Raw genomic sequence first — 144179 nt, forward strand, 5'->3', positions numbered from 1 at the left:
TGGTGGGAAATTGATTTGCATTCCGCTAATGGGATGCAGGTAAAGGCAAGGCCGGAATCACCCACCCACACCTGATCTTTCACAATGCCAGTGGGAAATCACGCCAGTCCAGAACATGTCTGGGCCAATGTGGCATGTAAAAGCTGAAACTCGCTTTAAGAAGGCCTGGGTCTGCCCCCAGAGTTCAGGATGGAAGCCTCCAGTGACCGTGGACTCTGGAACACAGCAGTGCATGGAGGAGCATCTATCAGGTGGGTCTCCCAGTTAAAGTGTCTTCTTTCCTCAGAGTGTTCCCGAAGGTCCATCTTCTATCTTCAGGAGGTCCATCTCCTATCTTCAGGCTGTTCCTGGAAGTTCATCTTCTATCTTCAGGAGGTCCATCTCCTATCTTCAGGCTGTTCCTGGAAGTCCATCTTCTATCTTCAGGAGGTCCATTTTCTATCTTCGGGAGGTCCATTTCCTATCTTCAGGAGGTCCATTTCCTATCTTCAGGAGGTCGATCTCCTATCTTCAGGTTGTTCCTGGAGGTCCATCTTCTATATTCAACAGTGGGCCAGTTACATCCAGATGCCTTTTCAAAATGGTGCCCAGATATAACGCTGGGGCATGAGTCTTCCAGCCCAACCTGCCACGCAAAATGTCACAAAATTCTCCAATACATATTTAATAAGGCCGGGGTCACACTCTAGTCCCAGGTAGGAAAATTGCACTCCTGGCAACTGAATTTTGTAGCCTTGGATCCTCTATTTGTCTCACTATGGGTAGCAACATCATAAATATAGTCAAAAAGAATATATTTCTGACATTGCTACAGTAATTATGGGGGAGGTGGTGGCATAGTTGTATTGTCACTGGACTAGAATTTCAGAAGACCCAGGGTAATGCTCTGGGGACCCGGGTTTGAATCCAAACACGGCAGATGGTGAAATTTGAAATCAATAAAAATCTGGAATTAAAAGTCTGATGATGACCACGAACCCTTTGCCGATTGTTGTAAAAGCCCATCTGGTTCACTAATGCCCTATAGGAAAGGAGACCTTATCTGGTCTGGCCTACATGTGACTCCAGACCCACAGCAATATGGTTGACTCTTAAACGCACCCCGAACAGGGCAATTAGGGATGGGCAATAAATGCTGGTCTAGCCAGCGATGCCCACATCCCATGAACGAATAAAAAAATGTAATGTGTTCATGATGCTGCTATAGTAATCAAAACAATTTAACATGTCTCTCAACCTTTCTGTCAATCTTTGTATGTATCATTCATTTCCGTGTCAATCTGGAAATTTGTTCCCAAACACAAAAAAAAACCTTATTCTATATTCTTTACCTGCTCTAAATAATCCTTGGTTTGAGCACTAAAAACTCCTCAGAATGTGGAAGTTCTCTCAGTAATGCTTCTGTTGCCTCTGTTTCTGGCTTTGGGCATCTCATACAAATTTTTAATTTCTGTAAAAATAAAATAACTTTAGTAGATTTGCAACCTTAGCTTATTTTTTTAAAGAAAATGTGTAGCAAATCATGCCCCTCAGTAATTTTGTATTCAAAGCAATATGTTTTATTTTATAGCCACAGCATAAAGTCTTTAAATTATTCATAAGCTTATCAGATTCATAGAGCTAAACAGGCAACCGAGTCATCAATAGACAGGGCATTCCCACATCCGGTATACAGTTCCTTCAGGTTTATTAATTCTACCTTGTCTACAAAGGTAAATAAAATCACTACAGACACTACTTGAACAAAAAGGTGTGTGAATTTTTAAAGCCAATGGTCTTTCCATGTCTTGGTTTTCTTCCCTCTGCTGCTGTTCCCTGGGTTAGGGATTTACGGGCATAGCTTCCTTTGGGAAGAAAAGCCTCTGTCTGCTGAAGTGAGGCATGTTACATTTCTCTGCAGATGTGAGAGCAGGCATGCCAGCAAAGGGCACAGATCTGGACCTACTTGGCATTGCTTTGCCGTTTCTCCTTTATCTACCTTTTGATCAACACTCTGGTGCCAATAAGGCAAATTCAAAGCAGTGAAAAAGAATTAAGGACAATTGGCACAAAGGCTCACGGAAACCCAAATACAAGCTGAATGAAAGAAACACAAATTAAAAATAAATTACAAGAATGGGGCTGCATGTTTCTACGGGGAGGGCTGGGGGGAATAATGGTTATAAAGACACAGGTGGTACTGGCAAAGAACAATGGTAGTGAAAAAAATGTGGAGGCAGGAAATGAAGTCTGTAAGCAAATGATAGACTAGTAAAGCACCAAAGCACGATGTTTAATGGGGGAGAATGTTCTCCCCGTCGGGGGGGGGGGGTTGTGCGGGGGCGGACACAGGTGGCGCGCAGCCGATCAGTGACCCCGATCGGCTGGGTGCCGCCATTTTACATGGGCGGGCCAATTAAGGCTCGCCCAGCGTGACGCGCACCCGGAAGTGTTGAGCTCTCCCTGTGAGGGTGGGGGTGGTTGCCTGAGTTGGGGAGTGCGCTCTTTCACACATGCACGCGGAAGAGCGCAGAAATCTTCCTGAAGCACAGTGGTGCCTTGGGGAGGTTACTTTCACTTATAAAACATTGATTAAAGGTAAAAAAGAATTTTTAAAGACATGTCTCCACAGGTGAAACTGTCACTTGAGCTGGGACATGTCCATTAATTTTATTAAAAGTTTTTCAAGCACTTTAAAAACATTCATGAAACCTCATCCCACCTGTGGATGAGGTTCAATGAAAAATGTGAAGGCCGTCTGGGCTCTTTGCCTGCCCGCCAACCTTAAGGTTGGATGGGCAGCTCAGCTAATTGCTTGGTTGGCTTTTTAAATGGTCTTAATAGGCCTTTGACAGTTCGGCAGGCACACAGCCGAGTTGGCTGCGCGTGCGTCCACCAAACTGAAAATCTAAATGATGCGCTCGACGTCACTGCATGTCATTTTACACCTCAATGAGCAGGCCCCACCCCCGCTTGCCGAGCCAAAGATTCTGCCCATGGCTTTTGGAATAAAGGTGCTACAGCGTGTTATGAGTTCAGGAAGGGTTGCTCTGTTTGGCATTCCAGGGTACCTAACCTAGAGAAAGGCAGCTTGCCTATCAGGTCAATGTTTTATACAAGGATAGCAGCTTGGAACAAGTGCAAGAGAAGGTAGAAGACATTAAGAAAGGTCCTGTGGCATGGCTGGCCAACAATACCACAATGGGCATCAGTGAAAATCTCTTCTCTCTTTAGTCTTGAAAGAAGAGAAGAAGCCATGGAGGAATGCCAAACTGATAAGACAGCGTCTGAAGCATCTCCAACCCAATTTGTAACATCACAGCAAAAGATACAGGTATAGGAACCTATACCTGTATTTGTCCATGATGGAGTACCTGTATGGTAAGGCCTCACTTTAGAAAGGAAGCCATTGTTGAGATATACCTCAGGTTACAGCATACTAGTTTCCGGCAGTGTTTATATCAACATGTCCTCCTCCTACCCTACTTTCAGCATATCCTTCTGTTCCCTTCTTCCTCCTGTATTTATCTAGCTTTCCCCTAAATATATCTATGCAATTTACCTCAACTACTCCATGTGGTAGGAAGTTCCTCATTCTAGCCACTCGGGTGCAAATCCTCCTGAATTCACTACTGGGTTTATTTGACTACCTTACTGATAACCCTGGGCTTTGGTCTCACAAACAAATAGAAACATCTTCCATATGTCTACCCTATCAAATCATTTCATACTTTTGAAGATTTTACTGAACAACACCTTATAAAGAGATCTTTCTGTGAAGCCTCTAGTGAAGGAAGGCCAATGCATGTATTAGAAGGTATGGCAATGGCAGAAGCCTATAGAGGATACGGAAGAAAGGCTATTGTTGGCTGCTGGAGGGAGCTGGCCTTGGAGGGAATGTAGTATTAATTTACCAGAATTATGAATTGTAAAGGGTCTAATCAAAATCGCTTTTTTTAAAAATTGCAATATCCCTTTATATGCCATTTCCTACCTTGTGTCCTCCCTCCAAATGGAATTTTCTTTCGCCCTTTTAAGGAACCCAGTATTCTTTATTTACCTCAGCAGTGCCACGCAGGGTCACATAATAGGGAGCCCCTGCTCAACCCATTGATATCTTTGGTCTTGTTAGGGGGCAGGTGGAGGTTCTGGCATCAGTGAAGAGCCAACTGTCTTATTCTGGTAAGTTCTTCCCACAGGGGTTACAGTGGGAGGCTGACAGAAACTTGAGGAAATTCTACAATGATCTATAATTCCTTACTTCCATTGGTAAATATGTCATCATTTGTGAACCTTTCTTTCTGCAGATTAACTTACAAAGTTCCTTTCATGCCAGCTGAGAAAAATAATTTACAAATCTTCACAAAAACCAACGTTGGTACGTATAACCTTTGGCTTAACAAGGTTATGCCACTCTTGTACAGCAGACCTTATCTGCATACCTAAAATAAACAGAAAATGCTGAAAATATTCAGCAGGTCCATCAGTGAAGAGAGAAACAGAGTTAACGTTACCTTTCATGAGAACCCCTTCTTCAAACCTGAAACGTTAACTCTGTTTCTCTCTCCACAGATGCTGCCAGACCTGCTGACTATTTCCAGCATTTTCTGTCTTTATTTCAGATTTCCAGCATCTGCAGTATTTTGGGTAGCCTTATGCTTCTGGTCCTAATGCTTCTCCTTGGAGCCCGTGTATGAAGTATGTTTTTATTAACACTTGCCTTGTCCTTCTCCTAGGTGCTAAGCAAAGGCAAGAGTGGAAATGAAGCCTGGCTATTCCAATAGGAGCAGGGCTGGTGCAACCACTACACAAGCTAGGCAGTCGCCTGGAGCAGCTAAATTTGGGGGATAGCAAAAGACTGAATGAACTATTCATGAAACTATTTAAGTAAACAAACAGACTTCAGCAGTGGGAAGAATAGGCCTAGATCAACTCGTGTACATCCACATATACGGACATACATATAACTTTCCAAATACTTAATTGCAGTCTTCTCAAAATTTCATATTATATTCCTCATCCTGTTCATGCAACAGTTTTACAAATTTGTACATCAACATGACTATTCCGAAACTGCAAACCAGCAAATAATATCAAAGAACATAATTTAATCTAGCCCACTCTATTGTAATTATTATTGATTGTGTACATTGTGTATATCATCCAGTAACTGTTGTAGGAATACATCATGTATTACATCATGTGAGCCAAATTACAAATTACAATTTCTTCTAGTACGTATCCTGAGAAAAGTGTGGAACAGTGCAGCAATTTGAGCAGACAAAGGAAGAAGCACTGGCGGTCTTGAAGCTCTCCATTGCAGATGGCCTAGGAGCTGTTTTGTACTGAAGATCTACCATCCAATGTACTGCTAACGAACTACTCTCTGCACAGTTCTCCGGCACCAAGGGATCATCCAACAAACTAGCCATAGAATATCTATCAACAATTATGAACCAACCAACCACAAAACTGCATCCGGCACATAATTATTATTTACCCTCTCTATCCCAATAAATATAACTTTTTTTTTTAAACTAAAAATATGATGGGCTTTAATTACTTATATCAGGTATAGCTCTTTTTCTTATGGCACTAGTCCTTATCTTTTGTGAATCTGTAAAAGGAACAATTCCTTTTAATGAAATAATCATTTAAAAAGGGTTTAATACTATTGTATAACATTCCAAGGATACTGTTGAAAAGTAAATCCCATTCTTCAGATCTGACCAAGTGGACGAATCAGTGCCACCTTTGTTGTGGTCTATTTGTTAAGTGAAATGCATTATTTTTCAGAAAGCTGTTGACCTCTGTTTCTGCTTTCAAATTTTACCATCATCAGTAGGTTGAAATGCTTAAGATCTAATTTTTTTTACTTTGCAAGGCTTACACGGGTGCAAGCACTAAGACCTGAAAATGTTCTAACTGTTGAAAAATATTAGGATTCTCATTACTAAAGCCTGAATGTCCAACACATTTCTACTGGGAGAGGCCAAATATTTACCAATAAAAATATTTCCTTGAGGAAGATGACTCATAAATTAAACAGCAAATACTGGAAATGCACAACCTGTCAGTAAGGAGAACAGACAGGTTAATGTTTTGAATAGTTGAATAAAGGGCCCATACCTCAAAATGTCTTACCTCTTGATATACATAAGCAGACTTGATGTGCATTCCCATGTTTTCTGCTTTTCTCTTAATTCATTATCTTACATTTACTTTTGTTGCTAGGAAGCACTGGGCAGAATCTTCCAATCCCACCAGCAGCAGGAATCGTGGCGAGCGGGGTACTTGAGGTGGCGGAAGGCAAAAAATCTGTTTCCCAATGGCGGGATAAACAGTTTGAATTTTGTTCTCCCAACTTTCAAGGCGGGTTAAAGATGGGTCAAGCTTCCTGACGACAAAAGTCGGGAACCCCATTTGCATGTATTAGAATCTCATGCAAGCTGATTAAAAGCCACCTCGCCAGAATTAAGCTGCCTCTCCAAGTTAAATTCCTCTGCAGTCAGAATTTAGAACGTTCAGTTTTACAACTGTATATAACTAGCGTGTGCCTGGTGAGCTTCATCTCTTCCATGACTTTGAGGTCAATTGATATTACTTTCACCTTCTTGAGAACCTCGCCTAACTTCACTTGTATCGAGTGCCGGCAGCAAAAGCTGCACCAAGGCTAGACATGGGTGGCAGGCAGAGGCTGGAAGGGGTGTGGGTAGGTTGGAGAGAAGGTTGGACGGTGAGGCAGGCTAAGTGGGGAAGGAGGAGAGGGAAAGTGTCTAGGGAATTGGGGTTGCGGGGGGAGAGCATCCAGGGAAGTGGGGGGGAGAATGTCCGGGGACGGAGAATATGGGGGGGGTGGGGAGGGTGGGGGGGAAAGTTCTCAGAGGACGGGGTCAGTGGTGTTGAAGGTGAGTTCCTGGATGGAGAATTAGAGTACTGGTGATAGGAGGGAAAAGTCACAGTCAGGGTCAGGAGCGAGAGGCAGTAGGATGGAGGTCCAGGGTGCGAGTCTGGTGTGTGAAGTTCTGGTGTGTGGAGGTAGCTGGATTAATGGGGGTTGGTGGTGCAGGGTCAGGGTGGGCATGAGGACAGTAATGGATGTCAGCTCTGAGGGGAGGAAAGGCATGTGGAGGTGGATCGAGACTGGGTCCAGAGTAACCGGGGAGGGGGGGACGGGGGGCTGGTGGGGCCAGTTTCAAGGATGACAGAGGGGAGAGGAATGGTGAAATTGGGTAGGTCAAGGGTCATGAGGGGAAGTTGGTGGGTGACAGGGGAAGGATAGAAGATGCGGCATTAAATCTAGAAGGTGACATGCACCATTTTTCTAATCTGACTTTGATCATATAGTTAGTCAGTCAGTGAGATCAGTTGAAGTGGGAAGAAGATTTTTTCTGGTGGGTAGAATTCAAGGTGAGAACAAGTGGCTGACTAAAGGGGCAACTTAATAATTATGAGGAAACCGGATGTCAGCCATGCTCAGTTATGTTCTCCTCTCTATGGTGATGCCCACATGACTGCAGGTTTGTTCCCAACTCATGGGTCTCATAACATCAAGAGCCCAACAAGGTGTTGTGTGCCATTTGCCATCAGAAGCAGGGATGAAGAGAGGGAGGGAGATGAATGCCTCCAAGGGGCACGGCTGGTGGACAGCAACCAACACACCACTCCGAATCTCCAGCCCCTCGGGTGAATGGTCATGGCTGATGAAGGCTTTGTAGTTAGTCTTTCCATGCTGCCAAGGCAATGGTCTCTTTATAGAGTCTCGAATGTAGTGCAGGCAAGCAGGATAGTGTCAGAGGGAGGTTTCTTGCACATGGCTGTTAGCACCCTGGTCAAAGAGCAATGTCTCCATACACACTCATGCATGAACAGCAGGAACACTCATCGCTGATCCTCCAGGATGTCCTTTACTTGGAAGGGATGGGGTTGGGATGCCATGTCTAAATGGAGGTCAGGCAAAAGGCTAGCACTGGTCTGCTGGCTTTGGGATGGAGGGAAACCTGCAAAGGGCACACCCACTAAATGTATCACTTCAATTCATTCACACATCCGCTGAAGCATCAATGATGCAGGCTGCAAGCAACCCTGCCTTGGTAATGGCTTTCATCCAGAAGAGAAGGAGAGCCCAAGCTGGTTGGCACAGGACTAGATGGAGTAAGGGCCTCAGCAGCAAGAGGCAACAGTGCCTCTAGAAGGTCAAGTTGCTGACGAACATGGACCACTGCAATGGTGAGTATTGGCCCTACCATGGGTGTATCGCCAGCAGTGCTCTTATCTAGAGATGCATGAAAGGCAATGCAGGAGGTGTGGTTGCTCACATCTGCCAGCTTCATCAATATGAACTGCCTCTGTAAGGATCCTGGAGGAGTAATGTGGAGCTCCTGGCCTGCATTGAGTGAATGGCTGCCTGGGTGCCCTTTAAATACGGCATCACGGCCTTGGACTCCCGAAGTAATGGCAGGGCAGGCGACTTCCTGTCCACCCTGCCACGAGATTTGCCAAGCCGTTTGCAGATGCATAATTAATGAGCTGACCAGCTGAAGATTATACATGTTCAACTGTCCTGCCGGCCAGCAAGAATCACGCCGTCTTTCCTGCTCAACACTGCACCCTACTTAGATTCCAGAACGGAAGGCTCTGCTCACTCTCTCCACTAAGGAAACAGAAACCTGTATCACTTATTTTTCCCTGAAGAATGCCTAGCTCTGATGGTCGATCTTCTTTATTTCCAAACTACACAAACCATGAGTATTTGTACAGAGGACAGGTAGCCCTGACTGCTTTTCTATTTACCAAATGTTCAGATCAGAAGAAAGATACTGAGTTTCAACTGTAAAGTCTTCAGCTATTTGCCACACTCCTCATCTAAATGCTTACCTTCTGTTATTACGAACTTACCCGAACCATTTGTAACATTGACATATCCAACAACAAGTCGCACAATAGATAAGATATTTGAAGCAGTGATTGTCACTAGAAATGTGCCTGTAATCAAGAGAGGAAAAAACAAAAATGGCAAATTGAAAATCAGGATGTTCAATGACATCTTCAAAATTAAACCCTTATCATTTATTCATTTTCCTTGCCTCCCCAACTTACTCATTCTGAAACGTGCCACTGAGACCAAGTAATATTCAAGATTGAGTTTGACTTGAGGCAATGGGAGAAGGGGCCTTCTCAGGAGTTCTTACACCTATTCCATTTTATGAAGTGACCAGTGCCTGAGCACAGGCACAGATCCCTGAATGGACCAATGATGAATGAGTATTTGCTGAATAGGTAATAATGTCAACCTTCAAATTTAACCCAAGGGAACAACAACAACTCAGCAGGTCTGGCAGCATCTGCGGAGAGGAGCACACTTAACGTTTCGAGTCTGAATGACTCTTCAACAGAACATTGTGGCCAAATTTGCTGACAGTACAAGGATAAACAGGGAACCAAGTTGTGTCTGCAAAGGGAGATAGGTTAAGTGAGTGGGCAAAAATTTAGCAGATGGAGTATAATATGGGAAAATATGAGGTTGTCCACTTAGGTGGGAAGAATAGAAAAGCAGAATATTATTTCAATGGAGAGAGACTGCAGAGTGCTGCAGTACAAAGGGATCTGAATGTCCTTATACATGAATCACAAAGTTATCATGCAAGTACAGTGAGTAATTCGGAAAGTAAATGGGATATTGGCCTTTACTGCAAGGGGGATGGAGTATAAAATTAGGGTCTTGCTTCAACTGTCCAGGGCATTAGTGAGACCACACCAAGAGTGCTGTGTACAGTTCTGACCTCTAAATTTAAGGAGGGATATACTTGCATTGGAAGCAGTTCAGAAAATGTTCACTAAGTTGATTCCTGAGATGAAGGGGGTGTCTTATGAGGAAGGGTTGAGCAGTGGGCCTATGCTCATTATCGGTTAGAAGAATGAGAGGCGCTCTTATTGCAACATATGAGATTATTGATGAGGTTTATGCTAAGAGGTTATTTCCTCTCATGGGTGAATTTTGTAGTTTCAAATGAGGGGTCTCCCATTTAAGATGGAGCTGAGGAGAAATTTCTTCTCTCAAGAGGGTTGTTAATCTTTGGAATTCTCTACCTCAGAGAACAGTTGAGGTTGGGCCATTGAATATTTTCAAGAGTGAGGTGGACTGATTTTTGATCTACAAGGGAACCAAGGGTTATGGGGGGTAGGCAGGAAAGTGGAGTTAGGCAACATTCAGATCAGCCATGATCTTATTGAATGGGTGGAGCAGGCATGAGAGGCCAAATAGCTACACCTGCTCCTATTTCTTATGTTCTTTAGTTCTAAAAAGGCATGTAACAAATGGCACATTCAATTTATTGGACATTGTGATTTATAAACTTATTCAAAAATCGGAATAATTGGATGGGTAAATAATCTAAGGACAAATAATGGAAGTTCTGTGGTATTCTATCATGTACTTTAATTAATATAATGTTACAATTAGCATACTTCTGGGAAAAATCCAACAATGATGAAACCTTCCTTTTCCATGGGAAATTTATAAACTGGAAGCTCTCCATTAGAACTCTCCGCTGTATAAGACAAAATATAGTAAGCATTGATAAAAGTCAAATTGCAAACTTATTGGTGAACCCTGAGATACGGAGACATTTATGCTGATGTTACTGCCAAGTTGCAGGGAAGCTGACTCTAACTCAGCCTCCAAACCACTGATCTCAAGAAGAAGATAAATCGTCAAATTTTGAGAATTACTGATGGAGCTATTTGTTGCACAGACAGTCACATTATGTTGATCTGGTCCAATAAGGGACTGGGAAGTCTGGTCTACAGGGATAACTCCTGGTAGTAGAGTGGATTCATGAAGAATGGTATTTCAAATTGATACAGTATTGGTCAGATTGAAACCTACGAGGAAAAAAACATTTTAATTTAATTGTAAACATTATATGACACATATACAAACAGGTACACTACTAAAATTTCTTTAATGCATTTTAACATTTATCCTTTGCAGGTTATATCATATGTTCACATGTTATATCAATTAAGTGTATGTTTCAGCTCAATCTATGCAATTTAAAATCAATAATAAATCATATACAGCCTCTTAGCCTTCAGTAGCCAAAATAAGCATCATGGTTCCTTCAGTAATTTCATTTTCTTCGATAAAATCTCTCACTTGATCTACAGTGTTATTGTGTAATGATTTTGTATTGCAGTGGTCCTGTACACCATTTCTGTATGACATTGGGAATACTAAATTCAAAGGAAGTAAAGCCAGAACTTTTATGTGAAAGGGGACAGAACAGATCAAAATATCTCCTAATATATACCCTTAACAATCAATTTTATTAATTTATTCATATGATAAAAAACACATTATTTATGCTTTATTTTGGAAGTCTATCCTCCTCTCTTGGATTTTGTTAACTTTGATCAGCACTTCCTTCCTGTCAGCTTTCACTGCAGCATGGGACTAGCTTGTGCAGTCCTACCTTAGGCCTCTGAGGAAGAAGAGGAGCAACACAAACAGCAACACCAATTGCCTTTTCCTCAGCCACATGCCACTCCACAGGGCAGGGGAACGGACACAGAGATCTGTGCTTGGAGGAGTTAATACCCTCAGTACAGATTCTACAGGCAGAGGATTAGCTTTCTCCACATGACTGAGCAACAGTGTCTCAGGAGGCTCAGACTTTTGCAATAAGTTCTGGCTAATATCTAAAGCTTCCTGGAACAATTCTTCCTTCCCAGTTGGTCAGTGGACCTGCTGCTGACATCTGCTGGGTTTCACAATCTGCAAAACACAAGTGCAGCTCCCAGGCCAAAACTATCTTTGCTGAGGCTGCCTCTTACATCTAGTTTGATACTGATGAGGCCGGTGAGACCCAGAAGGCTCTCACATTTGCTGCGGTGACTGGGTTCCCACAGGTAAAGGGAATCATAGACGACACTCATATGACAATCAAAGTGCCCTCTGATCATCCTAGAGTATTTATCAATTGAAAGGGATTGCACTTCATCAATGTTCAGCTGGTGTGCAACCTCCGGAAGGTTTTCCTGCACGTCAGTGCAAGGAATCGAGGAAACTACTGTAGTGCCTTCATTTTGCATCGGTCATGTCTCCCACAGATCTTCACACCTCCAAACAGAGTCAGTTGAGGATATGGCTGATGATATCTATGAGGTGCCTTAACTGATGCAGGGGAAAGATAAAACCCGAGCACAAGAGTGGTTATGGACCAAGCTATTGGGTTGCTGAAGATGTGATTTGGGTGCCTGGACAGATCTAGACGTGCCCTTGAGTATGCACAGGTAAGAGTGTCACAAATGGTAATGGCCTGCTGTGTATTGCACAACATTGCACTGAAGAGAGGACTAGAACTGTAGGAGAAGGAAGGTGAGGACTGCTCTGCATCCCGATCTAAGGAGGAGAAGGAAGAGTGTGATGTGGCCAGGATTCCTGCAGCTACTCACCTAGCTGCTAGAGAAGGCTGCAACGGCCTCAAAGTGCTCGTGACAGATGTCCTCTGGGTTTTGGAACCCATTTGGGCCCCGTCAAAGACTGGGTGAACCTGTACAGAGGCAGACTCAGTCATCAGGGCAAGTCACAGCATGTTGGCCTCTGTCTGAAGTGGGAGAACAGAATAAGAGATGAGAAGTAGGAGCACCTTTAGCAGAGTCCTCACTTTCGTGTGCCATTTCTCTATCTTCTCTCTCATGGCCCACCCACACTTCCCTGCTTACTAAGAGCCAGGGAGCACTTTGCTGCACCTCAGTGAGGTGTGGACTGGCCAAAATGAGGGTTTTTTCCATTGCATCTGTTCTAATGATGCAACACAACGCTTCTGATATATCTTCCTGTTTCCCCAACCGAGGAGCACCAACTCCCAGACAGGGTCCTCAACTGTGTCCGACCCATTTCCTGCACTTCTGCTCTTACCTCTTCCCCTTTGTCCCAGAACCACAATAGGGTTCTCCTCGTCCTCCATTTCCATCCCACCAGTCTCCACAATCAATGGATTATCCTCCGCCATTTCCGTCACATCCAGCATTATGCAACAACCAAACACATCTTCCCCTCCCTGCCCCTGTCAGCAACCTGAAGGGACCATGCTCCCTCTGTGACACCATGGTCTAACCCTCTATCACCCACAACACCTTGTTCCCCATCCCACTGCACCTTCCCAACAATTGCCAATGCAGGTCAGAGAGCACAGGGCTGATAGGGACTTACTGTGAGTTAAGACACAGGTAGCAGGGTTTTGGGTGACCTCAGGTTTACAGAGGGTAGAATATGCGAGACCAGCCAGGAGCCAGGAGAGTCAAGTCTAGAGGTAACAAAGGCATGTATGAGGGTTTCAGGAGCAGATGAGATGGAGTGATGGTGGAAATAGGCAGTCTTAGTGATGGTGTAAATATGTGGTCAGTAGCTCACCTTGGGGTCCAACGTGACATCAAGGCAATTTTAGACTGTTGCCAGGGAGAGGATGGAGTCAGTAGCTAGGGAACTGCTTTTGGAGCAGGGGCCAAAAATAATGGCTTCAGTCTTCACAATACTTAATTAGAGGGAATTTCTGCTCATCCAGTATTGGATGTCAGATATGCAGTTCTGATAATTTAGCAACAGTGGAGGAGTCAAGTGATGGTTGTGAGGTAGAGCTGGATGTAACATAAAAATATCCTTTAAAAATTTCCGGGTGTCAAAGTCGCCTTTTGCTGCTAATTAAAATTTAAAATGTTAACACAGGAACAGATCTAATCATTTCAGTTTGTAATTTGGCATCAGGAATAAGCTGTACCATTGTCATTTTCTGTCTGAATCCACAATTTATTTCCATATCGAACCATGCAGCTAAGTGTTGTGTCCAGTAGACTGCGGCTGTAACATTGCAAGCCATTGGATTTATTAACTGGCTCAAACACAATTTTGGTCATGTCAAATGCCCAGTGGCCTTAGCTGGTCCTACATTCGGTGGAGGCGTTATAAACACCCAAAGTATTGTACAGGTGTGTCACTGTGAATGATCTAATTAAAAGGACAAACAAGAACAAAAGAGAAAGACAAATGATACCAAGAACAAATCAATATAGTTAATTAGTCTTTCATTTCATCAAAAGGTTAAATACTTAGAAGTGCAGGTGTGCAAATATCTTGATAAGAATATAGTGACATGATATTCCCCTTTACAAATTTAAAGAACAGAGGGTTGAATTTATGTGGAGGTCAGTGCAATTTGCTTGTTTGTTTCTATTCATTTAATAAAGGTGACCTTATTCAAATAGAAAGAAATCATCAGAATGTGGATGTCCGATTATATCTTTCACTCATTCTCCTCTTCCAGTCCTGTATTTCTCATTCGCTTACTTATTTACTTCTATTTCTGCCTTGCTGCCATGTTTTCATCTATATCTTACTTTTCTCTTATTTTACTCCTTATTGTTATCTCACACTGTCTCTCATTTTAACTCACTTCCCTCTCTGCTGTCTCTCCCACCTCACTTTTGACTCCCTTCCTTCCTCAATTATTTCCTTCTCTCTTGCTTTTCAGTTTCTCTTTTTTCTTGCATCACAAGTTTCCTTTTCATTCTACATCCAACAGCATTGGAATTGGCATGTGCAAAATAGAACGAAGAAAATGAACAAACAAGATGGTCTCCCTGCAATCAATCTATAATGAAGGCAGGCTACATCATTCATACAAACAATATTATATTTATTTATTTATGCCCACAATACTCCATACAAGTTTGAAACACTTTTAAAATAAACAAAATCAATTTTTAAGTAATAGAAAGTGACTCACTTATCTTGATGGTCGATGTAACAAGTTTTGCCATCTCCTGTAGGAACTGTACATGAGAATTTTCCAGAGTTTGGATTGAGCTGCCATTCCAATGGGATGATGATGTGGAACACTGAATAGATAGGTGGCACCTGGGAGTCTATACCAAGCATGACTTCATATTACACACCAAATTATAAAAGGATTTTTTAAATCACACAAAGTGCTTTATTGACACAGGTGACAATTTGTGATATTTACTATTTGAAGACAGCTTTAGGATCCAACAGGCATAAAATTAGCTTGCTTTACTTCAGGCATAATATTGCCAAAGATAAATACATAGACAATATGTTGTTATCATGTCTAATTTATATTAAGTTTGTAAAGGCAAGGTGTTAGATCAGTATCTGAAATGGCATCAGGTCAGCACAGGTTTACAGCACAGAAGAATACCATTTGGATCATTGTGCTATGCCAGCTCTTTGCAATAACAATGCCATTGCCCTTTGCCCTCTAGCCTTGTATCTTCCTCTGTTTCAAATATTTATCTACTTCGTCCTACTCAAATGTGGCACCCACATTCATTTCAATAAGTATTAACTAAAATAGGTGGAATAACATGATAATTCTTTGTACCTGGTTGATTTTTATATTTTGTAATTTGTTGAATTCTGTGCTCATAAAAGCAAGCTAGTTAGAACTGAGGAATGAAGCACTTTCCCAAAGCCAGTTGCACAGTAAAGACTGCTCTTCTCTTCCCTTCCCTGACTATCATAGAATCACAGAACTGTTATGGTGCAATTTGGCCCATCCTGTCTTCACCAGCTATGTCTGTTAACTTTAATCTCAAACTGTTTCCCACACTGGGCATCCTGTGGCATTTCTGAATAAGACTTTTTTAAATTCATTCATGGGATATGGGCTTCACTGGCTGGGCTAGCATTGATTGCCCATCCCTAGTTGCCTTTGAGAAGGTGGTGGTGAGCTGCCTTCTTGAACCCCTGCAGTACATGTGGTGTAGGTACACCCACAGTGCTGTTAGGAAGGGAGTTCCAGGAATTTGACCCAGCAACAGTGAAGGAACGGCAATAAATTTCTAAGTCAGGGTGGTGAGTGACTTGGAGGGGAACTTTTAGGTGGTGGTGTTCCCATCTATCTGCTGCCCTTGTGCTTCTAGATGGTAGTGGTCATGGGTTTGGAAGGTGCTGTCGAAGGAGCCTTAGTGAATTTCTGCAGTGCATCTTGTCAATGGTACGCACTGCTGCCACTGTGTGTCGGTGGTGGAGAGAGTGAATGTTTGTGGGTATGGTGCCAATCAAGAGGGCTGCTTTGTCCTGGACAGTGTCAAATTTCTTGAATGTTGTGGGAGCTGCACTCATCCAGGCAAGTGGGGTGTATTCCATCACACTCCTGACTTGTGTCTTGTAGATGGTGGACAGGAGTCGGGAAGTGGGTTACTTGTCCCACAATTCCAAGCCTCTGACCTGCTCTTGCAGCCACAGTATTTATATGGCTAGTCCAGTTCAGTTTCTGATCAATGGTAAACCCCAGGATGTTGATAGTAGGGGATTCAGTGATGGTAATGCCATTGAACATCAAGGGGCGATGGTTGGATTCTCTTTTGTTGGAGATGGTCATTGCCTGACACTTGTGTGGCGTGAATGTCACTTGCCACTTGTCAGCACAAGCCTGGATATTGTCCAGATCTTGCTGCATTTGGAATTGGACTGCTTCAGTATCTGAGGAGTCGCAAAAGGTGCTGAACATCGTGCAATCATCAGCAAACATCCCCACTTCTGACCTTATGATGGAAGGAAGGTCATTGATGAAGCAGCTGAAGATGGCTGGGCCAAGAACATTACCCTGAGGAACTGCTGCGGTGATGTCCTGGAGCTGAGATGACTGACCTCCAACAACCACAATCTTTTTTCCATGTGCTAGGGATGACTCCAACCAGTGGAGAGTTTTCCCACTGATTCCTATTGACTCCAGTTCTGCTAAGGCTCCATGATGTCACATGTGGTCAAATGTGGCCTTGACGTCAAGGGCAGTAACTCTCACCTCACCCCTGGAGTTCAGCACTTTTGTCCATGTTTGAACCAAGGCTCTAATGAGGTATGGAGTTGAGTGGCCCTGGTGGAACCCAGACTGAGCATCAGCAAACAGGTTATTGCTAAGCAAGTGCCGCTTGATAGCACTGTTGATGACCCCTTCCATTATTTTACTGATGATCAAGAGTAGACTGATGGGGCGGTAATTGGCCGGGTTGGATTTGTCCTGCTTTTTGTGTACAGGACATACCTAGGCAATTTTCCACATAGCTAGGTAGATGCCAGTGTTGTAGCTGTACTGGAACAGCTTGGCGGGGGACGCAGCAAGTTCTGGAGCAGAAGTCTTCAGTACTATTGCCAGAACATTTCAGGGCACATAGCCTTTGCAATATCCAATGCCTTCAGACGTTTCTTGATATCATGTGGAGTGGATTGAATTGGCTGAAGACTGGCATCTGTGATGCTGGGGACCTCCGGAGGAAGCCGAGATGGATCATCCACTTGGCAATTCTGGCTGAAGATTGTAGCAAATGCCTTATCATTTGCACTGACATGCTGGGCTCCTCCATCATTGAGGATGAGCATATTTTTGGAGCCTCCTCCTCCAGTGAATTGTTCAATTGTCCACCACTATTCATGACTGGATGTGGCAGGACTGCAGAGCTTAGATCTGATCCTTAGGTTGTGGGATCGCTTAGCCTTGTATATAATTTTCTGCTTATGCTGTTTGGCATGCAATTACTCCTGTGTTATAGCTTCACCAGGTTGACACATCTTTTTTAGATATGCCTGGTGCTGCTCCTGGCTGCCGTCCTGCACTTTTCATTGAACCACGGTTGATCTCCTGGCTTGTTGGTAATGGTAGAGTGAGGGATATGCCAGGCCATGAGGTTACAGATTGTGTTCGAGTACAATTCTGCTGCTGCTGATGGCCCACAGCACCTCATGGATGCCCAGTCTTGAGTTGCTAGATCTGTTTGATATCTATCCCAATTAGCACGGTGGTAGTGCCACAGAACACGATGGAGGGTGTCCTCAATGTGAATGCGGTACTTCGTCTCCACAAGGACCGTGTGTTGGGCTCTCCTACCGATACTGTCATGGACAGATACATCTGCAGCAGGCAGGGTGGTGAGGATGAGGTCAAGTATATTTTTCCCTCTTGTTGGCTCCCTCACCACCTGCCACAGACCCAGTCTAGCAGCTATGTCATTTAGGGCTTGGCCAGCTCGGTCAGTAGCGGTGCTACCAAGCCACTGTTAGTGATAGACATTGAAGTCCCCCACCCAGAGTACATTCTGTACCCTTGCCACCCTCAGTGATTCCTCTAGTGTTCAACATGGAGGAGCACTGATTCATCAGCTGAGGGAGGGCGGTACGTGGTAATCAGCAGGAGATTTCCTTGCCCACGTTTGACCTGATGCCATGAGACTTCATGGGGTCTGGAGTCGATATTGAGGACTCCCAGGGCAACTCCCTCCCAACTGTATACCACTGTGCCTCCACCTCTGCTGGGCCTATCCTACCTAGGGATAGTGATGGTGGTGTGTAGGGCATTATCTGTAAGGTATGATTCCATGAGGGTGACTGTGTCTGGCTGTTGCTTGACTAGTCTGTGAGACAGCTCTCCTAATTTTGGCACTAGCCCCCAGATGTTGAGAGGGAGGACTTTGCAGGGTCGGCAGGACTGAGATTGCCACTGTTGGTTCCGGTGCCTAGGTCAATGACAGGTGGTCCGTCCAGTTTCATTCCTTTTTAATTTGAAAATTTATCAACAACTATTCTAAGCTCACCACTGAATATCGGGTCCTTTTCACATTGCTCTCAGTGGAATATTGCTGTTTGAAAATTGGCTGCTGCCTTTCCTACATTACACTTGTCATGATCATTTAAAAGTAGCTAATGGGCTGTAAATTATTTAGGGCTGTGCTGAGGTCATGAAAGGCGCTATGTAAATTCTTTCTACAAAATGGATGGGCACTGCTCAAATTCTGATCATGTAGGAATCATACACATGGTAGCTAAGGGAGAATGTCATCATTTCAACTCACCTGAGCCTGCGCTATTCTTGAACCTTGAGGCGTCCTATTATTCCCGAATGAAATTTAGGTGACATTGAGGGTAGCCTTTCTCTGAACTGGCAACTGAAAAGTCAGCGGGGTCAGCAGCAGGGTCCCCATGTTTTAAGGGATCGTCCTGTAATTTAACACCTTGTCCCACGTCCCAGTGGTTGGCCCTCCGGGACGCCAGTTTACCTGTATATCTCGGGCAGCGGCTGAGAGACTGCAGGGTGTCTCCTCTCGCCACTGCCCTTTTACTTTTGGAGCTTGCTCCTGTGCTGCAGTCAGCCCACACTGAGGTGACTGGGGGAGGGAGACTCATTCACTGGGGAGCGCTCCGAAAGAAAGGGGATCTGCCAAGGCGCTCGGCAGGTAGAGGGGGAGGGGAGAGGATTGGGGGACGGTGGCGGAGCCCGAGTCCCAGCAGGTCAAGGGTGGGGGGGGGGGGGGGCATCGTTGAGGGGGAGAGAACGGCGGAGCCTGAGTCTCGGTGGAGGGAGGGGGGATAGAGCGACGCAGCCCAAGTCCCCAATCTGACAGGCTCGGGTCTGTCGGGGACCAGAGCCTAAGGCTTGGGCGGAGGGGGGGGGGAGTTGGGGCTGCTGATTGAGTGCGGGAAGGAGATTGAGGGGCTGCTGAGTGAGTGCGGGAAGGAGATTGAGGGGCAGTTGAGTGAGGGGGTTGGGAAGAGGGGCTGCTGAGTGAGAGAGTGGGATTCGAAAAAGGGGCTGATGCACCCACACCCACCCATAAAATTTCAAGCAGGCCAACAGGGGTTAGGCTACAAGAATTTTACGGACGCCCCTTTCTGCAAAGTGGGGGCCTGTAAAATTCTGCCCTAAGAGTCCATTTCCCATTCATTTTTAATTAGGTCTTCTACCGTAATTTGGAAACACCAAGTATTCATACCAAATTCACAGATGAAAGTAAACGTGCTGTTGCAGTCCGTCATGGCCCACTTCTGGTATGTGTTGTACTTGTAAGTATAGGTGCAAATTGCTGGAGAAGAGGATGGATTTTTAGATTGCCAGCTTTCGTAGGTAATGGTCGACCCATCCAGCCAAGTGAGAGCTGAAAACAGAAATAAGTGAAAGTTTTTTTTAACAGAATGCACTACTTTTTCTGTTTTAAGTTATGTACAACGCTTTCAGAATTTTAAAACGTCTGATAGAACTGTCAGCTTGGGAGGAGTTTCTGGATGTTGGCAGAATACACTGAAAATAGTCAAATTGTGGTTGGATATTTTCCACTTTCCGATGTTTGTTACATTTAAACAGATTTCTGAAGTTACCAGGAAATAACAATTAAAGCCATTTGTTAGTGAACAGATTGCATTAAATCGATTGCATTTTGCTGATGCCAATTACATTCGGACCTGCATGTCAACTATAAATTGAGATGAAAGTTGGTATCTAGTGAGAGAACAGCAATATGAAATTTGTTCCTATTTTGGGTACCATTAATTTGCAAAGAGTGTCACAAGTGGTAGTTTAACTAAAATAGGTGCAGACTCCAAGAAAATACATGAGGGAGAGGATCTGCAAGACCAGAATATTTATACCTGGAAAAGCATTGATGTAGAGAATTCTCTATCTTGCCCACTATATATCATATGAATAGTGTCTTCATTAATGTATTTGGCATGCAACTGATGTTTGAAAACCATTTCTATTTGTTATCAACACAAAAAATGATTAAATTCATATGAAAAAACACATATATTAGCAGTTGCATGACCATAGCATAAATGGCATATAGCATTCTTGGCCAATTGAAGAGAGTTTACCAAGCATTTTTCCTTAAGTTTTTTTAAAAATATTTTATTCATAAAATATCTGGAAGAACATTACAAAATATTTCTAAATCGCCATCACAAAAAGTGCAATCAGATTCAACTTTTACACATGGATCATAAGGTGCTTCAATACAATCAATGAATATTACAATTACTTCAATATGGTCATTACAATCAGACAGTGCAATGGTATTGCAGTTATCAACATACATCATGTTGCACTCTGAGGTGCTTCAATACAATTATAATACAATTGGTATTCAACGCATGCGTTCATTGTGAGCCGTACAGCTCGAGGAGTCTATACAATTCCCAACCCCTCAGTGCACTACAGCAGAAAGATCCTAGACAGTGACCTTTCCCCATTGCGCCTTTGCGGCAGCTGCCCCAAGCTTTAATGCATCCCTCAGCATGTAGCCCTGGACCTTGGAATGTGCCAGTCTGCAATACTCGGTCGGGGACAACTCTTTGCACTGAAAGACCAACAAGTTTCGGGCAGATAAAAGAGCGTCATTCACCGAGTTCATGATGCTCCAGCTGCAGTTGATGTTTGTCTCGGTGTGTGTCCCTGGGAACAGCCTGTGGAACACAGAGTCCTGTGTCACAGAACTGCTTGGGATGAACCTCGACAGAAACCACTGCATCTCTCTCTAGACCTTCTTTGCAAAGGCACAATCCACAAGGAGGTGAACAACGGTCCCGTCCCCACCACAGCCACCTCGAGGGCAACATACAGAGGGGGTGAGACTGCTGGCGTGTTGGAAGGATCTGACGGGGAGGGCCTTTCTCACCACCAGCCAAGCTACATCTTGGTGCTTGTTGGAAAGTTCTGGCAACGAGGCATTCTGCCAAATAACTTAGACAGTCTGCTTGGGGAACCATCCGACAGGATCCACCATCTTCTTTTCCCGCAGGGCCTCTAAGACATTACATGCCACCCACTGCCTGATGGACTTGTGGTCAAAGGTGTTTCTCTGCATAAGTTTTTCTACAAGGGACAGGTGATACGGCACGATCCAACTACTTGGAGCGTTCCGCGGCAACATAGCCAGACCCATCCTTCGCAACACCGGGGTCAGGTAGAACCTCAGCATGTAGTGACACTTGGTGTTTGCATACCAAGGGTATACGTACAGCTTGATGCAGCCGCACACAAAGGTGGCCATCAGTATGAGGGCGATGTTGGGCACGTTAGTTCCCCCATTTTATAGAGGCTTGTACATCATGTTCCTGTGGACACGATCCGTTTTCAACCTCCAGATAAAGCGAAAGATGGCTTGGGTGATCGCCATCGCACAGGAGTATGGAACAGGCTAAACCTGCATCACGTACAGCAACAGCGAGAGTGCCTCACACCTGATGACCATGTTCTTACCCGCAATGGAGAGGGAGTGTTGCTCTCACATGCCCATTCGCTCCTTCCAGTTTCTAACGCATGCCTCGGTCCCTCCGAACCATATCCCCAGCACCTTCAGGCCATCAGCCCTGACAGTGAAGGGGACAAAGGATCAGTCAGCCCTGTTCCCAAAGAGCATGGCCTCGCTCTTCCCACAATTTATCTTGGCTCCCGAGGCCAGTGCTAACTGGTCACAGATGTGGATCAGTCTGCACACTGACAGTGGATCCGAGCAGAAGACGGTAATGTTTTTTAACATTACATGTTAATGATTATTATTTAATTACCTATAAGGAGATTTGGTTGTTAAATTCCTGACCACTCTTCAAGATGAACTGCTGTAGTCATGAGTGCCAGCCGGGCTATCACATCACATGTGAGCATCATATAAGGAAAGTCATTTTCACCATCAACACCCAGACGGTAAACTGGCCAGGCTGATCACCAACTTGTTACTAACCTGCCAAATTTTAACTTCCATTCATTTAAATGGAAATGAAAATCAGGGGGTTCTATAAAAAGGCAGCAATCCATTCCAAATATTCACTACCCAAGTGATGAAGGTGAAAATTATCTCAAGCTACAATTATTTAATGCAAAGCCACATCAAATTGTGACATTATGCTGCAGCATTTGACAAATACAGAAAGAATATTTTCAAACACTTCCATTAAAATAGTTTAAATGCTTACATTTGTGTTTTTATTATTCAAATGATTTTACAGTAAATATAGGACACAGTCAGATACCCATGCCATATATTTGCAGTTTGAAAAATCTACTGAGCAGTTATTGTACAAGAAGGAACTAGAGATTAATCAACCCATTGAAAATCCTCAGTGTGTTCTTAACTGATAAACAGTTCTTGCTGTGCCCAATCTAACTAAGAACTAAAAAAACTAAAAAAATGTCATCTGTCCAGTAACTCTATTATCCTGCCTGGCAAATTCTTCTGAACAAGTGTGTTTTTATCCAATGTATCTTCTGTAGTTGCAGTTGTATCATTCTATGTTGTTGATGCTGAAAGCTATATTCTAACATTAATCTAATATTAAAATAAGTTAAAGCTGTAAATATCTGTGAATTCAACACCTACTAATTTCTCCAGGTTTCAGGTTCTTTCCTTTGTATAATATGAGACAAAACTAAACAACAAATTAACTGTACAATATGTTGTATTTCAGAAATTCCCCTTTCACATATAAAATACTGCATTATAATTCCCTGATAATATTTCACTGTGAATTCCTGATGGAAGATAATTACAACCAGTGATAAAAAAATTAGCAAAATCTGTATATTTACTTCATAGGAATTACTGTACTGCTACACTATTTTTATGGAATACATTAAAATTGTAACAAAAACTAGATACATTTGTTGTAAAATAACATAGAATTAACAGCACAGAAACAGACCATTCGGTCCAACAGATCTTTGCTGTGTTTATGCTCTACATAATCAATGATGTCGCATCGGTCTATCAGCAACTTACACACCATTCAGTCAATAATCAAGCATATTCATAATCCAGGGCAAATAGGTTATTAGAATCTGTAACAAAGTGTGTCTGACACAACAGATTTTAACATTTTTGTTTGAATTCTTCTCACTTGTCTTTTGCTGTTATTTTTTAAATTTGTAACTATGCTCCTGAGATGTATTGTCCTTAAACTTACACTCGATACTCAATTTCCATCCCTTACTTTATGATTTAATTTAGGAATTAAACCATGTACAGAATAAGTCAAGCCAATCCATCTTTTCTCCGTGTCTTTAATGTGACTTTTCATAAAGTCATTTGTCGTCTTGTCCTTCACAAAGGCTAGATGTCCACCATGTTCTTTGCACCATCCCTGGGCTTAATTTGACACAAATTCATAGCATGAACTTTGGAACTCAGTCTGATTTTCCAGGCAAGGTGCAGCATCAATCCGATAACAGGCATAAATAGCAATAATGAAAAACATTTGCAATTCCATTCTTCAAACTTCAGCAGAGTACAAAGATCTGACGTGATCTCGCAAGCTTTATCTTATAAGCCATGTGGCTCTGCCCCCTTTAGTGTGTAATAATGCAGCACTTCATGCATGTCAGACTACAATGATAGATCAAATTTCTGACAATTAAAGTCCAAGATGTATTTTGCATATTTTATTTAGCCATTCAGGGATCCCTCATGTCAAAGGGCATCATTATGGGGAACTGGTGGAAATACTTCAAATTTAAGATTAGTACAAAATTTGTACAGATCTAATTCATATATCACTTCATACCTCATTCAGATACTTTAAAGGTGATGAATGGGATGGGGGGAGCACAAAACATTTTATATGATACAGAAAGATAATCCAGAACACAGCTTCAAACTCAATTACAGCTGTAAGACAAGGAGACACTGGTAGAAGCCAGTAAACAGCAAGTTCAGAATTGATATCAAGAAATACTTCTTCACACAAAAGAGTGATTAATAACTGAAACAATAGTTATTGGAAAAACACTGGAAGCATTCAGGAGGCAGCTGGATGTCATGATACTGGGACTGTAGGTTTTCATGAAGTCTAACCAGATAAGTGAAATTGTGACCCTCGTTTCTTTGTATCTCTACTTATCTTTATGTTATTCCTCATCAGCACTCTGTGATAATTCTAGCGTGGTGAAGTTGAAACCATGATGGTGGCACCAGCCCTCAGTTTGCATTGCTGAATAAAAAGAGGCATCCTGGACCTCTCAGGAAACTTCATTAGTGTTGACACAGCAGTACATTTTAAATTTTTTTCCCCAAAATCAGAGACTGGGCAGCCCTAAAGCATCTGCAGGTTTCTCATTGGGTATAAGTATTATTAGGTAGAAACCTATAAACAGTTTATTGCTTTCAGGTGTTTACAGCCATGTCCTGACTTGGAACCAAGGCCATATCCTTCTGTTCTCATTTTGTCTTCCTTTCAGGTATTAAGGAACACAAGCTCCAACAACTTATTGATAGCAACACCTATCTGGGACCCTCCACCCCTTCCCGTCTCTTTGACTCCATCCTTCCTTCTAATCCCAAGCCTTGCCGTGTATTCACCATACCTTCTGACCTTCCCCCTCTGCTACTGAATGTTCTGTACTCAGCTTAGGACTCCATTTCAATCACTTACGCCCTCACCCCAATGAATTATCGGCACAATGTTGAACTCTTCTTCCATCGCCTTCATCTCCGTTGTCACTTGCTTGAGTCCTCCTCCTATTCAACAGATCCTTTCACTCGTCTCCAATGTTCTCCCTCCACCTGGACTCCTCCCTCTGGCCTCTTACTGCTCTTGATCTTTTCATTGAGAACTGTTGGCATGACATCAGCCCGTCTTAATTTCTCTGCTCCTGTCTCCCATTATAACCTCTCTCCTTCCAAACTTGCTGCACTTCGTTCCTTCAGGTCCAACCCTGACTTTATTAGCCAACATGCCAACCAGGGTGGTGATGTTGTTGTTTGGTGTACTGACTTGTAGTTTGCAGAGGCTGAGCACCAACTCTCCGACACTTCTTCATATCTCCCCCTGGACCATGACCCCACTACCTAACATCAAGCAATTGTTTCCAGGACTATCACTGACCTTATCTCCCTTGGAGATCTTCCCTCCACAGCTTCCAACCTCAGTCTCCCAACCCCACACAGCCAGCTTCTACCTCCTTCCCAAAATCTATAAACAGGACTGTCCCAGTAGACCCATCACATCAACCTGTTCCTGTCCCACAGAACTCATTTCTTCCTGTCTTGACTCCATTCTCTCTCCCCTTGTTCAGTCTCTTCCCAGCTACATTCATGATTCCTCTGATGCCCTACATCATATCAACAATTTCCAGTTTCCTGGCCCCAACCGCCTCTTCACCATGGACGTCCAAACCCACTAAACCTCCATCCCTCACCAGGACAGTTTGAGAGCTCTCTGCTTCTTCCTTGAACAGAGACCCAAACAATCCCCTTCCACCACCACTCTCCTCTGCCTGGCTGAACTTGTTATCTCACTGAACAGCTTCTCCATTAACTTGTCTCAGCTCCTCCAAATAAAAGGTGTGGCTATGGGTACCCTCATGGGCCCCAGTTGTGCCTGTCTTTTTGTGGGGTATGTGGAGGATTCCTTGTTCTAGTCCCACTCGGGCACTCTCCCACAACTTTTCTTTCAGTACATTGATGACTGTATCAGTGCCACATCATGCTTTTGTCTGGACCTGGAAATATTTATCGACTTTTGCTTCAAATTTCCACCCCTCTCTCACCTTCATATCATCCATCTCTGACACTTCCCTTCCTTGACCTCTCTGTCTCCGTTTCTGGTGATAGACTGTCCATCACTATTCCTTACAAGCCCACCAACTCCCTCAGCTACCTCGGCTATGGCTCCTCACACTCTGCTTCTGATAGGGACTCCATCCCATTCTTTCAGTTCCTCCACCTCTGTCGTATCTGTGACCAATCCCCCGTACTTCTGCCCTCACTCCTTCCCCTCCCTCCCAGAACCATGATAGGGCCCCGCTTGTCCTCACTTTTCACCCCACCAGCCTCTGCATTCAAGGGATGATCCTCTGCCATTTCCGCCAACTCCAGCACGATGCCACTACCAAACACATTTCCCCTCAGCATTCCTTGTCAGTATTCCATAGGGTCTGTTCCTTTTGTGACAGCCTGGTCCACTCCTCCATCACCCTCAACTCTTCATCCCCTTTCCGTAGCACCTTCCCATGCAATTGCAGAAGGTGCAACTCCTGCCCCTCTACCTCCTCCCTGTCATGAAGAGATTAATGCATAAAATATTATTGGAAATTTTTTTTTTAAAATACAGTTTAATGGTATCTGTGTCTATGTGTGAATGTCTTAATTGGATTAAGGCCAGCTAGTCTGTGTGCTTTGATGTATGGAAAGAAGTCATTTTGAAATGGTAATTAGATAAACATGGGCAAGTTTAGAAACATAGGTTTCAAGGGGGCAATTGCATTTTTAAGTAAAGCATTCAAAAGAATGGGTGAAATCTTGTACTCAGCTAGAAGACGCCAAGCAATGTGTTTATGTTACTAATAAAATTAGTGGAGTGAAAATATTATTGTTAGAAGATGTGATGTTAAAAACCTAGAAATACAATGGGAAATTTACATTCAAAGTAAAAGCTAGGTATAAACAGAAAGGAGTTTGTGTGTGCGTAAGGCAGAAGCACTTAAGATCTAACCAGCCTGTACACTTGCAACTGTGTCTGCAAGGAACCTCATTTTGAATTCGTAAGGTCAAATGTGCTTTGCCTGGGGTCTTTTAAAATCGATGAGTTTTACTGTTGCCTTAACGAGGCTGTAACTGAGAGTCAGATTAATTAGGGGATTTTGTACTTATTATAGCAGTATCTTTGTAGACATACATGTATGTGCTTACAATTGTTCTTGTATTAATAAATATTTAATTTAGTTTTATAAAATACCTATTGAGACCCAGTGGTCTTATTACTACTGAATTCGAAGCCTGCATCTCGAAACATATAAATTGCAAAAATGAATTATGACAGTTGTTTCAAGTTTCCTTCTGGAATTTGAACAACTCAGCCCTTACCATTGGCTGTGTCATAACACTCCCTCCTCGCCATCCAAGGCCCCAGACACTTCTTTCAGGTGAAGCAGTACCTCACTCGCACCTCCTTCAACTTGGTCTACTGTAGTCGCTGCTCACAATGCGGCCTTCTCTACATTGGGGACACTAAATGCAGACTGGGTGACCACTTTGCAGAACACCTTCACTCAGTCTGCAAGCATGACCCAGGCCTTCTTGTAACTTGCCATTTCAACACACTATCTTCCTCTCATGCCCACATGTCCATCCTTGGCCTGCTGCAATGTTCCAGTGAAGCCCAATGCATACTGAAGGAACAGCACCTCAACTTCCACTTAGGCACTTTCCAGCCTTCCAGACTTAACATCGAGTTCAACAACTTCAGACCATAAATTCTCTTCTCCATCTTGATCCCTTTTTAAATTTATTTATTTACCTTATATTTTATTCTTTTACTTATTTGTTCATTTTTTAATCCTTTTTCCGCAACCCCCTCCCCCTCCCCCACAGGGACATCTGTCACTTGTTTCTTGTGCTTTCACAGAGCTCTGGCCCTTGTTCTGTTATTAACACCCTCTGCTATCTTACCTTTATGCCACTGACAACACCTTCTTTACTCTTTACCACTACCATTAACACTCCCTTTGTCTTGTGTCCATGACATCCTTGTCAATCTCTTCTTAGCTGTCATCTATCCCTGACCTTCTATCTTGCTTCACCTGCTCCACCCCTCTTAAACAGTACAAAATCCATCACATTCCTACTTCTCTTTAGCTGTGAAAAAGAATCAAATGGACTTGAAATGTTAACTCTGTTTCTCTCTCCACAGATGCTGCCAGACCTGCTGAGTTTTTTTTTCTAGCATTTTTTGCTTTTATTTCAGATTTCCAGCATCTGCAGTAATTTGCTATTATCTTTCTATTCCCTGTTGATTTGGAAATTTGTCTATTTAGATTCAGCTAAATCAGTAATTTAGTTTTTAATTACAGAAGTCAACAACACATGACATTGCTTTGGAGTGACAAATTTCATTGTATTTTGAGTTGACCTTTGTTCATATTTGTCCCATTCTCCCATCCTTTTGTTTTCCCATTTGCTTCACTTGGTTCATCACCAAGCATAAAGAGATTCTAAACATCTCATTAATGTCCTGCTCGTGAATTTAGAAGCATGCATTACAATAACTCGTTACCTTCACTTAAAACAGATCTAATTCATATATCACTTTAAACCTCATTCAAATGCATTACCAGTTTTAATGATGCTCATAAATGTAGGTTGTTACACGAACTGAATATCTCTTGCTCTGACAATGACAGCTAAGATAACAAGTCATTCATCCTTACATAGATTAAATTCCTAAAATTAGCAAACAAGATCTGAGTTGAATAGTTACCAGATGTGTTACAAGTCCATATTTGTCAATGGATTTAGTTGTACCCAAGAAAACAGAATTGTATATTTTCAACTAAGGTTCATTTTGCCTTTCAGAATATTTACAAAAACAAATTTGTAATGGACTGACTGGTACACAGGACATAGGTTTAAATACAATGCTGTCTGATAGGATGAAAGTAATGTTCTTAAGTTTAATTGGATTTCTATGAAAACAGTGCTATCAATGCAATTCATTTTCCTAATTTTCCTTGTACATCAAGCTATTGCATATCTGACTAAGCAGATGGGCATAAAACATCAGCATTTAAAAAAGCTGTTAAATTAAAACATTTTAAGATTTGTTCAAAATGTCAAGTAATATATGAATGCAATATGGGAAGAACTTTCAGAAAGTACAGTGGAATAAAATGCTTCATACATCATGCCATAAAAGAACAAAGCATAAAGAGATTATTATGCAAGAACATGATCATTATACACAATGAGAATGAAGAACGAATTGTGTCGCATTATTTAATTCATGAAAGCATTGAAATCACTTCAGCAATTGTGTCTATTTATCAAATGAGTTTTATTTAGACTTTGAATTGTAGCTTTATTTTAAAAAAAGGCAATTTTTCTATCATTCCTGCCTCCAAACAGCAGTTTCAGGTGCAGGTGGTTGATACACTTCCGTGGTTGTTAAAATATGTCTATAACTCCATACTGAAGATTTAACAATTGTGCTGCAATAACTCAATGTGCCAAGTGATGAACGATAATCAATTACAATTTAACAATGGATTATTTTTTATCTGTCCATTTGTCAATAAGTAAAAAATCTAGTCCAATACAAGAGTATTGGACTGGATACTAATTTGTTGCAGTAATGGTAATTTAGTATAATCATAAAGCGGATTTTAGAAAGCAGAATTGTAATAATGGAATATCACAATATAGCACCACAAGTAATATTGACTTTTCATACTTGAGCAAATTCTCATTAAGTCACAAAAATGAATTGTCCTCTTCAATGATTGTTCAAATAAGTTTGATACCTTTAAAATTCGATTTGCTACATCACTTTCGAACATTCCTCAGAATATGCCTTCTGAAGCATGCTTTTACTTACTTCCCCGTGACTTGTCATAAATTCTGCTCAGTGACCAGGAGGAGAGAATAGAAAGGGATTTAAAAAAACACTACTATTTGCATCATTGATTGAGGAAAAATATATGTATTCATGTGCTAAAAGAGTAAAAATTTTAAAACATGTAAAAGATCAATTATTGTTACAAATCTCCTTTTACAAATGTAGATCAAGGTAAATACACATATCCACCAGTGCTTCAAATATGGCTTCCTTTTTCCTCAACTGAGGATTACCCATTAGCACGGTTCATAGGGCCCTTGGCTATTTACAACAAATTTCTCACATAGCTGTCCTCGCCCTTTCCCCTCCTCCTCCTTCACAGAACCACAACCGGGCCTCCCTTGTCTTCACCTTCCACTCCATCAGCCTTCCAATTCCTATTCGCACCCACTCACCCCACCCTCCTTCCCCTGCCTCTGTGCTTGCTTAATATCTGACACGTCTTTAACCTTTTCCAGTTCTGACAGAGGTCATATAGGAACAATAAAGAGGAGCAAATTGGCAGAGGTATTACAGAGAGCACTAAAAATTAGGATAGCGATAATGGGGAACTTCAATTATCCTAATATAGACTGGAATAGTGTAAAGGGGGGAAGAGATGGGGAAGAGGGTATGTGTGATGCAAAATTCCTGATTTTGTACAAGAACAAAAGAGACTACAACAATTGTAACAACTATTGAGGCATCTCCCTACTGAGTATCATATTGCCCTTGTCAGACTCCACATCTTGACTAAATGCATCTACCCTGAATCCTAGTGTGGGTTCAGAATTGGAAGAGTCAGAGTCAGCATGACATCTGCAAGAGAAATGCCATGAACAAAGGAGACCACTGTATATTATCTTCATGGACCTTATTGAAGCATGGTATCAGGCGAGCAGAAGCGATCTATTTAAGCTGCTGGAAAAGCTACTCAGTGTGATCTCCTTCCACGGCAGCATGAGGAGCAAGGTCAGCTATGACTGGACAACATTGGAACCCTTCACGTTGTGCAGTGGGTTCAAACAGGGTTGCATTCTGGTGCCAGCACTCTTTGGCATATTCTCCTCTTTGCTGCTGGCCTATGACTACAGAGCATGTCTACTTACAAGAACTAATGGAAAGCTGTTCGGCACTGCCTGTCTGAGAGTCAAGAAAAAGTGCATCAACTCTTCATCAGAGTTGTTCTATGCCAATATGCTGCATTATCATTTCATACAGAGGAACTATTTTAGTGGCAAACAGACCATAGAACCATAGAAAAGTTATGGCACAGAAAGAGGCCATTCAACTCATTGAGTCTGCGCCAGCCGAAGAATGAAAAATAAAAAACTAGCCATCCATTCTAATCCCACCTTCCAGCACCATGTCTGTAACCTTGCAGGTTAGATCACTTCAGGTGCAGTTTCAGGTATCTTTTAAATGAGTTGAGGGTTCTGTCTTCACTACCAAACCAGGCAGTGAATTCCAGACACCCACCACCCTCTGGGTGAAGTTTTTCCTCATGTCTCCTTTAATCCTTCTACCAATCAGCTTAAATCTGTGCCCCCTGGTAATTGATCTCGACGCCAGGGAAAACAGCTCTTTCCTGTCTACCCTATCTAGGCTCTTTATAATCTTGTACATCACAATTAAGTCACCCCTCAGCTTCCTCTGTTCCAAGGAAAATAACCCCGGCCTATCAAATCTTGCCCCATATCTGCAATTTTCAAGCTCTGGCAAACCTCTTCTGTACTCTTTCCAGAGCAATTATGTCCCTCCTGTAATGTGGCAACCAGAATTGTACACAAAATTCCAGTTGTGGCCTAACCTGTGGCCTAATATAGTTCCAGCATTACATCCCTGCTTTTGTATTCTACATCTCATCCAATAAAGGAAAGTATTTCATATGCTTTCTTTACCACAAATCCACCTGTCTTGCCACATTCAGGGACCAGTGGACATGCAATCCAAGGTCTCTCACTTCTTCTACCCCTCTTCACATCCTCCTGTTTATTGAGTACTCCCTATCTTTTGTGAAGATTGATGTTATCTTTTTAATATTTTTGGGAATATGGTGGTATTCTGTCAAGAGAGTTGTGTGTATGTGGGTAATTAAACTGGGGAAAGTTTAGTAAAGAGGTTGTCTGTGAGAATTAAGAGTTGAAAAGTAAAGATGCTAGATGCATGCATTTGTAATGAGAGGCTATGGTGAAATTGGAATTACAAGTAAATAGGTTGCGTTTTAAAATTTGCATTAGATGATAGGTAAGGACTTGATTTTTCAGCTGCTAAATTTCAAAGGCAGTTTAAGGGACTTTTATAACTTACAAGGTTTTTATAAGTAAACAAGAGGAGGTTATTAAATTTTATTGGACTTGAAAGTGGAGACAATGGAAAGACATGAAAGATTTTTATATTTTGGAAAGTTGAGTTCAAGGAGGTGCTTTGGACAATGGAGTCTAGGATGAAAGGGGAAAAAGATATTTAAGGGAGATGTTTAGTTGAGCTGAGTTGGCTGTGTGTGCAGATGTCCTGAGACCAGCTCTGTGCTGAGAAAAGTTGTGAATTTGAATCAGCCATCCAGTTTCAAGCCAGAAAAGTCTTTGTTTTCAGAAAACAGTCTGTTTCTGAGCTTCCTTCTGATACCCACAGCAGAGTGGAAGAGTGAAAGTTGTGTGGCATACTTTACTAAAGTAGCAGCAGTTTTTGCCTTAGGTAATATTATGGTTTTTCATGCCAAGTAGTTTACTTGTGTGTTCTGACCAAGTGGGGTTTTGTGGGGAATGTTTTTAAGACTGTTTCAACTGTGTAATTTTAATCTTATGTGTTTTTTTCTTGACAATAAATCCTTTAATTTTAAAGTCCTAAAAGTGTTACTGGGATTCTATGCTTCTGGGATCTGTAGTTTTCCCCTCATTTTCAAAATACAAAAAAAGTTATGATCAGTAAGACAAGTTTCTCTCTGGCATTTGGCTTGCTCACTGAATAACAACGGCTGCCATTATAACAAGTTGTTTGCCCTCCCCAAATGCATTACCTCACACTTCTCGGGATTGAATTCCATTTGCCCCTTTTCCGTCTGCTCAGCCAAACCATTGATATCATTCTGGAGTCAACAGCTATCCTCTTCACAATCTATTACACAGCCAATTTTTGTGTCATCTGCAAATTCCCAAATCATGCCTCCCACATTTAAGTCCAAATCATTAATATACACAACAAACAGCAAGGGATTCAACACTGAGTCCTGTGGAATGCCAACGGAAATCACTTTATATTCACAAAAACATCGATCGACCATTACCCTTTGTTTTCTGTCGCTGAGCTAATTTTGGATCCAACTTGCCACATTCCCCTGTACCCCATGGGATCTCACTTTTCTGACCAGTCTGCCATGTGGGACCTTGTCAAATGCCTTAAAATTCTATATAAACAATATCCACTGCACACCCTCATCAATCCTCCTTGTTACTTCCTCAAAAACTTTGATTAAATTAGTAAGACACAACATTCCACTAACAAAACCATGCTGACTATCCCTGATTAACCTTTTCCTTTCTAAGTGAGTTTCTCCTGTCTCTCAGCCTTGATTCCAATAATTTGCCCACCACCAAAGTCAGACTGACTGGCCTACAATTCTTTGGCTGATCCCTCGCAACCTTTTTAAATAATGGTACAACGTTCACAGACCTCCAATCCACTGGTACCTTGCCTGGATCTAGTGAGGGTTGGAAATTGATCCTCAGAGCATCCATTATTTCTTCCCTGACTTCTTTTATCAGCTTTAGATACAATCCATCTGGCCCTGGTGTTTTATCCACCTTCAAGGATGACAGTCCCTCCAGTGATTGCTCTATCATTATGCTTATTGTATCTAATATTTCACAATCATCCTCTTTTAACCACATCATCCCTCTCCTTTGTAAAGACAGAGACAAGGTACTCATCTAGAACCCTGCCCATGTTTTCTGCATCCATGCATAAGTTACCTTGTATAACCCTGATAGGCCCTACCCTTTCCTTAGTTATCCTCTTTCCCTTAACGTACTGATAAAACATCTTTGGGTTTTCCTTGATTTTACCTGCCAATATTTTTTCATATTGTCTCTTTGCTTTCTGAATTTCCTTTTTTACTTCACCCCTGTACTTAATATGCCTCTCTATGCTTTCTACAGTATTAAGTTTTTTGTGACTGTCATAAGCTTTCTTTTTCTACTTTATCTTATCCTGTATGCTTCTGGATAACCAGGGGGCTCTATATTTGGCAGTATTGCCCTTCTTCTTTGTGGGGACATGTCTACATTGTGCCCACAGAATCTTGCTTTTGAATGCCTTCCACTGACTTGTCACTGATTTTCCTTCAAGAAACTGTATCCAGTCCACTTTTGCCACATCACTTCTCAGCTTCGTAAAATTTGTCTTCCCCCAATTTAGAACTTTTACTCCTGTTCTTTCTTTGTTCTTTTCCATAATGATGCTAAATCTAACTATAGTATGGTCACTATCTCCAAAATGGTGTCCCACTGCTACTTCATCCACTTTTTGCCCTGCTTCATTTCCTAAGACTAAATCTAGAATTGCACTTCCTCTCTTTGGGTTTGTTGCATTCTGGCTAAAATAGTTCCCTAGGACACAGTTCAAAACTTTCGTGCCCTCTGTGCCTTTCACATTGTTCATATCCCAATTGATATTAGGGTAGTTGAAGTCCCCAAATATTATTGCCCTATTGTTTTTGCAGTCAGAAATTTGACTACATATTTGCCCTTCTATCTCCCTCTCACTATTTGAGGGTGTATAGTACACTCCTAGCAGGGTGGATGCCCCATTTTTTCTCAGCTCAACCCATATGGCCTCATTTGATGATTCGTTTAATATATCATCCATCATCACAGCTGTAACTGATTCCTTAACCAATAATGCTACACTTCCGCCTTTTTTTTACCTCCCTCTCTATATTGCCTGAAAAATCTATATCCAGGGATCTAGAGTTGCCACTTTGCCCCTCTTTAAGTCAAGTTTCTGATATAGCAATGATATTGTGTTGCCTCAACCTGAGCTTCCCACATACTACAGGATGCGCTTTCTACCTGAACGAGCTGTCCTATCATGCCTAAAGCTTACATTAACTTTATTTTATTTTACTTATACTACTTTGTTTTACTTGGCCTTGACTTAACTTTACTCCCCTCTTGCTTGTGCTTCTAACTTAAATCTAAGTAGCCCCTTCTTTTAAAAAAAATGATTTTCTAATTTGCAGCTATTTAAAAACACTCCCTAACAGAAGTTTCTCGCCAACCAATGAACTTACGGTTTTCCTGTGAAGTCACTCTGACTTTTCTTTTGGAACTCAACCAGCTACCAGGTAGGTCAGGTCCGCTTCTCCCTGCTCCCTGAAGATAAACAAAGGCCCCGAGCCTCGTACTCTCTTTTATCTCTTCCTGAACAGCGGTGTCTCCCACAGGTCCATTTCTCTCTGCTCTCCAAAGGATGAGTTTTAAAGATAAACGAACAAAATATCCACCAATCGACCACTTATCTGCTTTCCTGTGATGTCATACGTCGATATCTGTCAGAAGGCAGCTGGTCTGGGGGACATAGACTGGACAGCTCTTCTAACTGATGCTGACTGCCTCTGGGTCTTCCTTTCTAATAGATAGATTCTCTCATGCCTGTAAAAATTTTGGTCTAACCATCAGCGCCAGGAAGATAAATTATATGGTCAAGGATGTTGCCAAACTGCCAATCAACCATATCGCCATCAAACAACATTGATAATATGATGCTGGAGGTTCAGCTGGAGATTGTTGATAGCTTCATTTATCTAGGCTGTACAATTACCAGCAATTTGTAACTTAATGCTGAAATCAACACACATTGCAAAACCTGCAGCTCCTATGTCCAGGAGAGTGTGGAACAACAGCGACCTGGCCGAGAACATCAAACTGCAAGTCTACCAAGCCTGAGTCGTCAGTGCACTCCTTGACAGTGGTGAGACCTGGACAACAAATGCTAAGCAGGAGAAAAGACTGAACAGTTTCCGCCTTCATTGTCTCAGATGTATCCTTGACATCTCTTGGCAAGTCAAGTCTACTAATTTAGAGATCCTGGAGCAAGCTAATTCCTTCAGCATCCACTCATTACCAAGCCAATGGTGTCTCACATTCATCGGATGGCAGCTGGTCATATACCCAATGGCCTTCTGTATGGTGAACTGGCCACTGGGTCAATACCTGCTGGATGTCCATACCTCCACTACAAAGACACCTGCAAACAAGATATGAGGATGGCAGACATCAACACAGACAACTGGGAGACAGCTGTCAATGGCCATGACCTCTGGAGCCTAACGGTTTGCAGGGACATTGGAAGAGGTGAGGAGAAATGGAAAACTCAGCTGGCTGAGAAGAGGGTCCAGAGGAAACAGGCCAGTGAATCCTGCACCTTTTCAGCCCACTATCTTCATCTGCAGCAAGTGCAGGGAGACTGCCATGTCAGAATGGGGCTTTTGAATCACACCAGACAATGTTTAACACAGACTTGACTACCAAGGTGCAAACCATCATCTCACAAGGTGGAAGGCTACCAAGAAGAGTCATAGTGTAAAGAGCAAAGATGGAGAAGGGTTCCTAAACTCCAAAAGGCAGTTTGGCAACATCCTTGACCATATCATTTATCTTCCTGATGCTGATGGTTAAACCAAAATTTTTACAGACATGAGAGAATCTATCTATTGGAAAGAAAGACCCAGAGGCAGTCAGCATCAGTTAGAAGAGAAGTCCAATCTGTGATCAGTATATTTCCAGCCCAATGAGGAAGGAGGCATTACCAGATCTGGTTTTGGGGAATGAGGTGGGTCAAGTGGATCAAGTGTCAGGAAACCTTTGGGGAACAGTGATCATAGCATCACAGGGGGCAGGATTCTACCCCCATCGTGGGCAAAGTTGACTGGCGGGTGCACACAAGCACACCTCCAATCGGCTATGCGCTCCCTGTGCGGGCGGGCAGGAATCCCTAAATCGAGAGTGCTCTCTTTCGCACATGTGCACGAAAGAGCGCACCCATCTCCCTGAGGCTAAGTGCTGCCTCAGGGAGATTAGCTCTACTCTCAAAAATATTAAAAATAGAAAAAAGAAAAATTCCCTGCCATATCCCATGTGACATTGTCACATGAGTTGGAACATGTCCATAACTTTTACAAAAACTTTAATAAAAATTTTTATAACCTACATGAAACCTTATCCCACCCGTGGATGAGGTTTCATGCTTTTTCTAATTCCCACCGGGGCTCCTGGCCTGTCCGCCAGCCTTAGGGTTGGACGAGCAGGTCCATTAATTAGCTAAATGACTCTGCCGATGGCCTCAATTGGCCTTTGACAGGTCGGTGGGTGCATAGCTGATTTTGCTGCACCCCAGCCTACCGGAAAATTTAAATGACACATGGTGACGTTGGGAGTTCCACCCGAAATCACCACACATCATGTTACACATCAGCGAGCGGGCCCCACCCCCCGACAGGAAAATTCTGCCCAGGGTTTAGGTTAACCATGAAAAAGGACAGGGACCAACTTAAAGTAAAAATACTAAATTAGAGGTGGGCCAATTTCAGTGGGTGGAGAACAGACCTGGCCCAAGTAAACTGGAATCAAACATGGGCAGATAAATCTGTAATTGAACAATGAATTGACTTTAAAGAGTTAGTTTATGTATAGTCGAAGTTCATTCCCACTAGGAGGAAAGGTAGGGCAACCAAAATCAGAGCTTCTTGGATGACAAAAGAGATAGCGAGAAAGATGAAGCAGAAAAAGGAGGCATATGACAGATGTCAACTTGATAATACAAGTGAGAACAAGGCCAAATATAAAATGTTCAGAGGGGGGAAGTGTAAAAGGAAATCAGAGGCAAAGAAAGAATGTGAGAAGAGATTGACAACTAACAAAGAAGTGAATCCAAAAGTCTTCTAGAAATATATAAATAATTAAAAGGTAGTAAGACAAGGGGCGGGATCAATTAGGGACCAAAAAGGGAAACTATGCATGGATGTAGAGGGCATGGACGAGGTACTAAATGAGTACTTTGCATCTGTCCTTACCAAAGGACAAAATGCTGCCAATGCCTGTGAATTAAGTGATAGGTGAGATACTAGCTGGTCTAAAAATTGATAGAGAGGAGGTGTATTTTTCTTTATTCTTTCATGGAATATTGCCATTACAACCAGGATTTGTTGCCATCCCTAATTGCCCCTTGAACTGAGGGCAGTTAAGAGTCATATTGCTGTGGATCTGGAGTCACATGTAGGCTAGGCCAGACCAGGTAAGGATAGCAGCTTTCCTTCCCTAAAGGGCATTAGCAAACCAGATGGGTTTTAACAATAATCCAAGATATTTCTCATGGTCTCTATTACTGAGACTAGCTTTCATTTCCAGATTTATTGAATTCACATTCTATCAGCTGTCAGGGTGGGATTTGAACCCACATCTCAAGACCATTTGCCTGAGCCCCTGGATAACTAGTCCAGGATATTACCACTATGTTACTGTCTCCCCCAAGTATTAGAAAGGCTGACTGTACTTAAAGTCATTAAGTCACCAGGACCAGATAGGATGCATTTGAGGATACTAAGAGAAGTAAGGGAAGACTGGTGAATTGCAAATGTTGCACCCTCATTCAAAAGAGGGTGTAAATATAAATCCAGCAACTACAGGTCAAATAGCTTTCCCACCACTGAAGTTAAACTTTCAGAGGCGATAATCTGTGACAAGATTAAAAGCGACTTGGAGAAGTGTGGATTCATTAGGGTAAACCAGCACAGATTTGTTAAATGTAAACTGTTTAACCAACTTGATTTGAGTTTTTTGATGAGGTAACAGAGATGGGTTGATGAGGACAATGTAATTAACGTGTATACATACTTCCAAAAGGCATTTGATGAACTGTCACACAACAGATTTGCCAGCAAAGTTGAAGTTCATGGAATAAAAAGGAAAGTGGCAATTTGGATACGTAGTTGACTAAATGACAGAGAATAATGATACACTTTCTTTTTGACCTGGAGACAGGTAGACAGCAGGGTTTCACAGAGTTGAGTACTAAGACTACTGCTTTTCTTGATCTTTATTAATGACTTAGGTGTGTAGGGCACAATTTCAAAATTTGCAGATGACTCCAAATTTGAAAGTATTGTGAACTGAGGATAATGATAGACTTCAAGAGGACATAGGCTGGTAGAATGGTGGGGACGTGTGGCGGATGAAATTCAATTCAGGGAAATGTGAAGTGGTGCATTTTGGTACGAAGAATGAGGAGGCAATACAAAAGAAAGGGTACAATTCTAAAAAAAGTGCAGGAACAGAGACCTAGGGGTATATGTGTACAAGCTGTTGAAGGTGACAGGGCAGTCCAGGAAGGTGGTTAAAAAGGCATACAGGATCCCGAGCTTTATAAATAAAGGCATAAGAGTACGAAAGCAAGAAGTTATGATGAACATTTTAAATTTCAGATAAAAGCAAGATATTGCATCTGTTCCAATGATGCCACTTTTCAAAACAGTGCTTCTGACATGTCTTCCTTCTTCCTTAACCGAGGTTTCCCACCCACGGTGGTTGACAGGGCCCTCAGCCTTGTCCGATCCATCTCCCGTGCCTCCGCCCTCACACCTTCCTCTCCCACCCAGAACCATGATAGGGTCCCCCTTTGTCCTCACTTTTCACCCCACCAGCCTCCACATTCAAAGGAACATCCTCCGCCATCTCCGGCAACTCCAGCATGATGCCACCACCAAACACGTCTTCCCTTCACCGCCCCACCGTCAGCATTCCATAAGGACTGTTCCCTCCGGGACACCCTGGTCCACTCCTCCATCACCCCCTAAACCTCAACACCCTCTTACGGCACCTTCCTATGCAATCGCATAAGGTGCAAGACCTGCCCCTTTACTTCCCCCCTCCTCACCGTCCAAGGGCCCAAACGCTCCTTTCAAGTGAAGCAGCACTTCACTTGCACTTCCCTCAATTTGGTTTACTGTATTCGCTGCTCCCAATGCGGTCTCCTCTACATTAGAGACCAAACGCAGACTGGGTGATTGCTTTGCGGAACACCTTCAGTCTGTCCGCAAGCATGACCCAGACCTTCCTGTCGCTTGCCATTTCAGCACTCCCCCTGCTCTCATGACCACGTGTCCGTCCTCGGCCTGCTGCAATGTTCCAGTGAAGCTCAACACAAACTGGAGGAACAGCACCTCATCTTCCGATTAGGCATTTTACAGCCTTCCAGACTTAACATTGAGTTCAACAACTTCAGATCATGAACTCTCCTCCATGCTCACCCCTTTTTTCAAATATTTATTTTTAAATTTATATATATATTTTTCCCCACCTATTTCTATTATTATTTTAAAAATGTATTTCCATTCATTGTTTTATCCCCACCTTTTAGCCTATTTCAATCTTTTCTCCCACACCGTCCCCACTAGGGCCACCTGTCACTTGCTCAGCCTGCTTTCTACTCTTAATGTTACCATTAGCATCTCCTTTAGCCAGTATCACCACCATCAACACCCCTTCGACCTTTTGTTTATGACATCTTTTGCAATCTCTCCTTTGCCTCCACCTATCCAGCTTCACCTGTCCCACCCCCCTTAAACAGTATATACTTCACCACATTTCTACTTCCCTTTAGCTGTGAAGTCATATGGACTCAAAACATTAACTCTGTCTTTCTCTCCGCAGATGCTGTCAGACCAGCTGAGTTTTTCCAGCAATTTTTGTTTTTATTTTAAATTTCAGGTTGGGCTTCAACTGGACTTGTGTGTCCAATCTAGGCAGGATGTGAAGGATTTAGAGAGGGTGCAGAAAAGATTTATAACTGTTTGCAGGGGTGAGGGACTTCATTTACATGGATAAATTGGAGAAGCTGGAGTTGTCCTCATTCAGGAAGGTTGAAAGGAGATTTGACAGATTTGCTCACATCAGGAGGGGCCTAGACAGACAGAAACTGTTCCCGTTGGAAGATGGGTACAGAACCAGAGGACACTGATTTAAGGTAAATAGCAGAAGAACCAAGTTGAGGAAAAACCTTTTAATAGAGTGGTTAGGATCTGGAGTGCACTGAGAGTTCAATGGAGGAAGAGAGAATCAGGCCTTTTAAAAAAGACTTGATTCAGCACCTGAAGAAAACAAATCAGGACTAAGGAAAAAGAGCAGGTGAGTGGGACTAGCTGAATTGCTCTTGCAGAGCCAGCATAGACATGACAGGTTGAATGACCTCCTTGTGCAGTGTAACCACTGTAATCTGAAAAGTTAACTGTTTCTCTCCTGCAGGTTCTGTCTTACCTGTCGAGAAGTTACATCTGCAGTATTTTGCTTTTGTACCATTTATAATTTGTTGACTTACTAAAACTTGTGCAGTCTTGATAAGGTACTCAGAACTGGCGAATGCAAGTTCAATTTCCCACTCTAGTGAATTCTGTATTTCCTCACGTGCAGGGGAAAGAGGAGGAAAACTAAGGTAACAATTCTGGAATTAGATTGTTGGTTTCATGAAGGAACAGCATAGAGAGGATGAAAGATAAGCTGCGTCATGAGGCAGCAGCTTTAGAAAAGGGAATGAAGTTATGTGGATAGCAATACCATATTCTGGACTGCCTGAAAACAGCCAAGCCTTCTGCAGCATAAGTTAGGGCGAAGGGCCAGGACAAGGCTTTGTCAAGTCTCCATGCCTTTCATATCTTTTGAAACACTTCAAATAGACAATGAGGGATGCTACTTGTATCCGCCTTTTGCTGATCAGATGAGAAGAGATTGGCATTATGTCATCATCAATTCCCTGGGTCAACATTTCCCAATTCCTAACTATCTCAAGAGTGATCAATTGCTGTCAGGAAAGCAGCAAGTGCAAGCATTTTGTTTTGCAGTGAAAAGGCTGCAGCACCCTCCTTACTTCTCTGATGTCATTCTGAAGTAAAATGCATTGGGCACCTGTCCCTCTATACTAATAACCCCAGCCACAGGATATGGCACAGTCAGAGCCAGGGCAGACTGGTGGGCATAAGGAATTTCAGGACTCCATGTTGAACTGAAACCAGCAGATGGGGGATGGCTATTATCAGTAGCACAAGCGGGCAATGCCAATATACAATTTTATATAGTTGCAGTTACAATTGCTACATCAGTGTTCAGTTAAGGAAAATTCTAGATATCACTGAATTAACAGAACTACAACAAACGGAAACCCTTAAAGCTTATTTTATTTAGCAATGTTTAAACATACAATATAAACAAAATCATGTTACCAAGTCTGTATACATTTTTGTAAAGATAAAGGCCCCAACATAATTAATACAGCCATTGAAACATTGTTCAATTGTGTGCAAAAGATATGGAAAATCAACACATTACAAGGTGAAAATTTAGAGCAATCTTATTGAAAGTACAGTTTTATAGTGATTTATTAAGAACACTTCAGTACTTCAAATGAACAGTTACTCTTGATCCATTAATAAATTAGGCTGTCACATGACTACTGGCTGCTTACTTGCTGTTTGAATGCTATTTAGATTGTGTCCAGTACTCATGTACATTATGACATCAATCCTAGAGACATGCATGTGTAAATCATCTCTGGAAAATCAGAGTTCTTTACTATTGCTGCTGTGTCTAACTGAGTTGGCAGCTAACAACCACCGTTGTAATTGGAAGAGAAAACTTACAAGTCAAACATTAATCGATCATTTCAAATTGTTATAAAGGATTATTGTTTTGTTGCATTACAACATTTTTAATGACCTGATAGATGAATAGAATGTGCAAGACAGTGCAGGAAATTATGAAACCCAGGACACTGGTCTGCATGCCAAGCCTTGGTCATTTACCTTTTTGTATATACACCCCCACCATCTCAGACCATTCAAGGAGTTGACGGAGTTCTATTGTAGTGTTCACCTACATTCACCAGATTGTAACTCTTGTGATTACTGAAACACAGTAGAACAGGGTACTCAATTTGTGAGCTTCTGAGGAATGTAATGTATTTTCTCCCCTGTTTTGTCTCCAGTAATCTCACTGTATTACACACCTTCTCCACCAAAAAGCACAGGCCAGTGACTCCAAGAACCAGTACCTTAGTTATGGGCTCCTAATGGATTACTCTATAGTTTCCTATGCCACTCCCAAGGCCATCACTCCACCAGAAGACTAAGAAATTCAATATACAACTCCTATTTGAATGTTCCAGTCTTGGATGCTCCTAGTTGAGACAAAGGACTGAGCAGCATGGAAGGTTTTGCAGCCTGTTGCTGTTGGAAGGCAACAGCGATAGTACAGCACTGTGGAATCAGAATTCCAGTCCTTCCTCTTGGCACCAGGGTGGGCAAGATGTGTTCTACAACAAAATTTTCAGACAACTAGTTTGTGTTAACAATCTAGTTTAGAAAAGTAATTAAACAGAGTGCCTATGGAATCCTATGGTTAAAAAAACTTAATGATTTGAGAAGTTAGATTTTCTATTGGTATTTCAGCCACATATACATAATGCAGATGGTATTTTTAAAAATAAGAACATGGAGTTGCCACACAGTGGAAGTGACTTCTGAGTAAGTTACTGTTTAAGGTTGTAGTCCTCAACCTGAAATTAGTGATATATCTGTAGTAGAACTTCATCAGCCTACCTTGCTCATAATTTTAAAATGGGCAAAAGTGCAACCTAAAACTTTGAAATTTTTTTTGGATTCTTGTTGAGTGAGAAAATATGTTAAGAAAAGGCAGTTGGAATGCTATGAAAGTTGATACATAGACATTCTTCCAAGCATAGCACTTCCTGGACTGAAAGCTCAAATTTAATGTTAATATGAATGAAACAAAATGACAATGCTACAAAGCTTTATTGTAGAACAGTTTTAAATTAGACTTTAAATAGTTTAAGAATTCTCCATATGTAAATAGGAAGATGTAAGGTACTTTCTTTTGGAATAAACAAGATACTTCATAAATAAGTAGCTGAAAACAATATACCCTTTGACTTTTCTTTCTCTTATTTACGTCTCAGATCACATGCAATTTCACTGATACCAATATAACACACTATCCATTCTTTCAACTTCACCTGTCATTCCTAATCATTTGGAGCACTAAGAGAAAGAAAGGTGGACACAAATCAACATGTTGCTGAATGTAGACTAATGAAAATCTGAGGTCATGGTCCAAAACTGAATTTGAATCATTGCTCAACCTTAAGCCCTGTTTCTTTGCAAGACCCCCATAAATATAATCAGGGCATGTCAGAATAAGAATATTTGAAAGTACAGTATATCAACTACTGAGAGAAATCCAAAGAATTTTTCAAGAAAGGAGTGTTAATATGCCAGCATACGTAGCATCTGGTTGTTATAAAGCTTTCAGATTCTAGCAGAGATACACCAGTGAATTTATAATTACCCCATGAAAAGTTTTCTTCTTTATCAAATTAAGTTTTCTTTTTCAAATCCTCAAATCTACGTGACAGATCATCAAAATCAATATCTTCTGAAGCTGTGGAAGTGCCACCAATAGATGCTGTCGGTAGGGTGTCAGGCACAGATGGCAACTCTGGTATTGCCAAGTTATCGTAAACAAAGTCACTTGGAGCAGCAGCAGGTCCTGGCAACTGTCGAGGTGCAGGTATTGGGGCTGAAGGGCCTATAAAATACAAATAATAACATTTACTATATGTAGTGCAGTGTCACATCTGATAAGATTAATTATTAAAGAACATTTTCATCACAGTGAGCCACATAAATAGATCAAACCAAAAATCTGTATTGACTTACCAGGAAGCTTGGGAGAAGGCAAATGAGGGTCAGTACCTTTAACATCATCAATCTATTAAACAACATCAATTATTAGTAATACAATAGAGTCAACTTAATTATAGCAATATCACTACAAATTGAAAGCTGTGAGATGGTAAAGAGGTGAGCTGCTTAGAGGAATGCTCCAGCCTACATTGTTAACCCGATTCTGAAAGGGAATGTCAATCTCAGAGCAGGCATGCAGCTTTGCTAAAATCTCTTACTTGAGGACCTGGATTAAGCAATTAATGATGGGTAAATCTAGATTATTGTATTGGACTTGGTGATAGAAGCGCTTATCAAAATCAACCCTCTATGGTAGGCCTTGGTAATCCAATATTTAAGCCAGGTAGTCCACAGTACTCCAAGGTAACGGATGAAAAATAAATCACCCAATCTGGCTCATTAATGGAGCCTAGCAGGGTAGACCTCACATGAGGGGGTGGGGGCTCTTCCCAGCTCCAGGTAATCCTGGAACTAATGCCCCAAAATATAGGCTGTTCACAATCAGATAGGCAGCAGGTTACAGCTCTGGTAAACTTCACAGTTGTAGATGCTTAAGCTCCAGCAGTACTCCTGAACACAAAGAGGGACGCAAAACCTTGGCTCCCCAAAGCACACCTCCTGCCCACCTCACCTGGTCCTCATCTAACAGCTGACCCTTCAAATACCTTCGCTGATCCCAATTTTTACCAACATAGTTAATGCTTCTACATTAGGACATAAGAAATAGAAGAGCAGGATATTTTTTTTTAAAGGCGAGGGACTAAGTGTTTTGCAAAGGGATTGTGGGTGTCCTATCACAGAAAGTTAACTTACTTAACTCTAGACAATTAGGAAGGCAACTTTAGTGCAAGGGGGTTTGAAAGCAAGAGAAAAGGAACTCCTGCTGTAATTCTAAGGGTTTTGCTGAGACCACTCCCTAGTACAGTGTACAGTTTTTGCCCCCTTATCTATGGAAGGGTATACTTGCTTTAGAATGAGCACAACAAAGGGCAAAGGTTCATCAGATTGATTCCTGGGATAAGAGGGTTTTCCAATGAGTAGAGGTTGAGCAGAATAGATCTATATTCTCTCAAGTTAAGAAGAATCAGATCTTATTGAAACAGTTTCTGTTCAGGCATGCCCACCTTCCTTCTAAAACCATCATTCCCCTCCTCTAAAAGCCCACAAATGCTCTGTCTGCCCTCTAATTCTAGAAATGTCTCCAGCCTGAGAATCTGTCCCATGCTTTCGATTCTTCCTATTCCATCATCAGTAACAGAGCCTTCAGTCACTTCAACTTTCCTCCCAAAATCCTTTTTCCAATTTTTCAAAACCTCTGCAAAATACCCTATTTCAAATAAATTTTCAGCCACTTTTCCTTAATCATTTGGAAAGGTTCAGTGCTAGGGCTTTTTCCCCTGTGAAGCATCTTGGGATTTTTTCAATGTTAAAGGTCACATATCAAATGCAAGTTGTTAGAAAGTGGACGTTAGCTCACAAAACCGGCAATCACAATGCAACTTTTTCTACTGCGAATACTCATAAAATTCCATTTCAACATCTTTTGTTAACAGCAAATGCATAGGAATATACACAATTTACAGCACAGAAACAGGGCATTCAGCACAACTACTCTATGCCAGTGATTATGCTCCACATGGACCTCCTCTCTAAATCTAACTGAATCTGCATAAACTTCTAATTTGGTGTCACACTATCAAGAAATATGAATCCTCTGACAGAAAAATACCAGTGAGGGAAATGTGAATGGTTATAGTGAAGGTGTTTCCCCAAAACTACATATTGCACAAAACTAACATCCACGTGACCACTTAATTCATCACCCATCTACTTAGTGAGAAAGTGTTAGCTTAATGTAAGTGCTGTAAAAATACAAATTTAAGCTTCTTACACTCTATATTTTAAAAAATTAAAATTCTAAAAAAAATAATTAACTGATAAATAGCAGTAAGAATAGTCTTAGTATTCTGCAGTTTAAGATCAGACAAAAGGATGCAAGTTTCCACAAAATCTAATGTCAAACATGACAACAAATAAATAAAGCACAACTGTGGCTTTTCTGAATAAATTACAAATCAAAAACATATTTAATAATGTATTAATAAATCACCAGTTTAATTTCAATGTGTTGTGCATTCAGAACACACTTCAAATGCAGAGATTATTTATTAAGGGCTACAGATTTTCATAGGATACATTTGAAAGAAATATATTTTTGATTTTTACTCAGGAAAGCAATGTATTTCTTGAAAATGTTAATATTTAATTGGCCCTCCAGAAAATGAGACAAGCTGGTAAGTGAAATGATTTTCAGTATTCCTTTTGTGCATATTTGTATTTAATAATCAGCAAGAAAAAATTTATACAACACGTCAGTATGCTGGCCACAGCTCCAGAGGCTTCAGATCAGATTTTGCTGTCAGAGTGTATCTAACCACATCTTCTGTTAGTTAGATTTACCCTTGCAGGTTTAGACTTTTAATTTCTTTCTGCAGCAAAATAATCAGAGCCTGAATGAACAGGGCAAGCAACTGTGTAGCCCCTTAACCAATCAGACCAAAAGATTGTCAAATTAAAAGCTCAAGGGGTGAGAAGGAACTTAAAATTAGAGTGGTGAATTCAATTTCAAATCAAGTATGGAAAAAGAAATAAAGAGAGGGAAAGATCAGTTTAAGAAAGAAAGAAAGAGAGAAATAGAAAGGAAAAGAAAAAAATTAGATTTTACATTTTTAAAACCTCCAACAATTAAAACCTTAAGAAATGAGACTCCACACTTATAAAAGCTCATTTTCAGTGCCAGAAAGGTTGTTTGGAGTAAAATATCAGACGTTTAAATGGTCCAATGTTTTGATGGTTTACATCTCTAAGGCACAACAGTAGGAATACTGACTCTGTAACATCATGCAAGATTATGAGTCAAAACAGCATAGCTGAGGTGCAATGGCGTTAATAATGTTAATGTATGGTTGAAAGCACTGGAACTACAATTAAAACATCTTTCCTGATTATCCATCCTCCCCACTGGCCAGGCTCAGGTCTGCTCTTGCGAAATAGCCTCAGCAACTTACAGATTCATATGTTGGTGGGTGTGTTGGTATTGGAGGTGGGTTACCCCCTATGTTAGGTGGCTGGAAGTTGTTGAATGGCTGATAAATGTCCACTGGCAGACTATTATCCTAGGAGAAACAAAATGCAGGATGAAATCAAATACCAAGCATACCATTCCTCCCAATGCAACTTTGATCTGTTTTTGTTGATTACCACAGCGTCAAAATGTCTGGGTTACACTTGTTTATGGTTGCTGTATATCTTGGTCATCTCACAGATACACATAAATGATCAATTGATTGACCCACTCAACCAATCCATTCTCCAAGTCACGTAGAATGAGATTTGTTAGTTGGAAGTAAAAGAACAATAGCATCCTTGCTTGTAGAAGGGACATCATCACACAACAGAAATGCTTGTTTTGTTAAGCCAGATAATTAAACAATCCTTCATCATAACAAGTTTCAGAAGCATGCAGACCATCACATACACTTGAAGAAAATCCTTAACAATGCAGGTCATGACTGGATTTGGTTAATAGCCATGTAACTCTTGACAGGTCTCTTCAGGACTTTTGTTTAATGACCCATCCCCAGCATGGACAACACTAAGTCAATACAATTGGAACTGGTTTAGAATCACAAAAAGACAGTATGATTCAAATTATACCTTGCATACTATGCATGATTATATTCAATCCTCCCAGTTTTCATCTCATCGCATCCAAAGTTCTGCTGGCCACATCCCATCCCATACCATTCCTCTCACTTATCACCCATAGTCTTTCTGGATCACATTGGCTCCTATAGCCTGATGCTCCAAATAGAAATTAAATGTCTTCATGGCTCCACTTTTCCCTATTGCCCAAACTCTGTTCCTTTTACTCTGGCTTCTATTGTAGCACCCAAAGTCCCCACCCACTACCAGCTCCAATAGCAACATTTACTTCACAAATGCCTTCAGCTTTCTAGGGTCTACAAGCTAGAGTTTCCTATTTAAACTGCCTCCTTCCCTCCTCTCTATGTTTAAGGCCCTACTTAAAACTCCCAAGCTCTTGGTCAGTCCTCCTAAAATCCCCTCTGTCTCACCAACCATTTTTGTCTGATTACGCTTCTGTGAAGTGCCTTGTGTCATGACCACGGATCCTATCCCCAAATTACTTATGGACATATTGAACTTTTAAGTAAGGCATGTGTTTTTTGAAAAAGGACGTACAAGCAAAAAGTTGGCCGAGACTCTAAGGTAACCACTTGTTGGAAAATTCCTTTGTGGATTACTTGGCCAACTAGTTCAGACAGAATGGAATGTCGCCCGGCCTACTTCAGACAGAGGCACTTTAAAGGAAAAGATACAATGCAAACTGAACTGTAATCTTCTGTGGTTGTGGAGATAATGGAAAATGATTACCGTCTCAGCCGAAACCACCACCTGTTAAGTTGTATCCCAGATTGTGAACATGAACCGAGTTGAAAAGAAAACAGATCTGGATAAGAAACATTTGATTTTTCCCTTCCAGGACTACACAAGGAAAGGGGTTTAAAAAAGCCAACTACAACCCTACTTCTGTGTACTAGTCTGGTCTTCTGTTCTGGTGCGTGTGTGCTGTGAAGGTCACAGCTGAAAAACACCAACCGGGCACCTCTGCGCTTACAGGTTAAAAAAAATTATTTCTGGTTGCTGGAACCAAGTCACAAGTCAGCAAAGCCACAGTCAAAAAGGAAACAGGACAACACCTTTCAGTTAGCCTGCAGAGCCAAGAATCTCCAACTCAACTGCCAAAGTCAGCGGTACTGGTATCATCCCAACTTAATGGCCACAACATTTCACCATCTACTCCTCACAAACAAGCCAAAGGATTGATATTTATATCTTATTTAACTTTTATTTTGGGCTCAATTTCTCATTTCTAATCTGTGTGTATGTGTGTTGCGTTTATTATTTTTTCTCGTGTTTAGTAACTAATGAACTCACTCGTTCTTTAACTCAAGAAAGCCTGGTTAAATTGGCTCTTTTTAAAATGTAAATACATTTGGACTAGGAAAAGGTATCCATGAGGGAAGGGACCCTTTTTTAAATTAACCTTGTTGCGGCCAACCGAAGGGGTTAAATAAAGAAAGGGAGCTAGTTCATCCCTCCTCACTTGGGGACTTAACAATTTGGGGTACCACGCCTGGGATCATAACAAATTGGGGGGAACCGTGCCCGGAGACCGGTCGTTAACACTTAGGATCCCTTTTTTCAAAGGTACTAAATAAAAGAAAAATTGCCTTTCTAGGCATAAGCGAGGAAAACTGGACATGGAATTAAAGGGTAAACTGTTTCAAACATACTTACTGGCCCCTTTCTTGGAGGGTATGAAAAAGGTATAGATGGTGTTGGCATTGGCATAGGCATAGGCATAATGCCTGCAGTGGGTGCTGTGAATCCTCCACCACCTCCCGCACCAGGTCCACCCTTTTTAATGTCATTATCGACATCAATCAAATCTGCTTCCACTCCAACTGGGATTTCACCCTAGAAATAGTAAAGAAAAACCCTTCAATTAGTGAAGAATATAACTGTACTACATAATAAAGCACTTTCTTCATACAAATTTCTAAGTACCCATCTACAAGCCCAAAAAATTACACTGCACACAGTATTGTAATATTTTTTACATTGGAGCACTCAGTTAATCATACAGAAGGCCACAGCAAGGGTGCAGAGATTTACTGGAATGATAACAGGAATGAGGGGCAAAAATTATGGAGACCCTATAGAGCTGATATTGTGCTCACTAAAGCAAGAAACTATTAAGGAGATTTTTTAACAGGGAATATTCAAAAAATTATGAAGGGTTTTGATAGAGTAAATAGGGAGAAATTGACAAGTGTCAGTAACCAGAGGACATAGATTTAAGGTAATTATAAGAACTCAAGGTGGAGAGATGAGGAGAATATTTTTAATGCAGTTAATTGTTATGATCGGGATTAAACTGCATAAAACAGCTCAAAAGAGAATTTGGTAAACACGAAGTGTTGAAAGGACTTACGAGGAAAGTGCAAAGGAGTGGGACTAATTGGATAACTCTTTAAAGAGCTGACACAACCACAGCGGGTTATAAGGCCCTCTTCTGTGCTGTATGATTCTTATGGTTCTAAAAGGTCAGAACCACAGCTTGCAGAATGCCTGTGATCTTAACTACGCCTACAAAGTACACTGATTGCTAAAATAAGTTAATACTGTACAACACATTAACAAAGCAGTTAAAAAAGAACCTTAATTTTAGAATTAAAATCGTTTGCCCATTCTTTAAGTACCATGATTTACTGAAAAATCAGCAAATTCAGAACACAATTTTGCAATTTTCACAAAATCCAACCGCATCTTCAGATGAAAGATTGTGTCAAGTTGTTCTCAAACTAGGGTGGGTCATGGTAAATTTGTACACATACATAAATATTGCTCACATGGATCGGCTTTAATACGGTGGCGGGGGGGTGGGTCACATTTTAAAGAATAGAACCAGGCATCTTTCACAACATTAAAAGACTGACTAGCACAAAGACTGTACAGTACACAGTTCTGATTTCCTTTCTTAAAGGAGGACATAATTGCCTTGGAGGAAGTGCAATAAAGGTTCAACATACTAATTCCTGGGTTGAGGGAATTGTCTTATAAGGAGAAATTGAATACGCTTGGTCTATATTTCCCCAGAATTTAGAAGAATGAGGGGTACAGTAATCTCAGTGAAACATACAAAATTCTTAAAGTGGTCGACAAGATAGATGCTGTGGAGTCTAGAATCAGGAACCACAATCTCAGAATAAAGGATCATCTATTTAGGACTGAGATGAGGAGAAATTTCTTCAGTGTTAAGAATCTTTGGAGTTTGCTATGGAAAAGACCATAGGAACTGGAGCATTTTCTTTATCTCCCGTATCTGTTTGCCTTAATATCTTGAAAACTTCAAATTAATCACTCCTTAACCTTGTAAATTCCAGGAAATATAACCCTAGTTTGTGTAAACTCTCTTGCAATTTAACCCTTGGAGTGCATATATCATTCTGGTAAACTGCATTCTTTCTAAGGTCAATTTATCCTCTTAAAGCGTGGCACTCAAAACTGTCACAGTACTCCAGGTATGGTCTAACCAGAGCTTTGTACAGATGAAGCATGGCCTCTACCCACGTGTATTCAAGTCCTCTAGATATAAAGGCCAGTATTCTGCTAGCCTTTTTGATTATTTTCTGCACCAATTCATGACATTTTACTGATCTATGTACCTGAACCACCAAATTTCTTTGGATCTCACTGTTTCTGGCTTTTCCCACTTAGGAACATACCATGTTCTATTCTTTTTAGATTCAAAATGAATCCCCCCACATTTTCCTACACTGAAATCCATTTGCCATAGTTTGTCCATTCACTTAATCTGAGAATTTCTCTTTGTAATTTTATGCTTCCATCTACACTGCTTACAATGCCACTTATCTTTATGTCATTGGCAAATTCATATGTGTGGTTTTTTTTAACCCATCATGTAAGCCATTAATAACTATGCTGAATAGTTGAGGCCCCAACACAAATCTTTATGGGTCACCAATAACCACATCCTGTCAATTAGAATACTCGACCACTATCCCTACTCTGTCACCTGCCGCCCAACCAATTTCCTAACGAGGTGAATAATTTGCCTTCAATTCCAAGGGCTTCAACTTTAACAAACAGTTTTTTTTATATAAAACCATAGAATGTTTACAGCACAGGAAGCAGTATTTAGCCTGTTAAATCTGTGCCGGTTCTCTGCAAGAGCAATCTAGTGCTACACCCTGGCCTTTCCCCATAGTCCACAATTTTCTTTTCTATTCATGTACTCAACCAATTCTCTTTTCAAAGTCTTGATTGAAAACAGCTACTGCCACCCTTTTGGGCAGTGTATTCCAGGTTATGACCATTCACTTTCTAAAAAGTTATTTATCATGTTGCTTTTAGTTCTTTCGATAATCACTTAAATCTGTGTCCTCTGGTTCTTGACTTATGAGGGATTTTATCAAATGCCTTCTGGAATACCATATAAATAACATCCATAGACGTCAGAATATTTTAGTCACCTCTTCAAAAATTTCAATCAGGTTCATTAGGCATGGCCTACCTTTTACAAATCCATGCTGGTTCTCTCTGGTCAGCTGAAAATTTTCCAGGTGATGTCATCTTATCCTTAATTATCCCAGTAATTTCCTCGACAACAGATGTTGTTCTAACTAGTTTATCATTCCCTGGTTTCCTCCTCCCACCTTTCTTATATAGCAAAATGACACATGCAATTTTCCAGTCTAAAGGAATGGTTTCCAAATCGAGAGAACATTGGAAGATTATAGTTAATCATCTGCAGTGGTCTCACCTAGTTCCTTTAAAACCCTGGGATGGAAACCATCTGGTCCTGGAGATTTGTCGCTCTTTCACACTATATTATTACTTTCTTCTTTACTGTTATTTTGCTTGTGTTAATTTTGGCAAGTACCTGTCCCTGCTTCAATAATAGATTCCCTGGGATTTCCAGTATGCTGAACTCTTCCTCTACTGCAAATCCTAATGTGAAGTAATTATTCAACATGTCCACAATTCCCATCAACAATATCACTGTCATCAATTTGGCAAGTAGTGTCTTTGCTTCTTCTGCGTATAAACTGGTACTATATCATACTACTGATCTTCTGTCATTTACCTATTTACAGACCTGTTCAGTTTACGGTAGACAGTCCCTGTCTCATCGTCCTGAAGTCAACTGTACCTAAATCTAGAATCTTATTAGCTGTTACACATTTCTCCCTTTCAAACATCATATTGAGTTCAATCAATTAGATAAAAGTCCATGCACCATTATGCTGCTTGCTCGTTATTAAACCTAATATGACATGCCTCCTTGTTGGTTCTAGGGCATATTGTTGCAGAAAATTATCCCTACACACACAAGAAATTCACTACCTTTCTGACATAGATGCTCAGTTGTGTATATTCAAAACAGAGATTGACAGATTTTGAAGACTAAGGTAATTAAGGAGTAAGGGGATACTGTGGGAAGGCAGAGTTGAGTTAGATCAGCCAAGATCTTACAGGATGGGAAAGCAGGCCCAAAGGGACAAATGGCCTATCCCTGCTCCTGGTTCTTATGGTTTTATGTCTTAAATGTTCCTTTTCAAAAAATAACTGCAATAATAAAAAATAAGCACAATATAATTTTGATTATGCAACAGTGGTAAATGTAACAGGATGAATAAAATAGTAATCAAGGTGGTTTATCGTCTCAACTTAATAAAAACCATTTCAAAAACTTTCAAGTTATAGCATTAGAGGGGATGAGGGATAGACACAAGACAAAATGCTCTCAGCTTCTAAGTTCTATCATTTTTTTTTATACAGACTAGCCTGTTAGTTTTAATTTATGGCTCTTAACCACTTAACTGTTTGACAGCTGTAAAAACATTGTATTTTTTGACTGACTTGCCTTTTAAAAGAAATTTGGAAACAGAAAGATTGCTTTAAATTTGGAAACAACTGTTTCTGCTGAAAGCTAAACTGCTACTAGAGAGCTGCATGTTAGAACCAAAAACACACTTAAAACTGCAAACATAGGCCAAGATTTTTCAGCCCCATCTTGGATGAAGCAACACCCCAGCCAGATGTCCATTGGCTTATGGCGGGACCGGAAGATCCCAGAGGCAGGCAAGTGTGGAAAATCCCATCCATAGAAACAAAATCACTATGTTAAAAACGAGAAAAAAAACTCCCATCATTTTTTAAGGAACCTGGAGAGAGAGAGAGAGAAAGAGAGAAGAGTGTGGGAGAGTCCACTGGGACCACATTTTGAAGACTTTTTTCATAGCTTAATCAGCCATTTCTTTTAGTATATTTTCAAAATAGTGGGGTTAGATTGACACCTAGGGCCTTTTGGGGAGCAAGACCAAGGATTGGAAACAGTAGGGGAACAAAGGCTGATGCTCTCCAAATAGTACTTTTTAATGTAAGGCAGCCACAACTAGTGTCCAATTAGATTGAGAAAGCCATAGAGAAGTTAGAAAAACAGCAAAAATATTTAGCTAGGTAATTTTTTTTTTAACAGTTTAATGGATGAAGAACACACAAGTGTTAATTTGATGATGTCAAACATTAACTTAAAATTTTAAAAATTCAGATGTCATGTGAAACAGAGGCTTCAGAATTTTTGTGGGTTCTTTAGTAAGCTTGAATAACTGGGAGATGCAAAGGGGAAGGGCCACAGTTCCACAGACTGAAGGGCTGCAACTACATTTTGAAAGGCTGGGAGAAATGTATGCATCTTTACAATAACTTACATTTATATAGCACATTTAACATAGTAAAATCCCCTAATGTGCTTCATAGGACCACAATCAGACAAAAATGAACACCGCATTGACGGAGGAGACATTAGAACAGGTGACCAGATAATTGGCCAAAGAGTTAGGTTGTAAGCAGTGTCTTATAGGAGGAGACAGAGCTGGAGAGGTGATGAGGGGTAGAGAGGGAATTCCAGAGCTTAAGGGACCTAGTTGAAAGTAAAGCCACCATGGGGGTAGGTAAGGCTGGTTAGGAAGGGTTTTCCCATTATAAATATTTACATAAAAAGGATAGTAAAAAGCATGACTGAATCATGACAATGAAAGCAAGGTTTTGTAGACAGGAAGCATGTACCATATGAAATGTTCTTGATATAACTGACTAAACAATTAAGCAGTTGAACTTCATTTAAAAATAAACGACACTACACTGATTATTCACCCTTGGGACTATCAAGGCCATTAATGAACTGTGCGAGTATAGGTTGGAGCTTCAGGTCAGATTGCATCTTACAACTGCTGCCACAGGAAACAGTAGTCAAATGAACTACAATCATGCATACCATGACAACAGAATCAGGCTCATATGGAACGTTGTAGTTCTTTGCTATCTCGATTAAGTATCTCTCCACTAGGATTTTGGGTGGTGCTTCAACACTTAGCTTGAGCATAAGCTGAAAAGGAATGCAATCAATGAGAAAACCAGGCAAAAAGGATGAAAGCATAGAAATTCAAGAGTAGCTACCACAGCAGGTTATAAATAAACAATGCAAAACAAAAATTAATTCTCACTTTTTGTGAAAGTCCATCAAATGATCAGGCCTTCTATATAAACAAACTCATACCAGGTTAATGTTACCTGTACAGCCTTTTTTTAATGTAGCTGCATTTTAAGGGAAGATACTAATGAGTCATGATGACTTATTAAAACTTGCTAGGTGTCTAAACCAGCTAGCAATAATTATCAACACATGCACATTGTCAATTGCAAATTGTAGAACCAGAAAATGACAGTGCTTCTCAGTTTCAGAAATGTTGTGGTGAGCAAATTCTTGAGTAATTTAAACCAAAAATGGTCATTTTCAGTAAAAGAATTCAACTAAATTTAAATCTTCAGAATTAAAAAAAATTATGTTGAAATGACTATAACAGCATTTGGAATTTTATTCATTTAATTTTACCATGAAGTATTAGTGTTTTAATTACAATTATTAAGAAAATCATGGACTAGAACTTCCATTCCCAGGGCAGGTCACACTCTAACGGTACCCCGGAAGATACACTGGGGAAAAATCCTGGAAGTCCTCACGCAAGGTCTGCATGGGAATTAACTGAAAAGTTTAAACTTCCAATGGGCAATTAGCCTACAGCGGGAACCATCTGATTTAAATTTGAGACTTCAGATGGTTCAGACTCTCTTAGCAGACTAGTTGTCAGGATTAAAACCACTTCTAAAACCTGGGTAACTATAGTACTATCCCGACCACCCACCACTGCCCGAGTAGCGCCCCCAGCCCCTAACCACACCCTCAACAAAACCCCACTCTCTCATCTACCCTCCCAGCTGCCGACTAAGCCCCCACCCCCAGCTACTCCCCCGACCCCCCCCATCACCCCCAAACCCTGCCCCTATCCCCTGACTGACTACCAACTCCCCTCGATCCATCCTACTTCTCGACCCATCTGACTGCATTCCCTCCCCCACCAATCCTACCCACTCTCCTTATACACTTACCTTCTTCCTGGTTACTCAAAGTGGCTGGGACCTTTATGTTTACCTGGTTTACCAAGCTACTGCTGTAAAAAGGGGTATGGTTTCACTTTCCCCAACGATCCTGTCTTGCACTGGAAGGAGTCCTGAAGCAGCTGCGCTGCACATTTCCCACTAGGCCTGGGTTGGAAGAGCAAGCAAGGAATATGCAGTTCCCGACCTAGGTAAGTGAAAAGGTGCAGAGTGACAATCCAACTGCGATTGCCACTCCTCGGCAGCTCTGGCCCCATATATTTCTAAAGAAGGATGAGCTCAATGGGACAAATTGACTCCATCATCTCTTCTTATCTTTGCAGTAAGTACCAATATCTGTAACTTTTAGGGGTATCATTCCATTCAGTGTTTCATGGAACAAAATCTTTTGTCGTGTTAGTTAAATAATGGCAGAATACTGTATCAATCTAACTTTGAGGGGTACAGCTATTCAGACTTCCTTTCAGTATGCATATTTGTCAGAATTTGTATTTTGCAATAAAGAAGTATACCATCTTCCTGAGAAAAATTTTCTTTTTAAAATTAGACTGCATTTACCCTCTCATTCACAGTCCCTATCTGGTTTGTTCTGCAAAGTTTTCCATACTCCTTGCTGTATTTGGCACACAGCTGATCTGAAACCTACAAAGAAAGAAAACAGAATCTTTATCAAATGTTGCTAAATAGATTTAAGCAAAGTCTCAGAAATCTTGGAAGGGAAAGGAAGCAAAACGAAAACTCCCGGAGAACTTAAATTAATAAGCAAATGGTGAAATTGGCAGTATCATTTAGAAACAAAGGTTGTTTTCATTTTGAACCACAAATATTTTAGTAAAACATAAGGTGATTTTACACCATAGCTCTGATAAAAATGTTAAATATTTCACATTTTGGAAATCAAGGTCAGTGCACCAGTGATGATAAGTGAAGGAATGCAAGTATGAAACTCAAAAGTTATCAAGGTTTTTTTTCTCATAAAGATAGTAGTATCAGAGCCATTATCTCTTCTATTCTATGGGTGAGGTTAACTTTAAAAAGCCTAAATGAAACTTTTAAATAATAAATTAACTTACCTGTTTCCATTTACCAAAATCCATTTGCTTTCATGGTTGGAAAATCCCACCCAACTGTACATCGTACACTGATGTTGCTACTTGTTTATTCCACGATGGGAATACTTTGAATAATGAATAAAGAATCATCCACAAAGATAACCTTGCCAAAGTGGGAAAGATCTGCTACAGCAGGCCAGAGTGTAAGTGTAAAGTGTTAAGTAACTTTTGCATTTATGTTGCTGGTTTGTTGAAGTAGGCAATTTCATTGTCACTCAGACTAATATGCCCTGAGGCAGCTCTGTAATGCAAATCCATTATTATAGTCTCTAGATGGAGTAAACCATTAGCATGAGGCCTACAGACCAATCTGTCTAAACAGGACAAGTTACTGAAGTGAATTATTTCCATAGGAATAATTTATAGCAGCAATGGAAAGTGAAAATGATCTCTCTTCCAACAGTAGTATTTTTTTAATAGAAACCTATGGTATCAACTCTGAAATAGATTAATGCAATGTCGTCAATTACATTTCATTTGCTGATATATATGCTGTCAGGCTAAATACAAATTTGAAAGCAAAGAAACACAGATATACAATCTAAAATTGAGAGAATTTCTTCTCATATTTACTTCAATTATTTTGGATATATAGACTTGTACCAGGTCTGCATTCTCACAAACCATTAAACAGCAAACAGAACAACACAAGCAGCACAATATGGTCAAAACAACACAGAAGTGACCTGATTAGCCTTCAGCAATGCCTCTTGATCCTGGGATCTACTCCTGAACCTTATGGCAATCAAATAGCTTCCTGGAAATTCCTTCAGCTTCCCTTAAATCAATGAGCATCCCATGGCAATTGGTTAAGTGTGCAAACCACATCAAATTCCCAAATCATGAAAACCTATGCAAGAGTGGTACTTATACACACCGTTTTACAGAAATTAAAATGTACAACAGCAGCAATGTTCTAGATCTAGTAAAACAAAACATAACAAATAAGGTCACTTACAAAAGTATGATTAAAAATAACATTTCATTGTTAAAAAAAAACACAAGTAAATCCCACAACAGAGTAATAAATTTTGTTTTAGGGTTAAATCACACTACTTTTAACAATCAACTCATTATGCCTTTGGCCACTGCTTTCTATGCTGTCAAATCTACCCTTCCCAGACTATTTACTCATTTTCTTTTAGCACACAGGATGAAATCATTGAGCATGAAAAATGTACAGGGTTTGAAACCAATACAGATAAACAGATCCATACAAGTAGAAAAGCTCAGTGTAAACTTAAAACAAAAACAGAATTACCTGGAAAAACTCAGCAGGTCTGGCAGCATCGGCGGAGAAGAAAAGAGTTGACGTTTCGAGTCCTCATGACCCTTCGACAGAACTGTCGAAGGGTCATGAGGACTCGAAACGTCAACTCTTTTCTTCTCCGCCGATGCTGCCAGACCTGCTGAGTTTTTCCAGGTAATTCTGTTTTTGTTTTGGATTTCCAGCATCCGCAGTTTTTTTGTTTTTATCTCAGTGTAAACTTATCCTATTCTACAAATTATATCCCCACTTTTCCAGAATCAAACATGATAAATTATATGAATAATGACCATTTCTGACAATCTTTTAGAGACATTACATTCAACTTTCAGTAGGAAAGTTTATGCATGGTAGCATAAACCTGCAGCACACATACCAACTTTACACAGATCACAATAATGACTGTAAACATTCCATTAATATCTTCAATTTAAAATCAGTTGGGACAACTTAAGAAGCTATCCAGAAATTGAATTAAAAAGAGTATTCTTCTGCTAGCCAATTTCCCTCCACCAAAACTCAGGTATTTGGTTAGTACATTATTCAGTTTGATCATGTACAGTAACGATCATGTGCTCCTAGTAAGCAACCTTGCTCACTCAGAGCATGAATGAGAGAATCAGCCCTACTTCAGACCCATGCTCCATTGGGCAAAGCTTCTTGGGGGAAACACAGGAATAATAAACCTGCCCTTGTGACACTTTCACCTCTACTACCAAATACAAAGCTGAAATCAACCTTCATTCTTAAAGGTATAAAATCAAATATCAAAAGTCAGCAAGGACTAGAATTGGGGAAGGTTTCTCAGAGTCTGCCTTCTGTTTTCTAAGGATGGAAAGTACAATGAAAAGTACTGCTTGCCACTTAAGGTCAGAGAAATTGAGGAAAAGGTTAGAACTGCACACAGGTTAAAATACAAGAGTAATCGGGCTGTGGTTGCTAACACAAGCCAATCTAGGCAAGCTAACATCAATCACACAGTATCACTTATGAGTTAAAAAGTAAAACAAAATAAATAATGCATACAATACTTGATACTATATATAAACTATCAAGACCAACAAACCTGGTTATAAATATTTTCTAATGCTCTATTTATAATCACTGACTTACAAATTGGCACCAGCATCTCACTGCAAACTTGGACATGCAGAATACATGCAAAGCAGCAGAAGGATATCATAGCTTCACTACCTCCACCACCATTCACTGCTACTTACTATTTTCAATTCTGTTACTTCAGAATGTAACCTTGGGGCAGCCCAGATTAGTGTAGAGACTGCCTCTGCCAGACCTGGGTCCAGTTCCCTGAGTGAAAAGGGGCAGATGGAGACATAAATCATCCATAATCCATTTAAAAGATTACTTACAACTCTCAGTTCAGCTACTTCATTCTGTAGACGTGGGGCCGCCCAAATCAGAGTGGAAATAGATTCACTGAGGCCTGTATCAAGTTCCCTAAGTGTAAATGGAAGGAAAAATAAGATTATAAATAAAACACATGTCCTTTGGCTTTTGTAACAGGCTGTTCACATATTTAGCTTTTGTGGTGTTTCGACAACCTTCTTAAATAAAAATCGGTCAGCTGTTCGCCAATTTAAGCCCATCTAAATTAAACTACTGAGAAATCACCTGCAGGGTTTATTTTCTCAATATGAAGTACAAACACTCTTCCAGTGAGGATACAGCCCCTTACCCAATTCCAAAGAAAGTTTCTGAAGATTGGCAAAGGCATTACTTCCAGCCTATTCCCAAAAGTACGTGGGTACGAGTGTTATACCAGTTAAAACTGCAGCTTACCAGAAGTGCTTGCCCATCTAGGACCATGCTACTCACTGGGGCACAGCTTATAAAATTATGAGTCAAGATGGAAGAACCCCAGACTAACTGGCATTTCTAGCCTTTCAGGTGCCATTACTGAGCCAGACTGGCTGGTCAATCATGACTACACCCTGGAATACTGATTGAACTGGTTAAGGTATCGGATAAATGGGTTTACTATACAGAACTAACATAGTTTACCTTCCTTTCCCCCCCCCACCAATTCCACCACCCACTGCTCCCATCCACAACAGAATAGTAAATAGCTAGTTGCCAGACAACTGACGAGCACAGATCAGAGCCTGTTCTAGGTGGTTATAAACAGAACAGATTTTACTTTTGACAGAAAACAAAACTTTGAATGCCTTGTCTTGACAAATAAGGGATAGCGGTAAATATGAATATGCAACTAAATACAATATAATTTACTAACTTTACATTATGCACAATTTTTGTTAACTAATTCTTTCCAATCCGATAATTCCAGTGTTTATAAACATTTAGATGCTTCAAAGAGATAGGCGATTGCGTTAATCAGTACCATAAGCCATTTCACTTATAAATCTTTTTTTTATTATACTGTTTAAAGCAGTAGCTTTGGAGTTTCATTAAGAATTCTTTTACATAGGAAAATGGTGAATGGCTTGTCCTAAGGCACGAACATAGTAACTATTGCTTGTAATGTGGGTTTCAGAGAGGCAGTTACATAAGAGAGGCAGTATGTAACAGTTGTACAGTGTTGGCAGAACATGCAAATGTCAGCAGCAACAATGCAGCACTCTCATTGATTTTCTCCCCTACCTTGCTCCTCTCCAACAAAATAGTTCTGTTACAAATTTAAAGTTAGAATCATGTGGTCTTTCATTTTCAGTTGAGTGAAGCACTAATATTTTGCTGGTTAGCCACATGACGTTTAAGACTAGTGAAAAACTACATACACAACCAAAAGCCTGCAAGTTTAGTACAATAATATGTGTAATTTTTACATACTTCATTGATTGGATCATGCCAAAGCGTGCAAGCAACAAATCACAGTACAGCTCCAGAATTTCCATAGCTTCCACCAAGTAGTCCTCTCGAATGATATGCTCAACACGGATTCGAGCCCTTTCATCCTTCCCAGCTGAAAGATAATCTGCAATTTCCTTCCTGGCCTTCTGCGCTAACTCAGCTGTAAGAATAATCAAACAATAACAATGGTGCTGTGTTTTTCAAAGCCTATCTTTTGTATTAAACATTTAACATTTTATGTGACAGGTAACTGGTAGTGTATTCTGTAACTCAAAAAGCAGGTTTACACACCAACAATTATCCTGGATCACGATGTATAAGTGTACCTTTGAAGCCTCGAAAAAACCTTCCAAAAACAGGAGTTGACATATATGCCTAGTCTAAAATGTGAACTGCTAGCATTGGTGTAGGTAATTGCCCATTTGAAGTATGAAAAAAAAAACATATTATTGAATGAAATTATTCCACATGGATATCTTTAACCACAATCAAAACATCTTAAAAACCGTCAAATCCATTGTTTTCAGCATCCAACGCAAAGAATTCATAGAATTCATCTGAGTCACTTTGGCTAAAGCATCATCATAAGGGTCCTGTTTTGGCTCAGATTTGGCACTTTCAGTTTCAGAATCATTAGCCTACAACAAATCTTCCTCTCCACCCATTGAATTGGATATTCTGCATTTTTTGAATGACCTGATGACAGTTTGTGTATTCATGATTAGATGACCAAACCACACAAAATGTTAAGCAGCGCAGCACATGTATTTCCAGTCATTGGGATGTTTTTTTGGTCCGTCAACCGTCCACCTATTCCATTCAGGTCTTGGTCTTCTACCTCAACACTAGGTATTTTTATTCAATAAAGCAGCTACACCAACTAGCTGCTGTTCTGAAATCTTTGTTGGACTCAGGGTTTGACTTGAGCCATTCAAGTACATATCTACGCATTGCATTTCTGGTAATGATGTAACCATTCTGACGATTTTCAAGGACCATTCCGACACATGCTTCTCAAGATCAGGCCAGTGGCTAGTCCCTGTTCTCATGGCGTGTTTGGTCTTAGGCATCTTCTGCAGTGTGGATTCCTTCTTTTTTCATTCTGGTACCAGTTTTTCACTAACACTGAATTCCTTCACTGAAGCACAGTTATTTGACAAGTTAGCAAACGTTTTGACTTTTAGCTTGAATCCAGCTTCTAACTTTATTCTTTTTGCCAGAGGACCCATTTCTGTTTGCTACGTGCAGTCTGCTGTATGGGTGTATCTAAAGCTCCTGCGTGTCTTGTTGGCAACAAGGCCCATGTCGCCTGCCTGATCCCATGTATCAACTTATTGGGTGAGTAAAACATGCATTCATGAGGTGAAAAATTGAAGTCGACACTAACGGGAGTACAGCATTTCTTAGTAGAAAAGGGATATCAACTTATATGCTGAGTATAGGCCGAAACATGAATTTTGGCACTGAAAAATGTGGTCATCTTATACTCCAGGTCGAGTTATACACCACAATCTACAGGAGGGAGGTGGTGTTATAGTGGTATTGTCATTGGGCTGGTTTTCATTGGACTGGGTTCAAATCCCACCATGGTGAAATTTGAATTCAATAAAAAAATCTGGAATTAAATCTGATGATGACGATGAAACCCATCTGATTCACTAATGTTCTTTAGGGAAGGAAATCTGCCGTCTTTACCTGATTTGGCCTACATGTGAATCCAGGCCCACAAAAATGTGGTTGACTCTTAAATACCCCATGCTTAATGCCACTTTCCTCTGATTTGTATTTTCCTAAATCTCTTTAGCAACCTTCTCAAAACTCATTTCTTCAACAAAAGACTCTTCATTCTTGGTCTGGAACCCATATTTCTTAGCCAGCAATGCCCACATGAACGAATAGAAAAAAAGTAGACTTTAGTGATCCAGTTCCACTAGGTACAAGAAATGTTTTATCAATTGAGCCATTAAGACAACATAGATAACGATCAGTAACAATATCAAGCAGAAAGCTTTTAATAATTAAATAAAAGAAAAAATACCTACTTTTCTTCTTCTCCAGTAGCTTAAGTCTGTTGATGACAAGTCGCAGGTTGACCCGCAACCGTTCAGGTCTAAATCCTGATCGCAGCATGACTGGATCTTCAAAATTGAATCAGCCTAGTGGAAATTTTAAAAGAGCAAGCTCTAAGCAACTAAGGAAAGAAAAGGTTTCATCTAGGTTTTAATATTCATCTTCTAAATGACGGCCAGTTTTACCAGTCAGTAACTTACACTAAATGCAAACACAGCATTTGTGTTGGTTTTATCCTTCCATCTCCTTGCTAATCCAATTTATCAATCTTTATGCCACCTGAATCCTGTATTTTCATCCTCATTTATAAAATGTTCCCATGATCTTATCCAACCCCCATCTCTCTAAACTTGTTCAGTCCCATATCACGTGCTGAATGCCACTTTCCTCTGATTTGTATTTTCCTGACACCCCCTCTCTAAATCTCTTCATCTTTAACAACCTTCTCAAAACTCACTTCTTCAACAAAGGCTCCAATTGCATCTCCACTCTTAGGCTGGGCTAGCACCCATATTTCTTATGCCCATTTGTAAAACACCTTAAAGTATTTTTACGCTAAAGGCACAATATTAAACAGGCCATTAAGCTCAACTAGTTGGTATTTATCCTTCAGGAACAGTAGTCCTATCCTCATGTGCCCATCAATTTATACCCTTTTCCGACGATCACCTATCTAATCTATTCTTAAATGCTAACAAAGTTTCTTGTTTCAATCACTAACCCTGCTCAGTGATAAACGTAAGTACATGATCCCTGAATACTGAGTCCACAACCAGAAGAAAGTCACTTTCTATTTACAATCAAAATAAATGTCCAGTCTTAGGTACTGGTTGAGATATAAATGTTGGCTAGGAAAACCAGAAGAACTCATTTGCTCTTCTCCAATGAGTACCAAGGGATCTTTCATCTCCACCTCAGAGTGCAGACAGAACCTCAGTTTATCATTTAATGTGAATGACAGCACCTTCAATTGTCAGCGCAGGTGATATGTTCAAGTACAAAAACAAAAATACCTGGAAAAACTCAGCAGGTCTGACACCATCTGCAGAGAGGGATACAGTTGACGTTTCGAGTCCATATGACCGTTCATCAGAACAGGATGAAGGGTCATACGGAATCGAAACGTCAGCTGTATCCCTCTCCGCAAATGCTGTCAGACCTGCTGAGTTTTTCCAGGTATTTTTGTTTATGTTCTAGATTTCCAGCATCCACAGTATTTTGCTTTTATCAATATGTTCTAGTGTCTGGAGTGGGGCTTGAACCCTGCAAACCCTCTGATGAGACAAAAACAAATAAAAAATGCTGGAAAAGTTCAGCAGTTCTGACAGTATCTGTGGAGAGAAAGACAGTTAATGTTTCGAGTCTGTATGACTTTTCTTTCGAGTCATACGGACTCAAAATGTTAACTCTGTCTTTCTCTCCACAGGTGCTGTCAGAACTGCTGAAGTTTACCAGCATTTTTTGTTTTTGTTTCAGACTTCCAGCATCCGCAGTGTTTTGCTTTTAACCTCTGACGAGAGTTGGTATCATTCAGCCAAGTCCTGACACCTGACAAAATTTCAGTACTGGTCCAAACAATGTTATTTTTGATATTGTAACTATATTAAGGGAGCTTAACTAAAAAGCCGGTTTTACTAACAACTGCAGAATTACCTGGAAAAACTCAGCAGGTCTGGCAGCATCGGCGGAGAAGAAAAGAGTTGACGTTTCGAGTCCTCATGACCCTTACTAACAACTCTTTGACACTGAGAAAAGAATTTAAAAGTTTCTCCAGCTCGATCGGGGTCACCACCAAAGCCAGGCTCCCAGGGTTAAAGTTGATCACCCAATACTGGGTAAAATCAGCTGAACTGCGTGCAACCCTGAAACTTTATTTACAAAGCGCGGGCCCCTTAAGTTATTTAGTTTAGGCCCAAAGAGCCCCATGAATATGGGAACACGGAAGTGAATTGCGGAACATCAAGAAGCCGCACTCAGGGAGGTTTCTGAAGCCGCGCTGCCGGTGCCCGGGGCCGGGGAACACATCTCTCCACCCACGACTACCACAGGTAGGACCCGGTGAAACTCCCTCTCCTCACTCACCTGGCCGCCCTCAGACCGCCAACCGAAACCCCGGTGACGTCACCGGTCATCGGCCACCTGACTCGCCAGCGCACAGGACGTGACGCAAAGTCTCAAGCAAGTGCGCATGCTCAGGCAGGAAAAGTCAGAAACAAGATGTTGCTAAGTAACAGAGTTGTTTTTTCCGTCACCGATCACCTGACGGCGTCCCAGTGACGTCACTGACCACCTGCCACCCCCACCCCCCCCCCCCCCCCCCCCCCCTCCCGCAAACCGGATGGTCTCTAGCAAGCGCGCATGCCCAGGCAGGAAAGTCAAGAGCAAGATGTTGCTCGGTAACAGAGTTGTCGTTGGATCCCAGGGATCAGCATTCACTGGTAACTCGCATTGACAGGATTTACAGCGTGAAGGTGTATTCTCGTAAAAAACGCAGGGACGGAGCAAAGAGTTGCAGTAAAATAGAATTTACTGGGCAGCATTATATTTTAGTCAGTACCAGTTAGGTTCCGGTACTTGCCACACTTATATCCACATTTCTTCCCCTCCCACATTCAAAGAATCATCCTCCACCCCTTGCAGCTTAAAATGCTTCCAAATACATCTTCTCTTCCCCTCTTTAAGCAATCCAAAAAGACCATTGCCTCCTCCACAATTTATACACTCTTCCCCATCTCTCCCAAAACCCCTCACTCACCACAACACCTTCCAATGCCAGCCCACCACTTCCCTTCCCACACTCAGGGGCCCCAAACATTCTTTCCAGGAGAAACAGCAATTTACTTGTACCTCTTTCATTTAGTCAGCTAAATCTGCTGCTGAAGAATGCAGTTTCCTCTACATTGGGGAATACAGATTGGGTGTTTGCTTTGCAATTCAGTCTGCAGGCCTTTGGTACAATCCTGGGTGCTGCACTTCAGGAAAGATGTCCAGGCCCTGGAGAGCATACAGAGAAGTTTACCAGGCAAACAGTAGTGATGAGGGAGCTCAGTTATGTGTGGAAATTGGATAATTTGGGATTGTTTTCTTTCGAACAGAGAAGGCTAGAAGAAAGACCTATTGGAGTTATTCAAAACTATAAGGAGTTTTCAGACAGCAAACACAAATAAACTTCTCTGGCAACTGTGTTGGTAACCAGAGGTCAAAGTTTTTTTTTAACTGTGGCCAAAAAAAACCCATAGGGTAAATAAGTAATTTCTTCATGGAGAGGTTTGTTAGGCATTAGGATGCACTACCTGGAAGTGGTGGAATTTGGTTCCACAGTAACTTTCAAGTTGGACATGTACCTGAGGGTTACAGGAGAAAATCTGGCGAGTGGGACTAATTGGATAGCTCTTTAAAAGAGACAGCATAGGCATGACAGGCTGAATGACTTCTTCCAGTGCTTTAAGATTCAATGATTATAACTGTGACCACAAGTCCTGGTCACTTGCCATTTTAATTCTTCACCGCATTCTCACTTTGACCTCTCATGTCCTTGACTTCCTACACTGTTCCAGTGAAACTTGACAGAACCTCAAGGAACAGACCTCATCTAATGATTAGACTATTTATGGCCTTGTGACTCAATACTGAGTTCAACAATTTCAAATCATAACCACTGTTCAATTTGTTTTAGACAGCATTGCTGGTAATGTTTCTGCTGTTGCCATTTACAGCTCCTCAATACTGGCATCTTCTGTTTCTTCACCTGTCCTATTGCTACTCCCTTTTGTCATTCAACCATTCCTAACTTCCAACAATCATAGACCTAACCTTTAGTTTTTTTCATACCCTCCCCCTTTCCCAGCCTCTGTGCTTGCTTACAGCCTGTTACATCTGTAAATTTTCCATTTCTGACACAAGATCATCATTGGTTTCTCTCTCCAGAGATGCTGCCTGACCTGCTGAGTATTTCCCGTAATTCCTATTTATTGACTAGATACGGAAAAATTATGCAAGTCTATCAAGAGGTTAAGAACAGAGCTTCAGATTCTGAGGGCATTAGATTCTGCATTCAGTATAATCTATACAGACAAAAGACAAGGCTGAAGCATTTGCAACCATCTTCAGCCAGAATAGCCAAGTGGATGATCCACCTCAGCCTCCTCCTGAGATCCCCAGCATAACAGATGCCAGTCTTCGATTCATTCCACGTGATATCAAGAAACAGTTGAAGATACTGGCTATGGGCCCTGACAACATTGCGACAATAGTACTAAGGACTTGTGCTCCAGAACTAGCCACGCCCCTAGTCAAGCTGTTCCAGTACAGCTAGAGCACTGGCATTTACCTGGCAATGTGGAAATTTGGATGTCCGTTCCATAAAAAACAGGATAAACCCAACCCAGCCAATTACCGGCCTATCAGTCTAATTGAGATCATCAGCAAAGTGATGGAAAGTATAATCTACAGTGATATCAAGCAGTACTTACTCAGCAATAACCTGCTCACTGACACTCAGTTTTGGTTCCGCTAGGGCCACTCAGTTCCTGACCTCATTACAGCCTTGGTTCAAACATGGACAAAAGAGCTGAACTCAAGCGATGAGGTGAAAGTGACTACCTTTGACATCAAGGCAGCAATTGACTGAGTGTGGCATCAAGGAGCCCTAGCAAAACTGAAGTTATTGGGAATCAGGCAGAAAACTCTCTGCTGGTTGGAGTCATGCCTAGCACAAAGGAAGATGGTTGAGTTTGTTGGAGGTCAATCATCTCAGTCTCAGGAAATCACTGCAGGAGTTCCTCAGGTTAGAGTCCTAGGCCCAGCCATCTTCAGCTTTGTCATCAATGACCTTCCATCCATCATAAAGTCAAAAGTGGGGATGTTTGCGGATGATTGCAAAATGTTCAGCAGCATTCACGAATCCACAGATACTGAAGCAGTGCATGTCCATGTGCAGCGAGACCTGGACAATATTTAGGCTTGAGCTAATAAGTGATAACTAACATTTGCGCAACACAAGTGTCAGGCAATGACTGTCTCCAACAAGAGAGAATCTAACCATCTCCCCTTGACATTCAATGGCATTACCATTGCTGAATCCCCCACTATCAGTATCCTGGGGTTAGCATTGACCAGAGACTGAACTGGATGAGCCACATAAATACTGTGGATACAAGAGCAGGTCAGAGCCTGAAAATTCTGCGGAGAGTAACTCACCTCCTGACTCCCCAAAGCCTGTCCAGCATCCACAAGACACACGTCAGGAATGTGATGGAATGCTCTCCACTGGATGAGTGCAGCTCCAACAACACTCAAGAAGCTCAACAACATCCAGGACTAAGCAGCCTGTTTGTTTCGTACTCCATCTATCACCTTCAATCTTCACTCCTTTCTCCCTTCAGCACCAACACACAGTCATAGCAGCGTGCACCATCTACAAGATGCACTGCAGCAACTCACCAAGACTCCTTAGACAGTACCTTCTAACCCACGACCTCTATCATCTAGAAGGACAAAAGATGCAGGTGTATGGGAACACCACTACTTGCAAGTTGCCCTCCAAGTCACACACCATCCTGACTTGAAACTGTATCACTGTTCCTTCACTGCCACTGGGTCAAAATCCTGGAACTCCCCAACAGCACTGTAGGTGTTCCTACAGCACATGGACTGCAACAATTGAAGAAGGCAGCTCATCACTACCTTCTCAAGGGCAATTAGGAATGGACAATAAATACTGGCCTAATCAGCAATGCTCACAACCCATGAATGAATAAATAAACAAAAAAAAAACAGCATGAGCTTCAGTAAGACATATTGGTGCAAACATACTGGTGAAAATATTAATAAGCTGTAAGGTGGGGTAATGAACACAACAGTTTAAAAATAAAATGTGATAAGATTATAAATTGGAGCTTGTGCAGCAATGCACCTTATGGCAGATCATAAAATTAAGAATAGTTAAGGAAATCGTTATAAGACTCAAACCCAACGCAGATTAGTCAAATTTGCAGGTAACACCAAACCAGGAAAGCTTGCAGAATTAGAACAGACAGCTCAGAAATTAGAAAGCGAGTTAGGCAAAACTTGAGCAGAACAGTAGATAAAGTTGAATACAGACAAAAGCAATGTTTTGCACATAGGAAAGAAAATAAGCTACACAAATGTGCCATGAATAGCTTTAAAATAGCTTGCAGGTGCCAGAAGCTCTTCATTGGTCAGACCAGCCAATACTCAGATGGTTACCATGATGCCTCCAGTGGAAGACAGCTAAGAGGTGAACCAGCAACAAGAAGAGCCTCAACCTCTGGCTCTGACATCTGTTGGTTAGATACCTCAAGACACCGTGACACAGACACCTCAACCTCCGGCCAGTATAACCGCTAGCCTGACAATGCTGGAAGAGAGAATCAGTCTCATCTGACTGTAGCACACTTCAGTGAGGCAAGGAAGTAAACCAAGAAGAATGTTGTTGCACAGAAAGCTAAACTGCAAGGTGAACCCGCTGATAAGACACACCCATACAATAGGATGAAGCATCTTCTATCCCAACATGTATCACAGCAAACTGCACGTAAAGAAAAATACAGAATGAGCACTACAGACGAGCTGGGAGTTCGTTCTCCCCATACGGAATGGGATAAACATTGATAACACCAGATAGGGAGTTGGGAAGGAGCGGTTCAACTCTAAAGAATGAAGAAAGAAAATTAAGATCAACCAACCAAATGCCAGAATGACCACATCCAAAGCAACCTCCTATCCATCAAGGTTTACCCAGTACAAAAGAGTCTACCACTCCTCGAACTGTTGTAACAACAAGATCAGGAAGAATTATAAAGCCTCCAGACCGCCTGAATTTGTAAACACAGAGACTTGAGGCGGGGGAGGGGGGTGAGACGTGGTAGTAGAAGTAATGCAAATATGTTGGGTAAACAGGAATGCATTGTAAAATGTTGGATAAAGGCTTGGCAGGAGGTGTAGTATAAGGGTCTAGCATAGAAAGGGTTAATGTGGAACTGGGTTCAGTACTGCCCACACTTTTATGTAAAGGAACACATGACCTGAGTCTAAAGGGCAGTCTTGTCCTGGACAGAGACATGTAAAGGCAAGCATGGAGGCAGCTCTTAGCTTACGCCTTATATATATGTACATAGTTAGGAGTAGTTAATAAACACCTACTATAAAACATACAAGAATCAGAGCTCTTCATGAGATCTACTGAACTATACACATCATACAGACAGTACATTCAGGTTTTAAACACTTTGCTATGAAACAATTAGTAGAGTTTTAATTTAAATGTAATTTTAAGAAAAGTAGGTGCCATTTGGTGTTTCTAGGTTCAACCGACCAAGCAGGTATCACTTCCCCAAAACAGTCATCCTCTCCTTCAGAGAGACATTCACACCCTCTGATCTCCTCCCATTTCAGACACGGAGACCGATATTCCCATGCCATTTCATAAAATTTGCTTCAAGAGTAAAGCAGCAGCATCAGGTATGAGCTGCAACAGTAATGAGATTTAGCAATGCAATTAATAACTCATATTTATATAGTGCCTTTAAGATAGGAAACCACCCCCAATATGTTTCACGGAAGAGTAATCAAACATAACTTGGCATCATTCAAAGAAGGAGCTATTAGGACAGGCGACTAAAAACTTGGACAAAGAGGTAAGTTTTAGGGATTATCTTGAGGTAAGAGGGAGAGGAAGAGAGGTTTGGGAAGGTAAGTTGAGAGTCAAAATGGCAGAAGACACAGCCGCCAATGATAGGACAAAGGAAGTGGGGGCTTAAATAGAATTACATAGAATATACAGTACAGAAATTGATAATTTGGTACATCTATTCTGTGTTAGGATTTATACTCCACACAAATCTCCTCATTATATCTACGTTATCTCACCCTTTTGGCATTTCTATCTTCTTTTCTCTCATGTTCCTTCTGAAAGCATCTAAGTTACTTGTTTGAGTAAAAAAAAAACCTCCCTATTGCATTATTGGATTTATTAATGAATAGTTTATATTCATGACCCTTAGCTTTGGATTCTCCCACAAGTGGAATCATTGAGGTAGAAATTCATCTTGGATGGGTGTGCAAAAAAAGTGGTATACTATCATCTGCCAGTTATACATGGTGAATAATTTTTAATTCCATTCACTGCAACAGAACTGAGAATCAGGTTCTCCATATAACAAGTGATCGATTCAATACCATCTAAGACCAAGTTTCTACCCCATTCTCTTCATATCTGCCTTGTCCAACTCATTTGTAATTTTAAAACCGCTAAATCTGCCCTTTTCTAAAGAAAAAAGCTCCAACCTGTTCACTCTTTCCTGATAGCTGTAATCTCTCAGTTCTGGTACCATCTTTGTAATTTAATTTTGCACTTTTGCCAGTGCTTAAATTTTTTTTATCCTATAGAGACCAAAAGGTCCAGTCTAAGTACAGCCTAATATATTTGAGGCCATAATTGGAGGAACATAGAGTTCTTGAGATTGCAGTTTGGAAGGGGCGAGGCCATAGAGGGAAAGAACTTGTATTTCTATAATGCTTTATAACATCTTCAGGATATCCCCAGATGCTTTGAAGCTGATGGAGTATCTTTAAAGTGCAACTATTGTTATATGGATAAACACGCTAGCCAGTTGGAAGATGTTTTTGTTTTTGGTGGTGTTGAATGTTATCCAGGAGACTTCTTTGCTCCTCTTCAAATAGTGCCACATGAGATTTTCTTCCATCAGACAAATCCTCAGACCTGGAATTAGTACAGTGAGCTTTGCAGGAGCGTGGCCAATTGCACATACCAGTAACATTGCCTCATGGAAATGCTCCAAAACAGTCATCACAATATCGACTGTACTGCCTGTAACACAGCCACCAAGACGTTGAAGAATTAGACCTTATAACTTTCTTCTCATTCTAACATCTTAACTTTAACCATCCTTTTCCAGCTAGAATGGTGTTCATCAATTGGCACATTTTTGTTTTGCTTGAATGACTGCTTTAGTTAGATAAAATACTGTGCTACTTATCTTCTCTGTGCACACTTGGATGATGCCAAGTAGCAAAATACCTATCCCTTTTGAATACAAAAATATAACATTTTTCAACATATCCATCTATGGAAAATAAAAACAACTGAATATGTTCAAATATTTGAAATCTTCTTTTACTTTATCTCTTCTTCCATTATTAATGAATATTTTTGGCAACTATTAATTGCAATAGATTCATTAACTTCTTTAAATATTTCTCTGGAAAGCTTCAAGATTACACCCTCAAATAAATTTGAGAACTGTTTTGTGAAGGACATGAGGCATGCTTAGTTATAATAAAATATTGCTGTAAGAATCATACAACACAGGAGGCTATTAAGCCCATCATGCCTCTGTCGACTATTTAAAAGAGCCGTCCAATTAATCCTACACCCCTCTCTTTTCCCCACAGCCCTGCACCCCATGGCCCTACAGATTTTTCCTCTTCAATTATTTATTCAAATACCCTTTGAAAGTTACTATTGAATCTGGTTCCAAACAATTTCAGATAATGCTTTCCACATCATAACAATTTGCTTTACAAATGAAATCTGAAGCACAGTGCATAAAGTTTTAGTAATAAAATGGGTTTGTTATTTTAGGAATACAGTCTTATACACTAAATTGAGAAAGACATGACTATTATCAGATCTAATCAAGAATTAATCCAACTCAAGATTTCATTTGTATAAAGCAGACTGCAATCAGTAAGACTTATCTTTATAAAAAAAAGGTTAAGTGTACACCAGTCTAACATTACAGAGCGCACTGAAAATATAGAATTCTTATTTATTGTATACACTGATAGGTTGCACATGAGACATCCAAATAATTATACATATTTAGGATCAGTAACTGGTATTTTTGGCATTTACAATCTTGACAGTGAAAAGCAAATTATATAATGTGGAAAGCATTATCTGTTCATTAATATTCATTAATAGCGAAATTCAATAAGGTGCAAAAATGGGTGTGGAGCTCACAATGTCCAATTAACCCACAACAATGCTTCTGGTGCAGGTAGCATGCAAACTTTGTGTTGCCTGCTCAACTAAATGATTGTAGCATGCTGCCAGTGCTAAGCTGCTGAGTGGCGGCTGCCTGAGCAGGGACCACAAAATGCTAAGAGCCTGATACCACTTAAAGCTGGCTTGCACTACTTAAAGTCAGTCTGCACCTCATAGGTACATTCTGACTGGAACTGTTCCTGGAATTGATTGCAGAAGAGAGTATGAGCAAGAAGAACACTGAATCAACGCACAAAGGCAGACAGCAGGTTCCAAGTTTTTCCGACACGACACTGGAGACCTTGATTGAAGGGTGCACTGTCATCTACCTGCAGTACACCCTCCAGACAAAAGGGGGGATTTTCATCCTCAAGGCAGGTAATGGGCATCGGGAAATTTCTGGTCTCAGTCCATAAGACCATAAGACATAGGAGCAGAAATTAGGCCATTCAGCCCATCGAGTTTGCTCTGCCATTCAATCATGGCTGATAAGTTTCTTAACCCCATTCTCCCGCCCTCTCCCCGTAACCTTTGATCCCCTTACCAATCAAGAACCTGTCTATCTTGGTCTTAAATACACTCAATGACCTGGCCTCCAGAGCCTTCTGTGGCAATGAATTCCATAGATTCACCACTCTCTAGCTAAAGAAGTTTCTCCTCATCTCTGTTCTAAAAGGTCTTCCCTTTACTCTGAGGCTGTGAGCTCGGGTCCTAGTCTCTCCTACTAATGGAAACATCTTCCCCACGTCCACTCTATCCAGGCCTTTCAGTATTCTGTAAGTTTCAATCAGATCCCCCCTCATCCTTCTAAACTCCATCGAGTATACACCCACAGTCCTCAAACGTTCCTCATATGTTAAGCCTTTCATTCCTGGGATCGTTCTCGTGAACCTCCTCTGGACCCTCTCCAGGGCCAGAACATCCTTCCTGAGATACGGGGCCCAAAATTGCTCACAATATTCTAAATGTGGTCTGACCAGAGCCTTATAAAGCCTCAGCAGCACATCCACGCTTTTATATTCTAGTCCTCTCGAAATAAATGCCAACAATGCATTTGCTTTCCTGACTTCTGACTCAACCTGCAAGTTAACCTTAAGAGAATCCTGGACTAGGACTCCCAAGTCTTTGTGCACTCCAGATTTCTGCATTCTCTCCCCATTTAGAAAATAGTCTATGCCTCTATTCTTCCGACCAAAGTGTATGACTTCACACTTGCCCACATTGTATTCCATCTGCCACTTCTTTGCCCATTCTCCTAACCTGTCCAAATCCTTCTGCAGCCTCCCCACCTCCTCAATACTACCTGTCCCTCCACCTATCTTTGTATTATCCGCCCACTTTAGAGAAAGTGCCTTCAAAGACAAGATCTTCATTGCAAGGGGTGGGTGGGTACAGGCTGCAGCTGGGCCAGCCAACTCGGGGAAGTGTTCGGAGCCAGCCACAGGGACTGCCAAGTGCCAAGGCAGGCTGTTTACAGGGCTTGTCTTGGTGCTGTGGGACTTTGTCCCAGTTATAATGAAAAAGTTAAGGCCCTCTAGCTCTCACCCCTCACACTCTCTCAAACCCCACACACTCCCCATGCCCCATCCATGACCCCACTCAACCGCCAAGGACCTCCATGCCAAGGTGTGCGCCCCCAGCCACCCCCTATGGCCCTCATGCCAAGTTATGTCTGAGCTTCCATTGCAACACAAGCAGAAACCACATCCCAACATGTGGATGCTGCAGTCAAAGCTCACACTGAAGTCATGCAAGCTCAGCTTGCTATCAGGCAAATCAGACTGCTGCCATCATTGCTGAGGTTAAGAGTCTGCAAAGAGGCTTCCTATAGCCCAGCAATCTGTCCTCCAACATTGCCAGGAGTGGCCGTAGCTCCATGGAACATGAACCTGCTGTCCTCTCTCAGGACAGCATTTGTCTTTCCACCACTACTACTCCATCAGGGCCCTTGCTGATGTTACCTGTCAGCCTAGCTTGCTGCTGTTCGTACTGAGGTCATGCAGGCTGAAGCCAGGTCTTATAGGTCCAAAGCTACTTCAAGCTATCCTGGAAGGCCATCTTCAGCTTCCCCAGTGACACTCAGCAGCCTTCCACCAGCCATGCTGAAGCCACTGGAGTAGGACTGTAAAGGAGCGCTAAGGTCAGGCAAAGACACAGAAAACATGCAGGTGCTAACGGAATGCACAAGGCTGATTAATTGACTTTTGTATGGAATATTGGATGGATTGATTTAAAATGTGGTTTGGAATGTTTGTTTTGTGGTGGCTTTTACTTAAGCATTATGGCTAAGAGGGTGCAGTGATGGTCAGTAACAGAGAGAAGGTAAGGTGTTGATGATTGGGGAATTGAAGTTGCATCTATTTCATTCGCTCATGGGATGTGGAGGTCACTGGCTAGGCCCGCATTTATTTCCCATCCGTAATTGTCCTTGAGAAGGTGGTGGGTGTGCTGCCTTCTTGAACCGCTGCAGTCCATGTGTTGTAGGAACACCTGGTATTACTGGTATCACAGTCAGGTCAATCATCACAGACTGACCTGCCAGAAAGAGGATGTGTCAGTTGCCTGCTCCCTTCCTCCTCAATTGCTCCTCCTTTTCATCTTCCTACTCTTCCTCTTCCTCCTCAGTTGCTCAGTCTTTGGGGGGTGGTGTGAGGGCTGTTCTCCCATAAAGGCAAGGTTGTGGTATGCAGCAGACAACAATGAATCATGACTGCACTCCGTTGAGTACTGTGGGGCTTCTCCAGGATTGTGCAGACAGCAGAAGCATTGCTTAAGCACCCCATAGGTCTTCTCGATGGCATTTCACTTGGAAATATGGCTTTGTTATATCTATTCTGCCCATATGTGCATGGGATGCACTATGTGGTCAGTGGATAGCACTTGTCACCCAGTAGTCATTCACTGGTCTCTTATGCCGGCTCAAAGGCAGAAGTGCAGCGGACTGTCACAGAATGAAGACATCATGACTGCTACCAGAATGCCAGATATTGACCTGTGTGACGTACTGAATATAGTTGCACGCCAGCTGCACATTGAAGAAATGTAATTCCTTCCACTTGCATTGCATCTCAGAATTTACATGTGATGCCTGCAAGGCACCAATGCTATACGCATATGAAATAAATGGTATCCTGCATCAAAAGGTCTGCTATCCTGATGAAGCCATGTGATCACTCCACCTGCTTATCTCTAGCCAAAGAGAATGGCATGTACTCAGCTCTCATTGCATACAGAGCCTCAGTGACCTCCCTTACACAACAGTGGACAGCAAACTGGGAAATATTGCAAAAATTGTCTTCTCCAGCCTCGATGGAGCACAATACATAAAGTTCATGACCACAGTCAGCTTCAAAGCCGTTGGCAATGCCGGCCTTACCCTGCTCTGAGGCTGGAGTTCAGGCTGCAATAGGTGGCAGATTTCAGTGAGCAATTCCTGGACAGATATAGCTTTCTGATGAAAGTCCCTCTTCCTCTTCACTCTTCAGATTACTTTTCCTCCTCTGTGCCACCTCTGATTATTTTGCTTGTCATGCTGCAGGCCAAGCAGTTTGGCAATTACTATTGTTACAATTTTGTGAAGATTGATAACTTTGAAGTAAAAGAGATGAATTTCCAGCAACCAATGGAAAGAATCGAAGGACAAGATTTCATGTTATAAGGTATTTACTGTAACAAACAAACTGAAATCAACATATATCAACTAATATATCAAACTAAAGAAAAGATATGTTTGCATTCACTAACTAATATAACTGAAATATGTGTCATGAAACACTTTTACATATTGTCATGCTTCTGGATTACGCCATGCATTACAGGAACAGTCCCACAGTCACTCCCAGTTCATCAGAGGAGGTTCACTTCTCTCCACTGCGCAAGGTCAAAACTTCCAGGGTTCTTTGACACTCATTCCACTCCCTGTTTGAGTTTCCCCATTTTTAATTATTACCAGGAAGGCACACCTCAGCGACTCCCCATTCCCTAAATCTTCAAGAGTCTTGTCTGTTCTGTTCCCTTTCTTCTGAACAAAATTCAGACTCTCAACAGCATCCTGTTTGGTCTCTAGCATACAACAGTTCACTTGCTTCCCTGCAGCATTATCTTTTTTGGCCTGGATTTTTGCCCCCAAGGGGGATGCACAGAGCTGGGAAATTTCCCGGGGTGAAGTGGGTGTGTGTGGGATGGAGTCAAGCCCATCAACCCCAGATGCAGATCAAAGGTGGCCACAGGGGTTGCCAAGAGCTGAGGCGGGCTGGTTAAAAGGCCCACCTCATTCTCTGGAACCTTGTCCCAGTTGTGTTAAACATTAGGCCCTCTAGTCCTCACCCCTTATACCACTTGACTCCCTCCCACTCACTTCCTATGCCTATACATGCCCCCATCCACCCAGCACAATAGGGGCATACCCTCCATACCAACCCATGCCAACCCATGCCCCTCCACCAATCGACATGGGCCTTTATAGCACCTATGCCAACATAGTGCCAATTCATGGCTTCACCCTCCCCCATAGCCCATATACCAACTCACCCAGTATCCATCATGTGCAGAACTTAGGGGCCATACTGTGATGAAAAAAAAAAAAGTTCTAAGGAGGGAATTTTATGGAGGGATAGGGGGTCTTGCCTGCCAATGGAGGGCCAGCAAGAAATCCATGTTGCCTTTGCTGGGAGGGCCCATCGGTATTGAGTTTCTCTCAGGCACTTAAATGATCACCAGTGGGCTTTCCCCAGGATAAAGGACACTGGGGGCAGAGGTCCTGACTGAGAACTTGAAGACAATCAGAGTCCAACACCTCTTTTGCTCATTGGCATCACCAGGGAGGAGGTTGTTCTTACAGAAATGACAGTCACTGGAGGTCCAGGATCATTGAGTGACACAAGCCAGATGTAAGTCATGGCAGGAGGGGTGGAGATCATGGGAAAGGGAGGGAGGGGGTTGGCATCAAGAGTAGGGTTTGGCCCTCAGTGGGCCACCCCCTTCCCAATGAGAGGCCCCTCGCACAGGCTCTGGGAGCCTTTTGCCACATCCCTGCCATAATCATGATCTGCCTATTCTGCATACTTCCGGCCCACCCTCCCTGCGCACACGCTAATACCCTTTCCAAAATGGCAACTAGTGTGGCTAGAACTAGAAGTATGTATACGGCGCAGACACCATTTTGTTCTCTAAACGATACCATCTGTTTCTTAAAATTATGAAGAATATATTTCAGAAATATGACAAATTATGCAACATTGTGATGTTTATCATTTAGGTTGACGTTTTTGGAGATTAAATTTATAAATTTTCATTTGCCACTGTGTCAGCAGAAACAAAATACTGTGGTGCCTTATAGTACCATGCTCTGAGCATATGTGCTGCTCAAAATAAGTGACACCATACAGTATTGAAGCTAACATTTCATGAAGTAAATAAAAGCAAATTCCTCATTCTTATGATGTTTATGTGGAGGTGCTGGTGGTATCAGGAATTGAATACCTTAGAATCATTCAATGACACTCGTACCTTAATTGTTATTTGGAGAATGGGTGTTGCCATAACACTTTTCCTTCTAAAAAGCTGTGACTTTGAAACTTGATTTTAGGAATAATTATAAACCGGTTAAGCGGAACAGTCAACTACCATTATGTTAATTTCTGACAGCACCCAGCTAAGCATTATTGTTAATTGGACCTCTCTTCAGGTCTGAAGAAGGGTCATATGGACTCAAATGCTAACCCTGTTTCTCTCTCCATAGATGCTGCCAGACCTGCTGAGTTTTTCCAGCATTTCCTGTTTTTATTTCAGATTTCCAGCATCTGTAACATTTTGCTATTACGTTATTGGTAATTGTTTATTTAGGTTGTTGATTCCTCACTGCTTAAAAGTTACCATTTGTGGCTGAAAACTGAATGCTTTCACTTTACTTCAAGAGGAATAAAATAGAAACACGTGCTAATATAACAAAGAATATATGTTATTTAGTATCAGCTTCAAATGCATTCAGATCAGAAATAGCACAAGTAAATATTCCCATTACATTAGCCATAGTAATATGCTTCATATAATATATACTGATCATTCATGTTGCCGATAACTGGAAAGTATTTGGTTTAAATTAGAGGGTGAGAAAAATAATATTATTAACCCCTAGCATTCTTCCAGCAGTGTATTTCCCCACAAAGTATATCACATCAGAAGAAACCTAAAGCTACGAATCACAAGAATAAGTTATTGCTTCTGTGAAATGCATTTTCTTGCTTCTATATGTGCAGTATGTGTTTTTGATTCTTTAGTCCTGAATCTCTCTACATGCATGCTTTTGCTGTGTACAGGTTGAGAAAATTATTGTGTGAGTTATTGATATGGTGAATGGGAGAGACAGCTACCTTCAGGGTTCAGATGTGGAAACCATATTTTCATTAGTTGATTCCAAATTGGTTCAGTTCTTAGGCTTAGAGTTCAGATCCAATCAGAGGCTGGTAGTTTGATGTGGATAGTACTAGCTTGATTTAGTTTTGTCAAAGCAATCCTAGAAAATCATCGTTTCAAACCCCATTCAGGATTTAGAGCACGTAATCTAGGCTGCCAGAGTAGTATTTGGGGAGTGCTGCATCATTGGAGATGCCATCTTTCCAATGAGATATCAGTAGTTCGTTTGTAACTATTCACTATGAATTATTTAGTTCTTCTGATTTCCTGAACAAACTTCATCATTCAACCATCACCACCAAAACTAATTAGTCGGTCATTTATTTCATTATTCTTTGAGGGACCTAGGCGTGTTTGTCAGCATAACAACGACTACGTTTCAAAAGTAATCAATTTTGACCAAAAGCAAAATGTGTAAACAATGGTACACTTACAGAATAAAATGCTAACAAACAATTTAAGCATGTTTAACACAGATCTGAGCATTACTTGTATTCAAAAATGGATTTCCAAAAAATATGAAAACCAAGAGAAAAAGAAGATTTTTATTTCTTGAAGCTTTATGAAAAGAGTTGAAATAAAGCACAGCTCAGAAAACTATTTTTCACATATGATGTTTTCAATTCCTGTATCTTCCCAGTACTGAAAAGGAAAAAAAAATCTATTCCCTAGTATTTTGTCATCTTGGATGATAGTAGTCATCATGAATGTTTAATTATTACACCCAAGTTGGAAAGATTACAGTATAGACAAGATGTTATGGAAAAGCCTTTGACACAATTAGTCATAATAATAATCTCTGTTGTAAATGAATACCTTCTCCAACATGATGTTTTACTCTGGATAGGAATTTTAAAGAATCACTAAATAGTGTTCAGATCAGATTGTTATTTTGAAAAAAATCATGAGCAGAGCCATCACAAGCTTTTCTGGGTTTTTGATTTATGAATGTGCAGCTGCAACATGTGTAATTTTCAAAAGTTGATTTTTATAATTCAAGATTTCTTTTTAATGAATGTTTCAGATTTGCCCTATATAATGTATGTTTTGTGATATTGACTTCTTGCTCAAACCTAAAGTGAATCTGTTTATTCTGTTGGCTGTTTCAGGACATTTCTACTCAGCCATTCTTCCCTTTATCCATCTGATATAACCTACAGTTCACATTTGCCTAGTTTACCTCTCTACCAGTACATCATTACCGTTAACACCTTTATTAGAATGGCTTATAATGGAACCTCATTAACATGTAAATTATTAATTAGTCAATGGGCAGCTTTCTGTCTGTTCAGTCTACAAGTCTAACTTTTTGCTGTTTACTATCAGGTGTTGCCCACCTGTCCAGCCTACTACACCTGATCAAATTGATCAATTTTTGGGTCAAAATCCCAGAACTCCCCTCCTAACAGCACTCTGGGTATACCTACACCCCATGAACTGCAGTAGTTCAAGAAGGCAGTTCACCATCACCTTCTCAAGGGCAGGTAGGAGATAGATAATAAATGCTAGCCTAGTCAGCGATGCCCACATCCCATGAACGAGTAAAAACACCTTGTCATTTACTCTCTTCAATAGTTTGTTTGGCATGCTCACGTTTGCCTAAATCTCTTCTGCTTGTTTGTCCATTGGCTGCCTAGCATGCTACTCAAATGTCCCACTATCTTCAGTTTTGTCCCACGCTCTCTGCCCACTTCATTGTTGATGAGACTATACTGCTTCTTGTCCATCCAGCTTGCTGTATGATTGGCAAATCCAATTGTCCACATATTGTCACTTGGTTGCATGCTTCTCCTATTTTGTCTGCCCACCCCCCACCACCCCCCCCTCCCCCCCCCCCCCCCACCCCTCCCAAATCAGGAAGGGGTTCATACCTTCTAGGATTTCATCCAGATGCTTAGTGTAAGAAGTATCAATGTGGCACAGTTGGGGACTGCAACTTATTGCTGTTAATAGTTGCCAGGGTGTTTGCCCTACTGGCAGCAGATCAAATATACGTGGCAGTGAGTTTAAAGAGTGGAGAGGTTATTCTTGGCTCTAATGACTTCTGGCACTGGAGGTAGGTTGGAGGTGATGGTGGCTGTGAGTTGCAGGTAGACTAGAAAATATGGTTAGCATGCACTTTACCCTGGAACCACAGCCTTTGCCAGTGCAAGGTGCTATTTGTGCAGTGTGCGTGGTTTGAGGTTTTGAGTCTCATTATTCTATTTGTATTCTAGTAGAAATCCCATGGTGTTATTCACAATGAATTGGAACCCTGTAACTGAAAATAATTACTTGAAGTAACTGCGATATTTAAATTCCCAAATACTTTGCAAATAAGCTTAAGAAATGGATACCTAGGCAGGAAAGGAGAAACCAGAAGGGCAACTGATAACATAATGGATAAGGTGAGTTTTGACCTTGGAAAATGGACAACCAGCTGTCAATCACATAAAAATAATACCCTTCCAGTTCTGAAGTGATCTCAGGACATGCCTGTTTATAGCATTGTGATCTTAAAGAAACAGGCTAGGTGCATGCGGTCTCACAGAATAATATGTTGGACTCTACACGGTATAATACCCCTGTCCTTATAAAACAGTGTGTGAGTTAAGCAACAGCATGTTCCCAGGGGATCCAATTGAATGCTACTAACTAGCTCTTTGAGTCTAGTTACATGAACTCACAATTTTAATTTTTTTAATTTTTTCACAGAACGTAGGTGTCATTGGCTATGCCAACATTTTTATTGCCTATCCCTAATTGCCTTTGAGAAGGTGGTGGTGAGCTGCCTTCTTGAACTGCTGCAGTCCATGTGGTGTAGGTGTACCCACAGTGCTGTTAGGGAGGGAGTTCCAGAATTTTGACCCAGCCACAGTGAAGGAACAATGATTATAGTTCTAAGTCAGGATGCTGTGTGGCTTGGAGGGGAACTTGCAGTTGGTGGTATTCCCATGCATTTCCTTCCCTTGTCCTTTTAGGTGGCAGAGACCGTGGGTTTTGAAGGCGCTGTCAAATACATATTTTGCAAATACTATATATATCATATATTCTTTCATGTAGGTTTGATCACATTACTCTATGGTTCTCATTACATTGTTATATATTCCCTCTTCAAATAAAGGTATATTGTATATTTGGTATATTGTCTTATTTGTATGAATTAAATGGTTTCAGCCATGAAAGAATATGAAAAAGAAAAGGGTAGAATAAAAAGAGATACATTGTAGGCAAAACCAGATATAAAATCATAGAATTTTTGCAGAACAGAAGGAGACTATTCAGTTCCATGTATCCATTCTGGCTCTCTGCAAGAGCAACTAAGCTGGTCTCATCCCATGCCTTTTCCCCATAGCCCTGCAATTTTTTTTCTCCTCAGATAATTTTCCAATTTCTTTTGAAAGCCCCAATTGAATCTGCCTCCATCACACTCTCAGGCAATAGATTCTAGACTGTAACTACTTGCTGCATTCACAAGTTTTTCTCATGTTGCCATTGCTTCTTTTGCCAATCATCACAAATTGGTGTCCTCTGTTTCTTGACCATCTGCCAATGGGAACAGTTTGTCCCTATCTATTCTGTCCAGACCGTTCTATAACTTTGAACACCTCTATCAAATTTCCTCAATCTTATTAATTATTAACTAGCAGAGACTTGCAAAACATTTGCAGTAAAATTAGTATCTTTATTGCACAATACTTCTTTAAATCCCCATCTCATGCCAGTCCATCCTTCCTATGCCTTCCATCTCATGCCATACCCATCCCATTCCTTTCATTCCTCTCATATCATCCTATTTCCATACCCCATTCCACTCCTTCCATGCTGACAGTCCCCCCTCTACGCTTGCCATTTCCCTTCCCATGCCGTGCCCTTCCTTCCCAAGCCATCCGCCATCCCCCAGAGGCCAGAGCCCAGTAACTGCAGCTGTGGAGCATCGAGAGCTGGGGCCCAGAGCCCAGTGGCTGAGGCTGGGGAGCATAAAGAGCCAAAGGGGAGAGCCCAATAATAAAGGCCAAGGAGCAGAGAAAGCAGGAGCCCAGCAGCCCATGTGGTTGGCTTCACCCACCAAATCAATGCAATGATAAATCAGAAAATGTTGAGAAAAAAACTGAGAAACCTGCAAAACATTTGCGGTAAGATAAGTATCTTTATTGCAACAGTACTTATTTAAATCCGCATCTCATGCCATTCCATCCTTCCCATGCTATCCCTTTCATGCCATACCCATCCTATTTCTTTCATTCTTTTCATATCATTCCTATCCCATCTTACCTTTCTTCTTATGCCATTCCCACCCCCCATTCCATCCCTCCCATGCATTCTCCCTCCCATGCTGCCCCCTGCCATTCTCCCCCAATGCATTCCACCCCTCGGCATTTTTGCCCACATGCCATTATCTCCCTCTCATGCCATCAACTTCACTCATCTCCATGCTGGCCCTCACCCTGCCAATCCCTCCAGCCAGGGTCACTTTATTGCTGGGCTCACCTTACCTTCCAATTTTATTTTTCTCCAGCAACAACCATCCATCCCGCCACCACAGTAAGCAACCGTTGGCAGCCCCACATATGCTCCAGTCGACACCACATCAGAGCACCTACGCCTCAAAGCAGCAACAGCACTAACTAAAGATCACAGAAGAGGAAGGTTCTTTTTTGAGGGCGGACACAGAAACAGACACAGCTTGGAACCCTTCCCCTCTAACTTTCGGATCTCTCAGGCTATATTCATCAGAAGAAGTTAAGATGTCTCCCAAATGTTTTTATGCTCAGTACAAATGATAAATTAATGTTGCATTAAAATGTTAACATATCTATTTAGCCAATTGTCAACCGGTGCAAAATTTCACCGGATCAACATTGAACCAATCAAAATATTTCAGTCAGACAAAAATTGTGTATTATTATTATAGATTATTAACCTTAATCCTCTCTTCCTTCTTAGTGATGGTTGATTTAGTTGACTTCCCATAAGATGTTTTTTGTCATCCCAAATAATATTACTGACTAAGATTTTTCTTTCTATTCAAATTTTTGGGGGTGAAATTCAAATTTGCCAGGGTACAGACTGGATGGTACTGTATCCATGCCTGTTAAACATTCTGTCTGATTTATTTTTCTCTTGAGTCATTGGGTAGTGGGTGTGTCACGGGCAGACAGTCTGCCACTGCCTCTTTTATGCCCCTGCTGAAGTTGATATTATTGCTTACTGTTACAAACCTTTCCAACACACCTTTATTAGGTGAGTCACCAAATTGCATCTCACTTTTAAAGTTCAAGAAAGGAGCCTGACATAATTGCACACATAATTCCATAATAACAATATATTTGTATTAAAATTTAAAGTGTGACCTGTCCCCAATAATCTCCCTGCCCCAGCGTAGGATCTCATGATTGATTGTACTTTCTATATTATTTAATCAAGAACAGCTCATTAACAGTAAGCTGCTAGTCCTGGAATTCTTTAAACACTAATTCACTTTGTTCTATTTAAATTTTTTGTTAAGTGACAAATATGGTTGAAGCAGAACTTCGAGTCACCAGGACAGGTGATGCAAAGAAGATTCCTTAGTAGCCTTTGTCACCTTGACTCAGTTGGTAATACTCTTGCTTCCAGATGAAAAGGTTTGCAGATTGGGAGTAGGCAAGCCCACTGCTAAAGTGATACACTCTGCATCCCATTTCATGTCTGGCAATTTGTGCAATGCATTCCAATATCTACCCCAGTAAGTACAAAGTGGGTTTTGCTTTCCAAGCGTTACCTGTTCTATTGTATACCTTCTGTGTTTATAGTGAACACTCTCTGAATAGGAAGAACCTCTGTAAGAGAGAAACCTTTTACAAATGTTTCTATTAAACACATAGTGAGTACTGACCAGATCCGGCAGTGCATGTTCTCATCAGTGATATGTCAGTTAACCAATATACAGTGTGTTGAAACTTTGAACAATTTATGCATATAAATTCCTTCCCAATATTGATTGGATTTTTCTTGGATGGATCATGTGATATTTAATGCCTATAAATTTTCACAACTGTAACATAGTTGTGGGTAGCCGAAATCAGTCCTGAAACTTATGTCTAAGAGCTTTTTTCTAATGGAGTATTATAGGAAATGCTATCATTAATGAGGTCATTCAGTGAGGCATGAAGATTATTCGAAAGAGGTCCATCACATTAACATTATCATGAAAGCAACATTATCTTACAATTCTCACTTGTAATAATGTTAACAGAAATGCTGCTTCCTTGAACTTTAAAAACAGCTACATTTGAATGATTGTATAATGTAATGGAGCTGGATTCAAAAACAGTTGCATTAAAATATAAATTTTTATCCTAATAAAAAGAAATCATAAATAAATAATTTTTATTCACATGCCTGAATGTTTACCTTATCTGAAGTTCAATTAATGAAATGCTTCAGCTAAATTGCATCAGACAGCAAAACCTTTAATTATTAGACACGTAGATTTTAATTGTAGGTGGATCTTGGGTGGGGAGCACTTGTGCAAACCACTCAAAGTCCGTCAGGTCAGATATGAACTGTTTTAAGGGTTGGAATTAATTTGCAAAAGGCCAGCAAGCCCATTCATTCTTCCCCTGGCTCCACAAAAATGTTAGAAAAAAATAAAGGCCAGAATCTTCCACTCCGGAATCTAAGTTTGGTGGCAGACAGGAAAGTTGTCATCATTATGACTGGCCGGTGGGACAGCTGAACACATGTGATCTTCCACAGTTCAGCTTGTTAACTAAGCATTCAAGAGAGCACAGCGAATCTCGAGGTGGGGCGGGCAGGAAGTTGTTCGCCGTACTGTTACCTCATGGGGTCAAATGTCCTGGTGCCATATTTAAACAGCATCGGATAGACATTCACTCATCGTGGGCCAGGAGCTTTGCAATACTCCACCAGAGCCTTTGTGGCCGCAGCTTGTACTGGAGAAGCTGGCAGATGTGAGCAACCACATCCTGGGGCACATGAAGGCATCTCTAGCATTGCCATCCACTCATTTCTAATGCTTGGCATTGCAATAGACCCTGTTCGCCAGCATCTTGACCTTCTAGAGGCCCCGTTGCTTCTTTCTGCCCGGGCCCTTGCTCCTCCTGGCCCTGTGCCAACCTGCGATGTGTCCTCCTCCTCATATGGATGAGAGCCATTGCTGAGGCAGGGTTGCCTGCAGCCTGAATCATCAACACCTCAGTGAATCTGTCAACAAACTGAAGTGATACATTTAGTGGGCATAAAAACCAAAAAAACTGCGGATGCTGGAAATCCAAAACAAAAACAGAATTACCTGGAAAAACTCAGCAGGTCTGGCAGCATCGGCGGAGAAGAAAAGAGTTGACATTTCGAGTCCTCATGACCCTTCGACAGAACTTGAGGAATTTAGTGGGCATGTCCTTTACAGGTTACCCTCTGTTTCAAAGCCAGGTGGCTAGTGCTAAGCCCTGACCTGGCCTCCGTCTAAACATGGCATCCTCACCCCACCCTTCCAGGTAAAGGACATCCTAGAGGACCAGAGATGGGTGTTTCTTCCATTTGTACATGACTGTGTATGCAGACATTGCTGTTTGACCAGGGTGATAAGAACTATGTGCAAGAAACCTCCCTCTGACACTATCCTGCTTGCCTCCACTATCCTTGAGACTCTATAAAGAGACCATTGTCTTGACAGCATGGAAAGACTAACCACAAGAGCCCTCATCAGCCCTGACCGTTCACCTGGAAGGATTGAGGTTTGGAGTGGAGAGTTGGCTGCCATCCACTAGCCGTGACCCTTGGGGGCATCCACTTTTCTCCCTCCTTGCCTCTGACAGCAGCAGATGGCAAATGGCACAGAGTGAATGGCAGTTCCACAGCTTGCTGGGATCTTGATGTAATGAGACCCATGAGTCAGGAACAAACCTGATGCCATGTCATCTTCATCATGAACATGGTTGGCATCCAGTTACCTCATAATTATTAGGGTGTCCTTTTAGTCAGCCACTTGTGCTGACCTTGAACTCCCAGTCAGAGGGATCTCACTGATTGACTAACTGTGTGGTCAAGCTCAAATTTGAAAAATAGTGTGCGTCACCTTCCAGACTCGATTCACCACCTTCTACCCTCCCCTGTCACCCACCAACTTCCCCCCATCAACATAAATCCACCCAATATCACCATTCCTCTCCCCTCTATCACCCTTAAATCTCCCCCTGTTACCCTGGACCCAGTCACAATCCACCTCCACATGCCTTCCTCTCCCTCAGAGCCAACACCCATTACCATCTACATACCCACCCTGACCCTGCCGCCTCCCATTATCCAAGTCACCTGTCTAGTCCCCCTCTGTGAGCCCACCCCTCCATGAGACCTTCACCAACCAAGCTCTCACCCTACCGTACCCCAGTCCCCCTCTGACTGTGACTGTTCCCTCCTATCACCAGCACCCTACATTCATCCCCGGACCCCATTCTTGACACCACTGACCCCACCTCCGAAGACCCTCTCTACCCCAACCCCACTACTTCCCCAGACACTCTCCCCCCATCCTTCCCCATACACTATTTCCCCTCTGCTTTCCTGGAACTCTCTCCCCTCCTTCCCCAGACACTCGCCCCACCTCCCCCTTCCCAGATACTTTTCCCCAACCCACTGCATTCCCTGCTTAGCCTGCCTCTCGTGTCCAGCCTTGCTGCAGCTTTTGCTATTGGCACTGGACAGATGTGAAGTTAGGTGAGGTTCCCAAGAAGGTGACAGCAGCATCTACTGACCTCCAAGTTGTGGAAGAGGTGAAGCTCGCCAGGTGCACGCTACTCATATACAGTCATAAAACTGAATGTTTTAAATTTTCTGCTGGTGGGAACTTAATTTGGATGACAAACTTAATCCCAGTGAGGTGGCCTTTTAATGAACTAGCATGAGACTCTTATGCATGCAAATAGGGTTCCCGACATTGTTCTTCGGAAAGCTTGACCCACCTTTAACCCGCCTTGAAAGTAGGGAGAACAAAATTCCACAGTTTATCCTGCCGTTGGGAAACAAATTTTTGCCTCCCACCAAATGACGTACCCCTGCCTGCCACGATTCCCGCTGCCAGCAGAATCGGAAGATTCTGTCCAAATACCGAACTGCAGAGTTTGCAAAATTACATTTAGGTGGCAAGGGATCCAATGTTACATCTCATTGGTCCTAAGGATTACGATGTATTTTGTCTATGTATTTCATAGGACACCTAAATGAGACTCCTGCCTAAAACAGGCTGGCGACTGGGTCAGCCACATGGAAGCCCCCAGGAAAATGGCAGCAGGTAAGGCTAGGGCAGTAAGTACAGCAGCACGATTGTTTTTGGTCAGCTGCATTCTGTTCCCACTTGGGAAAGTGATTTATAATTGGCATCACTGACTTAAACTCAGAATTATCGTTCATTTGGCAAACAGTAGCGTTTTGCAACCCCATTTATTATATGATTAAGCTATTGGCATTCTGGGTTAGTAAAACAGCTTTTGTAAATGCTAACACTATTAAAGAAACTCAAGCTTTCCCCAGGTGACAACAGTCTTTGGTGATATCATTTACTTCTGCATTGACCTATGTATAGTAATGTTATACCGGACACTTTCCATTGATTACCTTCTGTTACTGCTGCCAAAAAGGCAATGCTTCCTGTAATTATCAGTACTGCAGTAATTCCTGGCACATTTTATTATATTATTTAAGACATTTATTCAAAAGGGAGCTGAAAAATTCTATCGTGATTGCACAGTATGCAGTACATCTACTTAAAAATGAATTTGTGCTAAAGCAATGTCCCAGATAAAGTTAGAATCCAAGAAGGGTTTTAAAACCCAAATCATGTTGCAGTTTGAGGGAGTTTTCTGACTTCAAATTGGCTGCGGCATCTCCTACATTATAACGGTGAAGATACTTCTAAAGTACCATCATTGCCTGTAAAGCATTTTGGGATGTGCTGAGGTTGGAAAAGATGCCATGTAAATGCATATTGTCCTTTTTAATCTTTCTCGGCACAAGTTTTACCGTAAATGAGATACCTTGGCAGCATTTTGTTTTGTTCTAAAATAATAATTGCATAAAGATGATAAGAGATTGGAACTCATGTGAAAAAATATTCATGTTACATTTCTGGAGGAAAAAAAGAAAATTTATCATAATTGTATATATGATTTAAGAAAACTAACCATAGAAAACTATGTAGAAAAGTGATGAAGGAAAAGCAAATTCAACCTAATTGTGTGAAAAACATGTCTACAAGGTCAGCCTCAAAGAAAAATGATGCATCAAACAGAGTATAATTTGAATCTATCCCCTCAGTCCTACCCTGGTAGGTCTTGTTAGAATGTTCATGTGCTGTGGAGGAAGGTGAAGAGGTTGAGACATGAATGTAGTCAATAGGTCAACTGGTGGTGTCAACTTTCTCAGTTCAGTCCAGACTATTGGGAAAATGTCATGCAATCTGATAATATCATTACTCCACTGGTATAAATTAGTCTGCACAGTCTGTGCAAAGTCCTAACAATAATTCCTGTCCTTGTCTATGTCTGGAAATGGGCAGATTGAGAGCTCCACTTGCTGTTCACTACACTTAAAATGTTTATTAACATGACTCTTCCCTCCTTCAAGTCATTCACCATGTACTGCACCATTGTTAGCTATTTCTCTTTGGAAGTTACTTCCCCGCTGGTGGCTTCCTCACAGACTGACTTCTAGTTTTTGTGATGTTTCTTGAACATTGGTACCTGGGGAAAATTGAATTCCCATGTCATTCTCGGAAGCCAATACGGGTTCATCTCCAGAGAATGCAACTGGGGATATAATTAATTCATCTGTGAATTTAGAAATAGAGAAGTTACAAATTTTAACAGACCACTGCTTATTTATCCGCATTGTCAAAGATTACCGAATAAAAATATAAGCCATATTGTGTTCAGTTTTGTTGGAGACCAATAATGTTCTCCTGATGTTTGATGAATTCTTTATTAACATTATTCATTTCATCTAACATTTAGTCATTTAAATTATACCTGCTAATTAATGCAGAAATGAGAATGTTAGTATGCCTGTGGATTATTCATTACTTGGAAATGTTTACCCAAAATGCTGCAGGTATTCATTTGGCTTATGGCTCTTAATAAAAAAATGTGAAGAGCCATATAATGTTAAAATGCCTCAAAACATTTCAAATAATGAAATTGGAGTGCAATGATTAATATATAGGTAAAAACAGCAACTGGGCAGCACCACTAACATTCCACAAACAACATTGAGATGAAAGATCAGTAAATTTGGGGTTTCGTGGTATTCAAGCAGGAATGTTGGCCAGGCTACTGAGAAACTTTCTGTTCTTTTAATAGTGCCAAGGATATTTAACATACACTTAAGCAGCCAAGACAGGATTTTAGTTTAACATGTTCTATGAATGGAGAGCACCACCAATAGCACAACACTCCTGGAGGACTGCACAACGCTTTCTGAGGACATGGAATGGATTATTAGCTTTTATAAAATTCATTCATGGAATGTGGGCATCGCTGCCTGGGCCAGCATTTATTGCCCATCTTTAATTACCCTCGAGGAGGTGGTGGTAAGCTGCCTTCTTGAAGTGCTGCAGTCCATGTCGTGTAGGTACACCCACAGTGCTGTTAGGAAAGGAGTTCCAGGATTTTGATCCAGCCACAATGAAGGAATGGTGATATGTTTCCAAGTCAGAATGTCTTGGAGGGGAATTTGCAGGTGGTAGCGTTCCCATGCCTCTGCTGCCTTTGTTCTTCTAGATGGTAGCAGTTGTGGGTTTGGTAGGTGCTGTCTAAGGAGCTTTGGTGAGTTCCTGCAGTGCATCTTGTAGATGGCACACGTGAATGTTTGTGGATGGGGTGCCAATCAAGTGGGCTGCTTTGACCTAGATAGTGTCAAGCTCCTTGAGTGTTGTTGGAGCTGCATTTATCCAGCCAAATGGAGAGTATTCCATCACAATCCTGACTTGTGCCTTGTAGATGATGGACAGGATTTGGGGGTCAGGAGGTAAGTTACTCACCGCTGGATTCCTAGTCTCTCATCTGCTCTTGTAGTCACTGTATTTATATGGCCAGTCTGGTTCAATTTCTGGTCAATGGTAACCCCCAGGACATTGATAGTGGGCGATTCAGTGATGGCAATGCCACTGAATGTCAAGGGGCGATGGTTAGATTTCCTCTTGTTGGAGATGGTCACTGCCTGGGACTTGTGTGGCGCAAATATCAATTACCACTTGTCAGGCCAATCCTGGATATTGTCTGAGTCTTGTTGCATTTGGACATGGACTGCTTCATTATCTGAGGAGTTGCAGATGGTGCTGAATATTGTGCAATCATCTGCAAACATTCCTACTTCTGATGTTATGATGGAAGTAAGGTCATTGATGAAGCAGCTGAAGATGGTTGGGCTTAGGACAATACCCTGAGGAACTCCTGCAATGATGTCCTGGAACTGAGATAATTTGACCTCCAACAACCACAACCATCTTCCTTTATGCTAGGTGTGACTCCATCAAAAGGAGAGTATTCTCCCTGATTCCCATTGACTCCAGTTTTGCTGGGGCTCCTTGATGCTATACTTAGTCAAATGCTGCCATGATGCCTAGGGCAGTCATTCTCATCTCACCTCTGGAGTTCTGCTCCTTTGTCCATATTTGAACCAAGGCTACGATGAAGTCAAGAGCTGATTGATCCTGGCAGAACCCAGACTGAGCATCAGTGAGTAGGTTATTGCTAAGCAAGTGTCACTTGATGGCATTAATAATGACCCCTTTCATCACTTTACTCATGATCGAGAGCAAACTGATGGGTGGTAATTGACCGGGTTGGATCTGTCCTGCTTTTTATGCACAGCACATACCTGGGCAAATTTCCACATTGCCAGGTAGATGCCAATATTGTAGCTCTACTGAAACAGTTAGGTTAGGGGCATGGTAAGTTCTGGAGCACAAGTCTTCAGTGCTATGGCCAGAATGTTGTCAGGGCCTGTAGCCTTTGCAGTATCCAGTGCCTTCAGCCGTTTCTTGATATCATGTTGAGTGAGTCGAATTGACTGAAGACTGGCATCTGTGATGCTGGGGTTCTTTGGAAGAGGCTGAGATAGATCATCCACTCAGCACTTCTGGCTGAATTTGTTGCAAATGCTTCAGCTTTATCTTTTGCACTGATGTGCTGGGCTCATCCATGATTGAAGATGGGGATATTTGTGGAACCTCCTCCTCCAGTGAGATGTTTAATTAACCACCACCATTCACGACTGGATGTGGCAGGACTGCAGAGCTTAGATCTGATTTGATGGTTGTGGGATCACTTAGCACTGTCCATCACATGATGCTTACACAGTTTGGTAAGCAAGTAGTCCTGAATTGTACCTCAATTATAGGTACGCCTGGTGCTGCCCCTATCATGCCCTCCTGCACTCTTCATTGAACCGAGTTTGAGCTCCTGGTTCAGTGGTAATGGTGGAGTGGGGGATATGCCAAGCCATGAGGTTACAGATTGTGGTTGAGTACAATTCTGCTGCTGCTGATGGCCCACAGTGCCTCATGGATGCCCAGTTTTGAGTTGCTAGATCTGTTCAAAATCTATCCTATTTAGTACGATGCTAGTGCCACATAACACGAGGGAGGGTATCCTCAATGTGATGTTGGGACTTTGTCTCCAGAAGGACTGTGCGGTGGTCACTCCTACCGATATTATCATGGACAGATATATCTGCGGCATACAGATTGGTGAGGATGAGGTCAGGTATGTTTTTTCCTCTTGTTGGTTCCCTCACCACCTACAGCGAGAGAGTGAGAGAGAAACAGTGTGGTCATTTACAGGGTGAGAGTGTGAGAGAAACAACGTGGTCATTTACAGTGAGAGTGTGAGAGAAACAGCGTGATCATTTACAGCAAGAGGGTGTGAGAGAAACAGTGGGGCCAATTACAGGGTGAGAGTGTGAGAGAAACAACGTGGTCATTTACAGTGAGAGTGTGAGAGAAACAGCGTGATCATTTACAGCAAGAGGGTGTGAGAGAAACAGTGGGGCCAATTACAGGGTGAGAATGTGAGAGAAACAGTGTGGTCATTTATAGTGAGAGAGTGTGAGAGGAGTGGGGGCCTTTAACAGTGAGAGAGTAAGAGAAGAGTGTGAGACCATTAAAGAGCCTGAGAGGGAAAAGAGTGTGGAGAGTAGCTGTTTGGTGAGTAGGATTTCTAGTCTTTAAAGTAAAGTAAGGTCTTTAGTTTGTGTTTAGATCTCTATACTTTTTTTTCTCTTTTTCTTAAAGATATCTTGTTTAGTATAAGATCGGTACGGGTGTGTATAAAAAAATAATTATAATAAAGTGTAAAGAGTGGGGATACTAGAGTAATTAATTAACAAATTGAATAAAATACGATAGTGATGGCAGGACGGGTGATCTGTTGCTGCTGCAACATGGTGCTACTGGACACCAAGGTGATCCAGAGCGAACACATCTGTACCAAGTGTTTGCAAATCGAGGAACTTCGCATCTGAGTTAAGGAGCTGGAGTCCAAGCTGCAAACATTGCGCCACATCAGGAAAGGGGGAAGTTACCTGGACACTTTGCTCCAGGAGGCAGTCACACCCCTCAGATTAGGTCATTCAAATGTGGTCTGTGATCAGAGACAGGAGTGTGTGACTGCAGATGAAGCAGGTGTGGGGACCCAGGATTAGTGTTCGAGGACCCTCGGCCCCTGCAACTGTCCAACAGTTACAAGCTTCTTGCAAGCTGTGTGGATGAGAGCGGGGACTGCAGGAACAATGAGCGAACTGACCGTGGCACCAAGGGAACCACTCAAGTTGGGGGAGGAAATGGAAGCGTAGTAGTGGTAGGGGACAATATAATTAGGGCAATAGATACTGTTCTCTGCAGCCATAAGTGTGAGTCCCGAAGGCTTTGTTGCCTGCTCGGTGCCAGGGTTAAGGACATCCCCTCACAGCTGGAGAGGAACTTGGAATGGGAGTGGAGGGATCCAGTTGCCATCGTCCACATTGGTACCAACGACATTGATAGGACTAGAAAGGAGGTTCTGCTGAAAGAATTTAAACAGTTAGGAGCTAAATTAAAAAGTAGAACCTCCAAGGCAATAATCTCAAGATTACCTGAGCCATGGGCAAACTGGCATAGAGTAAATAAAGTCAAAGAGTCAAATGCGTGGCTCAAAGATTGGTGTGGGAGGAATGGGGCACTGGCACCAGTACTGGGGTAGAATGGAGCTGTTCCACTGGGATGGGCTTTACTTGAACCGTGTTGGGGTCAGTGTCCTGGTGAACCGAATAACTAGGGCTGTAGAGGCGGCTTTAAACTAAATAGAGGAGGGGAGGGTTCTGGAAAGGGGATGCATCGGTTTACAAAACCAAAGGACATACCCCTGAATATTTAGCTTTGATCTCCTGGTAACCACATCTCCCTAATGGCTATAAGATCAGACATATTAACCTCCATTTGTGCCATTAATTTATATATTTTCTTCCAAATACTACATGCATTTAAGTAAAGAGCCATATTTTGCCTTTTTACCATTTTTTCCCTTTTTGACCCTATTTGCTGCTGTTTTTTAATGTCTGTACACTCTATCCCTGCCTGTCACACTCTGGGTATCATTACCTAAATAGCTGCCCTGCAGGCCCTTTCAGAGGGCATTTAAGAGTCAACCACATTGGAGTCACATGAATATTTTAATGGTCATCATTAGACTTTTAATTCTAGATTTTTATTAATTGATTTCAAATTCCACCATCTGCCGTGATTAGATTCAAACCCAGAGCATTACCCTGGGTCTCTGTACAATGCCACTATGTCACCACCTCCTCCGATTAGATAGTATACTGCAATTTTGATGATGGGCTCCAACTCACAACCTTCTGACTCAGAAGTGACAGTACTAGCTAGTGAACTGAACTGATTGTAAACGGCATTTTCCAAATGGATCAACCTGAGGCTAGATAACTATGTAATGGAGAAAGGAATAGAAGGATATGTTGATTGGGAGATGAAGTAAATAGGATAGGAGGAAACTGATATAGGGTGTAGGGTCGTACAGGTGTGCTCCACTATCATCCATTATGTGGCCACTGCTCATCATCCCTCCTGATTGCAATCTTAACCTCCCTCTCAATTACCACCCTCTCCAAATGATCCAATCCTCTTCCTGGTCAGCCCCCTTTCCTGTTCAAATGTAAGGAAGACCCAAAGCCCAATACCCATTTCAGCAAAAATTCAATATCCTGATTTCTAGACCAAGATTATTTCCTTGATAAAAATTTTCAAACTTGCACAACACTGTGTTATTGCCATTAACATAATATGTGCAAATATCCACTCTCCTTCCCTTGTACATGCGGGATACTTTTGTATTCAGGTAACCTGCGTTATATGTAAGATAGGAAGCTCATGTGTGGTAATGTAAAGGGGAAAAATTTCACTTTGTACCACTCTACATGTTTTTATTGTAATTGTTATCATGAGAACAGTGATGTAGGTGTGAAACCACTATTACAATCAAAGAAAATGTGAAGGAGTGGCTAAGATATATTGAACACATTTTAAAATTGTTAAATTTTTCATTATTTCAGAGCCTTTCAGCTTTCAACGTGCATATGACATTTTATAACCTGGTTTAAAGATTAACTATAACATAGAAAAATTAACCAACACATATAATATGTACAAGCTGGTAAATTCGTTCATGCCTCACTCTCACAGCAATGAAATGTATCCTATTAAAATACTGTATTGTCTTTATGAAAAAATGCATTTAGCAAACCTTTCTACGTCTTTACCAAATACTGTGACAAGATGATACAAGTTTTGTCAAAATCTATCACTTGGTTGCAGAAATGTTATTGTGGCAGATCTATGCAAGGATGGTTTCCATCACTTGCCATGTAGCTCACAAAGAAATAGCGATTTGTATTGAGTTATTCCTCTAATTATTCCTTATCTTGCCTCACACATAAAAAATGGTCACTTGTACAGTACTGGAACCATTTCCCCAGCAAAATGTTAGTGCCTTCAGATTAGATTAAAATTGGTGTTACAAAATTGACAAGAAAAAGAAGGAAAAAAGTTATTTGAACTGTGCATTCATTTTTGACTTTTCCTGATATTGCATATTGTAGGAAGCTTAATAAATCATTCACTGTATCACATATTCTAGAACTTTGCGTTGGATGGGCAGTGTCTGTTCCATTTCCTTCCCCCAGCACAAAATTGGAAAAAAGAGGGACTTTTTTTTGGATTAAGGACCAAAGTGGCAATCTGTGCATGGAGCTGGAGGACGTAGGTAAGATTTTGAATGATTACTTTTCATCTGTGTTCACTATGGAGAAGGACAATATAGGCGTAGAAATCAAGGAGGGGAACTGTGATATACTTGAACAAATTAGCATTGAAAGGAGGAGGTTTTAGTAGGCTTAAAAGTGGATAAATTCCCAGGCCCAGATGAGATGTATCCCAGGCTGCTATGTGAGGCAAGGGAGGAGGTTGCAGGGGCTCTGACACTAATTTTCAAATCCTCTCTGGCCACAGGAGAGGTGCCAGAGGACTGGAGGACAGCAAATGTGGTACCACTATTCAAGAAGGGTAGTAGGGATAAACCAGGTAATTACAGGCCAGTGAGTCTAACATCAGATAGGGAAACTATTGGAAAAAACTCTGAGGGACAGGATTAATCTCCATTTGGAGAGGCAGGGGTTAATCAGGGATAGTCAGCATGGCTTTGTCAGGGGGAGATCATGTCCAACAAATTAGATCTAATTTCTCGAGGAGATGAATAGTTGTGTAGATAAGGGTGGTGCAGTTTATGTAGTCTACATGGACTTCAGTGAGGCTTTTGACAAGGTCCCGCATGGAAGAATGGTCAAGAAGATAAGAGCCCATGGGATCCAGGACAAGTTGGATCCAAAATTGGCTTAGCAGCAGAAGGTAGAAGGTGATGGTCGAAGGTTGTTTTTGCGATTGGAAGCCTGTGACGAGTGGTGTACCGCAGGGATCAGTGCTGAGATTCTTGCTGTTTGTAGTGTACATTAATGATTTAGATGTGAATATAGGAAGTATGATCAATAAGTTCGCAGATGACACGAAAATTGGTGGTGTCATTAATAGCGAGAGCCTTAGATTACAGGATGATATAGATGGGCAGAGCAGTGGGAAATTGAATTTAATCCTAAGAATTGTGAGGTGATGCATTTTGGGAGGACTAACATGTCAAGGGAATATACAATGAATGGTAGGACCCTAGGAGATACAGAGGATCAGAGGGACCTTGGTGTACATGTCCATAGTACCCTGAAGGCAGCGGCACAGGTAGATAAGGTGGTTAAGAAGGCATATGGGATACTTGCCTTTAGTAGCCGAAGCATAGAATATAAGAGCAGGGAGGTTATGTTGGAGCTGTATAAAATGCTGGTTAGACCACAGCTGGAGTACTGTGTGCAGTTCTGGTTGCCAGACTATAGGAGGGATGTGATTGCACTAGAGAGGGTGCAAAGGAGATTCATCAGGATGTTGCCTGGGCTGGAGCGCTTCAGCTGTGAAGAGACACTGGATAGGCTAGGGTTATTTTCATTCGAGCAGAGAAGGCTGAGAGGGGACCTGATAGAGCCAAACAAAATTATGAGGGGCGTAGATAGGAAGAAACTTTTCCTCTTAGTGGTGGTGTCAATATCCAGGGGGCATAAATTTAAGGTAAGAGGCAGGAGGTCTAAAGGGGATTTGAGGACTTTTTTTTTCACCGAGAGGGTGGTTGGAATTTGGGACACACACTGCCTGAGAGGGTGGTAGAGGCAGGAACCCTCACAACATTTAAGAAGTATTTAGATAAACACTGGAAATGCCATAGCATACAGGGTGTGGGCCAAGTGCCGGAAAATGGGATTAGAATAGATAGGTGCTTGATGGCCGGCATAGACGCGATGGGCTGAAGGGCCTGTTTCTGTGCTGTATAATTCTATGATGCTATGATGATGATTCACAAATGTTTGTACACATCTTGAAATATGTATTAAATCATTTCTTACATCAAGTTGCAACATGCTATGTGGGTCATGTAGGAATAGTTATACTTTCATTAGACTAAACTACATGAAGAAAATGTTTAACGTCTACAGTAGCTGACATTTACAACTAAACCACATTCCTTTTGGGGGTTAAGCTTTAATATGCCTGCAATCATCTGATAAACATAAAAGCAAATAATTAGCACCCACTCCTGTTCTACTATCAAATTGTACTCTTTGGCTAGATTTAAACAGGGGTACATAAATTAAACATTCAAATGCTATACTCTTTCAGAAGTCTTTCTTCTGTTAGCACCTGATATCAGATCCTTCACAACATCCTGTATAAATTGGCTAGACATTAGAAAAACCAAGGGCTGACTTTCTGTTTGGCGAGCGGAGGCCGAGGCCCGCTCACTGATGTGTAAAACGACGCAGGGTGACATCGGGCATGCGTCCCGACATCACCCCGTGTCATTTAGATTTTCAGTTTGGCAGGCGCGCAGCCGAATCAGCTGCATGCCCACCAAACTGTCAAAGGCCTATTAAGGCCATTAAAAAAGTAATTAAAGTGATTAATGGACCTGCCCGTCCAACCTTAAGGTTGGCAGGTAGACCAGGAGCCCAGGCGGGCTTCTGAAAATACATGAAACCTCATCCACGGGCGGGATGAGGTTTCATGAGGTTATTAAAATTTGTATGAAATCTCTAAGTAAAAGAAATTGACATGTTCCACCTCATGTAACAGTGACACATGAGGGGACATGTCAGTAATTTTTTTCTCATCTTTATTTAATGTTTCAAACCTAAGCCGATCTCCCTGAGGCAGCACTTTGCCTAAGGGAGATCTGTGTGCTCTTTCGCGCATGCACTCCTGACTCAGGGAATCGCACCCCCCCACTGTCACACACACACACACACACACACACACCCCCCCACCACCCCGGCCTGCACAGGGAGCATATAGCACTTAACTAGCGGACGTAACGCTGGGCAGGCCTTAATCGGCCTGCCCACCTAAAATGGTGGCGCACCCCCAAATGGGGGGCGCCGATCGGGAACCCACCCGCTCCAGCAAAACCTCCCCGATGGGGGGAAGATCCTGTCCTATAACTCATTGTGACCTGAAACTGGTTGTCCAATTTGTTTCTGTGCATTATTGTGGTGTGCTTGTGTATCTGTATCGCACTAATCTGCATGATCAGATTAAAAATCTGCTTTTCTGAACAGTTGTACCTCAGGAATTTCCTCCTGGGGTTTTACTTTTATCTTGACGTAATAAAGATTTCACGCACTATATGGCTACCTTTGGCAGCCCCATCCAATTGACGATGGTGGGTGGGCACCTGAATCTGGAGGGCCAATAGGAGGCTGTCAGCACTAACAGGTTGGCAGCCCCACTGTGGTGGCTGCTGAAATAGGTAGGGAGGCATGAGGGCACCTCCGCTCCCGGTCACCAGCTACAAATAAGTTAAGCATGAGAGCCAAGAGGGTGTGGGCGTTTGAACATCAGGGGGAAAGCCTCTCACAGTAAAGGGCGCTATCACCATTGCTGCTGAATTTCAGAGCGGCACCTTCCAAATAGATGGGCACCTCTGGTTCTGATGTCTACCTGTCCTGCTATTTTAGGCTAGCATAGTTTCATGGACAGATTCCTGATACAAATGTACCCCATGCCCCATGAAAATCCAGTTGGGGGTAGGAGAGTGCCTTTAATTAAGCCCTCAAGGGGCTTAATTGATTACCCACTACATTTAATTGGGGACCGGTATACAGGACCCACCGCCTCTTCTAAAATCGCTGGGAGGCTGGACAGCGTTAAAAACCATCATAGAATTGCAGCCTTGCCTGCCTTCAGTACCACCTCCTCAGTCAAACAAAAATTCAGCCCACAGTAATGTTTCAGGTCTGTGACTTTCAACAGAATGAGGAAATGCTACAGATGTAACAGGCTTTAAGCGAGCACAGAAGCAGGGAAAGGATGGAAGGGAGGAGTGGAAAGAACAAAAGGGTAGATCTGTAATAGGATTGAAGGAGAGATTAAAGGGATAAAAATGCAAGGCAAAGGGTAATGAAAAGAGATGGGTCAAATAGAAGTGGCAACAGCAGAATTATCACCCGCACCTACTCTCCAAAAAAATTGGAAATAATGTTTATGATCTGAAACTGTTGGACTCGATATTGACTCTGGAAGTCTATAAAGAGCCTAATCAAAAGAGGTGGTTATATAGATCATTTGGTTTGGCACTTTTACCTTTTGTATCACTTATCACTTGTAAGCTCGCACTAGGAATCAAAATATATATGCCAGAATTTTATGCCACCTCTCCCGGGAACTGGCTGGCAGGCAGAGCGCAGTTGTAAAATCAGGTGAGCCATGCAAAATAGCTTTGTGGCTTCCAGGGCCAGCGCAGGCGGACTTGCCCTGATTTTCCAACTGGTGGGTAGAACCACTGCCTCTATGTGAAATCCCGGCCATACAACAAAAGCATATTCAACATGCAATCATATTCAGTGCTTTATCTCAAATTTTAGTTATTATTTTTCCACAGACCTCAAGGCTAGACTAACATGGATGCCATTATAATGTTAATGTGAAATAGATATTTCATTGATTATTGGAAAAATAATTTAAGTTCCTCACTAATTAAACTGGTGCAACTCCAGGCTAATAGTCACCATTTTGCATATGATTCATTCAGATTGAAGCCGCTTTGCTGGCAATCCCTTTTTTTAAAAAGATGCTAGTGTATGCACATTGAAATACAATGCATCTTTGTATATGTACCATTTGTTAAATTTTGCTGGAATTTTTTTTCTGTTGAGGTAAATTAAAGATAGGCAGCTGATGGAGTAATCTTTTATATATAACCTCATTGACATTATAATTTGGAAATGTTTGAATTGTTGTTGTCTGGAAGAGGCGAACATATACGATGGGGAGAATTTTCTCTTCAGTGTGCAGGGACAGGCTCCACATGCTGACACGTGCGTCCCAACATCACTGCATGTCATTTCAATCTTACGTTTGGCGGGTGCGCGCCAGAGTTGGCTGCATGCCCACTGAACTGTCAAAGGCCTGTTAAGGCCATTAATCAACTGATTAAACAAATGACAGGCTGCCCATTCGGGCAGGTGAAGAGCCCAAGCGGCCTTCACGTTTTGCATGAAACCTCATCCACAGGCGGGATCGGCTCTGCACCCGCCTGCGCCCGCTCCCGACCAACGGGGAGAAAATTCTCCCAAAGTTTAATTCCCGCAAAACTTTCCGTTGAAATTCTATGTTCTTTGCAATTTTGACGTCAGGGTTAGATATCCTAGATATATACAGCTTGTGTATTCTCTCGTAATGTGACTTGGACAGCAACTTATAAGGACAGGTATTTCTCTTTACAAATATTGCTGCCAAGACTTATCTACTGCAGTCACTTCCCTAGCTCCCCCTTCTCTAACCCATAAAAGATGTAACTTTTTTTGTTGACTAGGATAGAAAACGTAAATATTTTTGTTACATAGCTGCAACACCAAAACCATTACTTTTATACCTAGGATATAATTTGCACCATGATATTCTCTTTGGTTTCCTCCCTTAGCATACCCCACCCCCACCTCCCACCCCACCACCGACCCACTTGTTGTTTCTTGTTAATCTATCCACCTGTCTCTTGTATGCGTGTTCTCTAACACTGGTCTTCTCTCATACTGATTTATTTTGACCCTCCCTGTTCAGTCCAAAGACTTGTACATAATCTAGGCCGACACTTCAGTACAGTATTGAGTTAGTGCTATTAGGTTGGGGGTGCTGTCTTTGTGTTAAACCAATGCCCCTCTAACCTCTCAGGCAAACATAAACGATCCCATGGCAATATTTTGAAGAAATGTAGAGGCGTTCTCCTTGATATCCTGACCAGTAGCTATCCTTCAACTAACATCACTAATACAGATCATCACATTATTGCTGTTAGGCCCTTACTGTACGCAAACTGGCTCCCATGGTTTCCTACATTACAATAGTGAATGCACTTCAAAAGTAGAGATGAAACACAGCAAGAGAGAGAAACAATACTAGAAAAAGAGAAAAACACAGGAAAAGCATCAACAGAGGGGGAGGAGAAAAAATAGCAATAGAGGGTGTGGGCAAGGGAAGAAGTGAGACAGAAACAGAGAGAAACAGTTACAGGGAGAGGAACTGCAACAACTAGAAGGAGAAGTAAGACAGAGTGAAGCAGCAATAAATAAACATTTTTTAAAAAACAACCAGAGATCGATCTTTCAATTAAAAACACAAATATATCCTTTCTGCTCATTTGGTGCTAGTGGCGGTAAAGCAATTTGGGGCATCCTGAGATGCGCTATATAAATTATTTTCTTTATAAGTCTCTGACTCTCCTGACACATCATCTTGGCCTCATTTTAATTTCTGTTTTAAATCCTCCCAATACGTGTCACACAGAAGTAGAAGCTTAGCATCAAAATTGCTAAAAACAAAATCACATTTCTTGGCACAATGTTTGCATATTCAGACAACTTCTATGAAATGAAAATCACCCACAGCTTAATGAAAATGAGCAATTACTATGGTTTTAAATTAAAAACACTATTGCAAGGAGAAACAATGGTTAGGAAAATTAGTTTGTTGATGTTCAACTGAATAACAAGCATGGTGGAGTTCTCAGAACTGAGGTACAGTAAATTATTTTCATAATTACTCAAGTTTTTTTTCATATTTATTTTAATGCTGGCAGTGTCCATATTGGAGTGAGCTTGGTTCAATGGTAGGTTCCCTGTTTCTGAGTTGGAATGATAGGGGTTTGAACCATACTCTAGACAGCCCCAATGAGCAAAGACAGGAGTTTCACTCACTGAATATTGCGTTATTTATTTACATCAAATGGGATACTCACATCCAATGGGTGCTATGTACCTTTCACTACATCACCAAGCAACCCCACCCAACAGCCTCCCCACCCGATCCCCCAGTAAGTAGGAGAATTGAGCTCTAGAGCCAGATTTTCATGTGGGTTCGGGGAAAATCAACTTGTACACTTTTGCACCTTCCGAAATGCACACCCGACCCATGTGTGACTTTGTCCAGGATTTTTATCTCTTCACACAGGTTTTTGGGTTTGCAATGTATTTTGCAAGCCGTGAAGGAATGCGTGAGGACTCCAGGTGTGGAGTCAGTTAAAAGGCCTGTCTCAGTTCTCCAACACAGCAGCCCAGCTCCCAACATTGCTAAAGGTCTCCTAATCCTCACCCCTATCGCCCCCACCCAATTGCATGCCACCCCATGCCCTCCCACCCCCACCCACCCCTCATGCCACCCCATGTCCCCTCAGGTTACCCATGTGCCCAATGTCTCCTCATCAAACCCCCCCCACCCACCCATACCCTATGCTTCCACAAGCCCCCTTAGATCACCCTTTCATCTCTGTGACTGCCCCCACACCTAACCCACTCACATGCCACACCATTTCCCCTTAGATCCCCCATGCCACTTCATGCCCCCAGTTATACTCCAGTATCCACTATATGTAGTTCTCAGGAGCCATGCAATAGCAATGGGAATTATTTTGAAATTATTGGAAAAAAATTAAACCTCTAACAATTTATGCCTATTAGGTTTGTAAACAAGCAAGAAACCACATCAAAGGCATAATCTGTTATTACAGCCTTCTAAAACTGTCAATCATTCTTGGACCAAAGACCACCTGCTGAGCTAAAGCTATTACCTGCCTTTGAAACCCAGCCAAACATTCATGATGGCTACAGCATTTGCACATGGACTGCTTCAGTATCTGGGGAGTCACGAATGGTGCTGAACATTGTGCAATCATCAGCAAACATCCCCACTTCTGACCTTATGATGAAAGGAAGGTCATAGATGAAGCAGCTGAAGATGGTTGGGCCTAGGACATTACCCTGAGGAACTCCTGCAATGATGTCCTGGAACTGAGATGATTGACCTCCAACAACCACAACCATCTTCCTTTGTTAGGTATGGCTCCAACCAGCGAAGAGTATCCCCCGTGATTCATATTGACTCCAGTGTTGCTAGAGCTCCTTGATGCCACACTCGGTCAAATACTGCCTTGAGTCAAGGATGGTTTAAGGCAGAGGTAGATAGATTCTTGTTTGGCAAGGGAGTCAAAGGTTATCAGGGATAGATGGGAATATGAAACTCAAACAGATCAACCATTATCTTATTGAATGGTGGAGCAGGTTTGAGGGGCCGAATGGCCTACTTCTACTCCTATTTCATATGTCTATATATTAAGCCTATATCATTGTATTTTGTTAAATAATTGAAGTTGAAAATTGATACAAAAAATGGTGATCATGAAGAGAATGGTCTAGACATTGTAACAATGGAAAAATAATAACTGCAACACAGATAGAGTTACCAGACAGCACTAGCTTTGTTTTCCCTGGTGGTATTGATGAGTCTGCCATTCCAACAAGTAATGCACACTTGTCACAGGTTAAAATATTTGAATTTATGATGCTGCTTGCATGGGGGAAATTTGACGCCGGGTTAGAATTGTTTTTCTGACCGCAACTGGCAGCTATTCCGATCCTCCCCAACTGAATGAGAAATCATATTCAACGACACCAAAAATTATGTTTGGACAGAATAGAAAGATTCTTGGCTTAATGCTTTTCTAGGAATTTGATGACTTTAGATTTTCATGTGTATGAACTGAGCTGTGTAAAAATAACTGTTTATTTTGTATGTTAATGTATATTTTTCATGCCTGCAGATTTCGCTTTACTCATTTGAGTCACAGGATCAGCTCTTTTATAGCAATAAGGGGTTTATGTTACGTAGGGGCTACTGATTTATGGTGATCATTAAGTCAAGTTCCATTTTTATTGTACAGCACTTTGGGATTGTTCAGTATCCTGTGATTGCTTAACTCTGTCCTTTATTCTGTGAACTGCGTGAGCAGTCTTTATTTTATATATATTAAATTTTTATCCCATACTATTTTAAACTGAGGATATACTGAAAAATGATATGCAAGCTATACATGTTGCAGAAAATATCAGTTTTCTGATATTTAGTAGTATTGGGGAGGGAAGTATGATTACACTGGAGGCAATCCTGTGCTTTGGCAGCACTGAGGATAGTTTTGGGTTTTGCTAAGACTAGTGGTGATGATTCTGCGGTATAGCTGAACTGGAACAGGGGTCCAATGGCTTGGCAGAACTGCAGATGGGAATTCTGAAGTTTGGCAGAACTTTGGAGAGGGAAGTCAGATTTTTGATAGAACTGGAGATAGGATGTGGGGGGCAGGGGATCAGGTTGGGCTATTGCTGGATTCCTAATGTAATTCCTCTGTTTCTTTCACTGGCCCAGAATTTTCTGAAGTGGAACAACTCTCCACATTCCCAATTAGTTAGACCTTTTCCTCACCCCTCAGCTTGGAAAAAAAATAACGCCACACATTGATAAATGTGTGAGTCGATAACGGAGAGGACAAAGAGGCATCTGGGTCATTGATGATTGATGCCACCAGTACTGTGTCTCCTAAATCACTGAGATGTAAGGATGAAAAAAGAAACAGGAACAGCAGGAAAAGGAAATAGAGTGAATTAGAGTCAAATAAGGAACAGAAAGAAAAATAGAGGGAGAAGTAAGTTTGGAATCAGAGAGATAGAGAATAAAGGAACAGAAAGGTAAATGAAGAAAAATTGTGAATTTTAAAAGTTTAAAGATCCCTAACAACAATTTACTGCTACCTGCAGGATTGAGAGTCCACAGTTAGAATTGCTCCTGTTCTGGGCCAGAGAGGTTGAATGGCAGTGCTGAAATACAAATACCCTCATTAAAGGATTCTTACACTGTTGAGTACCAGCCATAACTTCCTGCAGTGAGTTTAATTGGTAATTAACTGTGTTTGTTAGAATTTGCTGGAATGGAGCATCTATGCATTTAACAATTGAGATTTAAAAAGGAATGGTTCAGCAATTTTTTTGAAATTCAGGGAATTTGAGAGTCAGCTACTGTTTTTGTGAAGCTATCCACAGAGTGGTGCAGACCTTTCTGTAAGTTGTTGCAACCTACAGGATGATTTCTCACTAATCTTGCCTAATTCACACATCTTGCCTGGATGAGTGCAACTCCTACATCACTGAAGAATCCAGGACAAAGCAGTCTGCTTGATTGGCACCACATCCACAAACATTCAGTCTCTCCAACACCGATGCACAGTAGTAACAGCGTGTACCATCTACAAGATGCACTGCAGGAATTCACCAAGGCTCCTTAGACAATACCTTCCAAACCCACAACTACAACTACCTAAAAGTACATGGGCAGCAGATAAATGGGAACACCACCATCTGGAAGTTCCCCTCCAAATCACTCACCATCCTGACTTGGAAATATATTGCTGTTCCTTCACTGTCGCTGGGTCAAAATCCTGGAACTCCCTTCCTAACAGCACTGTGGGTGTACATACACCACATGGACTGTAGCGGTTCAAGAAGGCAGCTCACCACCACCTTCTCAAGGGCAACTAGGGATGGGCAAAAAATATTCGCCCAGCCAGCAAAGCCCACATCCCGTGAATGAATAAAAAAAAACTATGGCTTTTGCTTTAAACTCACCATTATTTTGCCAACAAGTTCTGTTCCTTTCTCTTGAAATCTCAATGGGTTAAGTACATAAACAGCTGGTGGGAAAAGTTGGGGTAGTGGTACTAGTTGAGTTGCTCTTGCAAAGAGCTGGTAGAGCCACAATTGGCTGAATGGCCTTCCTCTGTGCTGGAACTAATCCAGGGTTCACAAGTTCCCAGATGCCATGTATCAGTCCTAGCAGTTTCTGGCATGAAAAATTCTTGAGCTGAAGATGAGGTAAAATGTCTAACTAATGGGGCACACTGTGAGATGGTCTATCCCAGTAAATTCTAACAGAGCATGCCTGTAGATTCCTCACCTGTATTAATGGCCAGAAATTGAAGACTTCCAACCCATTCGTCTGGGATGCAGTTATATCCAAGCCATATCAGTTGAAGGAGAGAGAGGGACTAACAAAAGAGAGGTGAATGGTGCCAAGTGCGTCGCCATGGGGGAAGGGAGGTGTTTGTCTGTAAAAGGAAGCGAAATGCAGGAACTAGAATGGAAACCAAAAGCTATGTCTAGTCAGCCAAAGAATCATTTTTCAGCTATGTGACCTCAGGTTACCTATCAAATGAACTATTTACAACGGAGATTTCCTAAACAAAAAAAAACGAAAGTGACTAGGGTCTGAATAAGTCAGTCACCTTCAGCTTGGGTGTTGCAGTCAAAATGTCACTTTGAGTTTATTTTTGGATGACATAATTACCAGCTGAGTGTTCCTATCAGAACTGCAGCGGCGCCACGTACATTCAAAACAACCTTCCAAATACACCCAGACCAGATTAATCCCTATTTGTCTGTGTAATTCTACTTTGTGATATTCAGCCCTGAAAGCTACATAAATCTATCGCATGACAGGATAGGAGACAAAAATCTATACTAAAGTATTGGGAGCAGACTACGAAGGTTAATGTGTGACAATGGTTTGAGCATTGAGGAGCCACGGGTTTGACTCAATGAGAGGGGTGTCGGTGAATAAAAATTAACCAGTAATATGAAACTCAGGGACATGGCCCCCCACCCTCCCCCCCCCCAACTCCGAGATTGCACGGATTTGCAGGGCGACTACCCTGGGGCGAAAGGCGGCTCCCATTGAGTCAGTGCATAAGAAGCATCGACAAAGGGGAAAAGCAGAAATTGTGACAGATTGTGGATAAACACTGGCACAGCGAAACGGTCGATTCATGAAAACTCGAGGGAGCAATAATCGAAGGGGTAGGGGGAGGAAAGGCATCCTTTTAAGGATTAACAAGGTTATTTGTCGGTTTGGAGTCTGCGCTTTACATCCGAGTTGGGAGTATTTGGATTGTGTTGAGGGTGGGTGGAGATTCACTCAGCAGCCAGGTTCAAACATTCACTCACTGACTGACTGACTGGCTGACTGACTGACTGGATTAAAGTGAAAGCTCACAGCGCTGGAGCTGTGCCGGAAGGAAGTTCTCAGAGAAGGGCGAGAGCTGGTAAACACGCTGGCTGGCCGGGTACATGGTGCTGGTTTCCGGGTGCCGGGGCTGCGGTGCAGCCGGCTTCAGCCTCTCCATCCCCCGAGTGCTGGAGGAGCAGCAGAGCGGCGGGCTGTGCGGATTCTGACCGCTTCCAAATCCATCCCCCCTCCCCAATTGCCCCCATCCCGCTCTCCCTGTTCTTTGGGCGGATTGACGCAGTGGAAAGTTGGCCGCGGAGATGTTGGATCGCCCCAGGGTGCTGTGGATGGCCGGTATGAAGCCGGCGCTGCTGCTACTCCTGCTGATTCTCGGCCGGGTTTGCTGCCTTGTGGACTCGAACAGCTCGGCAGCAGCACTCTACTATGTGAGCATCGGGGACGGCACCTCGACCGAATTCGAGTTTCCCGAAAATACCAAGGGTATCATTGTGGTTTCCAGTCGTTATGGCAGCGCCCGGGAGAAGGATGGTAGCAGACTGCTGGTTCAGTCCCTGGACCCAGATGTCCTGACCGTAATCAACGTCAGCGATGCGGAGACCATAGGATTTGTGAAAAGTTACATTGTCAGCATCAAATCGGGACTGGCCGGGACCGCGCCTCTTTTAATCCGGCTTCTGGATGTCACCAGGGTTGCGCCATTCACCGTGGAAGAACGAAGAGATTACAATATTAAAGTATTGCCCAATGATGATGTTCTAGGCTATACTAGCCTGGCCCATTTCTCTCAGAACCCTCTCCTTTATTTCCTTTTGCCTTTGATTTTTATAAATAAGTGTGCTTTTGGTTGTAAAGTGGAAGTGGCAGTCCTCCGAGGTCTTCTGAAGCAACCACATCCTGTCATTCTAGGAGTTATTGGGCAGTTTCTCTTGATGCCCTTGTATGGATATACCTTGTCGAAGATCTTCTCCCTGCCCAAAGCCCTTTCCCTTGGGCTGATAATTACTTGCTCTACCCCAGGAGGAGGTGGAGGCTACCTCTACAGTCTGCTTCTAGGAGGGGATGTGACCCTTGCCATCTCCATGACCTTGATATCGACTGTGGTCGCAACTGGTATGATGCCACTTTCATCCACGATTTACACCCATATTCTCAATGTTCATGAAACGCTGCATGTGCCGTTTACGAAGATTCTGATCACATTGCTGTTTATAGCTATTCCCATTTCAACAGGAATGTTAATCAAGTATAAATTGCCACGCGTCAGCAAGTTCTTACTTTTACTCATTCGACCCCTCAGTTTTGTATTAATCATTGGAGGACTCTTCATGGCTTACCAGATGGGAGCAGCCATACTTTACAATGTTCATAAGGAAATCATTCTTGCTGGAGTTGCTGTTCCTGTGTTTGGATTGCTCATTGGACATCTCATGGCTTATTGCTTGAGATTACCTGTTCCTTTGTGCAAAACAGTCAGTATAGAGATTGGAGTCCAAAATAGTCTGCTCGCCCTTGCTGTACTCCAATTGTCCTTCCGCCGCATGGAAGCAGACTTCGCCTCACAGGCTCCATTTATAGTAGCTCTGAGTAGCACTTCTGAAATGCTGCTGCTTGTGATCCTTCACCTTATCTACAAGAACCTCAGGCCAAGTTCAGAAGAAAACGACTTTAAGTCCTAATCTTTTTGAGTTTGCTCGAAAGAAACAAGTTCCCTGCACTGCAAAATATATTTGAATATTTTTGTATTGAGCTATTTTCTAAAATGAGAGTATATGGCTACTGCGGCAATTTGATATGTTTACATGGTCTTCTGAAATGAGCCACTGTCTTGCTTTTCTGCTGAAAAATGCACTGCAATTCAATTGCTGAACTTCTGGTGCAGTAATATTTTTAAAGCCTTTACTTTGCATCTAGTTTCAAATTTCAGTGGAATTGCCAATTGTGTGTGACTTCATTTCTTTAGTAACATATTTTGTCTTTAAAAAAAGTTAAAATTTAAATCTATTGTGAATTTTTTTTTGTGTGTGCCATCTGCAATGAGTTGTTGCCTCCAGTATTATTTTCAGGTGTGTATGATCTGTCAAAGAGGGGAAAATATTCTGTCTAACTATTATAAAGAGGCTTCCATGCATTTCACTATCTCATTGAATAAATTAAAATTATGGTCTTGAGCAGCATTCACTGTTACGCTTCATTAGTTGGAGTCCTGTGCACTGTATTTATTACCTGACCACCTGTGGCCAACAGTGACTGATAAATATGGAGATGTCCTTTTTGTAATATTTGGCTTCAGTAAGAATGCGCACAGATTTTTGAATTTTACACTCTGATCCTATGATGTCTGGAATTTATGATTTACAAGTTAATAACTGCTATTGTTATCGGCATTCTGCAGAATCAAAATATTGATAAAAGCTAATGTTAGAATAAACTGAATTAGACTTGGGTATTTATTTTAAATATGTATGTATACTTGGACCACTCTCAATTCTTGGATCATCTGGTCACAGTTGAAAGGACAATGGCTTGCATGTTGTCCTCATGCTGAGTGAAATCTCATTTTAATGAACATCTTCTGTAGTAGATTCTACTAATAGCATCTTGTAATTTGTTTTCACCTTAGTGCTTAGGCTTCAATGTTATGGTATTTAAAAGAAATGCCTTTTGTAATGCTTTTTCCTCTTGAATTAGAATGAAATGTTTTTGGTTAAAAAGGATTTTACCCCCACTTCTTCCCATCGTCCTCCCTCATTTGACAGTTTCTGATGCCTTACCCAAGTGGCTGTGCTACTTGTGTGGGCTGAACATGGAAAAGTCAAATGGCTCAGCTGTTTAGGGATCACTGCCAAGCCCAAGGTCTGTATACAGGGTTGCTATTCAGTGATCTCTCACTCCTGTTTGCCTCATGAGAAGACTGCCTCCTCTTTCCACCCCCACCCCAACAATTCCTTAGCTCCCAAATATCAAAGCTAATTGTAATGCCACTACTGCTATCCTGACTGAGATCAGCTACCTCACCAAAGACTACAAGGGAAGTTACCTATACATGTTTCAACTTTGATTAATGCTCCACTTTCTACATGTAATTTTTATCTCAGTTCTACTTTTGTGCTTAAAAAGAAGAAAGGATCCTGTCTTGAAGCTAGACTTGAAAACAATGTAACTGCATCTGGGCATCAAAGGGGTTAACTCATGTAATCATTTGATTAAAATTGGCTTGATTGACAGTTTGGCATGTGCATTTTTTTTAGATAATACATAAGAATTAAGAGTCATAGAGGTCGACAGCACAGAAAAAGGCCATTTGGCCCATCGAGTCTGCGCCAGTTAAACATTCTAACTATTCTAATCCCATTTTCCAGCATTAGGCCCATAGCCTTGTATGCCATGGCATCGCAAGCGCATATCCAAATACTTCTTAAATGTTATGAGGGTTTTTGCCTCTACCATCCTTTCAGGCAGTGAGTTCCAGATTCCCACCACCCTCTGGGTGAAAAAATTCTTCCTCACATCTCCTCTGAACTTCCTGCCCCTTACTTTAAATCTACACCCCCTGGTTATTGATATCTTCACCAAGGGAAAAAGTTCCTTCCTGTCTACCCTATCTATGCCCCCCATAATTTTTTTTATACACCGCAATCATGCCCCCCCTCAATCTCCTCTGCTCCAGGGAAAATAACCCCAAGCTATCCAATCTCTACTCATAACTAAAACTCTCCAGTCCAGGCAACATCCTTCATTTGTTCTAGATAGTTGAGTTCAGACTATATTTCTGCTTAACAGTATTCACTTACTCCACTGAAGAAAGCTATAACTAAATGCTGGCTGAAAGAAACACATTTTGTAAACAACATTTCAGAATCCATTTTGAGCGCTCTGCAGTTGCCCATGTTTGTTTAGTAAATATTTGTGCTGAGAAACCAAATCTGATTTGTTTTAGTCCACTTATTGCTCACATTACAACAGTGAGTATACTGCGTGGCTGGGAAGCACTTTTAGGTGTCCTGAGGTAGCGATAGACACTATATTAATGTAGGTGAGGGGAAACTATTTCCAGTGGTGGAAGCGGATTCAATAATAACTTTCAAAAGGGAATTGGATCAATACTTAAAGGAAAAAAAATTGCTGGGGAATGGGACTAATTTGGTAAACTTTGCAAAGAGCTGTTGTGTAGGCATGATGGGCTGAATGGTCTCGTGTGCAGTACCATTTGATGTGGCTTAATTTTCCTCAATCTAAATTAGTTATTTAATGTGTAAGTTGATGATAAAAACACCTGCTTTTTTGCCAAGTCTCATTACTATCTCCTCTTGTGAAAGCCTGCAATAAAATACCAATAAACTTTTAAATTAAATTGTATGTAATCAGTAAACTGCTACTGATTTCAGACTGTGTACATAATGAGCGGGCTAATTTACTTAATTATAGTATATATAAGATGGATTGTTGGCAAAGGGTTATCACGCTGTTGAGCATTTTGTTGCCGTTAACAGATGTTGCAGGATAGTTGAAACTTTTGATGAAGAGAAAGAAGAGTGACTTCACTTCACTTTCATACATTTGTTGGTAATCAGTTTGCTACATTCATTACGTGCCTGATTAATTACATGCACAATAGCAAATCAGCCAGCTAAAATATAACCCGTCTTGAGCTGTACGCAAAAGCTGTTCCTGTGGGAAGAAGAGTGTCAATTTACCCCAGGGAGGGATAAGAGTCAAAATAACTGGTTGCTTAAAGAAGTGCATAAACATTTTTTTTTTGCTGTGGAGTCAGATGTAGTTGCACTTATGCCTTCAAGATGTTTTTTCTTTTCAATTTAAGTACATTCAAAACTGATTACTTTTTTTTACTGGTGATGACTGATCTCAGATGTGTGTGTTATTTCCAGTTAATTATTTCTGAATCACTCAAAAATATTTGTGTTTTATGTAATCAAAGCACTAATAACTTCAGTAAGATAATTGGAGATTAAAGAGTTGTTAAACCCATAGTATGTACCTTGTCATGCCAAAGTGATGAATACTACCAACTGATCACATCATTCTGTTTAAAGGAAGTATTTTGTCTGCTATTCACTAAAATACTGTCTAATTTCCTATTTTTTAATTTTATAAAAGCTTGCAGTTTCTTCTCCTCGGGAATAAGTGAAATGGATTTTGTGACACAGCATTGTGGGTAAAGGGAAACATTTTTTTTTACCAAATCAGTAAATATTAAAAAGGAAGTTTTTTATTTTGCTTTCAGCCTTTTCTTGATCACCCAAACATAGCTTCCTAATATATCAGTTTCCTCTTTTACTATTGTCAATTTTGGTAAAAGTTTGACTTGGCTCTTCTCCGCTGATGCTGCCAGACCTGCTGAGTTTTTCCAGGTATTTCTGTTTTTGTTTTGCACTATGTAGTGTGGCTCTTAACTGCTGGTTTCTCAATATGCACAAATAAATTCTAGAACAATATTTGTAGGAATGAAAAATGGTCTCTTTTTTCACTGAAAACAGTATTGAGCTAATGTTTTACATTCTGTATAGCAGAGGATTAAGTTCTTTTCTTCTTTTAGATTTTTTTTCTGTTTTTCCTGGAATTTCCTGTTTCTGTACATGGTTGAATCACTGATCTATGGCTCAAGCTTGAACTAGTCACAACAGCAGATGTTGGAGTTCTAGTTTGCCTATTCTAATCTTAGCAAAACCAGTTTCTTTCTAGCTCATGAATATACATATTTGCCATCCTTTAATTTCATGGTACAAGAGTTTTCTCTAGCAATATACATAGTATTTATAATGTGCCTCTTCTCATTATCTGGAAGTGCCTTTGCCAAATGAACTTTATGTTGAAGTTATTGTCGTGTAGGCAGAGAGTTCTGCATCGGGAATGTCCCATAACTATTGGGACAGCCATTTGTTTGTTTTTTTTTCAGTAGTCTTGGTTGAGAGGGGAATGTTAGCCAGATTGGGTGGAGTTCCAAAACAAAAACAGAATTACCTGGAAAAACTCAGCAGGTCTGGCAGCATCGGCGGAGAAGAAAAGAGTTGACGTTTCGAGTCCTCATGACCCTTTGACAGAACTTGAGTTTGAGTCCAAGAAAGAGTTGAAAAATAAGCTGGTTTAAGGTGTGTGTGTGGGGGGCGGAGAGGTAGAGAGAGAGAGAGAGAGAGGTGGGGGGGTGTGGTTGTAGGGACAAACAAGCAGTGATAGAAGCAGATCATCAAAAGATGTCAACGACAATAGTACAATAGAACACATAGGTGTTAAAGTTAAAGTTGGTGATATTATCTAAGCGAATGTGCTAATTAAGAATGGATGGTAGGGCACTCAAGGTATAGCTCTAGTGGGGTTTTTTTTTATATAATGGAAATAGGTGGGAAAAGGAAAATCTTTATAATTTATTGGAAAAAAAAGGGAAGGGGGAAACAGAAAGGGGGTGGGGATGGGGGAGGGAGCTCACGACCTAAAGTTGTTGAATTCAATATTCAGTCCGGAAGGCTGTAAAGTCCCTAGTCGGAAGATGAGGTGTTGTTCCTCCAGTTTACGTTTACGTTGGGCTTGGGTGGAGTTCCCCTTGCTCCTCTTCAAGTAGTGCTGGAGATTGGTAATATCCACCTGAATCATTAACACAAGTAGTTCAGACATAACAAAAGCCAAATCCTATGGCTGCTGGAATCTGGGTGGGAGAAAAATTCTCTCTCCACAGATGCTGCCCGATTTGCTGTGTATTTCCAGCATTTTTTGTTTGTATCTAAGCCCAGACATACACCTTGGCTTTGATAAAGGATGGCACTGCTAATGATGTTGCATGCTCTCAGTAACACACTGGGGAATTGACCAAGATTAGGCCTTTTGAGATCTGATGTAGGGATTGAATCCATAATCTACTGATCTGGGGGTAAGAGTACTGCCAACTGAACCAAACTGACACTTTAAAGCCCTCCTTAATTGCTCAGCCAATGTATAGCTGCTGCTTTAGGATTATTTGTTTTTCCATAAAGAAAAGACTGGAACCAAGGTGGGTAGATGAATTTAACATATATATCAGCCATGATCTAATGGCACCACAGGGTCAATGGCCTACTTCTCTTCCTAAGATTAATTGGGTGGCTCTACAAGGAGGGGGCTGGAGCCCCACTAAAGAAAAGACACCAAAAATAAGCTATACATGTCTACAGTACAACCGTTAAAGTTACAAAAATCCACACACTTCAAATATTTAAGTGCAAGAAGCAAAAAGTGCAAATCACCATTTTAAAATAAATACATATGTGCAGTTACTTGCTTCATTGTGTGATGCAGTCTGCTCTGCAACATAAAACTAAAGGATTTCATAGTAATTTTGGTTCTGTATGTATAGCAATAGACCCTGAAATGATTTAATGGTTGTAATTTCTTCTTATTATAAAACTATTATAAACTGTCTAAACTTCTCCATGAGGCCTTTTGTTAGCTGAATTGGTCAATATGATTAGCAATATGAACAGAGGGCTGGCACCATTAAGCAGCAACTGTAGAGAGAGAAAGAGAGACAGTTAATGGGTCCTGTTGATAAGTGACACACATGGAAACCTGAAAAATAAATGTAAGATTTACCTTCTGACCCAGGATCCGGCTGCCCACAACTTTACATCTCTTGTTCAGGCCTCAGTTTGAAGTTGGGAGATTGGTTCCTGATGATATTGTGGGACATCCTGACATCTTGTGGATGCCTTGTTTGCTGCTTTAAAAGAACAGGTTAATGTTGGAATAAGGATGCAAAGAAGCAGAATCAGTGGAGATAAACAGCCCCCAATATTTTAACTGGCCCCTCCCCACCTTGATTCCCACCAACTAGGGGCAGTTAAAATTGGACCCAAAACTTGTTCAATGACTTTTTGGCAGGATTGTAAGAATTAAGAGATTTTATAGATTATGGGAGTGTTACCGACCACAAAGTTTGATTGTTGGGTGCAAGTGCACCTATATAGGATGGGGCTGAGCCCTCTGGGGAGCCAGCCTATGACTGGATCAAATGACACATTGCAGCCAAACTGGTTGGTTTATCTTGTCCTCCAAGGGAGCCAAACATAAACCTACTTCAACCCATTTGTGATGCTAATAAAGACAGCCAATAGTTTTTAAGTAAGTGCAGAGCCAAGAAATGAGGCAGGGGTGTGGGCAGGGGAGAAAGAACAAAAGGGATGGTCTGTGATTGGGCAGAGGGCAGGAATGATTTGGATGATGATGCAAGGCAAATGGTGTGGCCATCAACCTGAGGTATTAACTCTGTTTCTCCTCTCTGCACAGACCGTGCCTGACTGGTTGAATGTTTGCGGCATCTTATTAAAAGAGGTGTTAATGGAACAAGAAAATAAACAAAAAAAAAATGTGCCAGAGGAGATGTAAATGTAGCACCTGCTTTCTGAGAAAATGCGAGCAGGTATTATCTGAAGTTTTTGTGCTCAATTTTAAGACCAGAAGGGTGTGAATTGCATGATCAAAAATGATCTGCTGTTCCTCAAGCTTTGGTAATCACTCACTTAGCCAACACTCTTGATCTACTTTACAATTGAAGTTATTCAGTGCTTAGTATAGTTCATAATTTTAATTCATTTTAAAGCTTATGCTTAGAAACAGGCTTTGGTTGGATAAGCTGAAGATATTTCTAAAAATATAACCCATAATGTCCTATGATCAGTATCCATTCACCTCTTGTCAATACTTTGATAGTAATACAAATTATTATTTTTTTAAAGGAGAAAGAAAAGCAGTCATTAAGCTGGAGCCCAAACTTTGTAAGCAATTGCACCCATCTAATTGGCTTCTGTAGTTTATAAGTAGTCATGCTTGCCCTGATTTACTTCTTTTAGAACAATATGCATTAGAAAAGTTTACTGGTTTAAATTTAAACTTTACAACTGTACTCCAGATCCCAGAGCACTTGTGTGTAGCACTATAGGTATCACCCATTGCTCAGTTGGTAGCATGCTCGTCTCTGAGTCAGAAGGTTATGGATTCATGAGACTTGAGCACAAAACTCTAGGCTGACACCCTGGTGTAGTACTGAGAGAGTGCTGCACTGTTGAAGGTGCCACCTTTCAGATAAGACATTAAACCAAGCCCCATCTTCACATTTTGATGGACACAAAGATCCCAAGCCACAATTTTGAAGAAGAGCAGGGGAGTTCTCCCTGATGTTCTGCTCAATATTTATCCCTCAAGCAACATCTCAAAAACAGAACACCAATATCACATTGCTGGTTGTGGGAGCTTGCTGTGCACAAGTACAATCAGCATTTGCTCTCATTACTTCTCTGAATATGACAGCAACTTCAGGATTTAGTGTGTGGGCAGCTTAATGCCAAAATTGTGAAGTTGCAACCTGTCATTCACTGCTACACCCTTTGGCCTTGCTGTTGAAGACCTCTCCTTTCCTGCCCCTGCCCTGAGAAAATAATTTTTTGTTCAATGTTGTTAAATTTCTCAATGGAGTATCCATTCTCTGTTATGAATCACAAAATGCTAGCATACCGGTTCAGCAGGTAATAAGGAAGGCAAATGGAATGTTGGCCTTTATTTCAAAGCGAGTGAGGTATAAAAATAGGGAAGTCTTGCTAAAACTAGACAAGGCACTAGTTAGACTACACCTAAAACACAACAGTTTTGGTCCCCGTATTTGAGGAAAGATATACTGGCATTGGAAGCAGACCAGAGAAGATTCACTAGATTGATCCTGGATATGGAGGGATTTTTTTTATGAGAAGAGGTTGAGTAGGTTGGACCTGTACTCATTGGGGTTTAGAAGAACGAGAGAATAAGAACCTTATTGAAACCTGTAAGATTCTTAGGGGACTTGACAGGCAGATGCTGAGACGTTGTTTCTCCTTATGGAAGAGTCTAAGACTAGAGGGCATAATCTCAGACTAAGGGATCACCCGTTTAAGACAGAGATGAGAAATTTTTCTCTGAGGATAACGAATCTGTGGAATTCTTTACCGCAGAGGGTTGTAGAGGCTGGGTCATTAAGCATATTCAAGGCTGAGATAGACAGATTTTTAATCAGTAAGGGAATCGAGAGTTATGGGGGAAAGGCAGGAAAGTGGAGTTGTGGATTATCAGATCATCCATGATCTCATTGAATGACGGAGCAGACTCAATGGACCGAATGGCCTACTTCTGCTCCTACATCTTTTGGTCATTATGATTGATTACTAATTTTTTAAACTATATTTTTTTGTTCATGATATTTCAGCTTCTACTTTAACATCATTTGTATGTCCAATCTTTCGCTCTTTGTACATTTTTTGAAAAGTAATTTGATTATTAGTGCAGTTCATTTCCTGACTGGCTGCCTGTGAGAATTCTTCAATGCGATTGGCTAGTTGGACAGCTTTTTAGTCTTTCATGGTATGTGGATGTAGCTGGCTAGGCCAGAAATTATTGTCCATCCCCAATTGTCCTTGAGAAGATGGAGGAGAGCTTGATGAAATCACTACAGTTCGGTGCTGGGAATTGCCACTAAATACGCTGCAATTAATTCCGAGAGAGTTAAAGTTCTTGCCACAGATATCATTAGATCTCTCAGCGAGGCTTTCTTCAAGGTTAGTGCCAAGTGCTATTGCTTTACTGAACAATCAAAAGAGAAGAACAAAATAAAGGTTCACCATTTGCAATTATGTCAACCAAAATGGAATGTTGGTTGATTGTCAGTCCTAGAGGAAAAAAATAGATGAACCTACCACTGTTACAATTTGAGATAATGGATGGGAGATTAATATAACACTACCCTTTGCTCCGCAGCAACTAAGGAATTCTAGGATCCAACGGTGGAACATCCTGTGTAATATCCATGGAAGAACCCATTACCATTGAAATTTGAGCGTGATTGAGACAAGACGAATGCATTTTTTTTTCAGCTGGCTTCATGATGCAGACATTGCCATGAAATAGTTTCCACTTGACTAATTTCCACTCTTGCTAACAGCTGTGCAGCTGTTTAAAAGTTACATGTTCCAATTGATATTATTCAATGTGAGCTGTGCTATTGTTGTGCATAAGAGTATACACCAAAAACAATTTTACCTGATTTGCTGGATGAAAAAATACTTGAGGTTGTCCATGGTCTAGATATCCGAGTCAGTGGTATGAGTTATGTCAGGCCATGTTTTTGGATGCTTCTCATAAAATTATCAATTTTATGATGAAATTCACAGGATTCAGCAAGAAACACAACTAAGTGAGAGGTACGGAGTCCTGATTCTTAATGGCATCACATTAGGATCATCATTCTTGTAAGTTATTTTTTGAGTAATCTATGATCATGATTAATCTTAGAACAAAATCTACAGGATTCAACAAGTCTGTTTTAAGAATTAAAAGGTAACACTTGAGACCTTTCCGATACCTTTATCAAAGTCTTCCTTTAAAATTGAGGTGGGGATTAGATTCAACTATAGAAGTAAACTGATGTGCAAATAGTTTGATAAATAAAAACAATGTATGTAGTCCTTCATACTCTCTAAGTAGTTCAGTGGAAGAATCTGTAGTGATGGGGATATTTTGGCAGTTAGGGACAGGAGGGGTATAAACGATAACAGGATTACAGTACACTTCCTATTGAATAATAAAAACAGAATTACCTGGAAAAACTCAGCAGGTCTGGCAGCATCGGCGGAGAAGAAAAGAGTTGACGTTTCGAGTCCTCATGACCCTTCGACAGAACTTGAGTTCGAGTCCAGGAAAGAGCTGAAATATAAGCTGGTTTAAAGTGTGTGTGTGGGGGGCGGAGAGATAGAGAGACAGAGAGGTGAGGGTGGGGGGGTGGGTGTGGTTGTAGGGACAAACAAGCAGTGATAGAAGCAGATCATCAAAAGATGTCAACGACAATAGTACAATAGAACACATAGGTGTTAAAGTTAAAGTTGGTGATATTATTTAAACGAATGTGCTAATTAAGAATGGATGGTAGGGCACTCAAGGTATAGCTCTAGTGGGGTTTTTTTTAATAATGGAAATAGGTGGGAAAAGGAAAATCTTTATAATTTATTGGAAAAAAAAAGGGAAGGGGGAAACAGAAAGGGGGTGGGGATGGGGGAGGGAGCTCACGACCTAAAGTTGTTGAATTCAATATTCAGTCCGGAAGGCTGTAAAGTCCCTAGTCGGAAGATGAGGTGTTGTTCCTCCAGTTTGCGTTGGGCTTCACTGGAACAATGCAGCAAGCCAAGGACAGACATATGGGCAAGAGAGCAGGGTGGAGTGTTAAAATGGCAAGCGACAGGGAGGTTTGGGTCATTCTTGCGGACAGACCGCAGGTGTTCTGCAAAGCGGTCGCCCAGTTTATGTTTGGTCTCTCCAATGTAGAGGAGACCACATTGGGAGCAACGAATGCAGTAGACTAAGTTGGGGGAAATGCAAGTGAAATGCTGCTTCACTTGAAAGGAGTGTTTGGGTCCTTGGACGGTGAGGGGAGAGGAAGTGAAGGGGCAGGTGTTGCATCTTTTGCGTGGGCATGGGGTTGTGCCATAGGAGGGAGTTGAGGAGTAGGGGGTGATGGAGGAGTGGACCAGGGTGTCCCGGAGGGAGCGATCCCTACGGAATGCCGATAAGGGGGGTGAAGGGAAGATGTGTTTGGTGGTGGCATCATGCTGGAGTTGGCGGAAATGGCAGAGGATGATCCTTTGAATGCGGAGGCTGGTGGGGTGATAAGTGAGGACAAGGGGGACCCTATCATGTTTCTGGGAGGGAGGAGAAGGCGTGAGGGCGGATGCACGGGAGATGGGCCGGACACGGTTGAGGGCCCTGTCAACGACCGTGGGTGGAAAACCTCGGTTAAGGAAGAAGGAGGACATGTCAGAGGAACTGCTTTTGAATGTAGCATCATCGTAACAGATGTGACGGAGGCGAAGGAACTGAGAGAATGGGATGGAGTCCTTACAGGAAGCGGGGTGTGAGGAGCTGTAGTCGAGATAGCTGTGGGAGTCGGTGGGTTTGTAATGGATATTGGTGGACAGTCTATCACCAGAGATTGAGACAGAGAGGTCAAGGAAGGGAAGGAAAGTGTCAGAGATGGACCACGTGAAAATGATGGAGGGGTGGAGATTGGAAGCAAAATTAATAAATTTTTCCAAGTCCTGACGAGAGCATGAAGCGGCACCGAAGTAATCATCGATGTACCGGAGAAAGAGTTGTGGAAGGGGGCCGGAGTAGGACTGCAACAAGGAATGTTCCACATACCCCATAAAGAGACAGGCATAGCTGGGGCCCATGCGGGTACCCATAGCCACACCTTTTATTTGGAGGAAGTGAGAGGAGTTGAAGGAGAAATTGTTCAGCGTGAGAACAAGTTCAGCCAGACGGAGGAGAGTAGTGGTGGATGGGGATTGTTCGGGCCTCTGTTCGAGGAAGAAGCTAAGGTTCCTCAGACCATCCTGGTGGGGGATGGAGGTGTAGAGGGATTGGACGTCCATGGTGAAGAGGAAGTGGTAGGGGCCAGGGAACTGGAAATTGTTGATGTGACGTAAGGTGTCAGAGGAATCACGGATGTAGGTGGGAAGGGACTGGACAAGGGGAGAGAGAAGGGAGTCAAGATAACGAGAAATGAGTTCTGTGGGGCAGGAGCAAGCTGAGACGATCGGTCTACCGGGCCAGTTCTGTTTGTGGATTTTGGGTAGGAGATAGAAGCGGGCCGTCCGAGGTTGGGCGACTATCAGGTTGGAAGCTGTGGGAGGGAGATCCCCAGAGGAGATGAGGTCAATGACAATCCTGGAAACAGTGGCTTGATGTTCAGTGGTGGGGTCATGGTCCAGGGAGAGGTAGGAGGAAGTGTCTGCGAGTTGACGCTCAGCCTCCGCGAGGTAGAGGTCAGTGCGCCAGACAACAACAGCACCACCCTTGTCAGCGGGTTTGATGACAATGTCAGGGTTGGACCTGAGAGAATGGAGTGCAGTAAGTTCAGAGAGAGACAGGTTAGAATGGGTGAGAGGAGCAGAGAAATTGAGACTACTAATGTCGCGCCGACAGTTCTCAATGAAAAGATCAAGAGAAGGTAAGAATCCAGAGGGAGGGGTCCAGGTGGAGGGAGAATATTGGAGATGGGTAAAAGGATCCGTTGAACTGGGAGAGGACTCCTGCCCAAAGAAGTGAGCCCGGAGACGAAGACGGCGGAAGAAGAGTTCAGTATCATGCCGAGCCCGAAATTCACTGAGGTGAGGGCATAAGGGTATGAAACTAAGTACTATTGTACTATTGTCGTTGACATCTTTTGATGATCTGCTTCTATCACTGCTTGTTTGTCCCTACAACCACACCCCCCCACCTCTCTCTCTCTCTCTCTCTATCTCTCCGCCCCCCACACACACACCTTAAACCAGCTTATATTTCAACTCTTTCTTGGACTCGAACTCAAGTTCTGTCGAAGGGTCATGAGGACTCGAAACGTCAATTCTTTTCTTCTCCGCCGATGCTGCCAGACCTGCTGAGTTTTTCCAGGTAATTCTGTTTTTGTTTTGGATTTCCAGCATCCGCAGTTTTTTTGTTTTTATCTCTGTGTTTAATTGACTGCCACTGCTCTTCAAGAAATGCCTACCTCCTTGAAGAAGTTCTGTTCCTCTCTGCGACAATATTTCCGTATCTCTCTGTTGCCTTGTTCACCTTCATTGCTTTCCATTTCCCTCCTAGTGTTTGACAAGGTGTTTACTAAAACCCGCTTTCACAGCCATATCTCCTTTCTCAGTGACTGTCTTCGTCTCCGACTTACCCCACGTGGATTTCAACTGAAATTCCACCCCTCATGTTTCGAACCCACCCAGGATTACAGGTATCTCCGGGACATAAAACATTTCTCGGACTGCTGTTCCCGTCACATTCTGAAATCCACTCTCAGTGCCATGCGCCGCCATATGAACACACTCGACCTCTCCCTCCAGCAGCACCGCCGTACCCTTTTTCAAAGCTGCGCGTGCCCCCAGTTTCATTTTATCCTTCGGCTCATCCGATGCCTCAACAAGAAACTTTTTCTCTTTCTCTCAAGTGCTAAGGAACGCAAGCTCCAACAACTCATCGACACCAACACCCATCTAGGACCCTCCACCCCTGCCTGTCCCTCCGTCCCCACCCTTTCTTCCAGTCCCAACCCCAGCCGTGTATTCACTATACCCCCTGACCTTCCCCTCTCCGATGCTGAACGTTCAGTGCTCAGCAAAGGACTTAGTTTCATACCCTTACGCCCTCACCTCAATGAATTTCGGGCTCGGCATGATACTGAACTCTTCTTCCGCCGTCTTCGTCTCCGGGCTCACTTCTTTGGGCAGGAGTCCTCTCCCAGTTCAATGGATCCTTTTACCCATCTCCAATATTCTCCATCCACCTGGACCCCTCCCTCTGGATTCTTACCTTCTCTTGATCTTTTCATTGAGAACTGTCGGCGCGACATTAGTCGTCTCAATTTCTCTGCTCCTCTCACCCATTCTAACCTGTCTCTCTCTGAACTTACTGCACTCCATTCTCTCAGGTCCAACCCTGACATTGTCATCAAACCCGCTGACAAGGGTGGTGCTGTTGTTGTCTGGCGCACTGACCTCTACCTCGCGGAGGCTGAGCGTCAACTCGCAGACACTTCCTCCTACCTCTCCCTGGACCATGACCCCACCACTGAACATCAAGCCACTGTTTCCAGAACTGTCACTGACCTCATCTCCTCTGGGGATCTCCCTCCCACAGCTTCCAACCTGATAGTCGCCCAACCTCGGATGGCCCGCTTCTATCTCCTACCCAAAATCCACAAACAGAACTGGCCCGGTAGACCGATTGTCTCAGCTTGCTCCTGCCCCACAGAACTCATTTCTCGTTATCTTGACTCCCTTCTCTCTCCCCTTGTCCAGTCCCTTCCCACCTACATCCGTGATTCCTCTGACACCTTACGTCACATCAACAATTTCCAGTTCCCTGGCCCCTACCGCTTCCTCTTCACCATGGACGTCCAATCCCTCTACACCTCCATCCCCCACCAGGATGGTCTGAGGGCCCTTAGCTTCTTCCTCGAACAGAGGCCCGAACAATCCCCATCCACCACTACTCTCCTCCGTCTGGCTGAACTTGTTCTCACGCTGAACAATTTCTCCTTCAACTCCTCTCACTTCCTCCAAATAAAAGGTGTGGCTATGGGTACCCGCATGGGCCCCAGCTATGCCTGTCTCTTTATGGGATATGTGGAACATTCCTTGTTGCAGTCCTACTCCGGCCCCCTTCCACAACTCTTTCTCCGGTACATCGATGATTACTTCGGTGCCACTTCATGCTCTCGTCAGGACTTGGAAAAATTTATTAATTTTGCTTCCAGTCTCCACCCCTCCATCATTTTCACGTGGTCCATCTCTGACACTTTCCTTCCCTTCCTTGACCTCTCTTTCTCAATCTCTGGTGATAGACTGTCCACCAATATCCATTACAAACCCACCGACTCCCACAGCTATCTCGACTACAGCTCCTCACACCCCGCTTCCTGTAAGGACTCCATCCCATTCTCTCAGTTCCTTCGCCTCCGTCACATCTGTTACGATGATGCTACATTCAAAAGCAGTTCCTCTGACATGTCCTCCTTCTTCCTTAACCGAGGTTTTCCACCCACGGTCGTTGACAGGGCCCTCAACCGTGTCCGGCCCATCTCCCGCGCATCCGCCCTCACGCCTTCTCCTCCCTCCCAGAAACATGATAGGGTCCCCCTTGTCCTCACTTATCACCCCACCAGCCTCCGCATTCAAAGGATCATCCTCTGCCATTTCCGCCAACTCCAGCATGATGCCACCACCAAACACATCTTCCCTTCACCCCCCTTATCGGCATTCCGTAGGGATCGCTCCCTCCGGGACACCCTGGTCCACTCCTCCATCACCCCCTACTCCTCAACCCCCTCCTATGGCACAACCCCATGCCCACGCAAAAGATGCAACACCTGCCCCTTCACTTCCTCTCCCCTCACCGTCCAAGGACCCAAACACTCCTTTCAAGTGAAGCAGCATTTCACTTGCATTTCCCCCAACTTAGTCTACTGCATTCGTTGCTCCCAATGTGGTCTCCTCTACATTGGAGAGACCAAACGTAAACTGGGCGACCGCTTTGCAGAACACCTGCGGTCTGTCCGCAAGAATGACCCAAACCTCCCTGTCGCTTGCCATTTCAACACTCCACCCTGCTCTCTTGCCCATATGTCTGTCCTTGGCTTGCTGCATTGTTCCAGTGAAGCCCAACGCAAACTGGAGGAACAACACCTCATCTTCCGACTAGGGACTTTACAGCCTTCCGGACTGAATATTGAATTCAACAACTTTAGGTCGTGAGCTCCCTCCCCCATCCCCACCCCCTTTCTGTTTCCCCCTTCCCTTTTTTTTCCAATAAATTATAAAGATTTTCCTTTTCCCATCTATTTCCATTATTAAAAAAAAACCCACTAGAGCTATACCTTGAGTGCCCTACCATCCATTCTTAATTAGCACATTCGTTTAGATAATATCACCAACCCTAACTTTAACACCTATGTGTTCTATTGTACTATTGTCGTTGACATCTTTTGATGATCTGCTTCTATCACTGCTTGTTTGTCCCTACAACCACACCCCCCCCACCCCCCACCTCTCTGTCTCTCTATCTCTCCGCCCCCCACACACACACCTTAAACCAGCTTATATTTCAGCTCTTTCCTGGACTCGAACTCAAGTTCTGTCGAAGGGTCATGAGGACTCGAAACGTCAACTCTTTTCTTCTCCGCCGATGCTGCCAGACCTGCTGAGTTTTTCCAGGTAATTCTGTTTTTGTTTTGGATTTCCAGCATCCGCAGTTTTTTTGTTTTTATCCTATTGCATCATGAACAACTCTATCATAGCTTCCATTTAAGCTATTGAGAATGTTAAGAAATGGTTAAGTCTACAGTTCCATATAGATTTCTAATCTAAGCCAGGCTGGTGGGAGGTGTCATACACCTGTCTCATGGAAGGAAATAAAATAAAACAACCCTGCTTGAACAAGACAAAGGTGGCAACCCTGCTAATACCAAGCTTATTCTAATCATGAAAATGTAACTGTGATACCAAAGGTCCCAAATGAGTAGAATAAATTTGCAATGCTATTGTCTTCTAGTATACTACACCTAAGTTATTAAAAATATTTTTCATTGTTAATTTTTTTATCCTTGGGTTATGCCACAAACAACAAATCAAACTCTGCTATTTCCATTCATTACTTCACACAAGTTTCCCATTATGATTGGCTGTCACACAATGTCTTCTCAGAGGCTTGCTTTATTACATTCCAAATTATAGCTTGCTTTGGGGATTCAACACTCAAAATTGCAGCACAGAGCACACAAAGTACATTTCATAATAGTGGAGGTCATGGAATAGAAAGAATAGAAGTGTGCTGATGTAATAGCCCAAAAAGCCTGGAGGCAAACAATTCATAGCTTAGCTGGGTTGTTCAGCCAACACAAAGGTGTTATATATGATGCAAAGCTTTTCAGACAATGGGAGCTTTGTTTGCTAAAAATATCAGGGTGGGGGTGGGAGGCAACATGCATTTGAACCTTGGTCAGTTCCGGGATTATATATTTGCCATTTTAAATATTTTTCTTTAAAGTAAGATGGTAAAACTTACTTACAGGAAAATTACTATTTTTTTAAACAGTGCAAGTCAATCCCACTGCTGTAGCAAAAACCTACAGATGCTGAAAAAATCCAAAACTGAAAATATTGGAAACACAAAGCAGGTCAGTCAGCGCACATGGAGAGAACAAGTTAGCCTTGTGGCAAAAAGTGCTGGAAAAACTCAGCAGGTCTGGTAGCTTCAGTGGAGAGAGAAACAGAGTTAACGTTTCAAATCCGATATGACTACTTCAGAACTGAAGAAATGTTAAAAGCTAAAAACTGCGGATGCTGGAAATCCAAAACAAAAACAGAAACAGAAATACCTGGAAAAACTCAGCAGGTCTGGCAGCATCGGTGGAGGAGAGTACAGTTGACGTTTTGAGTCCTCATGACCCTTCAACAGAACTGAAGGGTCATGAGGACTCGAAACGTCAACTGTGCTCTCCTCCGTCGATGCTGCCTGACCTGCTGAGATTTTACTGTTTTTATTTCAGATCTCCAACATCTGCAGTAATTTGCTTTTCATGACACCCTAGTTCACTTTTCCATCATCTATACCACCCCCACTTTCTTCTGGCACCTTTTCATGCAAATACAGAATGTATAACACCTTCCCATTCACCTCTCCCCACAACACTCCTCCTGGGTCAAACAGCAATTCGCATGTACTTCCTCCAACCTTGCCTACTGTATTCACTTGCACTGGGTAAAGCAAACACGCAATAATGATAAATCCTTAAATGTCACAAAGATAGGAGGTTGGATTGTGGCAAAATGATTACTTAAAGGATTTATCATTAGTGTGTGTTTTCAGTGATTAACTTTTACGGGAGCATGTTCAAAAGGCTGAATATATATTTTATCATTATATATATATATTTTATTGATTACACCGACACATTAACACTAACAAATTTATGGCAAGAGATGGGGTTTCTAAGTAAAATTAAGTTTTACCCAGGTTGTCACAATTTTTGAAATAAATCTCAAAATGTTTGCATACTTGCAGCATCTGGTTTTCTGCAAGCCTCACTCCCTCACCGGAATCGAGCTTGTGGCTCTCTGATGCTGCGACTGACATCTAAGCCGACTATTCAGCGATGGCCGCCAAAAAGAAAGCACCAGCTCCAGTCAGGCTTTACCTCAAGGTGTGTTTGCTGCCAACGTGGTGCATGCGCAGTTGTATTGTTTACCCTGTGACATCATTGGGAGCAACAGAGTAGACAGCAATCAAGAAAGGAAGAAAGGAAAGTAAGCAGCAATTATGGCCTGAATCTTCTGATCGGCATGTGGGGGCGGGCCCCGCACGCTGTTATGTAATATGAGGCACGGTGATGTCAGGCGTGTGTCCCAACGTCACTGTGCGTCATTCCGATCTTCAGTTTAGTGGGCGCTCACCCGAGTCAGCTGCACACCTGCCGCATTGTCAAAGGCCTATTAAGGCCATTAATCACCTAATTGAAGTAGTTGTCAGGGCTGCCCGTCCAAACTTAAGGTTGGCGGGCAGGTGAAGAGCCCAGGCGGCCTTTGCATTTTTCATGGAACCTCATCCATAGGCTTGATGAGGTTTCATGAAGGGTTTATAACGTTAAGAAAAATTTTTATTAACATTCCTTGACATGTCCCAGCTCATGTGACACTGTCACATGAGGGGACATGTCTGAATAATTTTTTTAATTTTTTTTCAAGCTTTCAGAATCAAATTAATTTCCCCGAGGCAGCTCTGTGCCTCAGGGAGATTTCTGTGGTCTTTCGTGCACATGCGCAAAAGAGCGCAGGCCCTGACTCTCTCTCCTTCCCTCGCCTGCAAAGGCAGTGCTGAGTGCTTCCGGGTGTGCGTCACGCTGGGCGGGCCTTAATTGGCCAGCCTGCATAAAATGGCAGCGCTCAGCCGATCACGGGCTGCGATTGGCTGTGCGCCCACCCATCCCGCCCAAAGGGGAGAAAATTCCCCCCTATATCTTTGGTGAGTAATCTATGATTTAGCTTTCAGTTCTAGGCCTGGTTCTGCATTCTGACCCATTAACCTGAGCTTCTACACACACACATACTGCAGGACCTGCTCATTCTGTCCAGTATTTTCTGTTTATAGGTTATTCTTTCTGTACTTTACCCTTTTCTCTTTCGCTTGTTTAGTTGTTTGAAAGTTTGTCAGGTAACTGGAGAGTTGACACAGACTAATAGGATGGATTAGCATTAGTTGTCATGAAAAAGCAGATTACAGCCATGAGTTACTTACGGGCATAGTGAAATTTTTAAGGAAGACTTGTGTGTTTTTCAAGAAATACAAATAAGGACACTGAGTAAAAGATGGCTGATAATGTAAAGTGAGCACTTTCTGGAAAATTCCTATGTGGGTTATATTAACAGATCTGTCCTGAAAGAAAATGGAATATCGCACCTGAAAAGTTGTCATGGCCTTCTTCAAGCAGAGACACTTGAAAGGGAGAAAGTAAAGATGCAAACAGATGCAATCTTTAATCTCCTGTAGTTGCAGAGACAAAAGACTGATTTGCATGTCTCAACGTTCACCCGAAAACCCATCTTCTGTTGATTTATATCTCAGAACGTGTAAATAGTTCTGATATAAATGCAAGACAACTATTTCCCCCTCATGGAATACACAGGGGAAATGGGTTAAAAAGCTAGCGTTAGAGCAGTGCAGTGTGTGCAATGTGTGCTATGAGATTGACAGCACAAGAAGACTAACTAGTCACCCCTGCAGTTGCAGGTGAACTCACTCTCTCGCTCTCTCTCCTCTCTGTTGCTGGAGGTAAGACTCAGAAGAAGCCATAATCAAAAAGGAAATTGGGCAGCCTCTTCTGATACCCTGCATAACCAAGTATCTCCAAACCAAATGCAAAACTGCCAAAGTCAGCTCTAGCAGAATCACCCAACTTAACGGCCGTAACATCCCACCATCTACATATCACGGACAAGCCAAAGCCAAAGATGGGTATATATTTTTTAAAAGTTTTATTTGGACTCTTAACTGTTCACTTCTGATATTTGTGCATGTGTATTGCGTTTTTATAATTTTCTCAGGTTTTAGTAGCTAATAAACTTACTCTTTCTTTGTCACAAAAATAGAAGATGCTGGAAAATCTCAGCAGGTCTAACAGCATCTGTGCAGAGAAAAACGGAGATAATGTTTCGAGCCCGTATGACTCTTTTTCAGAGGTCTTTCTTTTCAGTTACTCTTTCTTTGACTCAAGAAAGCTTGGTTAAATTGGATCCTTCTAAAAAATAAATACATTTGGATTGGGAAAAGTTATCCATGGTGGGGGAGGGGAGGGGACGGTGGGGGGTGGAACGGATCCCTTTTAAATTAACCTTGTTGCAACCAACCAAGGGGGTTGAATAAAGAAGGGAGTCAGCTCATTCCTCCTCTCCTCATCCAGGAGCATAACAAAGGGGACTGGTTATAACATAGCCTATACTACAGCTAGTCTCTGTGGGACCCATTTATATTGTGATCTCTTATCTGTATGACTGCAGTTCTCCACTCATTTTATTGATCATTCCACCTCAATTTACAATGATATTTTTGTCATTTTAAAATAGCCCCTGACACAATCCAAGTTTGGAAGGATAAAATCCATCTTTGGTTTTCTGCACATACTGAACAAGTGCTCATGCGCAGATGGGTATCAGTGGCCATCTTTGCAGCCATCTTGCATTGGCAAGAGACACAGTGTTGTTTCAATTCAATCACCCCACACCTTTGCAATTTCTTAAAAGGGCAATGCACTGCATGCAATGCTCAGAATGCATTGTGCATCACTGTAGTTGCAAGTTGCACAAGATCATTGTTGTTTTTTTCTAATAAACTAATCAGGATATATTGGGGTCTTCTCATCAAACAAAAGTGCAATTTTTTTTTAGAGGGGCACACCTAAGATGGAACTAATATATAAAACAAAATGATATTAATAAATGATCACCCTTGACTAGCAATCATCCCAATCACTGTCAATTTAATCTTAAACTAAGATGCCGAGCAATGTGATGAAAACAGCTAGGATTTTTTAATAAGTTTTTGTAAAGCATTTTCAGATGCAGTAGTTTCTGTAAAGGGCTCTGACCTTGATTTTTAGTAGTTTGTCACTTGATTTGCAGAATCATAGATTGTTATAGCACAGAAGGAGGCCATTTGGCCCATTGTGTCTGCACCATTTATGAGATGGTGGGGATTGGCACCTCTGATTATATATTTTACCAATAGCTCAGACCATCAGTCCATGTCCTGCACCTCCTTCTGCTGGTTGTTTCACACTTCGCACCTGCTACTGCCTTCTCAATTACTTCCTCAGACCTGTGGCATCTCTTTTGTACCATTCACACTTGTCATGAACATCTTCGCAACCTTTCAGCAAGTTATACATGAACACACTCCCTTTTCCCCTCTTACAGGACAAGCAGAGGTACCAAGAAGATTCGATGAGGATATGCATTGCCAGTTGACTATTGTTACTTATGATTTAAAACTTCCACAATGTTGCAATAATTCCTTGAAAGATCAAATATCACTAAGAAATTGGACTGCGTTTGCCAGATCTATAAAATATTTCCAAAAATGTCACATTCAAGTAAACACTTTGGAACAGAATTGGCGGGAAGGAAATTCGTAAGCTTATGGAAAGGTTTTTTGAAGATTAAGATAGTAACCTGCTTTAAGCCTGTTAAATTGCTCAAATTGCTAATTCTTAAGTAATCACCTGTTGTTAAAAGTGTTAGGAACTAGAGTTTAAGTAAAAACAGAATTACCTGGAAAAACTCAGCAGGTCTGGCAGCATCGGCGGAGAAGAAAAGAGTTGACGTTTCGAGTCCTCATGACCCTTCGACAGAACTTGAGTTCGAGTCCAGGAAAGAGCTGAAATATAAGCTGGTTTAAGGTGTGTGTGTGGAGGGCGGAGAGATAGAGAGACAGAGAGGTGGAGGGGGTTGGTGTGGTTGTAGGGACAAACAAGCAGTGATAGAAGCAGATCATCAAAAGATGTCAACGACAATAGTACAATAGAACACATAGGTGTTAAAGTTAAAGTTGGTGATATTATCTAAACGAATGTGCTAATTAAGAATGGATGGTAGGGCACTCAAGGTATAGCTCTGGTGGGTTTTTTTTTAATAATGGAAATAGGTGGGAAAAGGAAAATCTTTATAATTTATTGGAAAAAAAAAGGGGGAAACAGAAAGGGGGTGGGGATGGGGGAGGGAGCTCACGACCTAAAGTGAGCTCCCTCCCCCATCCCCACCCCCTTTCTGTTTCCCCCTTCTTTTTTTTCCAATAAATTATAAAGATTTTCCTTTTCCCATCTATTTCCATTATTAAAAAAAAAACCACTAGAGCTATACCTTGAGTGCCCTACCATCCATTCTTAATTAGCACATTCGTTTAGATAATATCACCAACTTTAACTTTAACACCTATGTGTTCTATTGTACTATTGTCGTTGACATCTTTTGATGATCTGCTTCTATCACTGCTTGTTTGTCCCTACAACCACACCAACCCCCTCCACCTCTCTGTCTCTCTATCTCTCCGCCCCCCACACACACACCTTAAACCAGCTTATATTTCAGCTCTTTCCTGGACTCAAACTCAAGTTCTGTCGAAGGGTCATGAGGACTCGAAACGTCAACTCTTTTCTTCTCCGCCGATGCTGCCAGACCTGCTGAGTTTTTCCAGGTAATTCTGTTTTTGTTTTGGATTTCCAGCATCCGCAGTTTTTTTGTTTTTATCTCAGAGTTTAAGTAAGTTGTTTTTGTATGTGTTAGGAATAAGGTATATCTTTAGGTTTAAATTTAATTTGTATTTCTGTATTTGTTTGTTAAGAAAGGGGGAAACTTGAGTTTTGGTTTCATTTTAAAAGATGCCAGCATTCTAATGAGGTTTTGTGACTCTTGCAAGGAAGATAAAACAAACTCAAGACAGAAAAAACTCTGCTGTTGCCTAGCTCAGGGTTCCAGAGAGAGGGACCCACAGAGACAGAGAAAAACAGAAAAGTAGTTGCAGTTCAGTTGAAAGGAGTTGCCAGGAGATGCAGCATAGCAGAGAGACAGATAGCAAATCCCAAACTAAATAAGAAGCCAAAACCAGGGAATGGAACAGGGGAAAGGTCCCTAGGAGACCTAGTCAAAGGAAGAACAGGAACCTGGAAAAGGTCCTGTTAAGTGAAGTTAAGAGTGAGGGGCAGTGGAAGGTTCCAGGCTAAAGGGAGAAAGCTGCAGAATGCAGGCTTAAACCAACATAGACTTGCGAGAAACCAGGAGATCCGAGGAGACAGCCAAAGTTTGGTGACTCCTTGCTATGAGCACGTGAAGCAGTGGTGTTCTGTTGACATGGCTGAGTATCTGAGAGAGAGTGCATGGATGACAAAGCTTGAATGCACGTGGTGATCCAGGGGAGAGGAACATTAGAAAGAGAGTTCAGGATCCTGAAGGTGGATCCTTGTGGAAGGTGTCTGAGAGAAAGTGTCATTTGGGAGAAGGTTCCAAAGCGAGTTATTCGAGTGTGGAGATTAGAAAACCGTCGTGTGAAAGACGGAGTTCAGTGAAACTGGTTGGCTCACGGTGCATCAAGTGTGTGGGTGGAGTTGATGAGGGATCCATAGCAGCTAATTCAGGTGGCATCTGTCACTTGGTTTCAGAATGTGGTGTGCCTGATCACGGATCGCCAAATGGTTTACATGGACTGTGTACTTACTGTGGACATGAGAGTATAAGATAGCTTTTGTAACTTGTGTCATCCTTACTAATCTGAGTATACCTGTAAAGGTATAGTTGTGGGTAAAGGAGTATTGTATTATGGTTAATCTTTTCTTGTTTTTTAATTGTTTTATTCTTTTGTTAAAAGTTAGTCAGCTGACTCCTTTAACTCTGTTCAGTAGCCGCTCTCCACAGTTCTAAACAAAAAATAAAAGTTAGGATCTAGCAAGCCGGGTTCCACCCTGGGATCTGGCTTGTCTGTAACAATATCAGTGGGATCATAACAAAAGCTTTCATGTAACACTTATGGAGGCAGTTCAGAGAAGCTTCGCTAGGATGATTCCAAGGATGAAGGTGTCATCTGATGAGGAAAGGTTGAACAGTTGGTTGAATTCATTGGAGTTTAGAAGAATGAGAGGTGATCTTATTAAAACATATAAGATCCCAAGGAGGCATGACAGGGTAGATGCAGAGAGGATTCCCTCGTGAGGGAATCTGGAACTAGGGGGCACAGTTCGAGAATAAGGGATTTCCCATTTAAGACAGAGATGAGGAGGAGTTTCTTCTCTCAGAGTTCAATGGGTGCTGGGTCATTGAATATATTCAAGGCTGAGTTAGACAGATTTTTGATCTAAAAGGGTTATGGGGGGCAGGCAGGAAAGTGAAATTGAGACAAGGATCAGATCAGCCAAGGGACTGAATGGCCTACTCCTGCTCCTATTTCTTATATTCTTATGTTTTTATGTTAATTATGACTAATGTACAGTAATATAATTTAAATGGGGATATCTATAATTATTAATCCATTTGAAAAAGAGTCCTTCAACCAAAAAAACTTTGAGCCACTGCACCAGAGAACTTATTTTGTGGACCTCCTTGAAAGTCTGAATGGACCGCTAAGGGATCTGTGGACCCCAGTTTGAGAAGCTCTGGCCTACGTCATATTATTCTGCATTGTTGCATAGAAATTCAGGGTCACACTCAGCTTCTGAACCATAGGCAACGAAGTGGATGGCCTGGTGTGGGGCTGCAGTCAGTGCTGAAACAGATATCACTGCTCTGTCACTGCCACCCTGGGGATACAAAGCTGCCAGACACACTATATTCCTCACTGTTCTTCAACTGAAGGCAAGTTCTGGTCATGCATGCTCACATGGTGTAAAGTCTCCTACAGCCTCTCCTCCTTTGCCCTCTTTTCCAAGTCATTGTAGTTCTATTCATTCTTACCTGCTGCTCATATTTCCACCTTCTCATCTTTCAGCCCGAATGGCAGACTGATCAACTCATGTTTGTGTAGAAACCCCTGGGGAGAGATTTTTCTGCAGTTCCAAAACAGTTATGACACAGCCAGATATAGGCCGAGAAGGCTATCCACAGTCGAAACCAACAAACCAGATACTTACCTAAATGTAGTTGAGATCCCTTTAAATAATTCTGGTGCAGCCTCCCTCTTGACACTACTCCCTAGAATCTGTGGGCAGGGTTAGAATGGGTGAATCCAGTGTTCAGGACATTGAATTTGGTGGAAAGATCCATAACAAGATGAAGGACCCTTATTTCATATCTTTATTAGCCCTGACAGTTTTAGGCGAGCCTGACTCAATATGGCATGGAACACATTGAGCACAAGAGATCACCACATGGAGTTTGAGGCGTAATGCCCAATTTATGGACACAAAATTGGGCAGCCATGAGTTTAATGTCTCATCCATAATTGTAATAATTTGCCACAGGGTGAAGCTAAGTTTCTATTTTCATGGTTCATTGACACTCTGAATATCGTATTTCAGAAACGATTGTTCAGGAGTTACAGCTTATGATCAACTTGTGATTAGACCCCATGGAGATCAACTTAACTCTTTTAAAGCCAAGCAAATAAATCAAATTAACAAAGTGAGGGATAAAGTAAACACAGCCCCTAAGTTAGGTTAGCAGTAAAACCAAAGACAAAGTTTAAAGAAAACTTACAAACATCAAATCAAAATGTGATTAAGGGGGTCAATAAAGCACTCCAGTCCCTGCAGTGCCCACTGGGCATGGAAGGCCTTGACGGTGCCGGCAGACACTGTGTGCTCCCTCTACAGGGACATCCAGCTGCGAACATAGCCGCGGAAGAGGGGCAAACAGTCTGGTGGGACGACCCCCTTGATCGCCCACAACCTGGACCTGTTAATGGCTAACTTGGCCAAGCCCCTGAGCAGGTTCACAAGGAGGTCCCCCTCCTTCCCAGCCCCCCCTCCGCACCAGGTGCCTGTAGATCAGGAGCATGGGACTGAAGTGCAAACAAACCAGTAATAAAAGGTTTTTTAAATAACTGAAAAGGAATGCAGCCTACAACAATTAACATAGACATGATCCATGGACTCCACAAGTCCACAAAAAGAGCAGGTACCTTGGGAGTCCATGAACCGACACATTCTACGATTATAGGGGACTGCTGTATGCAACACCCTCCACCCCAGGTTCCCAATGGAAAGCAGGACACCTCCATAGAGGGCCCCCCAACGGGGACCTCCGCCGAGGCTCGGCAACAAGGCACGCCAGGGTGTGTCCAGGTGACAGGCGAGGGCAAGTAAGTGCAGCAGCAGTCCATACAGGAAACTCCTCCGCGCCGTGCTAAAGAGCATGGAGGACATTCCCCTGAGGCGGCTCATATTGCGGGGTACCCAAGGGAGGATTCGGGGCTTGGGGCCAATGTGGAATTCTGTCCGAACAAAGGAACGCTCAGACGGAAGACCGCCGCGCACCTGGGCCACCTCGAGACCCAGTATAATGTTGGGGCCGAGCATGACCGTCCTAAGGCTTGAATGGCATTAGCCGTGAGCCGGACACCCACGGATGCACGACATGCCAACTCCTGCGGAAGCATCCAGCCCACTCCTCCGCCACACAGCATGTCCCCGATCCTGGTCACCCCGGCGGCCACAGTCCTCCTCTCCACCAGCCACTGAAAAGGACGGAGGGGCGGGTTCCTGAGCGGCGGCTCTCTGACGACAGCCACTACTCCTGATGGGGAGAGCTGCGTTGCGAGGCGACCATGTTCCAGACTTAGAACAGTCCCTGGTAAAAGACGGGCAACGCCTGCAAGGAGCCTCGAAGGCCCCTCAGGTCTATAAACAAGAGCTGCATGTCATAATTCAGGCCATGCACCTGGCAGAAGAAATACGTCACCAGGGCACACCATCTGGGAGGAGGCTCAACATAAAGGTATCGCTGCAGAGCCTGAAGGCGGAAGGTCGCCACCTGGGTGCATAGGCACACCAGCGCCTGACCGCCTCCCTAAGTGGGATGGAGATCATTTTAGTTGCTGTAGCAAAATTTCAGGGAGATAAATTAGTGATACAGCAAGCTTTTCAAATATATAGCAATACAAAGAGGCTTTACCTGTCTATAATTTTAAATTTAATCAGTATTCATAGGATTTCACAAAGTTAGCTCAGTTGAAAAGACTCTTTGGTGTCACAATCTCCCTCTCTACTGTTTCTCTATTACAGAACTTATGTCATTTTTTTAAGTGAAACAAAATCAAAATACTGCAAAAGCTGGAAATCTGAAATAAAAACAGAATGCTAGAAATGCTCAGGAGGTCTGGCAGCACCCGTGGAGAGAGAAACAGAGTTAATATTTCAGCTCTTCGCGTTTTCAGTGAATTCAATGCCTTAGCCTCTGACTTGTCAGTTTTTTTGCAGCCGTTATAAACCTTCTGTGTAAAGAAATGCTTTATGGCATCTGAACTAAACTTGCCTCAAGCTAGCAGTCAAAATTTTCTACAGAAAGGAAAGATGGAAAGTGCTTTCAGGCACCATTCTGCGATGAGAAATGCTATAATTACATTTAATATTCAAATACCTTCTGTATTCAATATCCCAGATTAGAATAAAATTGACAGATCAATAAAACATGTTTTCATTGAAAGCATAGCTGATTCTTTGCAGCCTCACAGCTTGACTGTCTCAAGATAAGTACTGACCCTGATCTTGTGACAGCTTTGAACAGAATGCTGGAAACTTCAAGAAATCATGTATTGAGACACAGAACTCTGATTATCAATCAGTTCAGCCCAGGTCATTTACAATATCAGAATCAAACTGCACAATACACATAACAAGGCATGTTTCTTCTAGCTCCACTCTGTACAGCTGACTAAGACAACTTTAATTCAGATGAATACCCTGCTGCGCCATAATATTTTACTTTGCTAATAAACTGCCGTACTTCATTGAATCTGAAAACAATACATTTCCTCAATAGCTACTACCAACCAGACAGCCTCAAAAGAGAGAGAGAAGGATTCCAATGGTACAGCATTTGGTGAGGATGGTCTCTGCAAAGCGCCTTTATCTTGGAATCTATCAACAGTGCAGTTGGAAAGTGAATCAGGAGCCATCAACATACAGCCCTCAGACTTCACAGCAGTGCATCAGTAATTGGACAATTTAGTCATCATGAAGTAGAGGAATTCAGGTGTGTACTTATACCCTGGTAATTCACATTTCAACACCTTATATGATGCTACTTTTTCACCAATAAATTAAATAAATCCCTTTGCAAAGTTACTTGTTCCATTCTCTTGAAGTCAGTTTTAGTACTTTGTTATAATTTTGAAATCATCCATTTCTTACAACCATAACTTTTTCACCCTCATAACCGGAACCTACTAATTTACATTAGTGGCATTGATTAGTTCTTCTGTGTTCAAAATCTTACCACAAAGCCTCGTCTGTTGACAGGACAAAAGACCTACTATCCATTCTCTACTAAATAGCTTGTACCTCGCATACATTCAAATAAAATTCATAATCCAACTGAACTTCAGAACATTTAGTTTTGATCATGAGAATGCGATGGCCTTTGTTGTTAAATGCCTATTCATTACATATATTTAATGGAGTTTTTATCTGGAGCCTGATTAAAGAGCGGCAAGTTCAAAGAGGTTATATTACATAAATCACAAGTAGTATTCATTGATGCATAGTATCTGATTTTACTGTAAAAAACTAGGCATAAAATGATAACCCATGAGGGTCAGAAAAATCAAACAGTAAAAAAACAAGAAAGACTTTGCATTAAAATCAGGGTGCTTGCTTAAAACTATAGTGAGTCAGGAGATAAATGCACTGCTTGGTCGAGCACTGACCAATACAGACTCGTGAATCCTTTCTCCTTGTTGAGTTGGTTGATCTCATCTAAGGTGTCAGTGGGACTGCAAAAATTGACTTCAGTATCTTCTGAGACCCATGGAATTTTCCCAGATTTGCATTAAGTGTGGTACCGGGCGGCTAAAACAACGTTTTACCTGCTGGCCACAATGGCAGATTTTCACGCCGTATTGTCCCAAACCCACCTCATTATTTATGCAGTCCCGGGAAACACACCATTTCCATGGTGAGCAGGCTCTCATTCGCCCACCGGCCATACCCCGCTGCTGCATCACACTGGGTGCCATATTTAAAGTCCAGTCGCCTGCACACACAGCGCTTCCAGACCACAACTGCTGGAAAGAAGACATGGCCCTGAAAGGCAAAAAGACTGCAGCCCCTTGGTTCAGTGTTGGGTCACTGGAACGCCTTTTGCATGCCGTGGAGTCCCCCCGAGATGTCCTCTACTCCTGATCTGGCCGCAGGATGGGCAGCAACCTCACTAATCTGGCTTGGGAGGCGGTGGCAGCAGTGGTCAGTGCCAATGCCCTTCAAAAAAGGACAGCCACCTGGTGCTGCAAGAGGATGGACAACCTCCTCCGTTCCACCAGGATAAGTCATTTTTTTCATCACTCCCAACTCACACACTCACAAGCCCATCACACATCCACAGGGCCCTCATTCACTGCTCAGTTCAAGGGGCATCACCATTCACTCTCTCACACTCACTGTCATTGTCCTCATCCCATCCATGGGACCACTCACCACCCACACATGCCAGGCATACTTATCATCTGGCCCGGTAGGCATCCTGCTTACACTGTCTCCATCTCTATTCATGCAAGATAAGCTGGCACACAACAAGCAGGGGAGGTCACAGGCTGGTGGAGGAATGCCTGAAATCAAAATCCTCACAGACTTTGAAAAAGAGCCATCCAGCTGGCCGGTGAGGATCTGGACCATTCCTGTGCTGATGCTGGTGGTGTTCAACCAAGTGAGGGTCCAACAGTGCAACATCCATCAGCATTCACCCACACCCTCCACCAGCACTGAGACACATACTTAAGTGGGACCTAGCTTTAGAATTGCCTTGGGATCATAATCTGGTGAGCACATTGCACCGTCTGATCCACAGCAGGTGGCGGCAGCAAGTTCCCTGTTGTCCGGCACTCGGCCTGAAATTTGCTGAGACTGAGTCAGATGACGAGCCTCTGGACTCGGTCATGTCACAGTTGCTGGAGCTGCAAAGGCAAGCTTGGGAACAACAGGAAGGGATGTCCACTGCACTCCTCAGATTGCAAGGCATAATGGAGCAGTCTGTCCACCTTCAGGCTGAGGTGATAGCACCAGCATGCCAACGCACTGAGGTCAACACTGATAGAATGGCATGAAGACCTTGGTCCAGGACGTCACTCCTGCACTGTTGTGTAGCTTAACTCCATCAATGGCGCTATAGTTGTTCTCCAACACTGTATGCGAGAGGTTGCCAGGTAGCTCGATCTCACTCCAGCTACCCCTTCTCCTCCAGGAGTCAGCCAGGGGCCCTAGGGCACCCATAGGGAGGAGGATCAGAAGGTGCATGCTCCAGGGCCATCCACCCAGATGACTCCAAGAGTCTCCAGCCCATCCGAATCCCTTCTCCTGTAACCTCAGCAGCTCCAGCTCCAAAGGTGCCACTGCCGCACAGCTGGACCCCAAAAGCAAGTCGGGGCCCTCCAAGTCTTGGCCCTCCAGAGGACATCCGCCAAGATCATCAGAGACAGGGCGTCACAGTCAGCAGGCTGCCTCCACCTCCGCTGTGGATATCTGCAGAGCAACAAGACGTAGTGGCAGGGTTAGGAAGGTTAAGAAGAATTAGTTGCACAGCCTGGAGATGGGTGTTAATCACTTGTACATACTGTTCATGATTGTCAGTAAACTCCCAAGAATATCTCCCTGCCTCTGCCTCCTTCTTCTGATGAGCAGTGTTCTTGTCACTCAGATGTGAAACCTTTCTGCACAAGATAAAGGCAGGTGTCTCAGTCCAGGGCCTCTTCCCTGTGCTTTGTGCAGTCTTCAGACCAAAGTGATGGTCAAGCCTCACACTCCCTGGAAACATTATTGATGCCTGCACCTCAGCGGTGCTGGTCATTGCTGTCAGAATGTCGTGGGCAGGCGTCACAGAGTTCCCTCATTCTCTCTGTGTTCTCAGAACCTTTAAAGTGGGGCTGGCCCCCATCTCTTCACCATTTATGCCCAGTGATGCTGTGCTCCTGAAGGGCTCAGGTGCTGAAGGCAGACAAAGGATCAGATGCTTCTAAAGTTTCATGGCTGTGTCTCTATGATGTGACCCTGATTACAGAGCACAAGTGAGCTCCCCTCAGCCAGACAGGAGTCAGACATTCTCAGAGGCTATGTGAGGATCAATGGAGTGTCCTCACTGGATGTCATCATCATTCTCCTGCAATCGAGTGGCTATTAGGGCCTCCACTGCGCCTCCATGACAGGAGCATCCTCACTGAGGGTATTCACGCTGCCATAAGACAGACTGGAGTCAAATGTTCACAGATGCAATGTGAGGATCTATGTTGTCTCCTCACTGCATGTCGTCGTCATCCTCCACAAATCTAGCAGCTATGAGGGCCCCCTGAGTGCACCTGTCTCATCTAACCAGTGCAAGGGCCTCATCCCCATCATCGTCGCCCAAGGGCCTCCTCACTCTCATTCCCATCGGCGTCCTCCTCATCAGAGGAGACGTGCAGCTCCTCCATCTTCTCCTCAGCCAGCTCCTCACCCCGTTGCAGCGCCAGGTTGTAAAGGGCGCAACAGATGGGGAAGATGCCTGCCACCCGCTTTGGACTGTTTTTCAGGGCTCCACCAGACCGGCCCAGACACCGGAACCTCACCAAGTTGCAAGTTGCAACATAAGCTTTGTTATAACTTTGCTCTGCTGCAGTCTAAGGCTGCCGCACGGCTGTCATCTGCCACGGCCTCTGTGGGTAGCCCTTGTCCCGAAGGAGACATCCCTGCATCTTCTGTGGATCCTGGAAGACTCCAGGGATCTGTGACCGACTGAGGATGCAGGAGTCATGAACATCCCTGGGAACTGTGTGCGTGCCTGCAGGATGCATTTCTGGTGGTCGCACACCAGCTGCACATTCAGCGAATGGAACCTCTTGCCATTAGTGTAGTTCACCGCGTGTTGCAACAGAGATCTGAGCGCTACACGAGTGCAGTCGATCATACCCTGAACCTGTGGGAAACCCAAGATCTGGGTGAATCCAATTGCTCTTGCACCCTGGTTGCCCTGGTCCCATGCAAAATGCATAAAGTTGTGTGCCCTGACAAAAATGGCACTTGTGACCTCATGGATGCATTTGTGGGTGGAGGCTTGTGATATCCCATAGAGGTCGCCTGTGGAGCCCTGAAAGGAGCCACTGGTGCAGAAATTGAGCACCGCTGTCACTTTCACAGCCACTGGCAGTGCATGCCCTCCATGGCGCCAAATGCTGCAGTAAATGGCAGATATGAGCGACCAGTTCCCTAAACATGCGCAGTCTTCGGTGACACTGGTTCTCTGTCATCTGCAGGAATGAAAGGCGGCGTCCATAGACCCTGGGAGTCGCTAGGCGCTAACCAGCGTGTACGGAAGCCCCAGCCGTCCCTTGGTCTTGAGGTTGCTGCTTCTGCCTCTGGGCAGCCAGGAGTCTCAGTTGCTCTCTCCTCTGTCATCTTCGCCCTCTATAGGCCATCAGCCATACAGCTCGTTCACCAGGCTCCATGATCTTGATGTCCTCCTTCTGCAGGATGAAAGAAAGAGACACATGGTTGGCATGGGTGTACTAAGAACCTGTCCTGGTTAAGTGTGATGGCCCCTTAACGCTTTCTGGAGAATGCTGGTCACCACTAGGAGGGCCAGAATTAGTGCGCTGCATGGCTACGCGAAATCCCACCACC

General features: G+C 42.2%; 2 protein-coding genes and 3 long non-coding RNA genes across 10 annotated transcripts; 3 read left to right on the forward strand and 2 right to left on the reverse strand.

Annotated features, from left to right (window-relative positions):
- Positions 1-42335: 42335 nt before the first annotated feature.
- Positions 42336-66550, reverse strand: ist1 (IST1 factor associated with ESCRT-III). 4 transcript variants are annotated; one of them, XM_041191014.1, is made up of 11 exons: positions 66429-66550; positions 64319-64432; positions 62256-62436; positions 60815-60902; positions 57624-57707; positions 55885-55995; positions 50319-50498; positions 48005-48112; positions 44910-44916; positions 44539-44778; positions 42336-43079 (listed from the first exon to the last, which is right to left on the reverse strand). In XM_041191014.1, the coding sequence occupies exons 2-10, from the start codon at positions 64404-64406 to the stop codon at positions 44567-44569; spliced, it is 1059 nt and encodes a 352-aa protein (XP_041046948.1). In that variant the 5' UTR covers positions 64407-64432; positions 66429-66550; the 3' UTR covers positions 42336-43079; positions 44539-44566. The 4 variants fall into 4 exon arrangements, with proteins under 4 accessions (XP_041046948.1, XP_041046946.1, XP_041046947.1 ...); XM_041191012.1 differs by having other exon boundaries at positions 44910-44961; XM_041191013.1 differs by having other exon boundaries at positions 42336-44778.
- A 132-nt stretch (positions 66551-66682) lies between these two features.
- Positions 66683-98187, forward strand: LOC121279648. The gene is made up of 3 exons (XR_005943456.1): positions 66683-66784; positions 89982-90061; positions 97953-98187. It is a non-coding gene; the product is annotated as an uncharacterized LOC121279648 (long non-coding RNA).
- Positions 98188-109530: 11343 nt separating this feature from the next.
- Positions 109531-113025, forward strand: slc10a3 (solute carrier family 10 member 3). The gene has a single exon (XM_041192496.1). The coding sequence runs from the start codon at positions 110101-110103 to the stop codon at positions 111475-111477; it is 1377 nt and encodes a 458-aa protein (XP_041048430.1). The 5' UTR covers positions 109531-110100; the 3' UTR covers positions 111478-113025.
- A 3181-nt stretch (positions 113026-116206) lies between these two features.
- Positions 116207-129648, reverse strand: LOC121280443. 2 transcript variants are annotated; one of them, XR_005943613.1, is made up of 3 exons: positions 129401-129648; positions 117380-117503; positions 116207-116398 (listed from the first exon to the last, which is right to left on the reverse strand). It is a non-coding gene; the product is annotated as an uncharacterized LOC121280443 (long non-coding RNA). The 2 variants fall into 2 exon arrangements; XR_005943614.1 differs by having other exon boundaries at positions 117380-117506; positions 129401-129645.
- A 634-nt stretch (positions 129649-130282) lies between these two features.
- Positions 130283-139661, forward strand: LOC121280445. Of its 2 annotated transcripts, none has more exons than XR_005943615.1 (3): positions 130283-130363; positions 131171-131353; positions 139357-139661. It is a non-coding gene; the product is annotated as an uncharacterized LOC121280445 (long non-coding RNA). The 2 variants fall into 2 exon arrangements; XR_005943616.1 differs by having other exon boundaries at positions 130319-130363; positions 131176-131353.
- Positions 139662-144179: the final 4518 nt, after the last annotated feature.

Source organism: Carcharodon carcharias, chromosome 7, assembly GCF_017639515.1.
Source record: "Carcharodon carcharias isolate sCarCar2 chromosome 7, sCarCar2.pri, whole genome shotgun sequence".
NCBI lineage: Eukaryota > Metazoa > Chordata > Chondrichthyes > Lamniformes > Lamnidae > Carcharodon > Carcharodon carcharias.

Bases quoted from the DNA above. Each gene is read 5' to 3' on its own strand.
- ist1 (XM_041191012.1), bottom strand. From the start codon at position 64,406: ATGCTGCGATCAGGATTTAGACCTGAACGGTTGCGGGTCAACCTGCGA. The intron at 50,499-55,884 runs GTATGCATGATT...TACTATTTCTAG, and splicing joins AGCCTGATTCTGTTGTCATG to GGTGAAATCCCAGTTGGAGT. The intron at 44,962-48,004 runs GTAAGTTGCTGA...GTTGTTTAATAG, and splicing joins ACCCACCAACATATGAATCT to ATTGATGATGTTAAAGGTAC.
- slc10a3 (XM_041192496.1), top strand. From the start codon at position 110,101: ATGTTGGATCGCCCCAGGGTGCTGTGGATGGCCGGTATGAAGCCGGCG.